Source organism: Phocoena phocoena, chromosome 10 (assembly GCF_963924675.1).
Source record: "Phocoena phocoena chromosome 10, mPhoPho1.1, whole genome shotgun sequence".
NCBI classification, from domain to species: Eukaryota; Metazoa; Chordata; class Mammalia; order Artiodactyla; family Phocoenidae; genus Phocoena; species Phocoena phocoena.
Window position 1 is genome coordinate 17,651,334 of NC_089228.1, and position 121,896 is coordinate 17,773,229.

The window sequence follows — 121,896 nt, forward strand, 5'->3', positions numbered from 1 at the left end:
CCTATAATCATTAAAAAAAATTGAATATACAATGTTAAAGCTACCTATAAAAGAAATGCTCTGGACTAGACAGCTTCCCTGGAGAATGTAAAGAAGAATCAACACCAACTTCGCACAACCTCTTCAACCAGAAAAAAACAGGAGAAAGAAATGTTTCTCAACTCATTTCATGAGGCCAGTATTACCTTGATACCAAAAACTGAAAAAGACAGTAATAAAAAAGGAAAATTACAGAATATCTCTCAGGCTACCTAGATGCAAAAATCTTTAATGACATACTGCAAATAGAATCCAACAATGTACAAAAAGAATTATACATTATAATCAAGTGGGATTTATTCCAGGTATGCAAGGCTGGTTCAACATTTGAAAATCTATCAGTGTAATCCACCATATCAACAGGCTAAAGGAGAAAAATTATATGATCATATCAATTGATGCAGTAAAAGCATTTAACAAAATCCAACATTTATTTATGATAAAAACTCACAGCAAGCTAGGAATAGAGTGGAACTACCTCATCTTGATAAAAAGCATCTATTACAAAAATCTACAGCTAATGTCATACTTCATGATGAAAGGCTGACTGCATCCCCCCTAATACTGTAAACAAAGTAAGATGTCCTCTGTCATAATTCTTATTTAACACAGCACTGAAATTTCCAGCCAGTACAATAAAGCAAGAAAAAGAAATAAAAGTCATACAGATTGTAAAGCAAGGAGTAAAACTGTCCCTATTTGCAGATGTTATAACTGTCTATATAGAAAACCTCAAGGAGAAAGAAAGAGAGAGAGAGAGAGAGACAGAGAAAGAAACAAAGAGAGAAAGAGAGAGAGAGAGAAGAAAGAGAGAGAGAAAGAAAGAAAGAAAAGAAAAGAAAAGAAAGAAAGAAGAAAAAAATCCTCCTAGAACTAACAGGTGAGTTCAGCAAGGTATTAGAGTACAGAATCAACCAACACACAAAAATCAATCACATTTCTACATGTTACAAATGAACATGTGGTAACTGAAATTAAAAACACAACAGTGTTTACCATTGCACCAAAGAAAATGAAATGTTCAAATACACATACAACAAAATAGATATCGAATCTGTATGCTGAAAATCACAAAATTCTGATTAAAGAAATCAAAGAAGACCTAAATAAATGGAGAGCTATAACAAATTCAAGGATTGTGTTTCAACACATTAAGGATATCTATTCTTTCCAAATTGATCTATAGGTTTCATGTCCTTTTGGTCAAAATCACAACAAGGCTTTTCATAGACATAGACAAGCTTACTGTAACATTTATATAGAAAGGCCTAAGACTTAAAGGAGCAAAAATAATCTTGAAAAAGAAGTACCAAGTGGGAGGATTCCCTGTACCTCATATTAAGGCTTATTATATGGCTACAGTCATCAAGACAATGTGGTATTGGTTTAGGGAGAGACACATTGATTGATACAACAGAACAGAGAACCCAGACATATACACACAAATATATACAACTTATTTTTCACAAAACGGCAAAAGCATTTTAATGACCTTTTCAACAATTGGTGCTGGAGCAAATGAGCATCCATAGGCTAAAAATGAACCATGACTTAAACCTTACACATTGTACAACAATCAACTCAAAATGAATCATGAACAAAAATGTAAAACTATAAAACATTTAAAACAGACGTAGGAGAAAATGTTTGGGACCTAGGGCTAGGCAAAGAGCACTTAGACTTAACACCAAAAGCACAATCCACACGAGGAAAAATTGATAAATCGGACAGCATCAAAGCTGAAACCTCTGCTCTTCAGAAGACCCTGTTAAGAATATGGAAAGACAAACTACAGACTTGGAGACAATAAATCCATCAAAAGGTATATAGCATATATAAAGAACTCTCAAAACTCAACAGTAAAAAAGCAAGCAATCTAATTTAAAAATGGGCAAAAGATATGAACAGACATTGCACTGAAGATAATATACAGGTCGCAAATAAGGACATCAAAAGATTTTCAACTTTATTAGCCATTAGGAAAATGGATATTAACACCCCAATGAGATATCACTGCATACCTATCAAGTGTGAGAGAAAACATAGTGACAAGCAAATGCCACTGAGGATGCAGAGAAACTTGATCCTTCATACACTGCTGGGAATGATAAGTAGCAAAGCCACGTTGAGTGTGGCAGTTCCTTATACAGTTGACCCGTGAACAACATGGGTTTGAACTGCTCAAGTCCCCTATACGCAGATTGATTTCCAATAATAAACAGTACAATACTACACCATCTGTGGTTGGTTAAATTGGCAGATACAGGGAACCACGGATACAGACGGCCGACTGTAAGTTATAGGCAGATTTGTAACTTCAGGGAGGGTTAGCACCCCTAACCCTCACCTTGTTCAAGGGTCAACTCTACAAGTAAACATGCGGCTACCATATGCCCCCCACCCCGACAACTGCACTTTCAGACGTTTATCAAGAGAAACAGCAACTTATAATCACACAAAAACCTGTATGCAACAAAAAGCAACTGTTAATAGGAGCTTTGTTCGCAACAATCAAAAACTGGAAACAAACCAGATATTTCTGTCAGTGAATGGTTAAACTAGGTCGATTCTGTGGAATACTACTCAGAAATAAAAAGGCACAAACTCAAGAGAAAACAAACTCAAGAGGAACTCAAGAGAAAAACAAATACCATATGCTAACACATATATATGGAATCTAAAAAAAAAAGAAAATGGCCAAAAGAACCTAGGGGCAGGACAGGAATAAAGATGCAGACCTACTAGAGAATGGACTTGAGGATATGGGGAGGGGGAAGGGTAAGCTGGGACAAAGTGAGAGAGTGGCATGGACATATATACACTACCAAACATAAAATAGATAGCTAGTGGGAAGCAGCCACATAGCACAGGGAGATCAGCTCAGTGCTTTGTGACCACCTAGAGGGGTGGGATAGGGAGGGTGGGAGGGAGGGAGATGCAAGACGGAAAAGATATGGGGACATATGTATATGTATAACTGATTTACTTTGTTATAAAGCAGAAACTGACACACCATTGTAAAGCAATTATACTCTAATAAAGATGTTAAAAGATAAAAAAAATTTAAAAAACAACAAAAAGAAATAGAAAATTATATGTAAGTTAAATTTAAAAAATTTTTCTGTTGCAAAAAAAAAAAGGAACAAACTTGATATCTCAACAATTTGGATGAATGTCCAAAGAATAATGCTGAGAAAAAGCCAATCCCCAAAGATCATATCCTGTATGATTCCATTTAAATAACACTCTTGAAATGACAAAATTACAGAAATGGAAAAAAGATGTGTGGTTTCCAGGAGTTAAAGACTGGGGGTGGGGGCTTCCCTGGTGGCGCAGTGGTTGGGAGTCCGCCTGCCGATGCAGGAGACGCGGGTTCCTGCCCTGGTCCGGGAAGATCCCACATGCCGCAGAGTGGCTGGGCCCGTGAGCCGTGGCCGCTGAGCCTGCGCGTCCAGAGCCTGTGCTCCTCAACGGGAGAGGCCACAGCAGTGAGAGGCCCACGTACCGCAAAAAAAAAAAAAAAAAAAAAAAAAAAAAAAAAAAAAAAAGGACTGGGGGTGGGGTGTAGGGGATAGAGAAAGGTGGTTATTGTTCTAAAAAGGGATCTTTGTCGTGTTGAAATTATACTATATCTTGACCATAACGGTAGATACAGAAATCTACACCTGTGATAAAATTGCAAAGAACTAAATATAATATATGCACACATAAGTGAGTGCAAGTAAACTGGGAGAAAATCTGAACAAGATCAGTGGGTTACATCAATGTCAATCTCCTAGTTGTGATCCTATAGTTTTGCAAGACAACATCACTGAGGGAAATTGCGTAAAGGGTACATGGGATCTTGCTGTCTCTCTTACAACTTCATGTGAATCTTTAATCATCTCAAAATCGTTTTTTAAAGGGAAAAATTAGAATTTTGTTTCTCAGTGGACTCGAGTATTAGGACTTTCTCTCTTGTGCCTCTACCATCACCATGAAAACATGCCAGGACGAGCCTGATGGAGGATGAGAGACATGTGATGCACAGTCAGTCACCTTAGCTGCCCGGCCAAGGCCATCCTAGATCTGCCGACAGCCAGCAGAACTGCCCCAGTCATGTGAGCAACCCAAGCAAATCAGCGAAGCCAAAAGGCAGCTGACCCCAGACACACATGCAACTAAGGTTTACTGTTGAATGCTACTGAAGTTTTTGTGGCTGTTTCTCATGCAGCATTATTATCCCAACAGATAACTAATACAATAACCAGATCTCAGAAAAGACACAATCAAGGTAACTCAGAAAGGTAGGCAGCCCAGCTATATCAAGGCTCCCACACGCAGCGACACAACTGCTCCCACCATTGTTTGTACTTGAGTCCTCTGGCTCAATTACAAAAGATTCAAATTCCCAGGGGAGTGTCTACCTGCCTTCACTTGAATCCTGTGCTCATCTCTTTGCAGGAAACAGCAGAACACCTTGACTGCATGCAAGGAGAGTGTGTGGGACCCCAAAGGAAAAGTGGGGTACAGGAAAAAGAAGGGATTATGGATGCTAGCCAGGCAAAAATGACAGATGTCCCCTGCCAGGATAGATGGGCTATATTTAGTTACACTAGGGTGATGATCAGCTTTTAAACATAGATTTAGAATTCACAGTTCTAATTTTTATCAGTTTAGGGGAAAACAGCTTTGAGAAATTAGGCCACATTAAGACACAGTGTGACAGAATGGTTTAATAAATATTTGGACCCTGGAACCAGATTGTGTGGGTCTGAATTCAGCTCCTCTGCAAAATTACATCTTGACTTTGGACAATTAATTTGAAAAATGCCATATCCTCTACCCCGATATTAAAGATTTATCATTCTTATTACTACATTAAAAGTTCTGGAAATCTCATGCAGTCTCAGTTTACCAGCCACTACCCTTGTGACCTTGGCTATGTCACTTAACCTCTCTGTGTCTCAGTGTCTTCATCCATAAAATGGGTATAACAGCACCTATCTCCTGGGGTTGTTGTTGAGACTTAGAGAATGCATCTGTAAAGCATTTAGAATGGTGTCTGTTCTGGGACTTCCCTGGTAGCACAGTGGTTAAGAATCCGCCTGCCAGGGCAGGGGACACGTGTTCAGTCCCTGGTCCGGGAAGATCCCACATGCCACGGAGCAGTTAAGCCCGTACACCACAACTAATGAGCCTGCGCTCTAGAGCCCGTGCGCCACAACTACTGAAGCCCGTCTGCCTAGAGCCCGTGCTCCGCAACAAGAGAAGCCACCGCAGTAAGAAGCCCACACACCACAACGAAGAGTAGCCCCTGCTCGCCGCAACTAGAGAAAGCCCGTGCGCAGCAACGAGGACCCAATGCAGCCAAAAATAAATAAATAAATAAATAAAATTTTTTAGAAAGGAGAATGGTGCCTATCCTAAATAACAGTGTTACCTGGAACATAAACTCTTTCATTCTTTGTTTGAATATGGAAGCCCCTTGCTTTATCACCCCTCCCGGTGAGAGACGACAATTTATAACATTTGATCTGTGAGCTTTAACAACAAGAAAGGCCATATGTCACATCTCATCCCTCTGCAATTGGGGGAAATAACTAAAGGGCCGTAAATCCGTAAATCTTTATTTTAACGGCTGCAGTGGCAGATCCTTTGATACCCAACATCCCATTTCACTATTGTAAATGTCTCATTCCTCTCAAGGTTTCAAAAGGGTGCTTTACAGCCGTTCCTTCATTGATCACATGGCTTATTGACATGGCCCAGCTGAGCCAACTGAGGCTTTTCAGCAGCATGGAGCAGCTCTCCCTCCATTTGTGGGCGTTCTGATTAATAGTCGATTACCACAACAGCTGTGTGGCCAGCGCACATCAGGCCCCAGTGGAATCAGATTAAGGGGAGCCTCCTGATGTAGTGGATTAAAGAAGTAATTTTTCCTCTCTGGAGACTTGGGTTCAAACCTCACTGAAGCCACAAGAGAAAACAGGTTTTGTGGCCTCAGTCCATCCCACAATTTGTCAACATCCAGCAGGAGCAAAAATCCATCCTGAAAGCCATTAATCAAAGAAAGTGGAGTCATCAGAGCTTAGGATTGATGGGACGTGGGGAAGCTAAGAGGCTACAAGTGATACTCTCAGCCTAGTTAGAAAAGGGTTTGAGGACACAGGCTCAAAGGTGGATAAAGGTACAGATGATAACACTGTCTGTACTTCCACTTCCCCTTCCTCCACCTCTGGCAACCACCCATCTACCTCGTATCTCTGGAGATTTGCCCATTCTGGACATTTCACATAAATGGAATCATACAATGTACAGCCTTTGTGTCTGGCTTCTTTCACTGAGCATAAAGTTGTTAAGATTTATCCACGTAATGGTACTACATTCCTTTTCATAGTTGAATAATATTCCCGCATATGTATATACCATGTTTTGTTTTCCTGTTCATAACTGATGGACATTTGGGTTGTTTCCATGTTTGGGCTATGATGAATAATGCCACTACGAAAATTCATGTATGAGCTCTTCTGCGCACATACATTTCCAATTCCCTTGGGCATATACCTGGAGCGGAATTTCTGGGTCATATGGTAACTCTCTGTTTAATTTTTGAGGCAATGACAGGCTGTTTTCCAACGTGTCTGCACAATTTTACATTTCCACCAGCCAAGTAGGAGAGTTCCAATTTCTCCACATTCTCACCAACATTTATCATTATTTATATGTTTTACTGTAGCCATCCTAGGGGATGTGAAGCGGTAATGTATTGTGGTTTTGATTTGTTAAGCATTGATTTGTTAACCATTATTGGCCATTTATACCTCTACATTTCTACATTGTAGAAATGTCTAATCATATCTTTTGCCCATTTATTAACTGAGTCATCTTTATTGTTGAATTGTAAGAGTTCTTATATATTCTAGATACTAGTCTCTTATCACATACAGTGATATGCAAATATTATCTCCCAGTCTATGAATAGCCTTTTCACCTTCCTGATGGTGTCTTCTGAACCACAAATGCGTAGAGTATTGGTGAAGTTCAGTTTATTTCTCTCTGGTTGCCTGTGCTTTTGGTTGGAGACACTATGGCAAAGCCATAGAGAAGACAGGAAAAGTGGAGGATTTTGGATCACTCACAAATGTTATAAAGGCTGCTTATTTGCTTTTTTTTTTTAACATCTTTATTGGAGTAAAACTGCTTTACAATAGTGTGTTAGTTTCTGCTGTATAACAAAGTGAATCAGCTATAAATATACATATATCCCCATATCTCATCCCTCTTGCATCTCCCTCCCACCCTCCTTATCCCACCCCTCTGGGTGGACACAAAGCATCGAGCTGATCTCCCTGTGCTCTGTGGCTGCTTCCCACTAGCTATCTATTCTACATTTGGTAGTGTATATATGTCCAGGCCACTCTCTCACTTCGTCCCAGCTTACCCTTCCCCCTCCCCATGTCCTCAAGTCCATTCTCTACATCTGCATCTTTATTCCTGTCCTGCCATTAGGTTCTTAAGAACCATTTCTTTTATTTTTAGATTCCATATATATGTTAGGATATATATATCCTATATGTCCATATATATGTTAGCATTTGGTATTTGTTTTTCTCTTTCTGACTCACTTCACTCTGTATGACAGTCTTGAAGTCCATCCACATCACTACAAATAACTCAATTTCATTTCTTTTTATGGCTGAGTAATATTCCATTGTATATATGTGCCACATCTTCTTTATCCATTCATCTGGTGATGGACACTTAGGTTGCTTCCATGTCCTGACTATTGTAAATAGAGCTGCAATGAACATTTTGGTACATGACTCTTTTTGAATTATGATTTTCGCAGGGTATATGCCAAGTAGTGGGATTGCTGAATCATATGGTAGTTCTACTTTCAGTTTAAGGAACCTCCATGCTGTTCTCCATAGTAGCTGTATCAATTTACATTCCCACCAACAGGGCAAAAGGGTTCCCTTTTCTCCACACCCTCTCCAGCATTTATTGTTTGTAGATATTTTGATGATGGCCATTCTGACCAGTGTGAGGTGATACCTCATTGTAGTTTTGATTTGCATTTCTCTAATGATTAGTGATGTTGAGCATCCTTTCAAGTGTTTGTTGGCAATCTGTATATCTTCTTTGAAGAAATGTCTATTTAGGTCTTCTGCCTATTTTTGGATTGCATTCTTTGTTTTTTTGATATTGAGCTGCATGAGTTGTTTGTATGTTTTGGAGATTAACCCTTTGTCAGTTGCTTCATTGGCAAATATTTTCTCCAATTCGGACAGTTGTCTTTTCATCTTGTTTATGGTTTTCTTTGCTGTGCAAAAGTTTTCAAGTTTCATTAGGTCCCATTTGTTTATTTTTGTTTTTATTTCCATTTCTCTAGGAGGTGGGTAAAAAAGGATCTTGCTGTGATTTATGTCATACAGTGTTCTGCCTATGTTTTCCTCCAGACTTTTATAGTGTCTGGCCTTACCTTTAGGTCTCTAATCCATTTTGAGTTCATTTTTGTGTACGGTATTTGGGAGTGTACTAATTTCATTGTTTTACATGTAGCTGTCCAGTTTTCCCTACACCGCTTATTGAAGAGGCTGTCTTTTCTCCATTGTATATTCTTGCCTCTTTTATCAAAGATAAGGTGACCATATGTGTGTGTGTTTATCTCTGGGCTTTCTATCCTGTTCCACTGATCTATATTTCTGTCTTTGTGCCAGTACCATACTGTCCTGATTACTGTAGCTTTGTAGTACAGTCTGAAGTCAGGGAGCCTGATTCCTCCAGCTCCATTTTTCTTTCTCAAGATGGCTTTGGCTATTTGGGGTCTTCTGTGTTTCCATACAAATTGTGAAATTTTTTGTTCTAGTTCTGTGAAAAATGCCAGTGGTAGTTTGATAGGGATTGCATTGAATCTGTAGATTGCTTTGGTAATATAGTCATTTTCACAATGTTGATTCTTCTAATCCAAAAACATAGTATATCTCTCCATCTGTTTGTATCATCTTTAACTTCTTTCATCAGTGTCTTATAGTTTTCTGCATACAGACCTTTTGTCTCCTTAGGTAGGTTTATTCCTAGATATTTTATTCTTTTTGTTGCAATAGTAAATGGGAGTGATTCCTGCCTTAATTTCTCTTTCAGATTTTTCATCATTAGTGTATAGGAATGCAAGGAGACTTCTGTGCATTAATTTTGTATCTTGCAACTTTATCAACTTCATAGATTAGCTCCGTAATTTTCTGGTAGCATCTTTAGGATTCTCTATGTATAGTATCATGTCATCTGCAAACAGTGACAGCTTTACTTCTTCTTTTCCAATTTGGATTCCTTTTCTTCTTTTTCTTCTCTGATTGCTGGGGCTAAAACTTCCAAAACTATGTTGAATTGTAGTGGTGAGAGTGGGCAATCTTGTCTTCTTCCTAATCTTAGTGGAAATGGTTTCAGTTTTTCACCTTTGAGGATGATGTTGGCTGTGGGTTTGTCATATATGGTCTTTATTATGTTGAGGTAAGTTCCCTCTGTGCCTATTTTCTGGAGGGTTTTTATCATAAATGGGTGTTGAATTTTGTCAAAAGCTTTCTCTGCATCTATTAAGATGATCATATGACTTTTCTCCTTCAGTTTGTTAATATGATGTATCACATTGACTTGCGTATATTGAAGAATGCTTGCCGTCTGGGATAATCCCCACTTGATCGTGATGTATGACCCTTTTAATGTGCTGCTGGATTCTGTTTGCTAGCACTTTGTTGAGGGTTTTTGCATCTATGTTCATCAGTGATATTGGCCTGTAGTTTTCTTTTTTTGTGGCATCTTTGCCTGGTTTTGGTATCAGGGTGATGGTGGCATCGTAGAATGGGTTTGGGAGTGTTCCTCCCTCTGCTATATTTTGGAAGAGTTTAAGAAGGATAGGTATTAGCTCTTCTCTAAATGTTTGATAGAATTCGCCTGTGAAGCCATTTGGTCCTAGGCTTTTCTTTGTTGAAAGACTTATAATCACAGTTTCAATTTCAGGGCTTGTGATTGGTCTGTTTATATTTTCTATTTCTTCCTGGTTCAGTCAGAAGGCTTTGTTTTTCTAAGAATTTGTCCATTTCTTCCAGGTTGTCCATTTTATGGGCATAGAGTTGCTTGTAGTAATCTCTCATGATCCTTTGTATTTCTGCAGTGTCAGTTGTTACTTCTCCTTTTTCATTTCTAATTCTATTGAGTTGAGTCTTCTCCCTTTTTTTCTTGATGAGTCTGGCTAGTGGTTTATCAATTTTGTTTATCTTCTCAAAGAACCAGCTTTCAGTTTTATTGATCTTTGCTACTGTTTTCTTCATTTCTTTTTCATTTATTTCTGATCTGATCTTTATGATTCCTTTCCTTCTGCTAACTTTGGGGTTTTCTTTGTTCTTCTTACTCTAATTGCTTTAGGTGTAAGGTTAGGTTGTTTATTTGAGATGTTTCTTGTTTCTTAAGGTAGGATTGTATTGCTATAAACTTCCCTCTTAGAACTGCTTTTGCTGCATCCCATAGGTTTGGGGTCATCATGTTTTTATTGTCATTTGTTTCTAGGTATTTTTTGATTTCCTCTTTGATTTCTTCAGTGATCTCTTGGTTATTTAGTAGTGTATTGTTTAGCCTCCATATGTTTGTATTTTTTACAGATTTTTTTCCTGTAATTGATATCTAGTCTCATAGCATTGTGGTCAGAAAAGAGACTTGATACGATTTCAATTTTCTTAAATTTACCAAGGTTTGATTTGTGACCCAAGATGTGATCTATCCCGGAAAATGTTCCATGAGCACTTGAGAAGAAAGTGTATTCTGTTGTTTTTAGATGGAATGTCCTATAAATATCAATTAAGTCCATCTTGTTTAATGTATCATTTAAAGCTTGTGTTTCCTTTTTTTATTTTCATTTTGGATGATCTGTCCATTGGTGAAAGTGGGCTGTTAAAGTCCCCTACTATGATTGTGTTACTGTCAATTTCTCCTCTTATGGGCTGTTAAAGTCCCCTACTATGATTGTGTTACTGTCAATTTCTCCTTTTATGGCTGTTAGGTGCTCCTATGTTGGGTGCATAAATATTTGTAATTGTTATATCTTCTTCTTGGATTGATCACTTGATCATCATGTAGTGCCCTTCTTTGTCTCTTGTAATAGTCTTTGTTTTAAAGTCTGTTTTGTCTGATATGAGAATTGCTACCCCAGCTTTCTTTTGATTTCCATTTGCATGGAATATCTTTTTACATCCCCTCACTTTCAGTCTGTATGTATCTCTAGGTCTGAAGTGGGTCTCTTGTAGATTTCATATATATGGGTCTTGTTTTTGTATCCACTCAGCCAGTCTGTGCCTTTTGGTTAGAGCATTTAATCCATTCACGTTTAAGGTAATTATCAATATGTATGTTCCTATGACCATTTTCTTAATTGTTTTGGGTTTGTTATTGTAGGTCTTTTCCTTCTCTTGTGTTTCCTGCCTACAGAAGTTCCCTTAGGATTTGTTGTAAAGCTGGTTTTGTGGTGTTGAATTCTCTTAGCTTCTGCTTGTCTGTAAAGCTTTTAATTTCTCCGTCAAATCTGAATGAGATCCTTGCTGGGTAGAGTAATCTTGGTTTCAGGTTTTTACCTTTCATCACTTTAAATATGTCCTGTTACTCCCTTCTGGCTTGCAGAGTTTCTGCTGAAAGATCAGCTGTTAACCTTATGGGGATTCCCTTGTATGTTATATTTTGCTTTTCCCTTGCTGCTTTAATATTTTTCTTTGTATTTTATTTTTGATAGTTTGAGTAATATGTGTCTTGGCATGTTTCTCCTTGGATTTATCCTGTATGGGACTCTCTGTGCTTCCTGGACTTGATTGACTATTTCCTTTCCCATATTAGGGAAGTTTTCAACTATAATCTCTTCAAATATTTTCTCAGTCCCTTTCTTTTTTTCTTCTTCTGGGACCCCTATAGTTCAAATGTTGGTGCGTTTAATGTTGCCCCAGAGGTCTCTGAGACTATTCTCAATTCTTTTCATTCTTTTTTCTGTATTCTGCTCTGTGGTAGTTATTTCCAACATTTTATCCTCCAGGTCACTTATCCATTCTTCTGCTTCAGTTATTCTGCTATTGATGCCTTCTAGGGAATTTTAAATTTAATTTATTGTGTTTTTCATCATTTTTTTTTTGTCTTTAGTTCTTCTAGTTCCTTGCTAAACGTTTCTTGTATTTTCTCCATTCTATTTCCAAAAATGGATTATCTTTACTATCATTATTCTGAATTCTTTTTCAGGTAGACTGCCTATTTCCTCTTCATTTGTTTAGTCTGGTGGGATTTTACCTTGTTCCTTCATCTGCTGTGTATTTCTCTGTCTTCTCATTTTGCATAACTTACTGCATTTGGGGTCTCCTTTTCACAGGCTGCAGGTTCGTAGTTCCCATTGTTTTTGGCATCTGCCCCCAGTGGGTAAGGTTGGTTCAGTGGGTTGTGTAGGCTTCCTGGTGCAGGGGACTGGTGCCTGTGTTCTGGTGGATGAGGCTGGATCTTCTCTTTCTGGTGGGCAGGTCCACATCTGGTGGTGTGTTTTGGGGTGTCTGTGGCCTTATTATGATTTTAGGCAGCCTCTCTGCTAATGGGTGGGGTTGTGTTCCTGCCTTGCTAGTTGTTTAGCATAGGGTGTCCAGCACTGTAGCTTGCTGGTCTTTGAGTGGAGCTGGGTCTTAGCATTGAGGTGGAGATCTCTGAGAGACCTTTCACTGTTTGATATTATGTGGGGCCGGGAGGTCTCTGGTGGACCAATGTCCTGAACTCAGCTCTCCCACCTCAGAGGCTCAGGCCTGACACCTGGCAGGAGCACCAAGACCCTGTCAGCCACACGGATGTTTGAGGGGCATGGTTCGTTATGGATGGGTCAAGGAGGTCCCTGCAGTCAGCCATGTCAGACTCTGAGCGGAGCCTAGACTTCCTGATGGACTGTGCTTATTTACTTTTATCAAAAGTCACAAACTCTCCAACCCAAGAGACCAACAGAGTGGGGTGTGCATATCTTTTAGTTGGCTCACAGAGTGGTACTGTTTTCATGGATTCAACATTTAAGAATCTGGATTCCCAGCAACTCTAAAAGTATTTGAAGGGCTGGCCATACAAGGTCATTTTTTCCATGCCCTGCAGGAACGAAGCAGAGGCTGCTGCTTTAACTGGGCATGTGCTGTCCTGTTCATCATGCTCATCTGTCACTGCCTCCATGGGAACCCTCTACATATTTAAGGCTTACTCCTGGCTGTGTTAAAGACATCTCAAGTCACCATGAGCCCCATTTTACAGATGAGACCACCAAGGCTCAGAGAAGAAGTAAGTAGCCCCAAGTTGCATAGCTAGAATTTGGTTGAAACGTGATTTAAGCCCAGGTCTTCTTCATTTCAATCGCACATTCTTGACCACCATGCCCTTCTGCTTGTGTGTCAACCACTCATAGTCTGCTACTCATCCCTTCCACCCTCAACAACAGCAGATAGTCAATACAGTCACAAATATACACTGAGCACAATTCTAGGTCCTGAGGATGCATCAGAAAACAAAACCAGTCCCTCCTCTTGTGGAGATGACCTTCTAGTGGGAGGTAGGGAGGGATATAAAGACAGGTGAAAACCTACAAGATATATAACAATATGATGAAAACAAAACCTTGGCGAGGGGACAGAGAGGAATGGGAGTGATACTTTGGATAAGCGGGTTAGGGAGTAAAATAAAACAGAGGTGTAAAAGACAAACTCAGTGCCATAGAAACTAGAACGTGATGCTCAGGAGTCAGTGAAAGAAGCTGCAGCGCTCAAGTCACAGTAGAGGCTGGACCGGAGCTGAATCGTGAATGTAAAACGTGCTAGAATCATCAGTGATTGTCTATCACGTTCACACACTTTCCCAAGTGAAACCTTCCACCCTCAGCCACTGGAGCCAAGGCAGCCACACTGTATCCCCTACCACCTGCACCACATGCCCACCTTCCTTGGACAAAGCTGACTGGATGAAGAAGGGGTGCAAGATCTAAGGGCAGCCAATCAACTCAAGAGCTGTGCAGTGACCAGTGATGTGGCCTAGCTCATAAGACTGAGCAGAGCTAATCAGATTCTTCTGTGCACATATTTGGTCTGAGAAACAGAAACAGCAGCAGTGAGCTGTGAAAGCTGCGCGAAAGAATGACAAGCCAAGGCCATTTATAAGTTGAGGTTACAAAGGGGAGAAACTGAGTAAGCACAGGGAGCTGCTCCAATGGGCATATAAAGGATGGGTGGATAGACCTGTGCTCAGCACCTCTTGTGCCCTATTCCAGGCATGCCTTCCTCTTGAACGTACTACACTTCCCAGAGCACCTTGCAGCTGGGGCTTGTCATATAAACTAGGTTCCACCAGTCGGACCCCTGTGAGAAATGACACAGAGGTTTCTGCTACATAGCAAGCAAGCATGATAGTGAAGATGGGATTGAATTCTTCCACAGCCAGTCCCAGCGGGCTGAAGTCCTGTGGGCGTCTGCTTTTCCTGGCTCAGTGTGGCTCTGGAGCCAACACATAGGGCAGCACCTTCAGGATCTCCAGAGAGCAGCTGCCATGCATGGTGGTGTTTCCAGAGACAACAGTTCCAGCAACAGCATCCCCAATCACCTCTTCCCTGACTGTGGAGGAGGCAGCAGCTCCTCTGGTGGCTGAGTTCTGCAGTGTTCCTCAACATTCTTGATGTCTGCTCCTTCACCCATACTCCAGAGACTGTTACCTAGTCCCCTTTATTAAATCCCTGTCTGCTTAAGATACCTGGATTGATCTCTGTTTTCTGCCACAGTTATGGGCTAAGTTGTGCTCCCACTCCCTCCCCCCGCCAAAAACTCATATGTTGAAGTCTTAATCCCCAGTACCTTAGAATGTGACTATATTTGAAGATGGAGGTCTTTAAAGAGGTACCTACGTTAAAATGAGGCCATTAGGGTGGGCCCTAATCCAATATGACTGGTGTCCTTATACGAAGAGGAGGCTAGAGCACGGATACACACAGAGGAAAGACCATAAAAAGACACAGGGAGAAGATGGCCATCTATGAGCCAAGGAGAGAGGCCTTGCTCTCTGCCAACACCTTGAGGTTGGACTTCCAGCCTTCAGAACTATGAGAAATAAATTTCTGTTTAAGCCACCCCACCTGTGGTAATTTGTCACAGCGGCCTTGGCAAACTAAGAAGGTCACCAAACCCTGACTTATATAGAAAAGGAACAGAGCAAAGACACAAATGGGCAAAGATTCCATGAGCAAGCCCCTGGCACCTACAAGCAAGATGGAGAGTAACCCCTTAAAAAAGGGTTCCTCCAACAAGCTGCATACTCCTGGGAAAGTTCCTCACCCTCTTTGGGCCTCAGTTTCTTCATCTGTTAAATGGGGGTAATTGCAGTTGTGAGGATTAAATTACATAATCCATGTAAAGTGCTGGGCACTGTGCCTTTATCGTTACAATAAATCCTCTCTTTGTGGTCAATTGAATTTGTTGCTTATAGCCTACACACTCCCAATAAAACTCATGGAGCCAATGCAGGGGACACAGATTCGATCCCTGATCCGGGGAGATCCCATTTGCCGCAGAGCAACTAAGTCCGTACGCCACAAGTACTGAGCCTGCGCTCTAGAGCCCACAAGCCACAACTACTGAGCCCGCACGGCACAACTACTGAAGCCCACGTGGCTAGAGCCTGTGCTCCCCAACAAGAGAAGCCACCGCAATGAGAAGCCCACGCACCACAACGAAGAGTAGCCCCCGCTTGCCACAACTAGAGAAAGACTGTGTGCAGCAACGAAGACCTAATGCAGCCAAAGAATGAATACTTAATTAATTTAAAAAACTCATGGAGGATATCTTGGTAGGTAGACCCTTATGGAGAACATAACCCAAGAAGAGACAAAACCTCCGAGGTCTGAGTCCTATCCCTCCTCACTCAGGCCCCTTCTGGAAGGGGCAGTGTCTCCACTCTTTCCTGCCCTGGGCTGGTGCATGTGTGGCCTCCAGCAGTGGACAGAAGCAGCAGGCAGGGGCAGTGGGTTCAGGACCAAGTCCCTGGTCAGCACCACCTCAACAATTATGTTCCATCAAGGAGTCATATTAAAAAAACAACAAGGGCTTCCCTGGTGGCACAGTGGTTGGGAGTCCGCCTGCCGATGCAGGGGACACGGGTTCGTGCCCCGGTCCGCGAGGATCCCGCGTGCCGCGGAGCGGCTGGGCCCGTGAGCAATGGCCGCTGGGCCTGCGCGTCTGGAGCCTGTGCTCCGCAGCGGGAGAGGCCACAGCAGTAAGAGGCCCGCGTACCGCAAAAAAAAAAAAACAACAAGACAGAGCCTGGCACCTTAGCCGTTCTTAGCACTCTCTTAGTTACAAATGATAGAAAACTTGATGCAAACAGCTCAGGCAAAAGGGTGGATTTTTTTGGCTCACGTTCCCAAACCACCGTGCCTGGGAATGGATAGTGCGATGGGCCCACCTGGGTCAGGACCCACTCTTCAACCAAGGACTCCGGTCAGAGAGACACGGTTCTGTCCTTTGGATCCAATGGCTGCCGAGGGACGGGAGGAGGAAAGCATCATGACCCGGCCACTGTGAGCTCTGCAGCCCCACCCAGATGCAAATTAGCCTATTTTCTAAGAAACAATAAAAACAAGATGATGGTAAAGAAGAAAATAATGCTCTTACATTATTGAAATCTAAATCATCAATCTAGCACTTACATCGTTTCAAAGAGCATGCCATTCACTTTTTAATGTCTCTTGTGGTCTTGTGGGGCCGTTATGTTTTTCTTTACTTTACAAATGAGGAAATTAAGTGAAAGATAAATTAGTTAACTTATCTAAAGTTCCCAAATTAACAAGCGGCTTTTCCTCTACTCTGGATAACCCCAAAGTCCTTCCTTGTCTCACTATACTCCATACTGCGTTTTCTGTTGTTGTTTTCCTTCCGGGATGACAAAGGTTTGGAAACAGCAGGAGAACCCATCAAGGGCAATGCTAAGTCCCACCACCCTGACACCCTGCCCCTCACAAGACAAGGTCCCTACAGATTTGGGTTACCAAACAGATCTCACCTTGCTGGCTAACTCTGACTGACAAAGACTGCTCTCAAACAATACAGAGAGACTTTTGAAGCTGCCTTGAGTTCAAAGGGAGAAAGATGCTGTCATCAATTCGCAATGTCTGCGTGGGCAAAGGACATAAAACTTACCATAAGAGTGCTATGTGCTTGGTAACTTTACCCCACAATTCCTGGGCAAAGGAGCATCGACCCTGATTCTTTAGACTTCCAGCCTACTTTTTATTTTCCATCTCTATCCAACTTGCCTTTCAAAACACTTTGGAGGGGCTTCCCTGGTGGCGCAGTAGTTGAGAGTCCGCCTGCCGATGCAGGGGACACGGGTTCGTGCCCCGGTCCGGGAAGATCCCACATGCCGCGGAGCAGCTGGGCCCGTGAGCAATGGCCACTGGGCCTGCGCGTCCGGAGCCTGTGCTCCGCAACGGGAGAGGCCACACCAGTGAGAGGCCCGCGTACCGCAAGAAATAAAAACAAACAAAAAAAAAACACTTTGGAATAACACAGCATTCTTTCCTAGCATCGTTCTTCCTACAGCCCCCAAGTTCCTGGGACGTTGCCTTGGTTGAAACATTATTTATTAACATCCCGTTACTATGCATTGGTCTTTGGTATCTGGATCCTGTGGCCCCTCTGTTTCTCTTTTCCAAGCAAGGGTCTGACCCAGCACCTGCATAGCTCAAAGCATGACTCTGCAGCCTACCGTCTCTTTCTTATTTATCAAGCCTTTCTAGGCAGAACCGGACCTTCACCACCTTCAGCAGTGTAACTTTCTCATAATCCATGCAATATATATAACAATACAAAAGCAATTCGTACGTGAAGAGATTCCATCACCTCTGAATTCACACGCAGGTATACAGATCCTACATGTACGTGTAAACGTGCCCACGCACAAACTTCAGCCTCATTTCTCTCTTCCTTAACCCTACAGAGAAAAGCTATAAACTCCACCTGTCTATATGTGTGTATGTGTAGAGACTGAGAGAGTTTCCAAATTTATACATTCTGCTCCTGTCCATCAGGGAGGAACAGACGAAAAAACACTGGAATGGGACACCATGCGGCCACAGACATTAAACAAATACAGCAATGAAGCAGTGCATAAGTAAGTCCCAATATGGAAAAATCTCCATGACAGATTATTAAGCAAGCAAAGCAGATCAGCGTGTGGCAAAACTGTCAAGATGTCACGAGGCATTCAGAGATATAGGGCAGTCACAAATACAGATAACCACCAACGGTGAACGAAGTAAAGACATATGAACGGCGCCTTTCCGTTAAGACAATCAGGTTCGTTCTTACATCAAAAATAAATTTGGAAGGATATCCACCAAACCATGCTAAGTCTTTATCCTTGGGAAAGGGGATCCTGAGAGACATTTATTTTTGAGATTACTTCTATAATGATTGAATTTTAACTAGCAGGGTGTATTAAGGTTTTTTAAATCTACTTCATAACGTTTGAACTGTCATTTAGGTTTAAGAGTTCCACGGAGGACTTCTCTTAGAAAGGAAGGGAGAAAGGAGGAAAAAGAGGGTGAGGGGGATTGAGAGAAGGAGAAACTCAGCTCCCCCTTTAATGCAGGATCCGAACCACTCGAATCCCTAGAAGATTATTCTCAACTATTGCATAAACAGGAAAAGTCAAAGGCTAACTTTTTATAGTTGGCAATGAAGCACAGCAACGCCCCAGAATGCAAACAGCCCTGAAACTAGACGCAGCCTCTCTCTCTAAAAGCCTGGGGTATTGTGTTCCTGGATCAGCTTCTCTCGTCTTCGCCAAGTTCACCTACAGGCTGTCACAATCCACTCTCAGGCACCAGGGTTCGGGCACACCCTAAGCAGAGCACAGACTTCTTCAGCACTTCAACTCCCGAGAGAACCACAGGGAATTCTCTCCCAACGACCCTGCACTTCAACTGCTCAGTCTTGAATGCGGCTATGTGGCCCCAAGATTACGGCTCACATGGAAATGCACTTCTTGACATCTTTTTTCTCCAAACTCTTTCTCCCTTAATTGTTCTGGATGCCAACGGATGCCATCAGCCCCTTGATGACAACCGGGTGTCACCGTGAACTGCTACAGGAGACTTCCTCCAGCCACATCCTAGAGGCCGTTTGCAGCACATCCAGACAGGGCAGGAATCTGTGATTCCATGCGGACACTTCATTCCCTTCACCAAGTAACTCTGCGCTCCTTTCATGCAGGTTCCCACTGTGTTATTGCTGTGACATGCTCCCATCCTTCCGGTGCAAGGTGGCCTTTTGTGGTTTTCTTCAAAACCTTGGTTTGCTACAATTTATGCCTCGATTAAAAGTGTGCTGTCGGGTGAAACGTGCCATTCAGGGGAGGGTTCTTTGTTGATTAGTAAAACAAATCAGGTCAAATTTTAATTTTTATTATTTTTATTTTTTTTTTTGCGGTACGTGGGCCTCTCACTGTTGTGGCCCCTCCCGTGCGGAACACAGGCTCCGGACGCACAGGCTCAGCGGCCATGGCTCACGGGCCCAGCCGCTCCACGGCATGTGGGATCTTCCCGGACCGGGGCACAAACCCGTGTCCCCTGCATCGGCAGGCGGACTCTCAACCACTGCGCCACCAGGGAAGCCCCAAATGTTTTTCATAAAGACTTTTTTGCACATCTGCAATTCTGAAACGGCTTAGATTTGGCTTCTCAAGTGGTTTTGTTTCATAAAGAAGGGAAGCAAGAGGAAATTTACTTTTTTCTTCGACAAGGGCTAGGAGTGGCAAGAGACATTATTTTTCTCTGAATTAATATGATCACTCTCAGGACTTCCCTGGTGGTCCAGGAGATTAAGACTGCACTTCCACTGCAGGGGATGCGGGTTCGATCCCTGGTTGGAGAACAAAGATCCCAGATGCCGCACGACGCGGCCAAAATATATATACATATATATATACACACACACACACACACACACATGTATGTGTATATATATATATCTCATTGCTCTGTAATAACATCATAAAAATAATTATATTTAAATTGTGACAAGTTTGGTGCCAGTTTCTTTTGCTTGAACTTAAAAGTAGCAGCTACCTGTCTGAGAGAGGCCATCTGACCCATCCTGTTTGGGGGGAAAGCTTTTCTTTGGGGCCATCCATCCAACATGCCATAAAATTTCGATCCTTCCTGGACGAGGGGCCCTCAAACTCAGGGTTGATTCCGTTTACGCTCCACCACTCCACCTGTGCCTAAACGTGTACAGGCAAGCTCTGTATCCATCTCATCACCTCTCTCTGTGAGGGCAGGGGCTTACCTGTCTCCATTCACTGCTGCTCTGCTAGCACAGGGCCTGGCATTGTAAATTCATGTTGCTTTCATGAACTGGCCCCGTGTTATTTTAAGTATGTTCCCTCTTTGCTCTTGATTGGCATTCCCTTGGGTGGTGGCTCTCACTAGCCTTGAAGAACTAAAGGCAACAGACTCTGTCTTACTCATCATTTTATTCCTAGAAACCAGCACAGAGGCCCTTAACATTTTTTAAATTTGTTGAGCCACCAACTATATGCCAAGTATGGTGGAAGATACAAAGAAAAATAAGATAGGATTAATGCCTGCGATAACCCTACCATTTGCTGACAATAAGATAAAAATAACTGACATTTGAATATTTAAAATGGAACCCTGTGAATGCCTTACAGGTGTTGCATTATTTCACTCTCCCAACAAGCCTTCAGGTAGTGTTTTGGGTTTTTTTGCTTGTTTTTTTTTTTAATAAATTTATTGATTTATTTTTGGCTGTGTTGGGTCTTCATTCCTGCATGCAGGCTTTCTCTAGTTGCGGCGAGTGGGGGCTACTCTTTGTTGTGGTGCACAGGCTTCTCATTGCAGTGGTTTCACTCGTTGCAGAGCACGGGCTCTAGGCACGTGAGCTTCAGTAGTTGCGGCACGTGGGCTGTTGTTGTGGCTCACGGGTTCTAAAGCGCGGGCTCAGTAGTTGTGGCACACGGGCTTAGTTGCTCCAGGGCATGTGGGATCTTCCCAGACCAGGGCTTGAACCTGTGTCCCCTGCATTGGCAGGCAGATTCCTAACCACTGTGCCACCAGGGAAGTCCCTCAGGTAGGGTTTTTATTCCCATCTTACAAACAAAGCACTGAGGCTCTGAGAAGGTAAGGAATTCACTCTGGTTATAACTTCCTCATAGTTAGGAAGGGGCAGAGCAAGGACGCCAACCCAGTGGAGCTAGTTAGGAATATTGGGCAAGAAAAGGCAGTGGATGGCTCCATGCTAATGACCGTGGGAGGGCAGAGGAAGAAGACCAAACTGTAACCTAGAGGAACAGGGACAAGTGACTGTTTCAACAGAACTCCTGCAGTTGCAAGTGACAGAAATAGAAATCTAACTCCATGTGGCTTTAAAAAGAGAACAGGGAAACTCACTGGCTCATTAAATGGAAAAGCCCAGGAATTTGACAGTGGCTGGATCCCAGTGGCTCAAACAATGTCAGGGAGGCTCGTCTGTAAGCGTGGGCTCTGCTTACCTCTGCGTTCATTGCCATGCAGGCCTCTGCGCTGACGATGGCACAGATGTCACCCGCTCCAGGCAGACATCCATCAGCTTAGCATCCCCAGCCAAAAGTCAGGGCACCATTCCCAGGGATGCCAGCGATGTCCTGAGCCCTACACGTATCCCTAAACCAATCACTGCATGTCAGAAGACATCAACTCTGACCACAACGTTTATCTGCTCTCTGAGCACGACAAAAGTATATCAGTGTGTATATACACCCCACTATATTTAAAACAGATAACCCACAAGGACCTACTGTAGAGCACAGGAAACTCTGCTCAATGTTATGTGGCAGCCTGGACGGGAGGGGAGTCTGGGGGAGAATGGATACATGTGTATGTATGGCTGAGTCACTTTGCTGCATACCTGAAACTATCACCGCATTGTTAATCAGCTATACTCCAATATAAAATAAAAATTTTAAAAAAAGCATATCAAACCTAAACATAAAATTACATTAGTAAAAATAATTATATCACAAATTACTGAGAATAATTTCAATTTAAGTAATACAAATTTAAATTTTAAATAAATTTGTAAAAAATAAACGTTAAAAACATGAGCAGCCCTATCATAGGGAAGCTGTGAGATGTGGACTGGAAAGGGAGAGAAAGCCTCCTGTAAAATCTTTCTTCTTCCATGTGACCAAGGTGGGAAGCATTACTAAGTTCCCCCAAGTGCACTAGAAGCCCTCATGTCTCACTTTGAAAGGCTGGTACTTGGTGAGTTAATCAAGAGTCTGTCCAGGTGAGGATATGAAAAACAATAGATAATGCATACATAGTATTCTTTTTTTTTTTTTCTCCTCGGTACGCGGGCCTCTCACTGTTGTGGCCTCTCCCGTTGCGGAGCACAGGCTCCAGACGCGCAGGCTCAGCGGCCATGGCCCACGGGCCCAGCCACTCCGCGGCACGTGGGATCCTCCCGGACCGGGGCACGAACCCATGTCCCCTGCATCGGCAGGCGGACCCTCAACCACTGCGCCACCAGGGAAGCCCCCATAGTATTCTTTAAGTAAACATTTATTTATTTATTTGTTGTTGCTGTTGCGTTGGGTCTTCATTGCTGCGCGAGCTTTCTCTAGTTATGGCGAGCACGGGCTACTCTTCGGTGCAGTGCGCGGGCTTCTCATCGCAGTGGCTTTTCTGGTTGCGGAGCACGGGCTCTAGGTGCGCAGGCTTCAGTAATTGTGGCACACGGACTCAGCAGTTGTCGCTCGCGGGTTTAGTAGTTGTGGTGCACGGGCATAGCTGCTCCACGGCATGTGGGGTCTTCCCGGACCAGGGATCGAACTCGTGTCCCCTGCATTGGTAGGCAGATTCTCAACCACTGGGCCACCAGGGAAGTCCCTAAGTAAACATTTTATTTTGGAATGATTTTAGGTTTACAGAACAAAGATGCAACAATAGAATGGAGAATCCCATATAGCCCTCGGCCAGCTTCCCCCATTACTAACATCTTCTAATTTTATGACACATTTGTCAAAACTAAGCTAACAGTGATACATTACTAATAATTACAGACTTGAGGTGGATTTCACCAGTTCTCTTCATTAATGTTCTCTTTCTGTTCCATAATCCTCTCCTGGCTCCACAGTGCATTTAGCACTCAGGCTTCCCCGGCCTCCTCTAGTCTGTGAGAGTTTCCCAGTCCTTCCTTGTTTTCAAGACTGTGACAGTCTTGAGGAGTCCTGGGCAGGTATCCTGGAGAATGTTCTTCACTGTGGGCTTGACTGATGTTTTTCTCCAGATTAGACTGAGGTTATATACATAAATTTTTATTTTAACTTAAAACACATTTATGTACCCTCACTAGCCAATATTTTGATGAATGCTCAATACTTCCAAGGATAGGTTTCCTGACTGGAGATGTACACCACCTTTCTTGCATGAACCGTACCGATAATGTACCATTTGTAAAGTTTGATTTCAAGCTCTTCGAAGAGGCTGTATCAATTAGGAATGCTTTGAGTTGTAACTAACAATGGCTGAAGCAATGCAGACGCTTAATTATTTAATATATAAAAGAGTTTGAAAGTTGGCATTTTGGCATTGATGCGGTGGCTCCATGATGCTGTGAAAGACCCATGCTTCTTTTCTCTTTCCACTCTACTAGCCTTAGGTGTTGGCTTGTAGCCTCATGATCACAAAATTGTTGTTGCACTTCCAGACATTACATCTGCATTCAAGGCAGGAAGAAGATGAAACAGTAGAGCCTAACACATTTGTTCCTTATATCAGAAAAGCCTATTTTCTCAGAATCACCCCCTCCTCAGAAGACTTCCACCTATTCTTCAGTCAGAACGGAATCACAGACATATCCAGTTCCAAAGAAAGCTCAGAATTTATGTACTTAGCTTCTATGGAAGTGTCAGACCAAGGGGAAAGAAGGTTGAAACAGATGTTGAGTTACCAAGTCAACAGGGTCTGCCAAAAGAGAGAAAACCTACGAGCCAGATGGCTTATTTCAAAGCCATCAGAATGCAGACTACTTCTACATTTTAACAAACTGTTTCAATATTTCAGTTTTCTTGCCCACATCTAATTCCACAGCATTTTTTTAGCAAATTGTCTTTCTAATGCATTCATCTTACTTTTCATAGAAATGAAAAATCTTGCACTTTTATCTAATTGGATTACATGATATTCAATTTAATTCATTTATTTACTAATCCATTTAATTGATTTATTCTAAATTACAACACAATCGACATGAACAGGTTTGGGAGCAAACTCAGTCCGAGGGGGGTTGCGGCATGCGTGCAGAGACATTCAGCTCAGTCAGCTGAGAAGTGCCTGGTGGGCAAGCCGAGGGCCTCACTTAGAACGTTTCCTGAGGCATGAACACCACCAGCTGATGAGATGTTAAGTGGGGTTGCTTGTAAGATCTTCTACTGAGCAAGCACCATGCTATGCTCTGTGAGAAATATAGATAAAAGTGCCATTTAGATGCTTCTAACAGCACTATCCGTCTATCTCACAAGGAAGATGGAGCAAACATAGATGGGCTTGAAAGATAAGGAAGGTCCTGGCACAAAAACAGAACCATCCAGGTAGAAGAGACAAAGGATGCTGCCAGTACCAGCCCACATCCTCTTGGCCACTTTAGCACACATAGGTCAGACCTCCAATGACCAGCACCTGAGTCTCTTTACCTGGAGATTTCTCTGAGTACCACACCTTTCCCTGGCCCAAAACACTGGAGAATTCCCAGATGGCTGGCAGGAGCTGCTGTAGAAATACTCCAGGCCCCTTGCCCTGTGGTGGGATAATGCTAGGAGGTGTGATTCCAACAGGATTAAGCTCCAGGTGCCTGCAGTGGTTGCTGGCTTGATAAGACAGACCATCTAGATTGACTGTTATCCTGCCCTATCTTACTTCTTAACTCCCCTAAAGATGTTTCTTGGGATTACCTCCCAAACAAGCTGCTGGTACCAAAATCCTCATCACAGGATCTGAGAAGTAACAAATTAAGAGAAAGAGTATTAATAGCAGCTTCCATTCAGTGAGACTTTACATGACTAGAATTATGCCAGGCAAATTTTATGTGTTCTCTCATGCTTCTTCACAACAATTCAACAAAGTAGGAACTACCATTACTGTGATCAGATAAAAAGCTGTGGCTAAGAGATGTTAAGTAACTTGTTCAACAACACACTGCTCAGAAAATGACAGACATCAACAGATGAACAAACTGTAGTACATCCATACAATGGAATATTATTCAGCCATAAAAAGGAACGACGTACAGATACATGCTACAACGTGAACCTCACAAACATCTCATTCAGATTAGATGGAGAAAAGCTTTACAGATGAGCAAAAGCTAAGAGAATTCAGCACCATCAAACCAGCTCTACAACAAATGCTAAAGGAACTTCTCTAAGTGGGAAACACAAGAGAAGAAAAGGACCTACAAAAACAAACACAAAACAATTAAGGAAATGGTAATAGGAACTTACATATCGATAATTACCTTAAACGTGAATGGATTAAATGGTCCAACCAAAAGACAAAGACTCACTGAATGGATACAAAAACAAGACCCTTATATATGCTGTCTACAAGAGACCCACTTCAGACCTAGGGACACATACAGACTGAAAGTGAGGGGATGGAAGAAGATATTCCATGCAAATGGACATCAAAAGAAAGCTGGAGTAGCAATACTCATATTGGATAAAATAGACTTAAAAAAGACTGTTGCAAGAGACAAGGAAGGACACTACATAATGATCAAGGGATCAGTCCAAGAAGAAGATATAACAATTATAAATATATATGCCCCCAACATCAGAGCACCTCAATACATAAGGCAACTGCTAAGAGCTATAAAAGAGGAAATTGACAGTAACACAACAGTGGGGGACGTTAACACCTAACACCAATGGACAGACCATCCAGACAGAAAATTAATAAGGAAACAGAAGCTTTAAATGACACAGTAGACCAGATAGATTTAATTGATATTTATAGGAAATTCCATCCAAAGACAGCAGATTACACGTTCTTCTCAAGTGCACATGGAACATTCGCCAGGATAGATCACATCTTGGGTCACAAATCAAGCCTTGATAAATTTAAGAAAATTGGAATCATATCAAGCATCTTCTCTGACCACAACGCTATGAGATTAGAAATCAATTACAGGGAAAAAAAAGCAAAAAACACAAACACATGGAGGTTAAACAATACATTACCAAATAACCAAGAGCTCACTGAAGAAATCAAAGAGGAAATCAAAAAATACCTAGAGACAAATTACAACAAAAACACAACAATACAAAACCTGTGGGATGCAGTGAAAGCAGTTCTAAGAGGGAAGTTCATAGCAAAACAAGCCTACCTCAAGAAACAAGAAAAATCTCAAATAAACCATCTAACCTTACACCTAAAGGAACTAGAGAAAGAAGAACAAACAAAACCCAAAGTTAGTAGAAGGAAAGAAATCATAAAGATCAGAGCAGAAATAAATGAAATAGAAACAAAGAAAACAACAGCAAAGATCAATAAAACTAAAAGCTGGTTCTTTGAGAAGATAAACATAATTGATAAACCTTTAGCCAGACTAATCAAGAAAACATGGGAGAGGACTCAAATCAATAAAATTAGAAATGAAAAAGGAGAACTTACAGTGGACACCACAGAAATATAAAGCATCATAAGAGACTACTACAAGCAACTCTATGCCAATAAAACAGACAACCTGGAAGAAATGGACAAATTCTTAGAAAGGTATAACCTTCCAAGACTGAACCAGGAAGAAATAGAAAATATGAACAGACCAATCACAAGTAATGAAATTGAAACTGTGATTAAAAATCTTCCAACAGGGCTTCCCTGGTGGCACAGTGGTTGAGAGTCCGCCTGCCAATGCAGGGGACACGGGTTCGTGCACCAGTCCGGGAGGATCCCACATGCCGCGGAGCGGCTGGGCCCGTGAGCCATGGCAGCTGAGCTTGCACGTCCAGAGCCTGTGCTCCACAACGGGAGAGGCCACAACAGTGAGAGGCCCGCATACCGCAAAAAAAAAAAAAAAAAAAAAAAAAAAATCTTCCAACAAACAAAAGTCCAGGACCAGATGGCTTCACAGGTGAATTCTATCAAACACTTAGTGAAGAGCTAACACACATCCTTCTCAAACTCGTCCAAAAAACTGCAGAGGAAGGAACACTACCAAACTCATCCTATAAGGCCACCATCACCCTGATACCAAAACCAGACAATGATACTACAAAAAAAGAAAATTACAGACCAATATCACTGATGAATATAGATGTAAAAATCCTCAACAAAATACTATCAAACAGAATCCAGCAACACATTAAAAGGATCATACACCATGATCAAGTAGGCTTTATCCCAGGGATGCAAGCATTCTTCAATATACGCAAATCAATCAATGTGATACACCGTATTAACAAATTGAAGGATAAAAACCATATGATCATCTCAATAGAAGCAGAAAAAGATCGTGACAAAATTCAACACCGTTTATGATAAAAGCTCTCCAGAAAGTGGGCATAGAGGGAACCTACCTCAACATGATAAAGGCCATATACGACAAACCCACAGCAAACATCATTCTCAGTGGCGAAAAACTGAAAGCATTTCCTCTAAGATCAGGAACAAGACAAGGACGTCCACTCTCACCACTATTATTCAACATAGTTTTGGAAGTCCTAGCCATGGCAATCAGAGGAGAAAAAGAAATAAAATGAATACAAATCAGAAAAGAAGAAGTAAAACTGTCACTGTTTGCAGATGACATGATACTATACATAGAGAATCCTAAAGATGCCACCAGAAAACAACTAGAGCTCATCAATGAATTTGGTAAAGTCGCAGGATACAAAATTCATGCACAGAAATCTCTTGCATTACTATACACTAAAGATGAAAAACCTGGAAGAGAAATTATGGAAACACTCCCATTTACCATTGCAACAAAAAGGATAAAATACCTAGGAATAAACTTACCTAGGGAGACAAAAGACCTATATGGAGAAAACTATAAGACACTGATGAAAAAAATAAAAGATTACGCAGATGGAGAGATATACCATGTTCTTGGATTGGAAGAATTGATATTGTGAAAATGACTATACTACCCAAAGCAATCTACAGATTCAATGCAATCTCTATCAAATTACCAGTGGCATTTTTTACAGAACTAGAACAAGAAATCTTAAAATTTGTATAGAGACACAAAAGACCCCAAATAGCAAAGCACTCTTGAGGGAAAATATGGAGCTGGAGGAATCAGACTCCCTGACTTCAGACTATACTACAAAGCTACAGTAATCAAGACAATATGGTACTGGCACAAAAACAGAAACATAGATCAATGGAACAAGATAGAAAGCCCAGAGATAAACCCACACATATGGTCAACTAATCTATGACAAAGGAGGCAAGGATATACAATAGAGAAAAGACAGTCTCTTCAATAAGTGGTGCTGGGAAAACTGGACAGCTACATGTAAAAGAATGAAATTAGAACACTCCCTAACACCATACACAAAAATAAACTCAAAATGGATTAGAGACCTAAATGTAAGACCGGATACTATAAAACTCTTAGAGGAAAACATAGGAAGAACACTCTTTGACATAAATCACAGCAAGATCTTTTTTGATCCACCTCCTAGAGTAATGGAAATAAAAACAAAAATAAACAAATGGGACCTAATGAAACTTAACTTTTGCAAAGCAAAGGAAACTACAAACAAGATGAAAAGACAACCCTCAGAATGGGAGAAAATATTTGCAAACAGATCAGTGGACAAAGGATTAATCTCCACAATTTATAAACAGCTCATGCAGCTCAAAATTAAAAAACAAACAACCCAATGAAAAATTGGCAGAAGACCTAAATAGACATTTCTCCGAAGAGGAAATACAGATGGCCAAGAAGCACATGAAAAGCTGCTCAGCATCTCTAACTATTAGAGGAACGCAAATCAGAAGTACAGTGAGGTATCACCTCACGCCAGCTAGAATGGGCATCATCAGAAAATCTACAAACAACAAATGCTGGAGAGGGTGTGGAGAAAAGGGAACCCTCTCACACTGTTGGTGGGAATGTAAATTGATACAGCCACTATGGAGAACAGTATGGAGGTTCCTTAAAAAACTAAAAACAGAATTACCATTATGACCTAGCAATCCCTCTCCTGGGCATATACCCAGAGAAAACCATTATTCAAAAAGACACATGCACCCCAATGTCTATTGTAGCACTATTTACAATAGCCAGGTCATGGAAGCAACCTAAATGCCCATCTATAGACAAATGGATAAAGAAGATGAGGTACATATATACAATGGACTATTACTTGGCCATAAAAAGGAACGAAATTGGGTCATTTGTAGAGACATGGAGGGATCCAGAGACTGTCATACAGAGTGAAGTCAGAAAGAGAAAAACAAATATTGTACATTAAAGCATATATGTGAAACCTAGAAAAATGATACAGATGAACTAGTTTGCAGGGCAGAAATAGAGACACAGATGTAGAGAACATATGGACAACAGGTGGGAAAAGTGGCGGAGGGGGGTGGTGGTGGGATGAATTGGGAGATTGGGATTGACATATACATACTAACATGTATAAAATAGATAACTAATAGGAACCTGCTGTATAAAAAATAAATAAAATAGAATTCAAAAAGAAATTTTTTTTAATGTTAATTTTAGGGACTTCCTTGGTGGTCCAGCGGTTAAGACTCCACATTCCCAATGCAGGGAGCACAGATTCAATCCCTGGCCAGGGAATTATATCCCACATGCCGCAACTAAGACCTGGCGCAGCCAAATAAATATATAATTTTTTAAAAAGGAAAGAAAGGGCTTCCCTGGTGGCGCAGTGGTTGAGAGTCCGCCTGCCGATGCAGGGGACACCGGTTCGTTCCCCGGTCTGGGAAGATCCCACATGCTGCAGAGCGGCTAGGCCCGTGAGCCATGGCCGCTGAGCCTGTGCGTCCGGAGCCTGTGATCCGCAACAGGAGAGGCCACAACAGTGAGAGACCCACGTAACACCCACCCCCCCAAAAGAAAAGGAAAGAAATATTCCCCCTCTTTAAAAAAAGAATGTTAATTTTACTACAGGTGAATTTCTCAATTTTTTTTTTTTTTAATGGCAGAGCTGGGAGTCTAGGGACTGAAATAAAAAGAAAAATTAAATTAATTAAAATAAAATAAAAATAAAACAGTGGCTCTGGCCAAGTGTGGTCCCTGGACCGGCAGTAGCAGCAGTACCTGTGAGCGTCTTAAAAATGCACATACTGAGGCCCCACCCCAGCCCTCCTGAATCAGCAGCTCTGGGGCCTGGCCCAGCAATCTGGGTTTTCACAAGCATTCCAAGGGATTCAGATGTACTAAAGACTGAGGACCACTGCCTTGTGCCCAGAAATCGAAACGAGTCTGATTCTCAGCAGCTTTCAGCCAATGTCCACCCAAACACCTCTCGTGAAAATCAACTATTTGCTGGATTTACTGAAATTAGGACTTCAAGGCTGGTGTGAGTGTGGGTTTGTGTGGGTTCAAGTCATCACGCACACCCGTTGCCAGCCAGGTGGGAATCAGCGTGTCCTACTTTCAAGGTGTGTGGACTCTCCCCAAGCACAAGCCAGAGCTGGGCATCACTGCCCTGACAGGGGGTAGCCTTGGCAGGTCTGGCACGTCCACCTTCATCTGACTGTCTGGAGGCTCAGTGGGCTGGGCCGTGTGCTCACCAGACCAGCTGAGACCAAATCACAAACGTTTCCTCAAGATGAAACAGGAGGTGATTCAAGGGCGGTAGCAGCACTAATGCTCGTGCATAGCCCCAGGCACCACCGAGTTCCAGACCTGCCCCTTTTTCAGGACCAGGAAAGCAAACTTGGTGAATTTACTAAACAGAAGGAATTAGGTACAGAATCAAAATTATGTTCATCTTTATAGTAGGGTTACAGTTTTAGTTCAATTCCAGCGACAAACCGCTTGAAAGCAATAGTTCACTCTAAAAATGAATTCCTAATGAAACAGCCAAAATGCCCGAACCTAACTCATAGGGTTCCCTGCCCAGTGTTTTCATGCAACATCAGATCCTGAAGGTGTTAGTAGGAATGTCTGACAAAGGGTGTGTGATCAAGTGAATTTGAGAAAAGGTGCTCCCTCCTCTGACCTTTTGGAGACGCACAACGCACATCAGCATATTAAAGGCTCTGAGAAGTCCTACAGCACAAATTCCTGCTGTGTAACCCGGGCTGTCACAAACCCCAGACCTATTTAAGAGGTGGCAGAGCACACTGGTTTAGTGCAAGTTCTGGAACCAGTGTCTGGATCCACATCCTGACTCGGCCCCTGACTGTGTGACCTCCGGAAAGTTACTCACTCTCTCTGTGTTTCAGTTTCTTCACTGATGAAAGTTGACCAAGTTCACAGGGGTGTTATGGGGATCAGCTGAGTTAATGGAGATACAGCAAATACAACAGTACCTTAGTCACCTACTACAGATTCAATAAGTGTTCAACGTGTAAACACACACATTTTTTAATTACTTAACTGATTTAATACAACATGTTGCAAGACCCTAGTTCCCCTAAGACACAGTTTAGGAAATTCAAGAGCTATGATCTTACCTTTGCCTAGAAAGCAAAACAAAGGTCTGTGAGCTTTTCTGGATGAACAGGAGAAAGCTTAGAACCAACTGTCACTTTAAGAGACAAATGGGATACTGGCTGGTGAGTGTGTATTCGTAACTCTGGTTGGAGCCCTTCACCTGTGTGCCGTTCTTCCTGTTTTTCATAAAAGATTCCTCTCTGTATAGATTCCCTTTGGAATGATCTCTCGATGCCCAGAGAGAAGCAAAAGAGAGGGAAGTAAGGAAGAAAACTTTCAATGAAGATTTTGAATCTAAGTCATTAGGCCAAAGAGGGTGAGACGAGGTACATCTTGGAGGTTTGCCCACAGCCAATGTGACTGGATGAACTCCCAAAGATCTGGTTACGACATGGCAGCAAAGGGCCATCCCTTGGCCTTGAGCACCAGAAGAACAGGGCTTAGCAACGCCCAAACACCTGTCAAATGAGGCTCCATCTCAAGGGGCCACAGGGAACATCATCTCAGGCAACCAATCTGGGGCAGTTCATCCTCTCTTATCACTGAGGGCTACTGCTCCTCAGAACTCAAGTCCCAAAGTTCACTTTCTATTTTCACAGTTTTTGACCTCTGAAGATGGCTGCGTCTAAAATAAGCAGAGAAAAAGAAACAGTAGTGATTTTTACCACTCCTCAGCCTAAGAAAACGGAGTAATGCTGACAAGCATCTCATGAGGCTCAGGAACTTCTTCTTATTCAAGAAATATTTATTGAACTCTTAATAATACGCCTTAGGTTCCATCCTAGGACTGGGATTATGGCAGGTAGCAAAACAGACCATGTCCCTATATTTCTGGAGTTACCAAATGGCCAACTTGGGGCTCCGGGTTAGCCAAGAAGAGATCAGTGGGTGTCTGGGTGAATACTCATTGGTGAATTCCCTTACTGAGCACTTTACATCCATTATCTTACTTAGTTTTCACAACAACCCTAGGCAGGCATTTCTACCTTCTCCCTTTAATACATCTGAACTGAGACTCAGAGAGGTATAGCCACTTGCTCAAAGTCACACAGCTGGTCAAGACTGGTGCTGGACAGGTATTGATTTTAGGCAGCCTGATTCCAGAGACCACATTCCACCACACCACACTCTTCAAGAAAGAAAGAGAATATGGAAAGGTCTGACGTTCCCTTCTTTCCTTTTTTCCCACAAATGAGAATCGTTTTAGTGTTCAGATCCACGGAATGATATAATAGAGGTAATTTAACATTCTCTGAATTATTTTACACTCCTGCAAGGATTATGAACTGTCAGAAAAAATATTTTTATTTGTCATTATTTTTTTTCCCCAATGAAGGATAAATGCTAGTTATAGAAACGTATTTACACAGGCAGAAGGGTTTTTGTGTCGTTCATTCAGCAAAGCTCTGAGCAGCTGCTGTGAGGGACACACAGCAGACAGGACTGAGACTGAAAACTCATCCACCTTCCTGGAATTGATATCCTGGCAGGAGCAAAGGATGAAAGGCACTTCACTGAGGGGAGGAGGGACGGAGGCAGCCTGGTTGGGGGCAGTCAATGCAGGGCAGGATCTCTAAGAAAGTGAAGATAAGCTGGTAAAGGAAGGAGAGGGAGCAAGTGGGTGGGGTGGACTACCAGGAAAGAAGATTTCCGCAAAGCAAAGAGTCTGTGCAAAGGTCCTGAGACAGAAAGGGACAAAGCTCGCTGCCAGAAAGGAGAGACAGCCCATGATGCGGTCAGACAACACAAGGCTTTGTGAGCAGGTCCTGTGAGGACTGGAAAGTTTCAGCCTAAGAAAAGTGAGCACCACTAAAGCGTTTTATACAAGAGAAGGCACAAATAAAATCACCCGAATCCCACCACCCAGACATGACATGTTAATATGCTAATATTTTGTTCATATGCTAATATTTTGCTGCGGATCCTTGAGAAATTTTTTCTAGGCACCTATGTTCACAAGCACAGACCTCTAACCTGTTCAAACGCAGAACCAGACAAGTCTCTTTTCTAGTCTGCTTCTTCCTCTTCACACTATGTGGTGGTCATCATTTTAGGTCCATGAATATGGCTCGATGGCATTATTATTATTATTTTGTGTGTGTGTGTGTGTGTGTGTGTGTGTGTGTGTGGTACACAGGCCTCTCACTGCTGTGGCCTCTCCCGTTGCAGAGCTCCGGACGCGCAGGCTCAGTGGCCATGGCTCACGGGCCCAGCCGCTCCGCGGCATGTGGGATCTTCCCGGACCGGGGCACGAACCCATGTCCCCTGCATCGGCAGGCAGTATGGCATTATTTCAATGATGGCTCGGTACACCGTTTTAATAAGAACCCAAAATGTTGTTGATAGACAGCGCCCGCTGATAGCCAGCTAAGTTGTTCTCATTTTCCTCCTTTTGTAGACAAATCACAGTGACCATCCTGGCACGTGCATCAGCCCGGATTTTTCCTTCCAACTCAATGTGGCTGAATTCTCTTCTCCTCACGTCTCTGGTCATCCCAGAGGCCTGACTTGCCCTTGATCTGGAGGTTTGGTGTCTGAGTGCCAGTTAGGTTAAAAAAGATGTAGGGCTGATTCTGGCAGAGGAGAAGATGCCAGTTTCTACCCTGATCAGAAGCAGATGGTGGGACCCAGAGACAGATTAGAATAAAGAGGGAACTGGCAGCTGGGTCTTCCTTTGGGAATTGGGGGGCGGTGGGGGGGGGGCAGTGGGGGATGCAGTAAGGATGAATTAAATGTTAAACCAAAAAAAAAAAAAAAAATGGTGACATGAGCTGGAATCCAGCCACAGGCTCGTCTTGCGTCTGACAGCGGCACATATGTCCAGAAGCTGGATTCTAAGGGGGAGAATTTCAGGGGCGTCTCAGTGCAGTGGTGACACACAGCATCCACAGCCCAGCCTGCCCACCTTGTCCCCATCTCTGTCACCCCCACTCATGTGCTCTGGCCTCCTGGCTCTTACCCCAGCCCACTGAGCCCGTCCCCATCCAAGGGCTCTGCACTGGCTGGGCCTCCCTCTGGAATGCTCCTCCTTGTATCTGGCCCGGGATGGAAACTTCTCACCACTCAGATTTCACTCTACTGTCCTCTCTCCATGAAGCCTCCACCAAACATCCTACTTAAAATGGTCCTTCTTCCCTGCACCACTCCCACGACTGTCTATCAAATCGTCCTCTTTGTTTTCTCCAGAGCACCCATCAAAAGCATCTTGTTTTTTACTTTACTTGTTTACCGTCTGCCATTGCCTACTGGAATGCAAACTCTACAAGGAAAGAAATCTCATCTTCCTTATTCCTTACTTGCATCCCCATCATCACTCAGCACACTGCCTAGAACAAAAGGCACACGGTACACGTCTGATGAATGAATGAATGCGCAAAGTCACACAGCCCTGGGTTCAAATCCCAGCTCCACAAACACATGACCTGAGGTAAATAGTTAACTATGCTAAGCCAGTTCCTTATCTTTTTTCCTGGGTATGACGAAAGCTCCCACCTTGCTAGAGTGTCATGAAGATTAAGTGAGATGTTGCCCATGAAGCCCAGTGCCAGACACAGCTAGCGTCCAAGACAGGGGAAGTGGAGAACAGAAGTCTTTCTAGAGCAAACCCAGGTACATCAGGCTGTGTTGCTACCTTCAGTTCTTCCCTGGGCTTCCAAATCCATAATTTTACCCGGAACAAGCACAGCACAGGTCTCTTTAGAGCTGCTATAGACAGTTGAAGATAATTATCAAACAGGTCTGGGGACCAAAGTGTTATTAATTGTCACTTGTTTACAACTTTACCCAAAGATGAGTTTTTAAAAGCTAACAGGGCCTCCGGGGCAGGTTCTGACATACTCATTAAGGCAGGAAACAAACTTCTAACCACGTTCACTTAGAGTTGTAAATGCCACTTGACTACAGCCAACCAGGTCCACACCCACGAAACTGCCCAGTGCTATGAATTATTTACAGAGCTTAATATTTGCATTGTTGGACGTGTCTCTCCTTGAATTCTCAAATTCCCAGCAAGAAACCCTCGCCTTATCTCTTTAGCTGCTCCACGTGTGGAAGGGATATGACAACTCCTCTGTTACACAGGGTTGGTAGCAAATAGGCCTCCCTTTTGCCAGGATGGAAAGGAACAATTGGGTGGTTTTCAAAGCATAGTGCTCCCTCTGGTGGTCATTATTCAAACTGCAACACCGGTACCCACACCACCCCCATCCCCCAGCGCCTGCTCCCCGAAAGCAATGGGAATTGGCCTTGGGGACACAGAGACGGCCTTTTACTCCAGCTAAGTGAATGATAATCCCCTCTCACAAGTGAGTTTTATTAAATTATATGTGAGAGGGGGGAAGGTAGTGGGTACAGACTCGTCGTAAATTAATGGGAATTAAGGCTGATGCCAGAATGAGGCCACACCTCGAATCAAATGTTCTGCTGTAAATTTCAAAGCAAACTTGAACATGGAGGGGAAAGGGAGGTGGGGGAAGCGCTCGGCTTTGTTTATGCTGAGCAAGAAAGGGCTTCCTGTTGCTAAGAAGACCGGATCTGAAGCGCTCAGAGCCTCCTCGGGCCGCCAACGTTTCTTACGCAATCCCCTTTGATGACTGGTGTAAATTTCTGAAAATACGTGGAGGTGATTTCCCTGGAAATCCACCCGGGCGGAGCATGAAAGGAAATCGAGGCTTGGGGCAGAAAGCTGGAGCTGGGTCCTGCCAAGCCAGAGACAGAAGGCAGCTGTGTGCTGGTCGCCTGGACCATCCACTCGAAGGCAGATCCCAGATCATTTGAATCTGGGGATGCAGTGCTGAGGGGTGCCAGCGCTGCTGGAAAAACCCCACCCAGTTTATTCCTCTCAACTTTTTAAATGTGTAGATATTTCCCAACCAGAAATCAGTATTATCCCCCTTTCTTTTTTTTTTTTTTAATTTATTCTATTTATTTATTATTTTTGGCTGTGTTGGGTCTTCATTGCTGCACGGGCTTCTCTCGTTGCGGAGCACGGGCTCTAGAGCGCAGGCTCAGTTAGTTGTGGTGCACGGGCTTAGTCGCTCCACGGCATGTGGGATCTTCCCGGACCAGGGCTCAAACCCGTGTCCCCTGCATTGGCAGGCGGATTCTTAACCACTGCGCCACCAGTGAAGCCCCCCTCTTTCTTGATAAGTGTTTTCTGTTGGTAAAGTTGAAAAATGCCCAATTTTCTTACCCTGTTCTGAACAAGAGTCAAACTCCTTCCAGCTACCCATCACCCCTACCTACCGAAATTCCCCCTTGTTCATCTCAAGTGGCGAAAAACTAGACAGCAGGCTAAACGCTATCAATGTGAGAACACTTAAATCAAGCAGGTATTCCACACTACGCAGAACTCTGCACTATGAGAAGAAATGAGTGTAAACTCTGTCCACTGACCTGCAGGGGTGGCCGTGTATATTGCTGAAGGAGGAAAGCTGTGGAGCCAGGGCAGCACACCCCAGAACTGGCATCTATGTTTGTAATGTATTTGCATGAACAAGAGTAGGATGCACATAACTGAACCAGGACTTCAAGGGGGCGGGGAATGGGGGGAGTGCGGGAAGCATTTTCTTTCTACTCCAGATACCACCAGTTAAGAAGATAATCCAGGGCTTCCCTGGTGGCGCAGTGGTTGAGAATCTGCCTGCTGATGCAGGGGACACGGGTTCGTGCCCCGGTCTGGGAAGATCCCACATGCCGCGGAGCGGCTGGGCCCGTGAGCCATGGCCGCTGAGCCTGTGCATCTGACGCCTGTGCTCCGCAACAAAAGAGGCTGCGATAGTGAGAGGCTCGCACACTGTGATGAACAGTGGCCCCCACTTGCCACAACTAGAGAAAGCCCTCGCACAGAAATGAAGACCCAACACAGCCCAAAATAAATAAATTAATTAATTAATTTAAAAAAAAAAAGAAGATAATCCAGTCCTTGCATGGACATTTTTCCCATGTCAGTGAATGCCAGAGGCCCCCTCTTTGAAGCCGTTCCCTGTCTCCCCATCATCAGGCGCCTTCTCTCTCCTGCCTTTATTTCCCCCGTGGAGCTGCTGCCGGTCTTCCTTGGCCTATTTTAGGACTCATACAGGGGTCTCATTTACCCCTATATGATTCTGAGCATTTGAACCCCTCTACCTAGGCCAGCCCGGCATGCAATGGGGGCTCAATAAATGCTTTCCAAAGCTCGGGAATGGGAAGAATCATTTAATCAATCATTTGGGGGATAAATTCCTAACAACTGGGGGAAATGACTCGTTGAGAAATGCACACAAATTCAACTCCAGGGACTTCCCTGGTGGTCCAGTGGCTAGGACTCCGTGCTTTCACGGCCGAGGGCACGGGTTCAATCCCTGGTCGGGGAACTAAGATCCCACAAGCTGCACAGCATGGCCCAAAAAATAAAAATAAAAATAAATTTTAAAATAAATTAAAAAAAATTAAACTCCAGGAGAATTAAACAAGTCAATTTAAAGAAACAAATATTCAGCCCATTGTCATGGTTCCCAAACTTCAGGGGCGCCAGCACCACGTGGAGGGCTTGTTACAACACGGGCTCTGAGCCCCACCCCACAGCTTCTGATTCCACAGGGCTGCAGCGAGACCTGCGCGTCTGCATATCTAACAAGTTCCCAGGGACCACACGGCCCCACATTGAGAACAGCTGCTCTGTGATCTCAGGGTAAGTTACTCCCTTTTAAGCAAAGGAAGAAAAGACAAACAGAAAAGTGAGATTGGACCCAGGCTTCCCAGGTGTGGTTACCCATCAGAATTAGACCCCTGGCTTCAGCTTTTTGAAATACAGAGTCCCAGGCCTGTTACCATCTGAAGCTGAGGGCAGAGCCCAAGTGTCTGCATTTTTGGGAAACAAATTCCCCCAGGTAAGTCTCAGGCATAGCCAGATTTGGGAACTGCTGGATTTACCTAATGTAAAACCTCATGGGCTGAAAAATAACACTAGAATATAAAAGAAAAAAACCAGAAAGGTAGGATTTTTCATGGAATACGGTAGAAAGGTAAGTGATTCTGCTATATAGAGAGCTTGTTCAAATGTTTAAGGAAAACTTCAAAGCCCCAGTAGTTAAACAGAAAAAGACCTGACAGGACGATCCGATTCGTAGCCATCAGCCCCCTCTGGAACTCTCTAGAACTCTTTGCGGGTGACTTCTCTGATCAAACAATTCCCAATGCTTCTCTCCTATGGACCCACATGCATCCAGAGAGAAGGCTTTAGAGCAAAGGGAGCTTTCACCAGACTCCTCCCATCCCCCTGGCTGTCTGTCTCCAGAAGCACTGCAGGGACCCCGGGCCACCCCAGCAGACATGGCCATGGCAACAGCAGTCCTGAGGGCATCAGTCACGGCAAGTTCCTGCTCTGGGTCAGGATAGCACCAAAAGCTTAGGGACGTTCTCATTTAACTCCTGGGTTATTTTACACGAGGAAACGCAGGCTCAGAAGTGTTTAAATCCTATCAGTGGCAGAGACAAAAGGAAATTTGGGGCTCTCAAAACCTTCATGAGCATTTCAGCACACCGCCCATCTTTAAAAATGACATTTTCTAGTTAACGTGAAGTCCAGTGTAAGTGCAGCTTCAAGACCCACCCCCGGAGAGCCCCTTAAGACCGTCCAAGTCAGCACTAAATAAAACCAACAACAGATACCATTTCTTGGGCCTAGGCATGGGCCCCTCGCATGACCTCATAACAAATCCGTGAGATTGTGCAGTTATCCCCATTTCACAGACAAGGAAGCCAACGTCAGAAAAATGAGGCGATTTACCTGAGGTCCACTGGATGGGTTTTTGTTTGTTTGAAGAGTCCCAGCTGTGTTTTCTTTTGCTGGTTTTCCAAAATAAAAGATGTGGCTTCAGGCCAGGTGAATCCAGTCCCAGATCAGAGTCTTTCCTGCTCCACCACAAGGAAGCAAAGTTCTGAACTGTCCCCACAGTCCGGGCTCCAGGGCCAGCACCGGGTGGGAGCCGCAAAGAGGAGACGCCGATCCGGAGGCCTGAGCGGGAGCTGGGTGGGCGGCGCCAGATCCTGGCGTGGAACACGTGGGGCACGTTGTCCCTCAGACTTCTGGGAAGGCGAGATTCCTCTGCAGCCCAGGTGTACCTCCTGAGGGCCGTGAAACAGGGCGAGGCTGAGTGGAAGCAGGGGGAGGGAAGGCCTGGGAGGATCAGCCCCTGCTCCGAGGACGCTGGGAGCTGCCCTGGGGGGACGGGGCTCAGGCCCTTCCCGCCCACCCTTGCGGTGCCCTGCTAGGGTGACCAGGCTAAAAGTGCACAGACAGACACACGTGCATACACACACGTACAGGATGCCCAGTTCAATTTGAATTTCAGAGACACAATGACATTTTTTAAGCGTAAGTATCTCCCAAATAGTGCGTGGGACACACTTACACTAAAAAGTGATCGCGTCTCTGAAATTCAACTTGAACTGGCCGTCCTGTGTGTTACCTGGCAGCCCTGTTTGCCTACCTCCCCAAGCCTCCAGGGCGTAGAACTCGGCTGGTATGGGACTGGCTGGAGGCCCCTTTAACAGCCTCCGAAAGCAGACCCCCATCCGGTCTGGTCAGGCCCAGCACTTAAGCTACGCACTAAGCACTGCAATTTTCATCATTATTTCTTCATTGACTGTTAAGTTACTTAGAACTAGTTTTACATTTCCAAACGTGGGAGGGCATTTTTGCTGTTGTTGTTTGATTTATTAATGTCTAACAACTGCGTGGGCCTGAGGGAGCTTTGCTCTGTCCGCTCTCTGCCTCATTCCCTCCACTCCAGCCCCAGCGGCGGGGTTATTATTCCTGCTCTTCAGGTGGAAGTGATGGATTCAGATCGCAGAGAGGCCAGGTGCACCCGCCTTTCTCCTTCCTTTCCCCCTCATTCTCACCAGCCTCTGAGGAGCACAAACAGGAACCCTCCCCGTCCCCAAGTGGCAGGGACACGCCAAGCCCAGGGAGGTCCCGTGACCCAGCCCCTCCCGGAGCCCGTGTGAGGCTCATTGCCAAGAGTTGTCTCCGCGGCTGGAGAGAGCAGGTGGAAGGGACCCTGGAGACGCCCTGGTCCAGAGCTTCTCTGGCTGTTGTGGGCATCGGAATCCCCTGGACCCTTATTTAAACCTCAGGCCCCCAGGATCCCCCCACTGGAGCCTCAGAACCCCTAGGGTGGGGCGCGGGCTCTCCAGGTGACTCTGAAACGCACCCCGAGGTAAAAACCGCTGCTCTCGTCCCACCCCTGTATCCTTACCACTGGGAACCCAAGACCAAGGGAGGGAGTCAGCTGGCAGGTTAGTGGCTGGGTTACGGCAGGAACTCAAGGGTGGGAACCCCAACGCAGAAGCCCAGGAATCCCTTAAAGCAACTTTCTCTCCGTAATCATTGTGTTCTCTGAGGCTGTCGGTTTATCAGACTGAGTGCTTTCAGATAAATGAACAGCAACAACACACGTCGAGGCTGGAATGATAAAGGTCACCAGAGCTTGGGGCAGGCCAGGCTGTTCCAATGTTGCCTCTTTTAATCCTCACAACCGGGCCAAGAGGCAAGATTACGACGGTGCCCATTTCGCAGACTGGGAAACAGCGACCTTGAGCGGACAGCTGATTTGGCTGGGCTCGGGCAGAACTAAGGCTTCACGTTGCTGCTGCCCCCAGGTCCCTAATACTTAGCCCGCCTGTGCGATGCTAGGTTTAGCCCTTTACCGAGACTAAAGCACTTCAGCATCAGATCACCCCTGGGAGGTAGGAACTATTATTATTCCCGTTTAACTGATGACTCACTGAAGATAACATGTAGTGAGGCTCATGGTGTAGCAGGTGCCTCGCCAGCTGCTGTTTTCATGCCTCTTGTCACTTAATCCTTTCAACAGTAGGTCCAGTTTCTCTACCCATCTTAGAGACTGGGAAACTGAGGCTTGGAGACGTGAGAAACCTGCCCAAGTGCACACAGCTGCCAAACGGCACAGCAGACTCCGCTCTGGTGCTCTTCGTCTTGAGAACGTGGGCGCCCTGAGGGCAGCGCTCTGGCTTTGCACCCCATTTTCCCTCGGGACCACGCACAGCGGCGGGCGCAGAGTAGATCTTTAATTAATCCAATTCAGTGCAATTAAAAATCCAACTCGATACGACAGACTGAAATGTTAAGCCTCTCTTGGAAACCAATAGAAACTGCCACACACACCTCGCCTCCCAGGGCCCAGCACAGGGCCTGGCACCCAGTAGGTGCCAGTGAACATGGCTTCCAGAAGGAGGTGCTCTTTCCCCCGGTGTGTCCTTGGAGAGGGTCTGCAGAGCGGACTCTGTGTTAGCTACACAGCACTCCCCCCAGCAGGTGTGTGGCCCTTTGGAGAAGGCAGAGCAGAGAGCAGGAGTCTTGCTCTGAAAAGGCCGAGGTGGCCATGCAGAACTCCCCGTGTCCCTCCCCCGCTGCCCCATCACCTCCCGCTACTCCCGCACTGCCCACTGACCCTGGGGACCTCCCTCAGCCCCTCCTGCCAATTGGCCTCTGGCTCCAAGGACTTCAGGCTCAAAGCTCAGTCCCCTGAAGGGACTCGGTCTAAACCCATGTGATGTTTTCCGTGAAGCTCTTTAATGGGCTATCGTCTGTCACCTCCGCCTGCCCTGGAGACCGGGCCTTCTCAAGTCTCTCCTTGGACAGGAAGGATTTAGCTCCGTGAAGTTTTGATTTTGCCACTCGGTGTGCACAGGTGAGCCAGAGGGCGGGGAGCGGCCCAGGTCATCGCTGTATCCCGTGCTCTGCTCAGCACAGCAGCTCCAGGCAAACTCGGCGTCTTCAGGACCTGACTCCCCAGGTGGCCCTGTCTGGACTCTCCCCGTCTCAGTGGATGGAAGTTGCCCAAGTCACAAATCTTGACATCACGCTGGCTCACTTTTTCTCACCGTCCATAGCCCATCTATCAACAAACCTTGTCGGGTCCACCTTCAGAACGTACCCAGAAATACACCCCTTCTTTCACGGAGACCTTTTCTCTCCCTCTCTCTCTCCCATTTCTTTTCATTGCTGTCAATTTCTATCTCCATCTCATCATGCGGTTTTATTTCCTCCAAAGGACTTTGCACTTTCTGAAATTATCTTGTTTATTTGTTTCCTTATGTGTTTATTTTGTCTCCCCCCCTCCCATGAATGTAAGCTCAAAGAACACAAGGACATTGTCTTGTTCTCACATGGACAGATGAAGAAATAAAGGAACCAGAGAACCTGTGTTCTTAAGAAATGGGCAGAAAGCTTGGCTTCTAGCACCAGAAAATGGGAAATGGGAGTTCTGTTCTGCCTTTACACTAACGCTCTGCCTCTGTTTCTCAGTGAGTGTTCCTTTGGGTCCCTGTCCTAATTCGCACACACCTGAGTGTGCTTTACCCCGATCCCCTTTCAGATCCTACGGTTTGTCCTTCAAAATGCTTTGGCACGTTTAACGGCAAGGCTCTGTCGCCAAGCCTCCATATGTGTCTGCATATCTTCTGTTGTGGTTACTTTGAAGTTTGTTGAATTGTTTTGTTTTGACAGGACTGTCACATCTCGAAACTTATTGCTGACTAAAAACATATGCACGACTTTTTTTTCTTCTCTTTTTTCTTTATTTTAATTTTTAAGAACGCCATCACCGTCTTGCAACTAAAAACATGACCACAAGAGGGCACCCTGAGGCCGTGCTTTCCTCCGTGTAAAATGGATGGAAAATTTAGAGATGCTGGGGATGGTGCAAAGCCCTGGGACCCTTAATCATTCTTCATTCCAAGATCTGCATCTCTCAGTGGTTAGTACACCCTTCGGGGAGCAGGCTTGGAAGAGAACATTAATAATAACAACAAGAGCACTAAATAACAAGCTGCAGAACTTTGTCCGGTTAGTAGGAATTTAACAAAAGTACCATATTTATTCAAATATGCTTCTTTCTAAGTTCTTTTATCAGGGTTGAGTGACAGTGTGTAGATCAACAGCTATAAGCCTAAACCAAAGAAATCTGAAAATCCTGTAAATTACAGCCTTTGGGAAAACTTCCTCCATGATAGAATCTCCAGACAAGACTGATGGAGAAGTCGAAAGGCATAAAGCAGACTTAGGCACTCTTGTCACAAAAAGGGCCATTGCTACTCCATCAACTTCTTAGATAGTAACACCCTCAGAGGGAACTTTTGACCTTCAGTAATACTGTAAACAGGATGGTTTGATGGATGCATTTGAAAGAATTGGGGTGGGTGGGATAGGAAAAGGTTTTAAACATGCAAGTACATGTTATCAGTTGCCCTGACATAAGGTTGAGGCAAACTCACATGAGGGAAAACTGACATCAGAGAACCCCTTTTGATGTTTAACTAGCTGTGTGTCATTACAGAGATTAGTTAGCCTCTCTGAGTCAACTTTTTAAAAATTTTCTACACTAGGATAATAAGAGTACCTATTTCCAGGTTGGGAGGGTCAGGAAAAGCAAATCTAAATCATCTGATGCATGATGGATGCTTTGAAAGGGCTAAGCTAAATTATCATTTATCTCACATGCTCAGGCTGGACAGGTCAAATGACTGGAAAAATGACACCTCTGGGTGTCCACAGAAGAAATGTCTCTGTGTTGCTGTGGAGTATGAATTAGGTCCCCTTTTGAAATTCCACAAGAGATACCAGGAAAGATTTCAGGAGTTTTAAATTCAAATAAATTCATGAAAATTATCACTGCTTGATAAATGCCGTTTGCTTCAGACCTTCCTACCACAGCAGATAGAGAGATATTTAAGGACCTACTTTTAGATGTTGACATCAACATCCGGTCAATGGCTGAAATAAGAACATCTTCAAAATACTTTAGGAAGCATTTGAATGACACGGGTTTCACAGAGCATCCAAAGCCTGCTTAGCTCAAATTTCAGGGAGGAGAGGAGAGGAGCTGGGAAGAGGGGGACTCAGAAAGCCCACACTCTGCTGTAAAGGAGTCTCTCTCCATAAAAATGACAGGAGTTTCAACAACAAGAGTTACCTCAAGCATTCACTGGAAGATCACATCAGCAAAATGTAATTTCAGGTGTCTAGCGATCACAAGAGTTTGTAACCAAGGCTGGTGAGATGCTACTTGGCAGATTCATCTCTTGATACACCAAGATGTGTTTCCCAAACTTTGGGGTTTTATTAACTAGGACACTTCTGATTTCTGCTCAGCCAAGCGTCACGTATTGGTTTTTACCCTCATTCGGGTCTCCTCAAAGGAGAAGACGGCTGTTCCCTTCAAGACTTGGGTCTGAGTCACATGTAAGAAGAGGAGCTCAGGGGAGGGAAGAGAAAGGGCAAAAGGCGAAGGGCAAAGGATACAGAGGCAAAGAACAAAGCCCTTTCTCCCAGTGAAGAAGCACTCCCTGTGGAACTCTGCCTTCACATCACTGGCCAGAGCTGTACGACATGGCTGCTCCTGGGACCTAAGGGCCACTAGTCACCTCTGCAGCCTCTACAGTAAAGGCAGGCAAAGGGAAAGAGGACGATCATGGCTTTGAGTGTATCTGCCAATAGTCTGCCATGGGGCCGAGGGTTCTCACTGTTTTATTTTACCAACTAAAGACACTAGCACAGCACCATCTCCCCTGCTACCTCCATCCTTTCATAAAAGAGAGATTTTAATGCTTCAAAGAGCAAAGACAATCTCAGAATAATGACGTGTTCTATACCTCACATCCAGTTAGTTAAGTGAGAAATCCTCCACATTGTCCTTGTTTTCTGCATTTCTTCAAAACCCACTCTGGAAACGGTGTGAGGAAGGGCTGCCCTTCTCATCGGCAGGGAGACCCTGTAAGACATGACACCAAGGAGCCTATGGTTTTTGGAGACACAACACAGAAAAATCCCCCTTTTTTTTTTTCCAGATTTGTTCATCCTCATGACCATGGAACAAATCCTAGTGGAATTAAGTCTGGGCACAAACTTCTATGAGCTCTCGTAAATGAAGATGTACCATATTGGGCCAAACTCACACATCTGTCTGTTTCTGTTCCAGAGCATGACTAATATTCTATTGTTAGAAACCAGGCTGGGACCTGTGGTTCCAGCTTCTGAATGAGAAGAATGACAAGGGAAGCAGCCAGGTGTCCGTCAGTCAAATGCAAAGAACTTCATGAAGGGGAGAGCGGTCTGGGCCAAGTCTTGACCAAGTGGACATAGGGAGCCAGTCCTCCCAGGCTGGGGACCCCTGACTCGAGGCATCTGATGCCAACTCAGTGGCTCCACCACCGCTGGGACCACAACTGGCAATGACAACCATGGTGGGACAGTAGCTCCAAGGGGGTGAGTTGTCATTTCTCTTCTGTAAAGACATAGTTTGACACCTTCCCTCCTTTCCCCAAAGAAGACTGCACCTCTCACAAGAAACCATCCCATGTAAAGGAGGAAAGCAAATTTCACCTGGAAGAGAAAAAAAAAAACACTTTCAATCTTTTGTCAATGGTTTTATAAATTATTTCTCCACTGGATAACTTATAGGTGTTTCAATTATTGGTAGTAACCCTTCAAGCCTGTTTTTCTGCTAATTTTTCCTCAACCTTGGTTAGGTTCTAAATTGCCTTAAATGTAGGACATAGCTAGCCATGAGTGCTTACACAAGGAGGACAGCAGTACACATTAGAACAACAACCCCTTAGAACAGAGGTTAGCAGACTTTTTCTGTAAAGGGTCAAAGAGTAAATATTTTAGGCTCAGTGCACCCTATGGCCTTAGTAGCAACTACTCAACTCCGCCCTCATAGCAAGAAAAGATCTGTAGCCAGTACATCAGAGAACAGGTGTGGTGCATGCCAATAAAACTTTATTACAGACACCGAATAAAAACACTAAGTGTGTCTTTATGGCCCTTTATTGTATTTCAAATAATTTTCATGCATCACAAATTTTTCTTTTCTTCCCATTTTTTTCCCAACCATTTAAAAGTAAAAAACTATTTTTTACCTCAAGGGCCATACAAAAACAGGCAGTGGCCTTGCTGTTTGCCCACCCCTGAGTTAGAGAAATAAAATAGATAATGCATTCAGGAGCAAACTTAACAAGAAACACATGCAAAACCTACGTGAGGAAATTAAAAAAATTTTTGAAGTCAAAAAATGTAAACTTGGGACTTCTCTGGTGGCACAGTGGTCAAGAATCCACCTGCCAATGCAGGGGACACGGGTTTGAGCCCTGGTCTGGGAAGACTCCACATGTAGCGGAGCAACTAAGCCTGTGTGCCACAACTACTGAGCCTGCGCTCTAGAGCCCGTGCGCCACAACTACTGAAGCCTGCGTGCCTAGAGCCTGTGCTCTGCAACTAGAGAAGCCACCTCAATGAGAAGCCCGTGCACCACAATGAAGAGCAGCCCTCACTCGCTGCAACTAGAGAAAGCCCACGTGCGGCAACAAAGACCCAACGCAGCCAAAACTAAAATTAATTAATGAAATTTTTTAAAAGTAAACTTAAACAGAAAGATATCACATACTTGGTTAGAAAGACTCAACGTCATAAAGATGCCCATTTTTCCAGTTAATTTTAAATTGTGGACCTTTAAAATGTTTATGATTGATAAACAACAAGGCATCTGATAGCACAGGGAACTATATTTAATATCCTGTGATAAACCAAAATAGAAAAGAATATGAAAAAGAATGTATACATATGTCTACCCAAATCATTTTGCTCTATAGCAGAAATTAACACAACATTGTAAATTAGCTATACTTGAATAAATTTTTTAAAAGATGTATTATGATCAAATTAAAGTACCAACAGATGATTTTTCGGGAATCATACAAGCTGATTCTAAAGTTCATATGATATAGCTAAAAATACTGTGTTATATATTGTAAAGTTGGTAAGAGAGTAGATCTTGAATGTTCTTACCACAAAAAAACACATGGTAATGAGGTCTTGGCTAACACTATTGGTTATAATCATTTTGCAATACGTAAATGTATCAAATCAACACGCTGTACCCCTTAAACGTACACAAGGTTATACGTTAATGATATCTCAATAAAAGTGGGAAAAAATTAAGTTCACATGAAAAAACAAACAAGCAAGATTAGGTCTGGAAAACCCAGAAAAAAAAGAGCAGTGAGGAGGAACCAGCTGTACTAGAAAGTAAAATACACTACGAACATCAGCATTGAAACCAATGTGGAATCAGCCCGCATATGGACAGAGCAAGAGAACAAAGTGAAAGTCCAGAAATACACCCGCAAGCAGCAGCGTAGCACAGGGAGATCGTCTTGGTGCTTTGCGACGACCTAGAGGGGTGGGATAGGGAGGGTGGGAGGGAGGCTCAAGAGGGAGGGGATATGGGGACATGTGTATGCATAGGGCTGATTCACTTTCTTGTGCAACAGAAACTAACACAGTATTGTGAAGTAATTATACTCCAATAAAGATCCAAAAAAATTAAAATTATATATATATATATATATATATATATATATATATATATATATATAGATAGATAGATAGATACAGAGGTATACCCAAATGCACCCAGGAATTTACGATGTGTTAAAGGTGGCCTATCAAATCATTGTGATAAAGATGAGCTTTTAAATAAATGATGTTGGGCCATAAAGACACACTACACATCAGGATAAACTCCTGATGGACCAAATATTCCATGTGAGAAATGAAACTATGGAACTTTAAACAGGGGAAGCCTTTCTAAAAATAAATTCTAAAGGGCTTCCCTGGTGGTGCAGTGGTTGAGAGTCCGCCTGCCGATGCAGGGAACACGGGTTCGTGCCCCGGTCCGGGAGGATCCCACATGTCACGGAGCAGCTGGGCGCATGAGCCATGGCCACTGAGCCTGCGCGTCCGGGGCCTGGGCTCCGCAATGGAAGAGGCCACGGCAGTGAGAGGCCCGCGTACCACAAAATAAATAAATAAATAAATAAAAATAAATTCTAAAAAAAATTAAATCCAGAAAAGATTAAAAGAAAAAACTCAAATTCAGCTACATAAAAGTAATGTTTGGCTTATGATTTTTTTTTTCTAAGCAAAAACCATAGGAAAAAGACCAACTTGGGGAAAAAAGATGATTATAACCCATGTCATAGAGTAAGGGTTAACTCCCATAATATATAAAGAGCTCCTGGAAATTCTAAAGAGAAAAACCAACAACCCAGTAGGAAAATGGGCAAGTGGGTGTGGGAGGGAAATAGCAACAGCCCTTAAACACATGAGAGCCCCACAGGGTTGGTGATGAGGCCATGGAAGCAGGCACCCACCCTCACAGCTGGTAAGAGGACGGAATGGCATCTCCCTGGGGAGGGCAATTTCTGGGAACCACCCAAATGATTGCAAAGTTGCCTTTCGACTCAAGATCCCACTTCTGGGAATCCACCCAACAGACAGTGCTGTGCATGAATCAGATGATATATTGGCAAGGTTATTCACGGAGGCACTATCGTAGCAGCGAAGATTGGAAACAAGTGTCTATCGCCCTATGGGATACAGTAGAGAGAATGAGGACGGTCTCTAGGTTGGGTGTGGGGTGAGCACCAGGACCTATTAACTGAAAAAAGCAAGGAGCACAAAGATACCTTCGGGAAGGACAGAGACATAAGACTATATATATTTAATTCGCTTGTATTTACGTCAGGAAACACTGAAAGAAAAAGCAAGATATTAATAAAAAATGGTTACCTATAGAGAGTTGGGGGAAAGGTAGATGGAGACATGGGTGGGAGAGAGCTTTATGTCATCTTGATATTTTAGGTATTAGAAAAATCTAATTTAAAAAAGGACTTCCTTCCCTGGTGGCACAGTGGTTGAGAATCTGCCTGCCAATGCAGGGGACATGGGTTCGAGCCCCAGTCTGGGAAGATCCCACATGCTGCGGAGCAACTAAGCCTGTGCGCCACAACTACTGACCCCGTGTGCCACAGCTACTGAAGCCCGCACGCCTAGAGCCCGTGCTCCGCAACAAGAGAAGCCACCGCAATGAGAAGCCTGTGCACCGCAAGGAAGAGTAGCCCCCGCTCGCCGCAACTAAAGAAAAAGCCTGCACGCAGCAACGAAGACCCAACACAGCCAAAAATTTTAAAAATAAATAAATAAATAAATAAGGACTTCACTTGTTCATTTTTTAAGACTTTGATTGAACAATGTCTAAGGCTCCTATGAGTATGTGGGTGGGGGTGAAGAGTGCGGGGGTAGGTGGAGTATGTGATGCATGGTCATAAATACGTCTATTTTCACATATTCAAAAAGTAATCTGAATATCTTCTTTGGTGCACATGGAAAACAATTAAGTCCCATTATTAAGAAGCCAAATCTGGTTATTAATTGGAAGGGCATGAGTATGAGAAATAACAAAGAATCAGAGAGACCCCCCTGAATTCTCAGAGACAGACAGTGGCTGCCCTCCAGGGAGCTGAGCCCCTCTGTGGGGCACGACCAACACACTCAACACAAAATGTCTTTTTTTTTTTTTTTTTCCGTTACACGGGCCTCTCATTGTTGTGGCCTCTCCCGTTGCGGAGCACAGGCTCCGGACGCGCAGGCTCAGCGGCCATGGCTCACGGGCCCAGCCGCTCCGCGGCATGTGGGATCCTCCCGGACCGGGGCACGAGCCCGTGTCCCCAGCATCAGCAGGTGGACTCTCAACCACTGGGCCGCCAGGGGAGCCCAAAATGTCAGTTTTTGACACCCGATTTAAGATAGAGCTACTGCTCCTCCCATCCCCCCACTGCCCATCTTCCTCCCTTGTTTCACCTGGGTCCTTAGAGGTAATCACTGTCTTACATAAATTTCTACTTACCTTGTCTGTCTTCATTAATTGCTGGGTCTCCAGGCCCAGGTTCACAAGTAACCCCTTAATAAATACTTCTGGATGAACAAAGTAGCAAATCACTGCCTGGATTGACTGATGCCTCTTTCTGAGACGCTGGATTCTAGCATCCTGGTTTTATCTTCTCAGAAATCTGGATGCATCTCAATCACGGAGGGCCAGCGGGAGTTGTGGCAGTGGCCACAGTGAGGGCATGTGCAAAGTGGCCGTCCCTCTTCATACTCTTGTCCCTCCAATCGAGTGATGCGCACCATGTTGTCGAAATTAATCGCCACTGGAAACGTCTTTATTTTTTATTTTTTGCTGTACGCGGGCCTCTCACTGTTGTGGCCTCTCCCGTTGTGGAGCACAGGCTCCGGACGCACAGGCTCAGTGGCCATGGCTCACGGGCCCAGCCGCTCCGCGGCATGTGGGATCCTCCCGGACCAGGGCACGAGCCCGTGTCCCCAGCATCAGCAGGCAGACTCTCAACCACTGTGACACCAGGGAAGCCCTGGAAACGTCTTTAAAAGGCTTATGCTGTGATCCCGCATTGAGACCACAAGTTAGCATGTCCCCCAACCAAAATGTGTGTGTGTGTGTGTGTGTGTGTGTGTGTGTGTGAGAGACCATGTCCTAAAAGTCACAGAAACAGAACAGCAAGGAGTAAATCTTTGACATTAGAAAAGCAAGTATTCGTTATTGGGAAAACGACTGAAATTACATATTTTCTTGCCAAGCAACAACCAAGAGTTTTGCAGAGTCTAAGAAAGAAAAAAATACCCACAAAGAAGTGAAGCTGTGTTTTGTTTCATTGCAGCACCATCACAGGCCACAGCAGGGCAGACAAACTGCAAAATTTGCCAGGAGACAGTGAGGCTGCCGTGACCCGCGAAAGGTCTGCACAGGAAGAGCACTCAGCCTGTCTCATGCTTCCATGGGCGGCTTGTTTTCTTACTTTACATAAAGTAGCGGTGTATCTTACAAATGAGATGGCTTGAAATATAGTATGTGGTTTGCCTGACAGATAATTCATCCTTCCCTCCACCACTTCCCCAGGGGCAAGGACATCTATTTCACACACAATAATTCTTTAAGGATTCCTTAAAATCCAAAGGCTTGTTTAGTTGTTGTTGTTTTCTGGAGAGGGGGGTTGGAGGGGCTGATTTTACATGTCTCACTGTCAAACTGCTCACACCGAGCAAACAATGGCCACAAGTCAAAATATCATGAGGTCCCTTAAAGGAGGCCTGTTGTTAAATAAATTATGGTTCATCTACCACTGAAATACTATGCAGCCGTTAAAATGACTGGGGTAGCTTCCCAGGTACTGATGTCAAAGAAGTATCACAAAAATATATAGGGAAGAAAAAAGGCCAAGGGTATCTCAATGTGTGTAATGTACATTCACTACGGAAAGGAAAGCCAGGGGAGAGGTAGGGACCACCACGGTGGTTTGCAATGGAATTAGGTTATCTTTGGAAAGATACAATTTCTTCAAAATGCTGTTTTTTTGAACTCATATGCAAGCAGCGCTTACTACATGCCCGATTCTTTTCTAATGGTTAATCCTCATAACAGCCCCGTGAGGTTGGGACCTCCTCCACATCTTACAGTCACAGGTCACACAGCCAGCAAGTGGCAGAGTTGGGACTGAAACCCAGGGAACCTGCCCCAGGATCTTGACTGTCAGGCACTAAGCCCGGCTGGTAAGGGCACCTCCCTTGGGGTTCAGGAGGAGGGTAAAACTGAGGGATTTGAAGGAACACTAGTAAGACAACAACAGTCTGGTATATATTGCTCTGCTCTATTTGAATCTTTGCCAGGTATGCATTATCTAATTTTTAAAATACATTTTAAAAAATAGATGATATACTCAAAATGTCTAGCTGGAAAAACACGGGTGATAAAAAAAAAAGATGTGAAGCTAGATTGTGAAGTTCATGGAGTGTGAAACCAAGTGCTTGGGTTTCTGACTGACAAAGCCTTTTGATGTACCTGAACTTGGGCAGATCTGAGTGTCTCTGAGAACCTTCAGATACCGGAATGGCTTCCTCTCTGCTGCCCTACGAAGTCTACAGGTCTCCTACGACTAGACAGCACCTAAGCATAATAGCTAAAAATCATTGGGCTTTGGAGTTCTCACCTTCCACTTTCGAAGGGTCCCAGGACAAGTTGGCTTTCTTTACATCAAGAACCCCATCTGTAAAATGAGATAATATTAAGCATCTCATAGGGTTGATGGGAAGGTTAAATGAGATAATGCATTACACTTGCTAAGGATACATAGAGCATAACGTCAGAGCTCAGCTGGTGCTTGCCATTATCACCAGGTACTGACCAGGATTGAAACCTCGACTTTGATTCCAGCAAAATTGTTGTATTCCCCAGGGACAAACCTTATCTCCCCCTCCATGACTCTCCTCCTTAAAAGAAATACCAGGTCCTGGACTAGATCTAGCTTTATGCCCATAATTACCTTGAATGCTCCCAACAATCCTACCAGGAAAATAGCTATTTCCCCCACTTTACAAATGATGAAACTGTAACTTTCCCAAGGAACCTCAGGTGGGGACTCTGAAGCTGTGACTTAACCTGTAGCTGTGACTTAACCCACGTCTCTGTACTCTGCCCATTTATACCGTGCTACCCCCTTGGCTGTCCTGCTCACCTCTCAAGGCCAAACTGCACCCCACCTCATCTGAGACACCTTCCCAGACTGCCACAACAGCACTAATGTCTGTCCTGTGCAAGTCACAAGCTGCCTTTTGCTAAAAACTTGCCTAGTTATCGTTCTCCAAGCATGACTGAATGGACTGAGTTTACTCTTCTAGCCCCCCAAATACACAGCAATTCATACAAGTTGCCACCTAAAAATTTTAGGTTCCCAGATTGAAAGTGGGAGATTATGTGCATTCCTAAATGCATGTGAATTCTGGTGGTGACAATTAAGCCTAATCTCCCATTCTGCAGCACTGCAAGCAATGGAAAGAAAAACAATGATCCAAAATGAAGACGGCCGAACACTAACCATGTATTTACCCCTCAAAGTCTCAGCAAACATAGGCACCATTAAATGCCTTGCAAACGTTTTCAACCGCCAAGATTTCTTGAAGCAAAGCATTATCGGCCAAATAGCAAGTCCCGTTAACAGCACATTAAAGCAGGACTTTGCGAGTTTAATGACACAACTTACCACTTCCAGAAACACCTGTCCCCTATCAGGCAAGGGTGTAGTGTGGTGACTTTCTATAGGTCAGGGGAGCTGGTCACACAGTCACAGAAGTTTGTTACTTGGATACACATTTTCTGGTGATTCAGTCTATCTGCCCCTGGATTTAGGAACATCCAGTGGCATATACTGCTCCCAAATCCACAAACTTTGCAACAATGAAAGGCTTCAGGGATGAACTTGGAACCCTTTTAAAGCAGGGAGAAAGTAGTCCCAGGAATCAAGCGTTTGTGTAGCCAGTATCCACAAAGCCCATTTAATTTCAACTGTTACCACTTGCCAAGCATAGGACTAGCTTGCAAGATTATAAAAATCAGTAAACCAGTGGAGTCTTCTGACTAGGACACAGGGAATTACTGGCATTTTTGTGTATTTGTCATTATTTTTAGTTTAAAAAAATGCATTGCCTTTGGGAAGAAAAACTCTGAAAGCGTACAAATAAATCCAAAGACCCCAGAATCAACTCAATTTTACACTGGAAAAAAAAATCTGTTAAAATACAACAGTATTGTACTCTTCATTCTAGATGGGCAAGTGGTCAGAGATCACGCTTCTTACTCCTAATCAATAGAAGAATCAGTCTTCGTATCAGTTAACCCAAAACTCTGTACTAGCTACAGCATTTAGTAAATAATAAAGTGGGGAGAAGTTAGAAATCAAATATGAGAAGCTGAAACTCAGTATTTAAATTCAGAAACATGCTGATTAATACTCCTATCTTCTGAGTTGAGAGCCACAGATGTCACCACTTACTATCACCTACTGTGCAATAATAAATATGAAGAAATGAGAACCCAGAACTGAAAATGGAATCCACCCTCTCCACTGAGGGCAACTCTACACTTTTAACCACGTAGTTGTCTGAAACTGCCATTTCTAAACTGATTCTAATACAAATGGTGTAGATCTGTGCATGACAACTAGTGCCAAATTATGCCCAGAGAAATTTTTACATGGTCAATCTTGATTTTACTGATCCCAGGTACGAGTTGCCTAGCAAAGAACAATCGTCCATTCAACTCAGATGCACCATCTCTGTGGAAACACCCTGTTATCACTTAAGCAACAGAGCTGAAATGAAGTCACGCAGCTCCTCTCCCTATGGATCAGGAAATGCTTGTGGATCTTAACCTACCTAAGGTGAGAGAAAAGGGGGCATTGGAGGGAGGGAGCGTAAACTATTAATGGCAAATAAAGTAATTCCACACATAAAGATATTCTTCTAGTTTATATTTTATTGCATTATGAAAATAATACATTTATTTGGCAAAGTAATCTAGGCTCCAAGTTGATGAAATAAAATTCTGAAGTGTACTAATTACTTTTAAAATGTGAAATAGTAGATGTATTCTAACCAATACATACTAGCATTCTTGCTAGGCCAATAATCCAATAAACCTAATTATAATAATTCCATATGAAATTACAAGGTGTTTTTGCATTCATCGATTTTATGATTAGCACAAATCTCGAGAGAACTAAGCTTCATCTGATCAAAACCAATGTATTTAAGAAACTCCTGTTCAGAAGACACTGTGAAACACTATCCAAAATTTTTATTTCCTTTGGTTCTACAAATTGCATTTTTGTCCTTACCACACGTTACATTTCTCATACTCAAACATCGTAGCTTTAGATTCTGCCCCAAGTATCTTTATAAGTAAACTAGTATATTACAATTACATTATTTGAAAAATTGCTGACTTTACAAATGCAAAAATGCGTAAGTACATGCCTATCTACACCAGCAAAATAAAACACTCTGAACCTCCATATGCTCTAACAGGCCACGCCTTGTTACCCAGGGTTTCTGGGATGCCTTTCCAAGCCAGAGGGTTTTATAGCTCTGACAGGCAATTTCATTGCTCCATCCACACTTTTGAAAGGTGTAGTTACAATAAACCCTAAGTGGATTAAATGTATCTGATAATCAAACATTTAAAATATGACATTTTCCACTACTCATTTCTGTTTGCCAACATTTTCAGAACTGAAGATATATTTTAAAAAATGTACTGGGATAATGTTTTCACTTTCTTAAAAGGGAAAAGTGCTGAAAGTGTATTCCATGTATATTCTCGCTCTCCTCATCAACATTTTAAATTCTTTTTACATGTTGGGTTCAGAGTCTAGAGTCTAAAAGGTAAACGATCTGCTCAAGGCCAAAACAGAAAATAATATTTTAATCACCAAAGTCCTAATTCTTCATTTAGATCTTTTAATATGACTTTGCTGATGTGTGTCAAGAAAATGTGCTTAAAATTAGCCTTCTAAAAATACACATCTGAATCAGTTACTATTAGAACTGACATTTCCATGAAGCAAAGTCTGTGTAAGTGCACCTATGCATATACTCGAGGAAATTTACTTCCCAATGGACATCGTATCTCCAACCAGCTGAACAAGGTTTCCCCGTTTAACTACCTAAGTATTCCATCTATCCTAAAGAAAATATTCCATGAGCATTCTACAACTATCTGTATAAACAGCAACAAGTTTGATCTATGATCAACATAAGAATATCTAATAAATATTAAAACTATTAAACTATAGATTAAAATGCAGATCTCTCATAGAGTTGAGTGATGGCATTTTGGTACATTCACCATTATTGTACTTTATTTAATAAAGAAATACATTTGCCCTTGCCAAAATAGCAACTGCAAGTTTACAAATAAAACCACAGACCTCAGAGTCAGGACGCTAAATCTTCAACTTATATTTAACAAAAGTAACTCAGTTTACAAATGGTCCATGGCACAATTAAAATAAAAAATATCAAAAGGTCACAGAATCTTAAAGAATAGGTTTATTGACAATAATTTCATAAATATTCTAAAGAAAATTTCAAAATTTCTAAACTTAAAATGTTTAAAATCTGCTCTCATTGGCAAAATATCCCTCAAGAAAATAAAGAATAGGTCACTACAAATGAATGTCACATTTAAAATTTGCTTCATTAACATTTTTGCAAAAATTTTTTTAAAAATTTACAACGTGTGATTTTTTTCCTCCCCTCTTGGATAACAGTAAATAAATCAATACTCAGTTTTTATTTCAACTATGAGACATATTCACAAATATATCATCTAGCTGCTGTAAACCTGACAGTCAAGTCAGTCAGTAGTATAATATCCTACAGACATAAACGGAGCCAACTCATTTTGGTATTTTTAGTCATAGCAACTGAAGTAGGCAAAATGCAAAACTTGTGGTTGCCGCCCAAATCACCCCAGAGCATATGATACAGTGTCAGAAAATGTTTGCATCAGTTTTATAAGTTCATCTGTGTACTTCAGGTATCTGAAATTAAAAAAAGGGATTCTTATATATTTTGATAAAAATGTACTCAAATATTTCATAACATTAATATTTATTGCTTTATATGAATACTGTATTGAAAGCCCAAGCATTCAGTTTACACACAGAAATTATACAATTATATACCGCTTCACAAAGGCAGTGAACACATTACATTCTACAAAATCTACTTTACAGAAATTTAAAAATTCTAAATATCAAAAGGTACAGCTGAAGAAACAGGTATAAATTTGGCAGCCAGTAATTTAGACAGGGAAATTGCAGCTTGCATGACTTTAAGTTATGTGAATTTGAAAATATTGAGTTTAGAGTAACCATTGTGCTTTGTGTTGATCTGAAAAATATAACACTGGCTGTCGAAGAAGCATGTTCAAAAATATTTAATTCACTTCAAAATGTCATACAAATTACGGTGGTTTTTATGTACCCCTAAAGCTTCAGTCATTTAGCTCTGGTACATTACTAAAGTAATATATTAATTCTTCCAGTACAGTGGTGTTTCATACCATTGACATCTGTATACTCTAGAATAATTTAGAAAGAAATGTGTAGTATTCACACTGTTCAGAAAAGCAAGCAAAAGGTAAAGAAACCTGCCTGGTTCTTCTGAGATGGTTTCATGTCAGCTTTATAAGCATTCATTCTACAAAACAGTAAGCTAATGTTTGAACACAATTTCCAAGATAAAGCACATTTTCTCATAAATAATGAAGTCTTTTTCTCAGGCACCTCAGAAGTATACAAAAGAATTTTAGTTTGAACAGATCTCTTGGAATGTGTTTAACCTGGTATTTCAACAGACTTAAGATTTCCAGGGTTCCACAAGGGCCAGATTTTATTTGAATTACTCAGAAGAGAAAGAAACTGTCTTCTGAAAGAGGTGAACTCAATCATTACCAATAGAAAAAGTATCCACTGTATTCATCTCTTATAGAAAAAGAAAAATATAACATTTCCCCCCTTAGAATAATATATATATATATATGTATATATGACTTAAAGTTCCATAGTACATAGTCAAACAATAAAATCTGGAAACCAACATGAAACCCTACAATTCATGTTAAAATGTTGAAACTATGACCAAAATATGAAAACTGCTAGAGCTGTCAGAAAGAGACAAGACAAAAAGCTTTCTTGCATATGTATAAACTAAATGTGATAATCTCCAAAAGTTTTCAAAATTATAATTATTATCTTCCAGTTTAAAATTTTTAACTCTAAATTAAAAAAAAAAAAACAATCTATACACAAACCACTGATCTGACCAGAGCAAAAGAAGTCAGCGGTAAGCAGGACCCCGAGGAGCTGGTACTCACAGTTCTTACATGTGCGACTCTTTCAGGATTGATCCCATACAGTACTTTATTTTACAACCTGCTTCTCTTGTAAAACTAAAGGTCCATTTTATTACATAAAAGTTTTATACAGTGTGAAACCAGAACTGTATGGAAAATACTGCATCTAAATATTTCTGAATAGTTAGTCTTGTTCCATTGGTTCATCTGTGACTTCTGTGGCTTCCATGGAAGATTCTGAGAGAATCTCTCCAGTTTTACTGGAATTGGATCCTATTAATTCTTCCGTTTCATGGCAACTGGAACTACTTACAGGGCCGGTATTTTCACTACCTTCAGAATGTAAACCTCTCTCAACTTGAGTCAGATCAGATTCCTCCATTTGATTATTTTCCTCAGAAGTCTCTTCATTCACAGTTAAGGCATCATCAGATTCTTTTTCTTGATTTCTTTCTGGGATCATTTCTCTTGATGTCATAAAAGACTCTAAAAATAAGCAAATGTTGTTGTAGTTAAATTTCATTTTCAAAATACCTCCACAGTTAAGTTTCATGAATTCTGATACTCTACAGCTCAAATCATATCCCTGAAACTCAGCAGCAACTACAGAACACATAAAGGTGGGAGAAAAGCCCAACATCAGCATTATAAGGAGTTCCATTATGTGAAATTCTTTCACGCAAAAATGAAGTACAAGAATTTGAGGATCTCCTTACTCCACCCTTTTACAGATGGTCTCTAAATACCTTCTTCCTCTTCATCCTCTTCTTCATCCTCTTCTGTACAGTGCTGCCTGGTACAACTAATTTCTTTGTCGTTATTCTGAGATGAAGATGGAGCTTCTGTTTCTTCTACCATAACTGAAGAAATTTCACTGGAAGATGTTTGACTGGCCATCTCTCTGACGTCACTTTCTTTGTCAAACCTGAGTCTTTTTACCTCATGCCCCTCAGCTTCCACAGTATCTTCATCTGGGTGTTTATTTTTTATAGGGCTCGCTGAGGAACCTTCTGATTCAGATGTCGAAGAGTCACTGCAAATATTGTTTTAAAGTGTCGTTAGTAAGACTGTTTCTTCATCCTTTACATTCTCATTTTTAAGGTCTAATAATGTTTAACTGTATTTCAGTGTCAAAGTTAAATGATAACATCTGGGCAAAGAAAAACACAAGAGAATAATTTCGAGGACACCTAAACTGTTTAATAAATATTTCCCACTAGCAACTTGTCGATAAGTTACATGACCTTTCTGTTCAATTCTCCAGTAAGTTAAATGTCCTCCTATAATAAAACTACGAGTCTTCCACAGGGACATACTCCTTTCTTTTCCTTAAGTAATTCATTGTGAAATATTTTTAAACTCACAGAAAAAGAACTATCATATCCCCCTAAAGCAGATCCCCTTAATTAGCAACTCACTGCATTTGCTCCATCACCCTGTCTCCATCTCTGTTTATTCTTATTGTCATTAGTAATTTTCTGAACCATCTGAGAGTAAGCTGTAGATAAGATGCTCATTATTCCTGAGTAAGTCAGAACAAAGACACCTTTCTGCGTCATCACCAATTTAAGAAATCAGTTCTGATAAGACCCTTCTGTCCAGGCAGGCCAATACTCTTTAATTCCTCTCACTCATTCAGTCTTCCTTCCCTTAATGTGATGTAGAAAATTTGAGATGGGATTTAAATAAAAAGGTTCCTTTTATGATCTACAATGAGAAATGATTCACAAAATTTCAACTCATTTATAAATATCTTCTCTTTTCAAGTAACTTTCAAAAAGAAGAAAAAAATGTATCATGACCACTTTCTTAACACCCTATTATAAATAAAATCTCCCCAAATTAGCAGTTTAAGTCTTTTCTCTGCCCATTGTCAGCATGTGATAATGCTGCAAAAAGCTGCAGCCCCTTTTAACTGCATTAAAACCTTTTCTACCCCTCAAAACAACAGTAAATTCTCAATAATACATAATGAGGGCTGAAAAACCATCAATAAATGTTAACTCTTTTGGAAAACATTTTTTCTTTTAAATATAAATCACATACAAACCTGTGATTTTTATCCTCATTTTGCTTTAAGTTTGACTCTTTGCTGTCTGTGCTCTCAGGTAAGCCATTTGTTGTCATGGGGACTGACAAAGAAACCTTTGGTCGATTAAGTGGCCTGGGTGTTCCAGGTCCATTTATATTAGACCTATAGTAAAATAAATGAACATCATTTTCCCATTTTTGTAAAAAGTCATCCCTCCCAAGGTTTGTTTATATGAACATATCACAGAAACATTTTCTTTAATTTTGACTTTCAGAACCATGCGTTACCAAATTAACTAATTCTGTTTGGTATATCCTAACCTGCCGTAAAATTCCCAATTCTTAATAAGTATATTGAATTTCCTACCCAAAATTAAGAAACTGCAACTCTTTGAATAATAAAAATCAATAATCTGACCTTTCAGTGTAACTTGGTGAATTTCCAGGAAACATAACACCATTCATTCGATTTAAACTATTGGAACTGTTCTTCCTACAAGAAAAGAAAAAAACACTTTTATGGATAGTTTAATTCTTTAATTTTGATGAGAATCACGGGTCTAAAAGATCTTTTGTAAGATCTCACTGTCACAGAACCAAATGAAAGACTTCTAAGAAAAATAGCTATGGGATTATCTTAGTATGTTATTTAACAATATACAGGTATATTCTTCAAGAGTTCTAACAAATTCACTGTTATTGGTCTGTATGAAATCAGATATTTTAACCATTAAACCAGTGTTTCTCAACAGGGGGCAACATCTTCCAACAATCCCTCTTCCCTCACTCTGCATCCCCAGGGGACATTTAGCAACGTCTGAAGAAATTTTTCACGGGAAGTGGTGGACACTGCTGGCATTCAGTGGAAGCCATGGGCAGTGCTAAATCTCCTGCAATCCCAGGACATCCACTCATAATAAAATACCAGTGGTGCCAAGGAGTGTGCCCTAAAATGCAACCTTAATTTACTATATAAATCTTAGCAACTGGAAATAATTTTCCATCATAAAGAGCAATGTCATCAAGTAGCTATTACAAACCTAAGAATTATTTCCTAGAAATGGCCTGCCTCGGATGGGATCCCAGGGTCCAGACAGTACATAAATCCAACAGTGTTAAGACTGCAGTAAATCATGAATCTCTTTAATACAACTCTTTTCACTGGAAAAACATATAGGTAATGTTACTGGTAATATTCTACTTTGAGTACTGGATGGTAGTTTCATAAGCATTTACAAATGTTATCATGCTTAATTACATATAAAATAAATGCAACCTATTTTTAAGACTAATACATTAGATATGATTTAATTGTTAGAATATACTAGAAAAAGAAAAATCTCTATACTTACTCTGAAGAAGGATAAACACAGCTAACCACCATCACATTCTGCAATAACAAAATTGGTGATCAATACGAGGAAAAGTACCACAAAATAAAGTTTAATTATTTGTTTTTAATTTCTCAGAATCTCCCCTGGTATTAAGTTTCCATTTTATTACATTTTTACTAATAAAAGAAATGGCTAAAACTAAAAATCTCTAGGGGCTTCCGTGGTGGCGCAGTGGTTGAGAGTCCGCCTGCTGATGCAGGGGACACGGGTTCGTGCCCCGGTCCGGGAAAATCCCACATGCTGTGGAACGGCTGGGCCCGTGAGCCATGGCCGCTGAGCCTGTGCGTCCGGAGCCTGTGTTCCGCAACGGGAGAGACCACAACAGTGAGAGGCCCGCGTACCACAAAAAAAAAAAAAAAGAAAGAAAAAGATAAAGAAAAATCTCTAATCAAGCAATGAAAACTAAAACAATAGCAAAAGCCCCAAATCTAATATCCCACTAAACTATTTTTTTGCCAGCCTCATTTTTTTTTTTTTTTTTACTCTACTCTAGTTACTTTAGAGCCCTGACATTATGTGTTACAGATAATAGAACAGAACCACCGTCTCTTATTTGAGATAGAATCTCACCAAGATATTTAGAGTTTGAAGTATTTAGGCCTACTATAACGAACTTCCTTTTAAAGCAGTACCCAATCAAAAGCTTCATGTGTAGCACGATATACCTCAAGGAAAGAGACTCAAACCTTTTTTATAATATAATCTTTCTGGTAACAATAGCTTTATTAATAGTCAATATTCATTGCAAGTTTGCTGAGCCAAAGTAAGTGCTTTTACATTTAATCCTCCTCACAGCCTCATTATGATCCACACTATACAGATGAGGAAACTGAGACTTAGGTTACGTACCTGGTCCATGGTCACACAACTATGATTACTGTGACACTGCCTTGTTATCCAAAGATTGCCCAAGTGGAATTACTGAAAGTCTCTGAACTGAAAATAAGTACTGAAGAACCATCTCAGTTTCCTGCCCTTCAGGAATCTTACTAAATTGAAGGTATAGAAGCTCAACAAAACACATTAATCCAGTAAGGCCCTAAGATCTATTATAAATCACTAGGTAATGATTTTGGATTCCTGCTCCAAGGGTAAAATAAAATGAACTTCAATTAGAACCTTAAAATAACACTAGACTATGTTTTAGGATCAATCACTAAAACCAATGGTTTTCACAAAACCACTGGTCCACAATCTTGGTTCCCATGGGACTCCTTCATTCATTCTTCACTCCAGACAAGTCTATGTGTCTTGCTTTTCATTCTCTCAGACTGTTTCCTTTGTCCAGAATGCCCTGCTCTGTTAACATCCCCTCACCCACTAAAAACCTAATGCTTCTCTCATTCTTAAACATGATATATATCCTTCTCAATATCTAACTTAAATGCTTTGTATCAGCGATTTTCCAAGTTGTGTACCTCTGAACTCTAGAACTAAAGAAATGAATTCTGTAGATAAACAAGTTTGCAAAATGCTCTATTATTAAAATATCAATTATAGAACTTCTCGGAGCTATTAATATGTTAAGGTATACTAAGAATTTCCACGAGACAATAATAAACTGCTTTTCCCAAGCTTAACTGACCTCAAGCATTCCTCCGCCTCCCTCCTATTAAATCTTCCTCTGAAACTTAGGACATAATTTGGAAAACAAACTGGGAAAAACTTCAGATAGACTGAGAAACCTATTTCAAGAAAAGGTGCCTGAAACAGGGCCTACTCAAAGTTCTTTTCTGAAATCTATTATGCTACAGTTTAATATAATGCCAATAATAAAATAAATACCTTTTCTACTCCTCTGAGAAATTTGTCTGTTCCTGTATAGTTTCTTCTTGGATCTGTGAGCAATTCACATAGTCGCTGAATAGTAAAAGGTATACTGCAAAAGAATATAAATTTATAGTTTGGGGTCATTAATTATCAAGAAAATTAGGAACATTATTACTCCTGCTATTTCAAGCTTTATCTAGTCACCCCTGTGTTAAGCTACAAAAGAAAATGCTACAAATGAATGGATGAGTCACTTAAAAACAGGCAGGGCAATACCCTTTCCCTCCCTTGCCTTAAAAAGCAATAAAGACCATTCAAAATTAACAGAAAGCTTCAAAACTGAGAAAAAATTTTAACATTCTTAATTCTGACAATTCAATTTTAAGTTTACAAGAGAGGCAACACAAATAATAATCAAGTCAGAGTTTATTTAAATACAGAAACTTTCTCAAGTATTCTTTTGCACACAAAGATATTTTTAGTGTTCAAATAAAACTACAAATGTTTTGTTATCAGACAGAATAAGACAAGTGATTCCAATGAAAAAGTATTATAAACATAGTTATGCTCCCATAATTAAAATTTTATGTACAACCTACATGTTTCATCAAACTTAAAATACATACAAATACACTCAATATTTTGGTAGGTACCTTACTGTTTGACAAATACTTCAACCACAATCAAATTTTCACTTGACCACAGAAAATACAAAACTGAAACATAAATTGGACCTAAAATCGTATTATAAACAGCAGTGTTTATCTCACACACTATTAGCATTCCTGAGAGTTACAATATGAACAGCAAACATGTGAGCAGAGAGATGACAAATGCAGCTAAAAAGTATAAACGTAAACTTTACACTTCAGTTATTTGCCACACAAATCTATTTATTCTCCTTATAAAGACAATTACAAAGCCTCAGATTAACAGTTATTACCCACGAAGTTATTTCTTGTTGACAGGCAGATCAACACAAAATTCCCTCCCCCCCACAAAGTAAGGCCACTAGTGATTAATACCGCAGGACTCAAAAACCCAGTCTAACTTCAAATCCCATGTTGTCCCTTCCACTACACTGCACATACGTAAAATCGTAAATGTTTATTTTCTAGTTGGACAAACAATGTTTAGTTCTCGTATTCTTAGCATAAACACTATTCTTATGTTCTTTTAAAAATTAAAAAAAATTCAATATACGACCTATGACAAATTTTGAAAAGGCTTAAAATAAATATTATTCATATGAAAACAAGTAGTTTAGTTATGCGAGAGACCAAGTATCAATCTTCTCTCAAGTTGTATATCAAAGCCTAAAAGTCAGAAAACTATCATTCTGCCAAAAGATTGGGCACTAAGAGGCGAAACATTTGTCTCATTATCACAAATATTCAGAGGCAGACAGAAATACAGGACAACTTCTGATATTCATCAAGACTGCTATAGGAAAGTTCTTTGGTTTCTGAGAAAAAGTAATGTTTTTTTCTTCTTAAAATTCATAGTAGAGTACACTGTCAAAACTAATTATCTTTGTTTTTCCAAACTGTCTTTCTTCATATTTGACTGAAAGCTTCTTAAGGGCAGGATATCCTCACATACAAGATAGTCAATATATAATTTATTTATATACATATATACCTGAAATGCAGTACCATCATGGATTTCAGAATATTACTGGTATACCTGTACCTTAGCCCCTCTTTGAGTTCACTACCTTCCAAATCCTAAACACACACACACTTCCAAATGCTATTCCCTCATTAATGACGTCAGAGTGATACTAAATAGGAGTTTTTACACAGTTTTCAAAAACTAGCAAAACAGCACCCAGTGTTAAGAACATTCGAATACTATTTAACCAGCAAATACTTAAACAGACATTGTTTAGTTAGGTCTACTCCTCCAACTAAATTTCTTTCACACACTGATACTAGTACTTTCTTTTAAAATTAACTTTAAAAGATGAGCATCTTCCAACTCCATGCTTAACAATGTTTTTACACTAAATGTTTTGGCTAATTTTCTCTAGGAAGGTAGGTAAAATGTTAGTCAATTATTAACATTGTATGCGTGGGTGAATATTAATACTGCTTTATGAGGAAAAATGTATTATGTTTGCATAACGATGTCAGCCTATGACAAAATGAGTTTACATTCTTAGACACTTTCAGAAGCTTTTGAAGTCATTTTACCAAGTGTCCAATAGATGGCACTAAAATGTTATACAACTCTCCCTCAAGTGAACAGGCTTAAAATACAAACATTTCTTGTAAATCCAAGTATCCAGTGGAAACAATATTATAATTCTGACAACTGCACTGAAGGTCTCTTCATAAAGTTTGTACTTTTTAACCTTTTAAGTAAACATGAGAGCCAACTATGAAGCAGAAATATTAATATTTACTCAATAGAGGACCCGGTAAGACACGTAATGTAAACAATTACAATTAAAAACAACCCAATTACAACAAGAAATGCTAATAAAATTGTGTATACAGTGCAAGGGAGACAGAATAAACTGCCAGGGAATCGAGGATAAACATGGGGACACTTAATTTAAGGTGGGTCTTTAAAAGGAGGTATAAGAATAAACCAGATAAATCCCAAACCTGGTACAACTATATGAAAGTTCTGCTTTCTGTTACTCTTCCATTACACATAAGCACACAAGATAGTTTATTCTAACTCTGGAAAATATTAACGCGTTACTCAATAAATATCACTAGCTAAATTAAGATACATGCTAAGAAGAAAAAAACTGCAAACATGCATGCTGCTAACTCTCAATGAAAAGCATGCAGCAGAACCCTGAAAACGGGAGAACGGGGGAGGATGTTCATTAGCAAAGATGTAAAGTAATTTAGTAGAAAAATATTTTCGGTTATTTAAAATAAAATGCAGTCAGTTTACTCTGCAAGATGTCACCAATATATTACCTTATTTACCCACATCATAAGATGAAAACTAAGATTATATAAGGAACTGAAAGAAAAAAAACTTTTGAAAAGGATATGGGGCTTCCCTGGTGGCATAGTGGTTGAGAGTCCGCCAGCCAATGAAGGGGACACGGGTTCGTGCCCCGGTCTGGGAAGATCCCACATGCCGCAGAGCGGCTGGACCCGTGAGCCATGGCCGCTGAGCCTGCGCGTCCGGAGCCTGTGCTCCGCAACAGGAGAGGCCACGACAGTGAGAGGCCCACGTACCACCAAAAAAAAAAAAAAAAAGGATATGACGAGCTTGCATTTTATTAAGCAAACCAAAAAAAAAAATATGACTACAATATATAGTAAAACTTAAAAAAAAATTAAGTTGTTTCAAATTGTATTACTCAGAAATGGTACAGAACACTATCAACCAGTCCACTTTTAATGCACAAATTACGTATAAGGCAGTGTGGCTTAAAAAAAAAATACCAGCTAGCCCACTGGGACACCTTGCCCTAGTCGAATTTACCTCTTTAAAGCCTTCATGTCCTTTCCTGGGAAACAGAGATTCTGAAAGTGCACTTCTCATGTGATTATCATGAGCACTGAACACGACATCATGCATATAAGTCACTTAGGGCCTGAAGTATTTTAAAGTGTTCAATAAATCTTAGTTCCTATCATCATCCTGATCCCATCTGACCTTGAATGTAGATTTTGAGAAGACACAATCCCTCCAAAGACCAACTACAGTGAAACAACGCAAAAAATGTTTTTTAAAATATTCTTTTTAGGACTTCCCTGGTGGCGCAGTGGTTAAGAAACCGCCTGCCAATGCAGGGGACACGGATTCAAGCTCTGGTCCAGGAAGATCCCACAGGCCGCAGAGCAACTAAGCCCGTGCGCCACAACTACTGAGCCCTCGTGCCACAACTACTGAAGCCTGTGTGCCTAGAGCCCGTGCTCCGCAACGAGAGGCCACCGCAATGAGAAGCTGGCACACCACAACAAAGAGTAGCCCCCGCTCACCACAACTAGAGAAAGCCCGCGTGCAGCAACGAGGACCCAATGCAGCCAAAATTAAATAAATGTTTTTTTAAAAAAATTCTTTTTAATTCCAAAGAAAGTAACTAACCCTGATGAAATAGGATCACACATTTTACATTAATTATATACCTGAATTTGACTGTAATCTGTCCCCATCTACTGACTTTAAAAAAAAAAAAAAGACCAAGTCCTGTGTATCTAAAACCTATGGGGATTCAAATACCAAGAAAGCTGCTGGACATCAGAGAAAGACATCTAAGCTCAAATTAGAAATTTTAAACACTAACACTAAGCCCTAAAGATAGAATTTCCTATCCTGTATTTTAACTTGAGAAAGACTCTAAGTAACTAAAATGTATGTTTTGTTTTTAATTTATCTTAGTCTGTTTAAAGGTTTGATCATCAAGATGTGCCAATATTCTGGATATATACCAAGGTATTAAGAAGGCATCCAAAAAGAAGAAATGCACATTTCAGTCAGAGTCTAAGATTTTAAAAATCAGATAACCTGTATCTTGCCTCTATGTCATTATATAAGCAACATTCCTCATAAAAAAAGATAAAGGAGTATAAAACACAGAGGCCATTAAAGTAAAAGGCTAAAGAGATAACCACAAAACCAGACATCCTATTTAAAAACTGCTTAAAACAACCAATCACTTCTGTTTTATGTTTTATGCACATCTTTATTTTCTATTAATGACATTTATACTGTGTCTTAGTTAACAGAATTACTCGTTTGACTTCAACTATTTAAGTAGAAATTAACTTATATATCTCTTAGATATCAAAGGTTAAATGGGTTAAGTTTTGTTTACTCTTAAGTCCTACAGAAGTCAGAAATCACCACTGGAATCTTGTGATATTATCTGACCTGAAACAATATGCTCTTGATGGATCAGGATTTATTTAACATCTGTATAAATATACACAACATAAATATTCATATGCATATATTTTACAACTCAAATCAAATGTTAGTAATTGAGATTTATTGAAAACAGCACTGTAAAATGGCAAGTACAGAAAATTAAGAAAATGAAGAATTAGCCTCTTAAAATAATGGTAAATAACCGTAAACTAGTATCTATACCATTCCCCATTCCAAAACAAATCTATAGCAATTGCCAACACTTTTAATCAAGTTAACCATCTTCTACAGGGCCTGAATTACTTTACTTGCCTCAAATAAAAATGTTTAAAAAAATTAATTAGGTTTCTGCTATTTCCTCTCTTTTTTTTTTAATACAGCAGGTTTATTTCCTCTCTTTCAATTATAAAATTTTATTAGAGAGAGCATCACATCAAACCCTATTACCACCAGACAAGGCAAGGCAGGAAGGAGAATAAGGAGGGAAGGTTACTAAATAATTCCGATTCTCAACTAGTTATGCTAAGAAAGGGAGTAAAGAAAAAGAAATAAACAAATTTCAGCTAAGGATTCAATACGCTCAACAAATACTGGCACAAATAACTAATAAAAAATGCAATAACTCTATTTTTCTCAACAGAGGAGCAGAAATTCCAGCAAGCAATAAAATAGGTAAAAGGAGTAAAAGAACAAAGTAACAAAAGGCTGGAACCCATTCTTTCATCCCTGAATAATCTGAGCTAACTGTAAAGCAAACAATACAAAATCAAAAAAGGAGTAAATGTTTTATATCTACAATCTAGATTTTAAAGTATTAAAAACCTTGTATATGAACCTTTAAGAAAAAAAAGTATGAAGAGGCAAACTCTCAGGTGCAGAAACTTACAAGATATCTCCGTTTGTGTGCACATGCACATAAAACAATCACGTGAAGGTTTTCAGAACTAAGCAAAATCTAGTTAATTATGTACATTAAAATAACTTTAGAAGACCCACACGTAGAGAATGGACTTGAGGACACGGGGAGGGGGAAGGATAAGCTGGGACTAAGTGAGAGAGCGGCATGGACACATATACACTACCAAATGTAAAACAGACAGCTAATGGGAAGCAGCCACATAGCACAGGGAGATCAGCTCAGTGCTTTGTGACCACCTAGAGGGCTGGGATAGGGAGGGTGGGAGGGAGGGAGATGCAAGAGGGAAGAGATATGGGAACATATGTATATGTATAACTGATTCACTTTGTTATAAAGCAGAAACTAACACACCATTGTAAAGCAATTGTACTTCAATAAAGATGTTAAAAAAATTTTTTTTTAATAAAATAACTAGAGAAGAAATTCTATAGTCAGACTATAATCATGCCAAAAGATACGCAATGGACGCCTTAGAGATGATGTAACAAAGATTTTTAGGTATCAAGTAGTTGTGCAGGGTGCCTAGAACCCCTCATAAATACATAGCCACGCTGTTTTAGTCAACTACCCATAGTAAGTGAAACTCACTGCTTATTTTACAGAGGTCTTAGCTCTAACAGACTGTCAAAGGTGGAGGAAGACTTAAGTAATTAATTTACATTCATTATTCTTCCATTTCAATAATTAGGATTTAAAATAATCTTTTTAAAACTACTAGGAATGTAAGTTGTTCTCTCTACCTCTCGAAATCTCTCTTTGGGTACCATTATAGGAATGAACTACTAGCTACAAGCAATTTCTAAATTATATTCATGGCATCTAAGATAGGAAGAGGATTTTCATAAATGGTCTCAGTTTGAGTAAGCCTACATATACTCTTGTTGATTATAAACCCACAGAGAGGGCATAAAATGGCAACTGTCGGGCTTCCCTGGTGGTGCAGTGGTTGAGAGTCCCCCTGCCGATGCAGGGGACATGGGTTCGTGCCGCAGTCCAGGAGGATCCCACATGCCGCGGAGCGGCTGGGCCCGTGAGCCATGGCCACTGAGCCTGCGCATCACGAGCCTGTGCTCCGCAACAGGAGAGGTCACAACAGTGAGAGGCCCGCGTACCACAAAAAAAAAAAAAAAAAAAAAAAAAAAAGAGGCAACTGTCTTTTAACCGACCATTCATTGAAGTTTCTAATTTTGTTAATTTTTAATTTTTGGTGTTTCTCACCTAAGAAACTGTAACTTCAGTTCTGGAGAGTAGCTATAATCCATCTTCCCCTATAAAATTTTAAAGTTCAAAAGTAATTTTAAAAGGACAAGAAAATATGACTAAAAAATTTTTTTAAGAACTTTAAGCATTCAACTATGTAATTCTATCTACCCTGCCCCATTAAACAAAATACAGATACAGAAGCATGCTTTTATTCCTTTCACTCACTCATTCAATACTTGTTTGTTTGAAAACCTACTATGTTCAGGCATTCACTGTGCTAGGCCTTATATGGAAAAGATAGTCCTCCCTGGTGTCCAGAATCTTACAGTTCAGGAAGTCAAGCAGACAAGTGAATGGACAATTTCCGCTTCAAAGAGGGAAAATTTATATACTGACAATACTAATTTTAGAAAACAGTTAATCTTTTCATGCCAATATATATATTTTAAGATATATGCACCATGCGGCACATGGGACCTTAGTTCCCTGACCAGGGATTGAACCTGTGCACCCTGCAGTGGGAGCATGGAGTCTTAACCACTGGACCGCCAGGGAAGTCCCCATGCCAAAATATATTGAAGCATTTAACACAGAGTTTTCACTAATTAAAAGCAAAAAACAAAAACAACAAAATGAAGTTACCAATAAGAAAATCACCAAAAGATTAAAAAAACCAAAAAAAACCAGATATGAAACCACAATTCATAAAAGAGTCATTAAGGACATGGATGTTCAATTTCACTTGCAATCAGAGACACAAATTCACGTACATACCCACAAAAATACTGAAGAAATAAACTATCTGCATTTATATAAACATAGAAGCATAAATGAAAACATTTTGTGAGGTGAATTTGGCAATATTAATAAAAATTTTAAGTGTGCGTACACCATGACCTAGCAACTCCTTTTCTACAAATTAAAATAAAAGCAACAAAAAATCTATACATATATTGAACATATGACATTCATCAACACAAAAACATATTTACAAGGAGGCTCACTACAAGCACTACTTGTAATAGCCAAAAAAATAAATGCCCATCACCAGTGGGAACAGAGAAAATGAACTACATAATCTGTTCATATAACAGAAAACAATGCTGCTATTTCAAATAAACAGACAAATAGAAGACACAGCTGTAAATGTGCTGATATAAAGAAGATTTCAAAGCTCTTCTAAAAGTAAAATAAAACTAGCATATAACATGTTCCTATTTTCTTTATATATTCCTAGGGCGACTGGGGATCTTTTTAAAACTACGAACATACTTATGTCACTTTTATAATTTAAAAGATGATCTATTACAAATAGCAGGAGAGGTATACCGGCAAGGACATACTCTCAAACTAGCTAAAAAAGAACAAAATGCTACTTCTACCCACCACTCTTAGCAAAAATTTTTAAAAAGCAACAGCTTGTCTATGTCTATTCAAACACAAAAGTAAAATTGAAAAATATTACAGACATGTTTTTATGTACCATGTACCAATATAGTATGATACAGACAAAAATGGCTGAAATGAAAAAAATGTATCACTGATTAACACTTGAACTCTGAACTTCCCTGGTGGTCCAGTGGTTAAGACTCCACACTTCCACTGCAGGGGGCACAGGTTCAATCCCTAGTCAGGGAAGTTCCACACGCCACATGGTGTGGCCAAAAAATACAATTAAAAAAAAAAAAAAGACTTGGATTCTACCTGATTAAGAAAAATAATTCGTAAACCGCCTTTCTGAAAAATCAGAGAAAAAAACATAAATTCAAAGTATTTATGGCTCAAAGATGAAAAATATTTTAAAAGTAATTATATTTATGTATGCTTAGGCATTTAATGACTGTTCAAGTCATTTTCCGAGGTAGGTCGACTACCTATTTAGCAAATTAAGACATTACAAATACATATATGTATTTCATCCAATTTAATTTGAAAGAATTGAAAATGGTATTACTAAATTCAGAATCACAAGTAGCTTCACATTCACAAAGCAGTGGTATAACTTAACCTGTTTGACCATAACTCGTAATTTTAAATGAGAGCCATAACTTATTGAAGTAAAAGATGAGTTACCATAATGTCTAAGTACTAACCGTCTAACTACCTCTGCACTATTTATAAACATCCCCAAGAAGTATTCTTAACCACATTCAATTCAACAGTGAATCTTACGTATACTTCTAATACATTGCATGTCTTCATCTTGGCATGTGCTTTAAAAAAAAAAAATCAGTATTGGTAAGTAAATATATACATACAGTTAAAATAATTGTCAACAGTACAATAGGGTACACATTGAAAATAAAGTCTCCCTCCAATCCCAAACCCCCAAGAGCAGCTCAATGATAAAGCTTTAATTTCTCCCAAAAGAAAAGTATTTTGGCAACATACTTAAAACCAAAGCTTAAGAATTTGATATTTTAAGCCAAACTGTTAAGCAGGAGAACGTATATAATAAAGGGTTAGGTGAATTACACTATCTTGTTGCAAATCTCATGTGATTAAGTAACTGAAGAAAAAAATGAGACCATTTATGCTACCTAAAACTACTCACAAATGATATGTGATCAAATAAAAACTGCCCCTAAATATGAATTCATGGTTAACATACCCACAATTCATTAAATTAGGTATTGTCATTCCACACTCCAAACTGTTAATGCCAATTTAAATACGGAACAATTCGTGCTTCCCTGGTGGTGCAGTGGCTAAGAATCCACCTGCCAGTGCGGGGGGCGGGGGGGACACGGGCTGGATCCCTGGTCGGGGAGGATCCCACATGCCGCAGAGCAGCTGAGCCCGTGCGCTACAACTGAGCCTGCAAGCCACAGCTGTTGGGCCTGCGTGCCTGGAGCCTGTGCTCCGCGGCGGGAGAGGCCACCACGGGGCGCCTCCCCACGCTCCATGGCTGGCGAGTGGCTCCTGCTCGCTGCAGCTGGTGGGGGGGGGGGGGGGGGGGGGGGGCACAGCAGCAGGGATCCAACGCAGCCAAAAATAAAAATAAATTAATTAAACACTGAACAACTCAACTTAACAAATACTTCTTCCCTTCAATAAAGGGAACCCTAAAAATACAAAGTCCTGAAAAGGAAGTATTTAAAATAACACAGAATATGACACACAATTTAAAGGTCAACTTCATTTTAGTGGAGAGTAACTTTCCAGTACAGTGTTTTACAAAGGGCTGAAAATGGTTACTTACTGGAGGGAAAAGAGGGACTCTAAAAAAATGTTTTAAAATAAAAAGTCACTAAGTAGAATCTTTTCATAAACTGTTGCTTTTCATTTTAAAAGAAATGTTACTTATTTCAGTGATAGGTTCTAGACAAAGTATAAAGATTTATAATATCAAATATAAAACAGAAAGAAAAAATTTAAAAATATTTGATTAATGTTTCCACTGTCTTACACATTTAAAGTCTAAATGCCACTGACCCATATAAACGTGGTTCAAGTTTTTTTTTAAAAAAGCTGTCAATATTTTAAATACTTGTAAGCTGGAAATCAATAACTACTATAGATCACAAGGCACAGAACTTGTTCTAATGGATAATCAGTTATCAACCAGACACATCAAAACTTAGAGAAAAATCTAATGTTCTCCTAAAAATTAAACCTAAATTAAGTAGAATTAAATGCATACCCATTAAATCCAGTGACAATTTTCAGTATCCTTTCCTTCATTTCATCAAAGGGAATATATTCGACATTAGGGTTGGGAGGACCTCTTGGTTCAGGAGCTGAAGTTCTGAAATCATCCATCACTTTCTCCAGTTTGAAAATAAAATAGCCTTTAAACTGGGACCACTGAATCCTATAAGCAAAAAATTAAAAAAATATATAATACCATGTAGGGTCACAATTCTTGAAAAAAAGCACAAATACAGAATTTACCATGACACTAATGCTAACAAAATTAAGATCTGGAAAAGTAGTCGTGAAAATGTCTTCGTTCAGTAGCCTGCACCAAGCCTGATCAATCTGACTCACAAGGTCCAACTGGGTTCCACCCAATTCTCCCAAATTCCTGACCCAAACAAAACCTAAATCAGATTAAAATCTTTAAAATTAACTACTTCTGGCTGAAAGCTTATTGTCTAAGTCCCCCTCTCCACATTTTTAAAACATTATCTTGTTCTGACTCTATCTGTCCCTCATAACAAACCTAACCCAGGAGGCGTTACTGCCCCCATTTAAAAGAGGCTATTGGAAATTGGCCCAACCTTACATTTATAAATTTAAGTGGACAAATGAGAATGACTCCATACTCTAAGCTCTTAACATCCAAGGTATAATGCTTATATAGACTAGTAAATGTTTCTTGTTTTTTATCTCTTAAATAGCAAAATAAACTTCAATTTCTCCTTTTGCTTTTGCTTTCAACAAAAATTTTTAGTATTTTGTCATTTAAAAGGTATATATCATAGGTTCTATCCAAGATGTAGCCTTCAATGTAAAAAAATACATAATATCCTTGTAATTTTCACATCTGTTCATGAACTTTTAATATAAACATCTTTTTACCCCTGCTCCCTCACATTTTACCACTAATATAAGGATATTCTGTGATACCTGCCTAAATAGCCTAAAGTCTAGGAGATGCAAGAGTCAGGAATGCCAACCATTCCTCCAAACACTATAACCATGACTGGCAGCAGATAGATCTCTTACACAGGAGATGACTTAAGTGAGACAAGACTGCTAGTCTGCAACCACTCATCCATCCCATCCAGCAACCCTACAAATTAAGGCAGCAGTTCTCGAAGTGAGGCCCAAGAGGTCAAAGCTATTTTCATAAGAATAGAGTTGATTTTTTCACTGAGTTGACATTTGCAATGACAGTAGGTGCAAAAGCAGCAGTGGGTAAAATGGACAACACTTCAGCACAAATCAAGGCAGCAGTACCCAACCATACTAGAAGTAGTCATTGCCTTCTTTATCACCAGAGACTCACAGTTTAAAACAAAACAAAACAAAAAAACCTGTTTCGCTGGAAAGTTTAATAAAACAAATTTACTAACTTAATTAAATCTAAACCTTTGAAAACACACACACCTTTTTAATATCCCATGTAACAAGATAAGAAGTATACATAAAGGACTTCTGTTGCATAACAAAACATTATGGACATCTCAAGTCACAAAAAGTTAAATACTGCTGCCGGTTGAATGAAAGCCATTTTTACTTGAAAGGAATGTCAAACAAACAATGCTTATTCAGACCAAGAGAAATTGCTAGACATTACCTCAAAAATGAACATGTGAGTCTATCACTTGAAGAAAATCAACTGCAATATTGGTGGGCACTGATAAAATTTCAACTTCAAAATAAAAAATGTAAAATCTAGAAAATGTTTGTTCTTCACTGTAAGCTTCAAAGGTTCCTGATACATTCCCAAGACATTTCAAAACCTACCACTGTTGATATAAAAAATATTGTGACACGCCCCGCCCCAAAGTACAAGCAACAAGAGAAATAAATTGAGCTGTATCAAAGTCAAAAAGCTGCATATCAAAGGACACTATCAGCAAAGAGTGAAAAGGGAACCCACAGAATGGGAGCAACTATTTGCAAATCATCTATCTGATAAGGTTTTAATATCCAGGACATATAAAGAACTCCCACAACTCAACACCAAATAAACAGACAACTCTATTTTAAAAACGGGCAGGGGGCTTCCCTGGTGGCATAGTGGTTGAGAGTCCGCCTGCCGATGCAGGGGACATGGGTTCGTGGCCCCGGTCTGGGAAGATCCCACATGCCGCGGAGCGGCTGTGCCCGTGAGCCATGGCCGCTGAACCTGCGTGTCCGGAGCCTGTTGCTCCGCATCGGGAGAGGCCACAGCAGTGCGAGGCCCGCGTACCCGCAAAAAAACACAAAAAAACAAAAACAAAAACAAACAAAAAAAACGGGCAGGGCTTGCCTGCTGGCACAGTGGTTAAGGATCCGCCTGCCAATGCAGGGGACACGGGTTCGAGCCCTGGTCTGGTAAGATCCCACATGCCACGGAGCAACTAAAGCCATGCGCCTCAACTACAGAGCCCATTTGCCACAACTGACACATCTGCACACCTAGAGCCTGTGCTCTGCAACAAGAGAAGCGACCGCAATGAGAAGCCCACGCACCGCAATGAAGAGTAGCCCCCGCTTGCTGCAACTAGAGAAAGCCCACGCGCTGCAACAAAGAACCAACGCAACCAAAAATAAATAAATAAAAACAAATAAAATGTAAGTAAAAATGTGCATGAATAAGCATTTCTTTAAAGATATAGAAATAGCCAAAAAGCAAATAGAAAGATGCTCAACGTAACTATTCAGGAAAATGAATATCAAAAATCACAGTAAGACGGAACTCCACATCCATCAGATTGATCGTTATCCAAAAAACAAACCAACCAACCACACACACAAAAAATAACAACGACTGCCTGACAAGTATGTAGAGAAACTGAAACCCATGTGCATTGCTTGTGGGAATGTAAAATGGTGGGGTCACTGTGGAAAATAGCATGCCGGTTCCTCAAAAAAATCAAAGAATTACCATATTATCCAACAATTCCATTTCTGGACATCCAAAAGAGGTGAAAACAGAAACTCAATCACATGCAACTCACTTATACACAATGGCAGAAACTACCCAAGTGTCCCTCAACAAATGAAGAGATATCCAAAATGTGGTATATACAATAGGATATAGCCTTAAAGAAGAAGAAAATTCTGACACATACTAAAACAATGATTAATCTTGAACACATTATGCTAAGTGAGAGAAGCCAGACACAAAAGAACAAGTATTTTGATTCTACTTTTCAAAGGTATCCAGAATAGTCAAATTCAAAGAGACAGCAGAAAGGCATATGCCAGGGTCCTGAAGAAGAGATGGGTGAGATGCTACTGTTTAAAGGGGTACATAATTACAGAAGATCAATAAATGGCCAATAAGCACATGAAAAGATGCTTGACATTATTAGTCATTAAGGAAATGCACATCAAAACCACACGATACCATTTCACACCCACTAAAGTTGTTATAATAAAAATGACGGACAGTGCTCGCTTCAGCAGCACATATACTAAAACTGGAGCGATACAGAACAGGATTAGCATGGCCCCTGTGCAAGGATGACATGCGAATTCGTGAAGCGTTCCATATTTTTCGTGGATGGACCTAGAGACTGCCATACAGAGTGAAGTAAGTCAGAAAGAGAAAAACAAATATCGTATACTAACGCATATATGTGGAATCTAGAAAAATGGTACAGATGAACCTGTTTGCAAGGCAAACAGAGACACGGATGTAGAGAGCAAATGTACTGACACCAAGGGGGAGAAAGTGGGGCGGGGGGGTGATGAACTGGGAGATTGGAATTGACATATATACACCAACATGTACAAAACAGATAACTAATAAGAACCTGGTGTATTAAAAAATGAAATACAAAACTACAGGGTTTTTTTCTGATTATAAAAGTAATAAAGCTCATTGTAGATATGTCAAGCAAAACAGGAAAAATATAAAATCATCTGCAATCTCACCTCAATATGACCATCAATAACATTATTAAGATTCTCCAGAGAGTATTTATGAATTTTCATATGCACTACTTCTTTCATTTTATGTAAATGAAGTTTGAATTATGTACTTTTTTCCACTCAACAATGTGTCGTTCACATTTCCATTTTTGAAATATACTGACTTTCGTTATTCTAATGGCTCAGTCCACTGAACAGATGTATGACAATCTCTTACTGACATATATATATGTGTGTGGGTGTGTATTTCGTTTATCTTTCACAATTAATGCACTAAAACCTATATTCTGGTAAACATTCCTGTGCATACCAATTTAGATTACCAATAAAGGTATATGCAAATACTTCTAAAAAGAAAATGATGGACAATTAACAAGTGATGGGGGACTTCCCTGGTGGCGCAGTGGTTAAGAATCCGCCTGCCAATGCAGGGGACACGGGTTCGATCCCTGGTCCGGGAAGATCCCACATGCCACAGAGCAACTAAGCCCGTGAACCACAACTACTGAGTCTGCGCTCTAGAGCACGTGAGCCACAACTACTGAGCCCAAGCACTACAACTACCAAAGCCCACGCACCTAGAGCCCAAGCTCCGCAACAAGCGAAGCCACCACAATGAGAAGCCCGCGCACCGCAACATATAGTAGCCCCCGCTCACCACAACTTGAGAAAGCCCACGCACAGCAAAGACCCAACGCAGCCAAAAATAAGTAAATAAATAATAAATTAAAAAATAAGTGTTGGGAAGGATGCAGGGCAACTGTTGATGGGAAATGCAAAATGGTGTTGATGGGAATGCAACCTATACGTTGTTGATGGATGCAGGGCAATTGTTAATGGGAATGCAAAATGGTGTAGCCTTTCTGGAAAACAGTTTGGCTTGGCAGTTCCTCAAAAAAGAGAGTTGATGTGTGACCTGACAACTTACTCTGTTAAATGAGTGAATTATACGGTAGGTAAATTTTACTACTATTATTTTTAAAATATGGTGAGGGTGATTATCTAAAGCTATCTGCATGACTACGTTTTCCCTCCTTTCCCTAGTCTTCTTTGGGAAGGGGAATTAGAGGTTTAACAAGCAGAGGCAGCATATTATAATCTCTAACATGCCTAATATTAATTTCTGAGTAGTATACAATTGTCAATGGTTACTAAAATTTATCTTTAAATTTCACTAGACTCCCTACAGTCATTTAACTAATACTTAAACACACCAGGGGAGGGTACTGAAATAGGAGTCTTACACTTTATTTCTTAAATTAAGAATCTTTTTGTAGTTTTAATAATCACCCACTAAGTCATAACGTGTTTCATGAATTAGAATTTCCATATCACATAGGTTTTTTAACCTACCTTTCCACTAACTGCTTGAGAATCCACCCATGACATCCAAGCAACAGCAGCAACACATTAATGGGAATAGGGAGACAAGGGTGATAGAGACCAAGTAAAGCAAACTATGAGGAGCTCCAAAGACTCTAGGTCACCAATTCTAGGTCAGACGGTAATTAAGTTCCATAAACTGAAATGAATCGTGTACAATTTGTATTTTAAGTTCCAAACGTATCAAGCACAGTTACTCTAAATCAGACCCAACAGATGCAAGTCAAATTCCTATGCCATATATAATTGAAAAAATGCTTCTATAAAATGTGAAAGATAATGCTTTTTGATGTAACACAACTGATAAAAACAAAAGCAGAAAATGCTTCCCTGAAAATTATGTAATTTGAGCACAAAAATAGGCCAAGAGTAAATCAACTAAAAATTTGGCAACAGAAATAATTTTCTTAGGAATGTACTCACAGGACAAGAAACTACAAAACAAACAAAAAAACCTTATTTTTCACATGAAAATAAAATTATTCTGAACAGATGCTCATGAAACATAAACACGTTTTCAACTTTAAAATCAACTCCTCCACATAAAAATTTCTTCCAAAAATAAAATACATACTCAGAATTTAAATCTACTTTGCTAAAATTAACTCAAGAATTTACTGAATTTCATTACTCATTAATTTTTTAAAGTAACTTCACCTCCCTTCACTTCCTTTTCTTCTCTTTCCCTTCCATTTTTCCCTTTATGCAGTTTCTCCTCTACGAAGGCAAAACAACTCATATCACTAATAAATGCAGCCTCCTTCCAAACACCACACTGACCTTTTTCTTCCACAGGAACTCTCAAGTACTAAAACAAACGTGTTTCCCTCACAATTCTCAGGTTAAAGGTATTTTTCAGAGACTCAAGAGCCGAAAATCCATCTCTTATTTCCCAGCTAGTTCTAGAACATTTTAGTGGCCAGCGGCAACACCTTAACTTGTTGCCCCTTACAGTTCCAAATTCTATTAAGATTACTTCCTACTCAGACCAATTGCTTTCCACACAAAATCTGTGTGGGAAGCTAAGAGAAGAGAGCACAGGAGAGCCCTACACTATCTCCAAGGGAGAGCAGATACTGTACCATTTGTAAACAAAGGGGAATATGGGGAAAAAATGAATGAATGAAAACAAAAAGAGAATTAATAGGGCTGATCACTGACACAAAGTGACAGGCTTTGAATCAGGAGACTTAAAAGTGCCACAGAATTTAGTTGTAACTATCTGACTGGAGCAAACAAAGACAAGTAAATTTAATCTGAATACTGAATTACATGAGTGATAAAGATGAGCAAAAATCAGAACACAACTGCTCACACAAAATCTTGACGTTTTTAAGAACTTCCTTTAAAATACAGATCACTAGCTCAGAAAACCTACAAGTGGGGTCCCAACCAAGAGAACATTCCTTGCATAATTTCTTTTGCATAATTATACCTTTAAAATATATTATACTTTATCAATTAATTGAGCAAGCGTTAAAATGTCAGTGGAACAGAGAGACCAGAAACAGACCCATACATAAATGGAAACTCAGTATATGGGAAAGGACAGATTTTTCAGCAAATAGTCTGAGAAATGACAGAGCTACTACAAAATTTTACTAGTTTAAAAATTTTAAAGATGTCTGTTCCCCCCTCTTTCTGATTATATAAATAGGACAGTCATTGGAAAAAATTACAAAACATAGAAACAATGAAAATTGTCCGTAATGTGCCCAGTAATCATTACTAAAGTACATGTTTAGTATATTTTTTCACTAATATTTATTTATTTTAATTGGGTATCCTTGATTAATATCCCTTTGTTTCCCTACCTCATTCACTGTGGGTACTGTCACGGGACCAGTAGTCTGAAAAGTAAGATTTTTAATATATATCACATATGGTCGTACCATTATTTAATAACCACCATTTTAAACAAAGAATTTAGGTTTGCTTCCAGCTCATTACAATTAAAAATAACTGCGTTTAATATCCCAAGAATAAACTTTGTAGGCATCTGTTTATTACCTTAGGATAAATTCCTGTAAGTGGAATTACTGAGTCAAAAGTATGAAATATAAGAACTTTTGATACATATATTCAAAAGCCCCTCAGAAATGCTGTACCACTTTATAGTGCCATCAGTATAGAAACACCTATTTTATTCCAGTATTACACGCTTTCAAAACTCTGTATATTTAATAGTAGAAAAACACTTTAATTTGCCTTTCATTCACTGTAAGTGAAACTGAGTATTTTTACCTATGTTTACTACTCACAAAACATTTCTTTTGGGTCTGAATAGGTCCTTTGCAATCCCTCATCCTGCAGTCCCTCAATTTTGGCACCACTGACACTCTAAGCCTGATAATTCTTTGTCAAAGGGGGATGTCCTGTGAACTGTAGAATGGTGAGCAGCAATCCTTGATCTCTACCCACTAGAAGTCATTAGCACCAAACCTTCAACTGCCCCCCGAATTCTGACAATAATACATGTCTATAAATATTGCCAAGTGTTTCCTGGGAGACAAAAAGTATCCCCAGTTAAAAACCACTGCCTACTCCACCCCTTTAAAATTGTCTTTTTCTTACTCTCATGTTATTACAGAAAAAGTAAAATTACTATGTAACACAAGTATGAACATAACTTTTGCGTTCTCGTTTTGTACCAACTGCTGCAAAAGTAAATATTGTTGTTTTCATATAAATGTTGAAGTGACACTAAAATATTTATCTAATTGTTCCTATGTTGAAATTATCGTTGAAATGCCATACATTTCTTTGCTCAGAAACTCACACCTGAAGATGGAATGGTACCTGCTCCAAAGCAATAAAATTATGACACAAATTCTGAAGGGAAAGTGTTTGGCACTAGAAGTGAAGTTTTCAAATTAAGAGTGCTAAATATCTAATGATAATTGTACACAAAAAGGATCCAATCAGATGGAAAAGAAAGCTTCAGCAGGTAACGCTAACGTTCAGGTAATACCTTAGTGCAAACTTGGGTTTCTTCTTTGGCAACTTGTATATTCATGATAAGGACTCTAACATGTCTAAAGATTCAAGTTACACTCCTCTACTCACCCATCTCTCTCTCTACCAATTAAAACAAAAAGTTCAAGAAACAGTGTGTTCTGGTTAGCTTGATTTATACTTAACTGTTAGCTAACCTTTGACCCTTTTTTGAAAATCTTTCTCAAATTTATTAACAGATCAACATGGATCCTTCCCTTCCACACAGACAGCTGAACCAAACAAGTATGAACCAAAGATAGATCTCCTCTAACAGTATGACTCAGGCTGAAGACAGCCAATTTAGAATTCAGAGGGTACTAGTTTTTTTTTAAATAGCACTAGTTTAATGGCTGCAGTGGATCTACCCTCCTCCCTGCTACTGGAGAGTCACTCTTCTCATTCCATTCACCACTGATGCTATCACTTCTTCCATAATCCATTTGATACTAATGCCAAACTGCCATCAACAGAGATGAGTCCATTCTTTTTTTTTTTTTTTTGCGGTACGCGGGCCTCTCACTGCTGTGGCCTCTCCCGTTGCAGAGAACAGGCTCTGGACGCGCATGCTCAGCGACCATGGCTTACGGGCCCAGCCGCTCCGCGCGGCATGTGGGATCTTCCCGCACCGGGGCACGAACCCGTGTCCCCTGCATCGGCAGGCGGACTCCCAACCACTGCGCCACCAGGGAAGCCCGAGTCCATTCTTTTACCACCACATCTGCCAGAGCCTAGGTAGGCCATGGGCCCTTTTTTCATTCTACAAATTCACAACGTAATGTCAGTATCAACAGCAGTTAGAAAGCCCAGAAACAATGTAAGACATTGATCCTTAACAAAATTAGTTTGAAAAACAAGATACATAAACAATAAACAAATAGAAATAAAACAGCATAGACTATCAGATGCAAAGATTTCAGTGATGGTATATAACAGAACAAAGAAAAAGGAGATGAAATGTGGGTTTAGAGCCATCAAGAAAAGCCTCAGGACAAAGTGGGACTTTAAAAGGTGAACCTGAAAAGCATGAGTAGAGTATGAAAAAGGAAGTGGGAAAGTATAGGACTTAAACATAGAAGGAGTTTAATATGGACAAATGACTTTTTCAAACTCAGCACTGTTGACAGTTAGGCTGCAGAGCTCTGTATTGTGGTAGGCTGTCCTGTGCATTGTAGGATGTTCAGCAACATCTGCGACCCCTACACTGTGATGCCAGTAATCCCCATCACAAATGGTGACAATCAAAACTGTCTCTAGAACCTGACAAATGAACCCTGGGGTTGGGGGGAAGGGAGGCTTGCTCCCAGTTGAAAAGCACTGCAATACACAATCTCTTTTGTTGAGAATTACACTGGGTCCTGAAAAACAGTAAGGCTGGCAAAATCAGAGGTGCAACACCAAACTCTCAAAAAATATGAAGAATAAAACAGCACGAATATATATATTTTAAGAGGCAGAGGAGAAATTCTAAAATGTACATGAGTCATTCAAAAAATGCTCATTAGTATTAAAATCTATCTCATGAATCACTTCTAGTCGTACAGGAAAATGCGCTGTGGAGATGTGATCTAGAATTTATTTTTCCTAGGGTGTAGTCTTCTGTTCATTCAGAAAGGTGAAGGAAAAAACACAACAAACAACAGCAAAAAGTCCTTCCACCTGGACCCAGATATCAATTCATGCAGTGCAAAGCAAAGGAAGTTTTAAATACTCAAGTTTTTAAAGGAGATTGAATGAACATACATAAATGGTTTTATAATTTGTTAACGAAATATAAAATGAGTTAACACAGCAGTGGTAGCAGATTACTGTACACTTTAGTACACAGGTTTCATCCTGGAGAATCCTTTTAGAGTCTGAAGGTGAAGCTCAAAGTGTCTTTATAGTGTTTGCAATATTGGCTTTTTATAGTGTGGTATGTGTCTATTTTGTGCTATTCCATTTACAGATTATTTTTATTAGTGTTTTGAAGTATGACCCAGAGTTCTGCTACCTTACAATTACTAATAAAATATAATTATTTAGAAAGCATTTTTCTGTATCTACATACTCTCAAAACAAAGAAAAAATAATAACCACTAAAAGCATAGTATCTACTGAGAAAACAATTTGTACTCTAGTCCAAGAACTGTCTGAACATGTAAAAAATGAACACAACAACACTGAAATGGATAACCCTTCCTGAGAATCTCCATCTACGTAAGACGAAACTAAGAAGATTAACTGGAAATTTTTTTTTCAGGGAAATGTTTTTAAAACAAGTAACTGACAAGCCCAAAGCTAACATCATGCTCAGTGGTAAATAGCTGAAAGCTTCTCCTCTAAGATCAAGAACAAGACAAGAATGTGCACTCTCACCAGTTTTACTCAACATAGTACTGGTAGTCCTAGCCACAGCAATTAGGCAAGAAAAAGAAATAAAAGGCAACCAAGTCCAAAAGAAAGAGTAAAACTATCTCTATTTGCAGGTAACATTATATTATGTATAGAAAAGTCCAAAGACACAACCAAAAGACTGTTAAATGAATTCAGTAAAGTTGCAGAATACAAACTCAAGATAGAAAACTCAAGTGTTTCTACACACTAATAATTCACTATTGGAAACAGAACTTAAGAAAAATATCCCATTTACAACAGCATCAAAAACAATGATATACTTAGGAATGAATTTAAGCAAGGAGGTGAAAGATCAGTACACTGAAGATTTTAAGACACTGATGAAAGAAAGTGAAGACAATTTCAAATGCAAAGATATTCCATGCTCATGGAATGGAATAATATTGTTAAAATGGCCAAATACTACCTAAAGCAACCTACAGATTCAATGCAATCCCTACCAAAATGCCAATGGCATCTTTCAGAGAAACAGGAAAAAAAAAAATCCTAAATTCGTATGGAACCACAAAAGACTCTGGATAGCCAAAGTAATCTTGAGAAACAAGAATAAAGATGGAGGCCTCACACAATCCGATTTCAACTATATAACAAAGCTATAGTAATCAAAACAGTATGGTAGTGGCGTAAAAACAAACAGATCAGTGGAACAGAATAGAGGGTCCAAAAATAAACCCATGCATGTATAAATACAGTCAATTAATTTTTGGAAAGGGAACAAAGACTATACAACAGGGAAAGGATAGTCTCTTCAACTAGTGGTGCTGGGAAAACTGAATAGCCACATGCAGAAGAATGAAACTGGATCATTATCTTACACCTACACAAAAATCAACTCAAAATGGATTAAAGACTTGATCATAAGACCCAAAACCGTAAAACTCTTAAACATGATTTTTTGGACCTGATTCTAAAAGCAAAGGCGAAAAATGCAAAAATAAAGAAATGGGACCACATCAAACTAAAAAGCTTCTGCACAGTGGAGGAAACCATCAATAAAATTAAAAGGCAACCTATGAAATGGCAGAAAATATTTGCAAAGCAGATAGCTGATACGGTCAACATCCAAGATATACAAGGAATTCATACAACTCAATAGCAAAAAAAACCCCCAAAAACCTTATTTTTAAATGGGCAGAGGATATGAATAGAGATTTCTGCAAACAAGACATTCAAATGGCCAACAGGTACAGGAAAAAGTGCTCAACATCACTAATGCTGAACTGTACACTTAAAAATGACTATATGTCAATTATATCTCAATAAAGCTAGTGGAAAATGATTAAAATGGTAATTTTTTTTTTTTTTTTTTGCGGTACGTGGGCCTCTCACTGTTGCGGCCTCTCCAGTTGTGGAGCACAGGCTCCGGATGTGCAGGCTCAGCAGCAATGGCTCACGGGCCCAGCCGCTCTGCGGCATGTGGGATCTTCCCGGACCGGGGCACGAACCCGGGTCCCCCGCATCGGCAGGCGACTCTCAACCACTGCGCCACCAGGGAAGCCCGGTAAATTTTATATTATGTATGTTTCACCGCAGTAAAACAGAATATAAATTTAAATTGCCATATTTAAAAGATACTACTTTTCAAACTGAGAGAGCCTCATAAAGGCTGACAAATAGATTGGGGTCAGACATCATAGTAAAATTGCATAATTCTGGAAACAAAAAAAAAGACCCTGCAAAACTCCAGCGATACAAAACAGGTCACATACAGGGCTTCAGACTTAACAACAGTGCAGGAAGAAAGCAACAGGAAAATGCCTTTAAAATTCAAAAAAACTCTTTTCAACCTAGAATTTTGTACTCCAACTATCCATTTAAGTAAATGGGTAGGAAAAAAAAAACATTTTCGTTGAAAGTACAAAAGAAGATGTATTTCCTATCATGCCTTCTCTCAGTCCACCAAAACAATGAAGTAAACCAAGAAAGAGAATGTGACATGCTACCAAGGAAACTAAAGACCCAAGACGAGAAAGTGAATTTCAGAATAATGATAAAGGCAGATTCCAAGAGCGGAGGAATAGGGCAGGTCTAAGAGCAACCACTCCAGAATGGAGCAGTTAAGAAGGCTCCACAAGAGATTTTTAAAAAATATAAAATTGGTAGAAGACCTAATATGTCATATTTTGCAATGAGATCTAAACTAAAGTTTGGGGTGGAATTAGCCATAAGTATATAGAAAATTAAATGGAAAACATAGCATTCACTAAGACAATGTGTGTAACACATGCTGAACTGACCAAAGTTTCAATATAATTATACTGAAGACATTGGGCAATGGAAGTGAGAAGGATGTATGTATGGAGTGAAGGAGAGGAGGTAGAAAAAACTAAATCCTCACTGCGATTATTATGAAATCAATAATTAATTCTAAAAATTTAAAGAAAAAAGGGATTTTCTAAGACTGTAACTTAGAAATAGGCAGATTAACACCCATTCCCCCAAGAAAACAATGATTTTAAAGTGGTTATCTCTAGGGAATAGGGGAAAAAAAGGAAAGCATACAGAAGACTTTTTTCTGTTCCCTTTGTCATATTAATAAACTCACTAAATCCTGTGCATGTAAAACTTCGATGAAAGTAAAAATCACATAGTAAAAAAAAAAAATTTAAAAAGCATTGGTGCTAGAGTCTGAAAGCTTGGTTGGGTTCAAATTTTAGTTCAGCCACTTTTTCATTTGTATGACCTAAGAGAGATAACTCCAGACTCCCTTTGTTTCCCTTCTCTAAAATGGAGGTAACAGTATCTACTTCACAGAACTGCTGTGAGGATTGCATTAGCGTAAGCAGACTGCTCAGCAAAGTGGCTGACACCTAGTAAGTACTCCATCAATGGCTGTTTGTCCTCAAGAAACTCAGGATATGGAGAACATCTGAGTAATACTGCAGACATATGCAGAGTTTTCCAGACAGCTTTCCAGGCATAAAAATGGATTGGGACAGTGAGAAAGACCTCTTTTAGGGCATAAGATGGTTGGGCTTATCTTATATACTCTCACATAACAGATATATAACAAATTGAGGCAATCTCTCCAGCCTAAGAGCACTTCTAGAGCCTCTTTAATTATCCCCTTCTATTAGAGAAAGGAGAAAATTTACCCAATATTCCTTCTTCACCCATTCACAAAATTATTTCCTTTTAAAAAGTAAACATAATACTTTAGCTAATGTAAGAATTTAGAACAGGAAAAAAAACCTACACTTCACCCAGCTTTGTCAAACCTTAGCTAGTCATATTTTTAATAGTTCTAAACTAGAAGATATTTAAATATATTGCACTTACTGCAAAAGTTCTTTGACTCTACCAGTACCTCCGATCCATTGATCCTACCACCTTTTTACTGTCCCTCGCCACCTTCATTATCAAGATTAAATTATAATTAATCATTAACCATTAGTCATCCCCTTGCATACAGCTGCCCTCTCCGGCTTCACTGTACTCACAAAGGCAACTTTACTAGTAGGTTAAAATGCAATCCCCACCAAATCTGTGCCTATACAGCAGCACACATGGGCACAAACACAAAATTAAAGAAAAATGCATCACCATGCTGGCCTGTTTCAAGTACACTACCAGATTAATATTTTATTTCCCCAGTTTATCCACTTCCGGACTGTTCTAGGTAACTATTTCATATCTTCTCTCTCCTCAAACCCCCACTGAGTTTTCCCTCACTCTCACAATTAATGACCTTGAATTTCCAGAGTCCCACCACATTTATCCACCTACTAGTAGGCTCATGCACACCCCGAATTCCCACCTGTTATAAACTACCCATGTTCTCATCTACTTACATGCCAGATTCTCCATTTGCACACCTACTCAAGAGCATCACTTGTGTAATTCTCCCCTTGCTTCTATCAACCATATCAACTTTTTAAATCTCTAATGGATCATTTCCACTACCTTACAAATACATCTATACTTCTCCCATCTGAAAATTTTGTTCTTCCCTCCACTTACCCTCCTAGCTCCCCCATCATTTATTTGCTCTCCTTTGAAGGAAAACTCCTTGAAATAGTTGTCTCCCTCCCATTATCCCTCAAACCCACTCCAAACAAGCTTTCACTCCTACCACTAAAATTAATCTGCTCTTATCAAGGTCATCAATTACCTCCATATTGCTAAATCCAATGATCATTTCTCACACCTCATCTTCACAGCATATAAAGAGTACTTCAGACAGTTGATCCTTTTTCCTTAATTACTTTCTGATACTGTCTTTTAACTTGCTGATCTTTCCTACTCATTGTCCTTTTCTGGTTTCACAAAATGCTCCATGCTGGAGTAATCCAAAGCTCAACCAATCAATTCTCTGTCTACACCTGGTGATACTGTCAAGTCTGGAGGTTTTAAATACTATTTGCCCATGAAATCTCCTGATCTCCACATTCACCCATTCAACCACCTGCTCCACATCAAAATAGCATTCAGCATGTCCAACAGTGAACTGCTGGTCTTTCCCACAAATTGCTCCTCACACACCTTTTCCCATTTCAGGTGTGAAGAAATTCCATTCTTCTAGCTGCTATGGCAAACCGGAGTCATTCCTGACTCCATTTTCTCTCTCACACACCACACCCTATCTTCAGGAAATCCTGCCAGCGGCACCGTCAAAATGTATTAAAAATGTTGACTAATTCTCACCACCTCCTACCACTTAATCCATCTCTTCAAAAACATTATTATCTTCAATAACTGCTGCTTCTAGTTTACTTTACCTAAAGTCTATTATCAGCACGGCCGTTCATACAACTCTCTTAACACTTAAGTCTGACAATGTCACTTCTCAACTCAAAACCCCACACTGGCTGCTGATTTCACTCAGAGTAAAGTCTAAAAAGTCCTTACCATGGTCCACATTGCCTACATGATTTGACCCCAATCTCCTTTAACCTCTCTGATTTCCTCTCCTTGGTCAGTATACTCCAGCCACAGTGGCCACCTTTGTTAGTCTGCAAAAAGGTGAGACACACTCCTCCTTAAGGGCCTTTACACTGGAAGTCCTCTGCCTGGAACGCTCTTCTACTAAATATATGCATGCCCAACTTCTTGTCTCGCTCAACTGTCACCTTCAAAATGAGGCTTACTCTGACCACCTTATTTAAAAGTACAACTACCTCTTCGGGCTTCCCTGGTGGCGCAGTGGTTGAGGGTCCGCCTGCCGATGCAGGGGACACGGGTTCGTGCCCCATGCCGGGAAGATCCCACATGCCGCGGAGCGGCTGGGCCCGTGAGCCATGGCCGCTGAGCCTGCGCTCCGCAATGGGAGAGGCCACAACAGTGAGAGGCCCGCGCACAGCAAAAAAAAAAAAAAAAAAAAGAAGCTTTCTAGTAAAACCATTTAAACTGGAAACTAAAAAGCAAAGTTGATCCAATTACATTTGTAAAGGGCTACAGGCATTTTTTTTTCACATATGCCTGAAAAATCTGATTTTAATTCCTCAGAACACAAAGGTTTGCTCAAGTATGCTATAGTTTTTCCTGATGACTTTTTTTAAAGCTACTATTAAATTCTCCTTCTTTTTTATTTTACTGTTTTACTGAAGTATATAAATATTAAGCATATTTGGGGGCACAGAAATGGGAGTGACTTTCACTTCTTTTATGAAATACTGCACTGTTCAAATTGTTTTAAACAAGGTACCCTATCCTGATCTTATAATTAAAAAAAAAAAAAAACATTTTAAATACTTGGCCACATTTCTCAACACTATGCCTCACACCAATACCAAATTCAATAATTTAAAAAATTACCACATTTAGAAAACTTGATTCCATTAACGCGATTCTATAACTTGAAGTTTTTGTACAGTTCAACTACAAATGTTTCAAAAAGCAACACCTTCAAACAATCACAAACAAGAATATGATTTTATCCACAAATCCTCATACCAACAACTTTTAAAGACTACCAACTAAATATAAAAGGAATATACTTTAAAAATGTTTAAAACCTTTTCTTACTTGAAACATACCAACACTTAAATCAGTCTACTTACACTGTAAACTCAGAAGCCTTTCTTTTAAAATAATTCTTCCAAACTGTCTGTACTACCCATCCAAAACACTTAAATATGCACTTTTCCTAAACCTTCAAAGAACTAACAACACTGTATTAATCAAATCTAAATCAGGAGAAACTGTAAGACTCTCCATTATTTTAAGAAAACTAGGACACTATTGACGTCTGAAAGACACTCAGTTTCAAAGATATAAAAATGTGGAAAAAACACACGCTGATGAGGAATATTTACAAAAAATTAATTTTAAACCGTCTTTCTGGGTAGCAAAGAGATTCTAGGATTAAACTGTTAATAAAATTTGTAATTATGTCAAAATTTTGAGGTATATCTGGAATTTATATACATAGCATAAAAAAATTCAAAAAGCAAAATCTTAAAGCAATTTCAATTTTATTCCCATCTAATCTACCCAAGCTCTACTGCACTTCACACATTATTAAGCTAGTATTACTTGACACTAAAGCTTTCACCTCCCCACCCAAAACTTAAAAATAGAAATGTGTATCAAAAATGATAATTACTGATATCAGATTACTCTTACAGCATATGCTGACTTAAGGAGCAACTGAAAAAAATTACTCTTAAGGAACTACACATTTAAGTTTCCCCAGTCCTAATTTTAAAGATAAACTTAACACATAGTTGATACTGGCAAATACTGATAAAAGCAGTGAGCAAAATATTAAATGAAATATAACACTTTTAAAATAATAAACACTATAACGGACTGTGGTTTGTGTGCTCACCAGTGCATCCCAAGGTACCTAGCACCGTACCCAGTATAGAATATATGCTCAATAATCATTTGTTGACATCTCAAAAAAGATTTGAAGGAATTTAAGCAAACCTGATACACAGAAATTACACAAAAACTAACTTGAAGAACAGTATATAATAAGGCCAGAAAACTTCACACCAGCATTTTTTACATAAAATGTCACATAATATGCATTTACTATCACACACTATGCATTCAATAAATCCCAGCCCCTTTTCCTTCCACTTTCTTTTTAACAGTGTACACCTAAAATGTTTACTTCATAAAACTAAATTAACATCAAAACTTTTAAGAATACATCTGCATAAAACAATCCGTATCTGAATGTAATCAGTAAAAATAAAGACATACAAATCACTGACGAATGTTACGGACTGTGTTTGTATCCACCCAAATTTCTTATGTTGAAGGCCCTAACCCAGTGTGATAGCATTTGAGGATAAGGCCTTTGGGAGACAAATAGGTATGAGTGAGGTCCTGAGAGTAACACCCTCCTAATGGGACTACTACTTTTAGTAGAAAAAATGGGGGGTTTGGAGGGCAGGCAGGAGAGCAGTCCCCCAGGCCCCATCCCCTCCATGCGTGGCCACAAAAAGAAGGTGACCTTGGGCAAGCCACGAAGAGTTCTCACCAGAATCCAACCATGCCACCAGCACTGTGAGCTCAGACTTCCAGCCTCCATAACTGTAAGAAGATAATTTCTGTTGTTTGAGCCACCCAGTCTACGGTATTTTCCTACAGTAGCCCAAGCTAAGACAGCAAGTCTACTACTTTGAAGGAACAGTGACATATGATACAGAAGCATATAATGATCAAAAAACAAATTATGGCCTCTAAGGGCCTAGCTTGGTAGAAGAAATAATACTTATATTAAAGTACCCATACAGGGACTTCCCTGGTGGCACAGCAGTTAAGAATCCGCCTGCGGGGGCTTCCCTGGTGGCGCAGTGGTTGAGAGTCCGCCTGCCGATGCAGGGGACACGAGTTCAATCCCTGGTCCGGGCAGATCCCACATGCACAGAGCAACTAATCCCATGCGCCACAACTACTGAGTCTGCGCTCTAGAGCTAGCAACCCACAACTATGGAGCCCGCATGCTGCAACTACTGAAGCCCACGTGCCTAGAGCCCGTGCTCCGCAACAAGAGAAGCCACCACAATGAGAAGCCCACACACCGCAACGAAGAGTAGCCCCCACTTGCCGCAACTAAAGCCCACGCGCAGCAACGAAGACCCAACGTGGCCAAAAATAAATTAATTTACTTTAAAAAAAAAAAGCCAATTGATGAAACCATTAAAAAAAAGGTACCCATACAGAGTAGGAAATGGTAAAATGCAGACTTTGGAAAGGCAAGATTACTATCTTGTTTTAAAATCTAGGGAGGCGTAAAAACAAGCAAAACTGACAAAGGATAAATAGAATCTGGACACAGGAAAAAAAGGGAAGAGAGAAAGCAAGCAAACTCAGAATTTTCACATATGCACAAAGCTCAAAATTCTGATACCAATAATATTTTCTATTTTTTTCTAAAGAAAAGAATATTTCCTTAATAGATGAAGACAAGATTCTTATTTTTCTCCCATTTAGATATTTAATCCAGCTCCTAACTTTGCAATACGCTTTGAGCGAGGCAATTTCAGCGTGCTCAAAGCCTACAGAACCACAAGTGGAAACAGACTAACAGAAGATATGATCAATGCATGTCACAAATATGGTAGTTTCTATGGAGAAAAGGAAATCCAAGAGAGCTTCTCAGGAGATCTGTATGTATTTGAATGGAGCTGTCTGAACAGTCTTAAAAGACAAGTTGAAGTTATCCCATGAGGAAGAATGTCAGAGGCAACAAACAGAAAGATGCTATTAGAGGGACTTCCCTGGTGGCGCAGCGGTTGGGAGTCCGCCTGCTAATGCAGGGGACACGGGTTCGGGCCCTGGTCCGGGAGGATCCCACGTGCCGGGGAGCAGCTGAGCCCTTTCGCCACAACTACTGAAGCCCAGGAGCCTAGAGCCCCTGCTCCACAACAGGGACAGGCCACTGCGGTGAGAGGTCCGCGCACCGCAGCAAGGGGTGGCCCCCGCTCGCCTCAGCTAGAAAGGGCCCGCGTGCAGCAACAAGGACCCAATGCAGCCAAAAATAAATAAATAAATATTTTTTTTAAAAAAAACAGATGCTATTAGAATTTAATACTAGCAAAACAGAGCACTGCATACTCAGTGAACTGCAAGTCACTTGGCAAAGTTACATACAGTGGCAAGAGACAAATTGCAGAGGTAAAAAAAGCCCAGATCAAGAAATCAGTATAAAGAATAAAACAGTATTTGCCTAACTAATAGGATAAAAGTATAAGAATGAATGATACAAACTAGTAATGCTATACAAGGGAGAATTCAAAGGAAACAGAGACAATACATCCTAGTTAGAACAGTCCTAGTCTACACCTGGTGTTCTGCCCAGTTTACCATGTGTATCATATTTAATGAAGTATTATTAATAATTACATTAGGGACTTCCCTGGTGGCGCAGTGGCTAAGAATCTGCCTGCCGATGCAGGGGACACGGGTTCGAGCCCTCTTCTGGGAAGATCCCACATGCCGTGGAGCACCTAAGCCCGTGTGCCACAACTACTGAGCCCATGTGCCTAGAGCCCGTGCTCCACAGCGAGAGAGGCCACCGCAATGAGAGGCCCCTGCAACACAGCTAAGAGTGGCCCCCGCTCCCCGCAACTAGAGAGGGCCCGTGTGCAGCAATGAAGACCCAATCCAGCCAAAATAAATAAATAAAATAAATTTTTAAAAATAATAATTACATTAAAATATGCAGGTTTGGTAGACCCCTCTACTTTGTACTTCCAATTTCTCTCACCTTGTCAGACTGTTTTTGAAATGCATGAGTAATGAACAAAGTCCTCACTTTAACACAGTTAAATCTGAAAAATGACAGAAATCTTTCTCACCTGTTCCAGGCTCAATCTAACCCTTCCCTTTCAAAGACAGTATGAAGGGGGTGGCTATGGCAGCTAACTCCTTTGGAGGTGGGAGAAGTGGTCAACACTGCTGCCACTAATGTCCCATTGGTGTACTGGCCAGTTGTGTAGTAGTCTGTGACTTTGTGAGATACACATAGCTGCCAGGCTATCAGTCAGCAGAGTTCATGGGTAATTACAGATTAGGTATATGCAGAGCAGTTAATTAAGACACAAAGCTAGCAATCCACCAATGAAGTGAGAAATTCAAGGTTCTCTTTCTCCCCTACGCATAAAAGAATGGTCCAATGAAGCTAGCTAATGGATATATTTGTGCAGTAATAAGAACTACGTGCAAATCAAAACTACAGTGAGGTATCATCTCACAACGGTCAGAATGGCCATCATCAAAAAATCTAGAAACAATAAATGCTGGAGAGAGTGTGGAGAAAAGGGAACACTTGCACTGTTGGTGGGAATGTAAATTGATACAGCCACTATGGAGAACAGTATGGAGGGTCCTTAAAAAAACTAAAAATAGAACTACCATGTGACCCAGCAATCCCACTACTGGGCATATACCCTGAGGAAACCGTAATTCAAAAAGAGTCATGTACCAAAATGTTCACTGCAGCTCTATTTACAGTAGCCAGGACATGGAAGCAACCTAAGTATCCATCGACAGACGAATGGATAAAGAAGATGTGGCACATATATACAATGGAATATTACTCAGCCATAAAAAGAAACGTTATTGAGTTATTTGTAGTGAGGTGGATGGACCTAGAGTCTGTCATACAGAGTGAAGTCAGTCAGAAAGAGAAAAACAAATACCGTATGCTAACACATATATATGGAATCTAAGAGAAAAAAAAGGTCATGAAGAACCTAGGGGCAAGATGGGAATAAAGACACAGACCTACTAGAGAATGGACTTGAGGATATGGGGAGGGGGAAGGGTAAGCTGTGACAAAGAGAGAGAGTGGCGTGGACATATATACACTACCAAACGTAAAAGAGATAGCTAGTGGGAAGCAGCCGCATAGCACAGGGAGATCAGCTCTGTGCTTTGTGACCACCTAGAGGGGTGGGATAAGGAGGGTGGGAGGGAGGGAGACGCAAGAGGGAAGAGATATGGGAACATATGTATAACTGATTCACTTTGTTATAAAGCAGAAACTAACACACCATTGTAAAGCAATTATACTCCAATAAAGATGTTAAAAAAAAAAAAAAAAGGAACTATGCATATTGCTGTCTGTTCCCAGATCCTAACAGAGCTCCTAAAACCCTTGAAAATAAAGGTGCTAAGAGAATCTTCTGTTGTAATATTTAGTCTCTGGCCCCAGTTCCTGACACAGAGCTACTAAATCCCTTGGAATTTCCTGGGTGATAGAAATGTCTTTTATTCTAACGAGGCAACTCTGACTCTTGGTAGGCTCCTAGATGGGGGCTGGTCACCAGAAAGATGGAGTCATGATTAGAAGCTTGGAACTTTCAACCGCACTTCCCACTGTCATTCTTTGGAGAGGGGCTAAAAGTGGAATTAATCATCGATTATGCCCACCTGATGAAGCCTCCATAGACATCTATCAACTATGGGGATCAGAGAGGTTCTGGGTTGGTGAGCAAGAATGTATCCACCTGCCGGGAAGGTGGTGCACCCAAACTCCACAGGCATCTGTGCTCAGGACCCTTGTGGACCTCCCCCTATGTATCTCTTCATCTGGCTACTCCTTCATAACCTTTAACATCCTGTGCAATATTAATAAACGAATAATCTAGATAGTAAACTTCCTGAGCTTTGCGAGCCACTCTAGCAAATTGACAGAACCTGAGGAAGGGGTCACAGAAACCTCTAATTTTTACCCTGCTGGTCAGAAACACAGGTATAACAGCCTGGACTTCTGACTGGTGTCTGAAGGGGGTAGGTAGGTGGCAGTAGTGTGGGATTAAGCCCTTAACATGTGAGATCTGATGCTAACTCCAAGTAGAAAATGGCACTACTGAATTGTCGGAGACTCAGGTGGTATCACGGAATTGCCACATATCTAACGTCAAAAGCGTTGTCAGTATGACCAGCAAGGAGAAAGAGTTCTAGACAATATCTGATTAGATAAAAGGCAAAACATTTGGAACTTTCATCTTAACTAAAAGTCAGGAAAGACAACACTTTAATTAAACTATTAAATCTTCAATAAGTAGTATTTATTTCCCAAAATCAGACTTTTCTAAGTTTGTCAAATAGAAGCCTGAAAGGTATCAATAAAACTAGAAGCCTTGGTTAAAGACCTTGATGGTCTTATAATATCCATCACTATTTTTATTTCACAGGTCACAGAACAAAACTATTAGACACTTTTTAAAGCTTAACGTATGCTTTTTCCTATGAAGCAGAATCTTTCAACCTCAGCACTGAGATTCTGGGTCTGATAACGCTTTGTTGCTGGGTGTTACCCTGTGCAATGCAGCATTCTTGGCTTCACACTGTATGCCAGCTGCGTCCCCCACTTGTAACAACCAAAAACGTCTCCAGACGTTGTCACCCCTGGTTGAGAACCACTGTTAAGAATTATTGAAACAGAAAGTGAAATAAATATTACAGAATTAAATGCAAATTTGAAGAAAAATCCCACATCTCAAAAATCTCACACATCTTCAATTACTTTTACTTAGACACCATTAGTATTTTACGTACATTTAAATAAAAGTATGTATTTATTCAAAACTAATTTTAAGATAGTAGGAAACAATCTTAAGATACGTCCCTTTTTTGGGGTAGTATTTTCATTTCTTCTGCTTGACTAGGACTTTATGACACTTTTGAGATCTCAGCGTGTTCTCAGTATTCAGCCAACCTAAGGACAGAATGTAGTTTTGTTCTTTTTCTCTCAAACTAACTGGTTGTTTTGGCCTATTTACAAATAACTAGACCAGGACCACATGTGGGGAGGGTGCGCGGGGGGGGGGGGGGGGGGGTGGATTTACCAGGACAAAATTTCAAATACAGTCATAAAAATGAAAGACATTGCTCATACTTTGTATCTGAAGTTTCTTTTACTGATAAATATGCCTACCTGTCTTTGGAATGTGAATAAAAAGACAGATACATGCCAGAAATAACAATTCAACCCACCCATGATAACAAAGACTATCCTTTGCTACAATGTCTAGACCATCCTTTTTAAACAACTTGCTGCTTGAGACTGTCTTTTTCTTTTTAGAATGAGAATTTTTTTAAAATTTTATTTTATTTTTGGCTGCGTTGGGTCTTTGTTGCTGTGCGCGGGCTTCTCATTGTGGTGGCTTCTCTTGTTGCGGAGCACGGGCTCTAGGCACGCGGGCTCAGTAGTTTCGGCTTGCAGGCTTACTTGCTCCGCAGCATGTGGGATCTTCCCGGACCAGGGATCGAACCTGTGTTCCCTGCACTGGCAGGTGAATTCTTAACCACTGTGCCACCAGTGAAGTCCTTGAGACTGTCTTAAACTCAAATTATTCCTAACACAACAAAAGTATAACTTATTTAGAAGTTAACTTTATCAAGGTACTCTATTATTTTATCAATAAAAATCTAGCAAAAAAAATTAAGGAACAAATCATAGCTTAATAAAGGAGGGAGACAGAACTACAAATAGCAATAAACAAATGGAAAGATGCTGACATAAAATTTAAAAAAGCAAATTAAAATGAGATACCATTTTTCATCTATCTGATTTTCAGACTTAAAAGCCTAATAATGTTCAGTACTGATGCTGGACAGGTAACTTTGATACACTGTTTCTATAGGCATATGTTGAAACAAAAAGATTTCTGAAGGCCAGATAATAATGCACATAAAGTCCAACCCATAAATCCCATTCACGCATCTGTGCCAACATAATTATGCTCACTTAAGCATTGTTTTAACTGTAAACAATCTTTAAGACCATCATAGTGGACAGTTTAAATGAATTACAATACAGACAAAATGCAACCCAAAAAATGATGTGCTTCAATAAGACATACACAAATTGCAGAAGTATGATACAATATTTTTTAAAAGAATTAACATATATACACATATATGCATAGAAAAATTCTATTAAGAATATACATGAAACAGGTTAACAACAGTCTAGTTTGATTTTTCTTTTTTCCCGTGAGCACTTTGTAATAAAAAACTTTTAAAACTAGACAGGCTTATCTAAAGGAGTACTAATTTCCATAATCTTTGTACATGAGTTTTTTCATATTACGGGCACAATAATAATTATTTAATTTATGTGATCCACTAAACTCAAAATGCAGTTATTCTCACCAAACTTCTTGTTAACCAATATGGAGATGTGAATTTTAAAAGCATATATATGATATTCTCCATATTTAAGATACTTTCAGAAACACTGAAAGTTCTACATTTATATTTACCACCTGTCCATATACTCACCTAATATCAATATTTTGGAATTTTTTAAAGTGGCCAAAACCTAGCTGTGGCATTCACTTCTGCCATATGCTAGAGCAACTAAGATAGCAAAATCAAATGCCACAGACAATATTTACAAGAAAAGTGGATGACAAGGTAACAAGGTATTATCCCCATGAACCCTCTAGTATGAACAGTTAGGACAAGATTAGAGAGGTATTAATAGCTATACAGGAGCAAGAGAAAGACAACTTGTCTTACAACAGATTAACAGGAAAACCCAGGGTTTACCAACAGTCTTCACTGGGGAAAAAAGAAAACCAGGCCACGTTCTATCCACATTTCAGATTACTCCTTGCAGAAATACTCTTAATGTGCAAAGGCCCTAGAAAAGGCAGACTAGTCTCCACTTAAAGAACCACTTTGAGAAAAAAAATACCCACAATCTCAAAAGTTACCCTGGAGTCCTCATGAATAATATCCCTAAAATAAGACCAGAATAAAACTATCTCCAGAAATATTAAATTCACTTTAGCACAAACAATTCTGAATAGAAATATTTTGTTGTTAATAAAAAAGCTACCTCACCCGCCTTCCCAGCAGTACACAACAGTGCAAAAATTACAAATACACCTGTAAGACCTCTTACGTATCTCAAATTTCAAATCCTTCTATAATATGTAGTTTCTCGTTTCATCACCTGTAAATATTATCACATATCTCCCAACACTGCAAAGGTAAGATTTGGGGGTGACAGAATAACAAATCCAAGATGCATGTATTAAAGAGGCTTACACATTCTACCTAAAATACATACATTAGTTCATCACCTATATGCTTCATATGTATACTGCAAAATTACAATTATTGAAAGGTTTCAGCATTGGGGATCACCAGAAAATGATCGAAATCACAAATGTTAGGGTACATCAAGTCACCTACCCTACTGACCCTTTCAGTAAATATCCCCTAACATAGTTTTTCTTAAACCACAAACCACCACACCCCACCTCCCCATACTTGCCACAATCCCTCCCCCAGGAAACCACCTGTGGTGTCAGTGCCTAGAAGGTCACATTATACCGTAGCACAAGGAAAGGAGGGGTGGCCAGGTATGTGGGATCTGGCTTAGGTAAGCAGCATGAAAGTCTTAGAATTTACAAAAATAACAGTGGTAACAGATTCCTACCAAATGCATAGCTTCAAATTCTAAGTAGTTTCGTAAGGATTCTAAGATAGCTACAGTAAACAGGAAAGATGCGAGAGGACAAATGAACAAGTGACAAGTAGTATAAAGTACTGGTTATGGGAGAATCTGAAGTCAGAATGGCTGAGTTTAAATCCCAATTCTGTCACTCACCAGCTGCACAATCAAAATTATTTAAGTTCTGCAAGCCTCAGTATCCTTATTTTTAAAAAAGAGACACCTACTTCAAAGAGTAGTAGTGAAGATTAAATTAGGGTAGGCATATGAAACGTGATTGTTTCTGGCACAAAAGAAATGTTCATTGAAAGTTTGCCTTTTAAGAAGAAAAAAACCTGATAACCCAAAACAGAAGTTCTTATGTGAAAATCCTAGTCCCTTAAAGATTTCTGATTCACCACTTTAAAATCAATCAAAGACTCTAACTAGGTAGGAGTACTCACAAGCACCACATACTACAAAAAATAACATTCGGAGAATAAGATTTAAAGAGTCAAAATACTCAAGAGGCTCCACCCCCTGAAGGGAGCCCAGACAAATCATAGGGAGATAGTAAAAGTACAGGTATGCACAAGTACAGGTATGCACATCTAAGTCAGACCTGGCTACAGGAAAGAAGGAAACGATAATAGCTGAAGTAAAGTTCTGGCAAGGAAAATGAACAGCTAGCTCAGTCACAAGTATAAAGAAACTTGATGAGATTAGGGAACTCTTGGACCTGAAAACAGATCACTGTTACTCGTCAGTATGTTTTCATTATTAGGATTTCATTTCAGTAAGCTGCAAAAACTTTTAAGTATCAACACTGGTACTAAATACGTGTTATTTTTACTATGAATTTTTATTTTTTATATCACAGTATATAAACAAGGCATCTTTGTTGAATGCCTGCTATTTCACAATAACTCTGCAACCTAAGTGTTGTTATTCATATTTTCAGCTGGGGAACAGAGGAAAAGAGGGCATAGGTGACTAACTTGTTCCATCATGGTCATTCAAGTAGGTTACAATGAAACTTGAATTTTAACCAGGACAGCCTGCTAACCTAGAGTCAAGCAGATTATAAGCAGAGAGACAAGAGATACCTTGACATACACAGCTCCAAGTGTGTCTTCACTCTACAATAAAGCTATCCCCCTCGCGCCCCCGCCAACAAAGTCAAACTGGTAAGTGGTAACAAAAAAGCTCTACTTGAACTACCACATATATGGCACATTTTTTAAAAGCAATGGGTCACTATTACTATTATTTTACATTTTTATTGAGACTTAAATTAGCTCTTATACACTTTACAGTCAATGGTGTACGTTCTCAAAAATATTCAATCTATTTTGGTAGGAATGGAGTTTGGAGGGTGGTTACAAGGAGTGCCAAACCCAGGCAGCCTGATACACGAAAAGGATCACTGTGGGTGAAACCAGAGAGAACAAAGATGAGCAACTGAACACATATGAAGGCCTAGCAAAAATGAAGATCTAAAACACATTTCTCACATTCATCAGGTATTTTAAAGTACAATGCTTTCACAGGCATATGTATTAAATGAAATAACAGTCAACGTTCTCCCCTTCAACTGTCTATACTCTGTTTTAGTAAGTGATTTAAGTTTTTTTGCTATGATACTGATTTAGGTAGACAGACACAAACATACACACACACTCACTCACTCACCCACCCCCCCAGCCCCCCAATAATAAACTCCCATATCAGAAAGGTAAAAGACCTACAGTCCACAGAACAGAGGGAAACCACTGTAAATCTGGACCATAAATTCCTCATCTTCTTCCTAATAAGATGTTCTGAAGCCACATGAACTTGGTGACAGGCTTCCAGTAATAGTCCATAAGCATTATGAACTCCAATTTATTGGCAGGCACAAAGAGGATCTCTGGATATAGATAAAAAGGCACACATGTAGGTAACACTAAGACAGACACTCTGGGAACCGCTCTGTGGCTCTCATGAGTTAGTGGTAACACTGACTGGTCTCTCTCATCCAAGTGATTCTCAATTTTTTTACTGTCTCCAAACCACTAACCTATGTAACATACTCCCAAGAGATAACATCTTCACCATCAGCAGACATTTAATGACAACCACTGTGCCTGTGCCCCACCCTTTACCACTGTTCCTGCAATACCACCCCTGGTAACTACTGCCACAACACAGACTCCCACAGGCTTCTGAAATGGAAGGAAACTTGGAAATCATCTTTTATAAGCTCCTCATTCAGTACCTGAGGGAAGTGTGGCCCACAGTAATTTAAGGGACTTACTGGAGGAGACTAAAACAGTAGCTATGGGGAGGAGGGAGTTGTCACTATGCACTAGTCACAGCGTTACGCACTCATAAAGTATAAACTCAGTGAGCCCCCATAACATCCCTTGAGATGGATTTGCTTTATTTCCCATATCTTACGATAAGGAAATTAAGGCACAGAGAAGTTGGCCTTGGTGACAGAGTAACTAAGTGGTAGAGCTGGGAATTCAAACCCAGGCCTGTCTTGTGCTCTCGTGACTCTCTAACCAGAGCTCTTTCCACAAGATTAAGTACCTCAGACTTGTTTCATGGGCCAAATGCACTCTATTTATGCCCAACACACAGACAATTCTAACTTTTACCCTCTCCCAAATTTTAGTATCTACAGCTACATATTTTCATTTATTCAAGTCCTCACACAAGCTGAGGCAACCTCATGGTGTAAACCCCATCTCTGAAGTGAGGAAACAAGCCCACAAATTATTTGCCCTAATTCACACAGCTAATTCTGACAAGCTAATTTCAGAGTCAAGCCATGCTCCTTCCCAGAATGACGTTACCACACGCTAATTCTCATGAAATTAGAGGACCAGCCAACTACTAGTAAAAACTGGACTGAACATGGGAAATATGAACTCACCTGCACACCAAAAAAGACTGACAATTTGAAGTTAATTCCAGTCAGAAAACAGAGTTGACACATCTAGCTTCCAGTGCATCACGCAGTAGATTTTGTACAGCATATATGACACATCAGATTTACAGGTTTGATGTGATGAAACAAATGAAAACAACTACAATTTTCTTCATGTTCCTATCTTAATCACTGCAGTTACTAAAATATTTAGATACAAAAGGGCAACCATTTAACTAATATCTACTGAAAATCTACTGTGCTTCCTCTGTGTACCACTGTGATAATGGTGCATGATAGGAATTTAGGTGGCACATGGGTAATTCACATTAATATTTTAGTATTTACAGATTTTAAAATGACATAGAAAAATATAACTAATGCAACAAACCACTGGTTTCAGACCTCCTTATTTCTCACAAGACTAAGAGGAAGAAATTAACATGTTGATTATACTTCTGGGGAGGGGTCAAATGAGGGCTTAATCTCTATCTGTAGTATTCTCCCATCTTAAAAAAATCTGAAGAAAAGTAAGCTGACCTCAAAAAGAACATTAAGTAAATAAATGTACAGATGCTACAAGGATGTGGCAAAAAATCCCAAAGGTAGTATGTGAAACTGACATTTTAGAAATAATGTTCAAGCGTTTGATACTATGTTAGACAAAACAAAATTCCCTCCCTAAAGAAAGCCACAGAAGAAGGATCGAACAGTCACATGGACTTAAGGAGATTTTATTTATAATACTGCAGATCTCAGTTGTTGATTACTACTACTTTTTAAGTAACTTTTATTTTCTTAGTAGTATTTCAAAATTGCTGAACACAAAGAGTTTGAAACTGCAGGGAGGGAAAAAAAATAGACTCAATAGAAGCATTATCAACACAATACCAACTACTATCTATTGAGTAAATAAATAATGTTAACACTGTTTATGAAGCAGTGTATTTCCGTGTATTATGTACTCATGATATGAGGTACTGTTACTATTCCCTTTTATAGATGAGGAAACTAACTTAACAGAGACTGACTTAAAAAGTTCTCTTACAGACTTCCCTGGTGGCGCAGTGGTTAACAGTCTGCCTGCCAATGCACGGGACATGGGTTCGAGCCCTGGTCCGGGAAGATCCCACATGTCACGGAGCAACTAAGCCCGTGCGCCACAACTACTGAGCCCGCATGCCACAACTACTGAAGCCCGCGCACCTAGAGCCTGTGCTCCGCAGCAAGAGAAGCCACTGCAATGAGAAGCCTGCGCACCACAACGAAGAGTAGCCCTGCTCGCCACAACTAGAGAAAGCCTGCATGCAGCAATGAAGACCCAATGCAGCCAAAAATAAATTTAAAAAAAAAAAAAAAAAAAAAGAAAAAGTTCTCCTAAATAGTGTAATTCTGAGAGGATGGCAGAGGTGCTACAATTTTTCATCTCTCCAAAACCCCTTATGTCAAACGTAACTAGACAGCAAACCCAAAACCAATAAGCAAAAACATTTACAACAAAATTCCCTGACAAGGTTATCTCACAAACCCCAAAATGTACGTTAATGAGGAAAAACTTATGGTCACATGACCTGTACCATTATCAGAATCTGTACAAGAGAAAACAGAAGTTGTAGTGAACCGGAAGGGCCTACAAATAGGAGAACCACAAAATTGCCAACAGGTGTTCACAAGAAATCATGGCAGGTCAATGTGAGAACAGTAGCTGAAACTGAGATAGGTTTTGCCCACTCACAGTAATAAGTGAAGAGAAAGGACCTCCAGTAAGGGCTGAAAGGGGCAAAGTCTTGCTTCATGAGCTCTTGAAAGTGACCCACCAGAGCTCCCATCCAGAGGAGACCCCAAAGACAAAGAGACAACAGAGATGAAGGAAAGACAAGGTCCAAATAAAAGTATTGATAGAACAGAGCCTAGAAATTTCAGAAAGAACATTCCATAGTCTAACGCTTCACAAAAATAATGAGCAAACTCTGTGAAGTTAAGGACAGCTACTCTGAACCATGCCTCCTCCTCAAAGTGCAGAAAAACTATTTTCACATAAAAATGCAGAACAGAAAAATATCAAGGTCAAATCTGATATGAAATTGTTGTAAGAAAAAAGGAGAATAAGGAGCAAAATAACATCCCTCAAGACAGCAAAGGGAAGCTAGAAAGACTTGCTCAGAAACAGATCACAACCTTATACTATTTTCAAAATGAGCTAAACATACTGAGAAAAATGATACAAGTCAGAATTAGAGAAACTCAGAAAATGAAGCAACAGAATACAGCAAAGAATCAGAAAAGAATTACTTCAGGAAATAAAGACTAAACTAAAAAGCACACAAGAACAAATGATCACAACACACAACGCAGTAAGAATCCTTCAAAAGAGGAAATTTTGAAAAATCAAAATGGAATTAAATTTAAAATTTCACTTTAAAAGACACTGTTAAGAGAATAAAATGACAAGCCACACAGTGGTAGCAAGTATTTGTAAACCACATTAATAAAGAATTTGTATCCATAACATATAAAGAACTCTCAAAACCCAATAACAAATCAAACAACCCCATTTTCACATTGGCAAAAATGCGAAGAATCAATTTACTAAAGGAGATATACAAACAGCAAATAAATAGATGAAAAGATGCTCAACGTCATTAGGCAAATACAAATTAAAACCACTATACAATAGGCACCTATTAGAATATCTAATGTGAGAAAGATCGACCGTACTGTGTTGTAAAGGATATGGAGAAACTGATCTCAACTCCCATGATACTGGTGGAAAAGCAAATTGGCACAATCACTCAAGAAAACAGTTCAGTAGTTTCTAAAGTTAAACATACATGTACCATATGATCCAACCATTCCACTCCTGGATGGATTTTTACCCAAGAAAAAAAGAATGCATACAAAGACACATACACAAACGTTCACAGTAGCTTTATTTAATAAAGAAAAAACTGGGGCTTCCAGGGTGGCACAGTGGTTAAGAATCCACCTGCCAATGCAGGGGACACAGGTTGGAGCCCTGGTCCAGGAAGATCCCACATGCTGCGGAGCAACTAAGCCCATGTGCCACAACTACTGAGCCTGCGCTCTAGAGCCCACGAGCCACAACTACTGAAGCCCGCGCCTAGAGCCCATGCCCCGCAGCAAGAGAAGCCGCTGTGATGAGAAGTCTGTGCACCTCAATGAAGTCACCCCCACTTGCCGCAACTAGAGAATGCCCGTGCGCAGCAATGAAGACCCAATGCAGCCAAAAATAAATAAATAAAATAAATTTTTTTTTAAAAAACTGGAAATAACTCAAATGCCCATCAACCAGTGAATGAAGCAAGAACTGTAGGATATCCATGTAATGAATACAACTCAGAAATAAAAAGGAATGAATTGTTGATTTCTGAACAACGTGGATCAATCTCAAATTACGTGGAGTAAAAAAAGGCAGACAAAGAATATACTGTATGATTCCATTTATATAAAATTCCAGAACATGCTAACTAATCTACAGTGACAAAAAGCAGATCTTTAGTTGCCTGAGAGGAGGAGAGCACACACAGGGAGGGGAGATTACAAAGGGAACAGAGGAAACTTCTGCGAGTAATGGATATATTCTCCATCTGGAGTGTGGTGTTAGTTTCATGAGTGTAGATGTCAAAATTTACCAAACTATATATTTTTAGTAAACTAAGCTTACTGTTTTCAATAATTGAAGTTTTTTAAAATAAGCATTAAGTAAAGCTATTTTCTAAAAACAGAAATGAGGGAAAAAATCCAGGAATTCTTACCTTAAGAAACTCATCCATCCTAAAACATCAAAGAGATCTGAACTGCTACATTTTAGATTTTCATTCTCGTATTTACAGTCTTAGACAAAGCTCAGTTTAGCCATAAATGATGACAGAAACTGCAAATTTCAGTATCAAAAGTTAAGGCATGGGCTTCCCTGGTGGCACAGTGGTTGAGAGTCTGCCTGCCAATGCAGGGGACACGGGTTCATGCCCCGGTCCGGGAAGATCCCACATGCCGCGGAGCAGCTGGGCCCGTGAGCCATGGCCGCTGAGCCTGCACGTCCGGAGCCTGTGCTCCGCAAGGGGAGGCCACAACCGTGAGAGGCCCACGTACCGCAAAAAAAAAAAAAAAAAAAAAAAAAGTTACGGCATGCCCATATTGATTTAAAAAAACAAAAAACCAACAAAGGCTAAATAAAGCTAAATGTAAAAACACCAGTTGTTTGAATCATAAATTTAAAAATATTTTCCAAACTCCATAAAGAATCTAACACCACCAATCACTTTAATACAAAATACTCTCAGTAAATGTACAAAGACCTAAAGATTTGGGGGGGTTGGAGGCGTGCACAGGGATGGGACAACTGATGACCTTTTTAAGTCCTCTCTCAGGAGAAATAATTGTCCAGAAAAATCAGGTTGCATTTCCCTAGCCACTTAGTGATCCAGTCAAACAGGATATTAAAGAGCTTTCTTGTAGAAACTTTCAACTGTTTATACATTTACAGCCAAAGTATTTTTATCAAAACGGGACGGCAGGGGCTTCCCTGGTGGCGCAGTGGTTTAGAGTCTGCCTGCCGATGCAGGGGACGTGGGTTCGTGACCCGGTCCGGGAAGATCCCACATGCCGCGGAGCGGCTGGGCCCGTGAGTCATGGCCACTGAGCCTGCGCGTCCGGAGCCTGTGCTCCGCGATGGGAGAGGCCACAGCAGTGAGAGGCCCGCGTACCGCACAAAAAAAAAAAAAAAAAAAGGGACGGCAGTCTGTACACACCTGTTAAGAGGCGTTAAGTATTTAACTCCAAATAATCTTGTTTATCAAAACTATGAAGTAAAATGCTTTTCCTCTTGATACTGTAGAGAGGTATAAGTTCGGACCAACTAGCAATCAATACAAATACAAATTATTCTGCATCAAGTTTTTAAAATCAAGATGTTCTAAGAGACTATAATTCAGAGGCAAAAATTACCTTTCTTTCCTGAAGGGTTCCATTTTTTAAAAGCACTAAATAGAAATTTAAGATTGAACACATCACAGTCACATTCCTAAGGTGACTGGTAATTTTAATAAGCACCAGGGAGTTTCAGCTCGTCTGCAAGACCATTAAAGAGGGTTTTTTTTTCCCCTTTCTAAAATCAGGCCAGTTATTAGAAGGCTACGCTGCAACCATAAGCAAATCTTGTGAGAAATGAACATTTGCTAATAAAGCCAAAGAAAGTATACATCATTTGCGGAAGCTTACACCCTTTTATTAGGCCTCAAAAAGAATTTTAAAACTAGACATGAAGTAGAGGAGCCAAAAGAAAGCCCACTTTTTAAAACTACCCCCCAAAAAAACCTCTCCCCTTCCTGTTCACTGCCTCCTACACAAAGGCTACAAGGCACCAAATCTGCACTGCTCTCTACAAATAAAGTTAGCCTGAGTGTGAAAACAACTCCTGCCAAACAACTACACACACAACAATGAACTGAAATGTTCCTCTGAAAACAGTGCTAACTTCACAGTATAAGTTTCAGATTCACAGCACTTGCAAACAAGCCTAATAGAATGCTGAGCGTATGTTAACAAGTTAGCTATCCTAGAAAGTTTACAGGACAGTCAAGACTGTAGCATCTGGAATTTGTCAGATAATCACCCAGAGTCCTCAAGAGAATAAATATAAGTGACACTTCAAGCACCCACATATATAAATATGACAACAAAAGGTTGGATACAGGACAATAGTAGAAAATACCACCAATAAAAGAATCTGAAACAGAATCAAAGCCACAAAATTTGGGATATAAGCCTGTTTGTTATGGCCAAAAACAGTCATAATGGAATATGCATTCTTCTTTTTCTCTGGCTCTTGTAGACTAACACATTCTAAATGCGCAAAAGCATAAAGAAAATGTTAACAAAGCTTTAAAATTCGTTACAGAGCACATATGAAGTAAATAAAGCATATACACTTAGTAAATGCTTTAAATTACTGGAGCTTGTGAGTTTAGACAGATGGAGTATTCACCGCTTCTGAAATACACTTCTGTCCCTTTCCTGAGCAATTCTGAAGGATACACAGATCTATAACAACGATTACATGTTTTCAACTCACATTGTTTCCCCAGTCTTGGCTACATGACAAAGAAACTGATCCAGGACCGGACAAACTTCCTTTTTCCCCCTCTTCTCAAAATCTAGATAAGGGAAGAAAGAAAAGTTATTAGTATTTCTAAAAGTCCACCAACCATTTCCAATGCCTTCTAACAACAAACTTTCCTCTCAGTCCTTCCTCATATTAAGCAGCAATTAAAAAAAAATTTTTTTAATTTAAAAAAGCCTCTCAACGAAATATCCACCTCTTACTCTCCAATTTCAAATGTCACTCTTCACAGGTAACGAGAGCCCTCCTAAAGGGGGCACTCAACTTCGCCAGAAACCAGCCCTAACGCAGCGCTTCTCAAAGTGTGGCCCGGGGGAACACCAGGACCACATTCATCTCAGAGACCGGCTAAAATACAAAAACCCCAGATCCCGACCCCACAGACTGTTTATTTACGTGAAGTTCATAAATCTGCGTTTTAAGAAAACACCAGCTCCCTCTCGTAGCCGTCCCCCAGTGATCCTGGGTATCAAAGCCTAATTCTCAGAACGCTGAAATCATGCTTTCCCAAGTTTGAGAACCACTGTTCTGAAGCCTGTTGCTTGGAAGGCGACCACCTGAGAATGAGGGCGCGTGGAAAGATGACTTCAGAAGCCCTGAAAAAGGCTCCCTGAGACACTTGAAAGTTGCTTTGCCGCCCCCCCTCCCCCACCCCAAACCTTTCACTTCTTTTCTCCCCGCCGTGGCCCGGCGTGCGGGGGCCTGATGGAGAACGAAGCCGCCTGGGAAGGCGCTGCGGGCCCAAGACCCGTGCCCCGGGAGTGGGAGAGGGGCCGGGGCCCCCGCGAGAGCTTCCCGGCTCCCCTCCCCCAGCCCAGACGCCGGCGGCCGACACAAAGCCCAGAGCAGGGCGGGAGGGAGCTGCCCACGGGGCTCCCCGCCCCCGGGGAAGCGGGAGGGGGATGGGAGCCGGGGAAGCGCGCCCTCCCCCCCCAGCCCGGCCCCGCGGAACCACTTGCCCGAAGGGAGATAGGACCTCGGAGGGTGAGAAGGAAGGGAGACGGGGCAGCTACCCCCACCTTTCAGCGCCTCCTGCAGCCTCTCGACGTCCATGGCTTCACGGAGCCCCTCGCAGCCTCCGCCTCCTTCCGCGGATCTCCCGGGGACTGGAAGGCCTCCCCCCACCCCCCCGACGCCCTCCCCCTCCCTTGCACACACTCCGGCACGCAGGCGACCGGGGGGGGCACCGAAGGGAGCCGGGGGAAGCGAGCGAGAGAGCCAGACCGAGACAGCGAGCACCTCCCCGAGCCGCTACCACCAGCCCTCCAACATGGCGCCCGGCACGTCATCGCGCGCACGCTCCCCGCCGCCGTCCTCGCGCCCGCGGCGCGCCCAGACCCGGAACCCGAGAGCGCGTGCGCGGCGAGGCGTGTGGCCCGTGGCAGTCCCCCGCAGACCCGGCAGGGGCGGTAGCCCCGCCTCTCCCCCGGGATGGCCCTAGCTACCTGCGCCGACCTGAAGACGGAGTGGTCTAGGCAGGCGGGTGGGATGCAGACCCCCTGATGTGAGTCCCTGCCATTTGCTAGCTGTGTGACCTTGAGCAATTTACTGAGCCTCTCTGAGCCTCACTTTCCCCGTCTGTACGGTGAAAGCACTAGTATGGACCACCCTATAAGGTGGCTGCGAAAATCAGGTGAGAGTGTGTACACTTAGTGGTCAGAGTACGCATTTTAAAAGCACTCAGTATTACTAGTAATCGTAGCAAAAATACCTCCTTGCCTCAATCCAAAGCTCGTCGATGACCCACCCTTGAAGAGAAGCAAGGCACGCAGCAAAGGGATGAAAAGCTTAGGCAATGGAACCAGCTGGATTTAAAGCCCAACTCAACTGTTTACTCCCTGTCTGACGTACTTAAATTCCGGTAGCCTCAGTTACCTCATCCGCAAAATGGAAGTTTGTAAAACAGCCCTGAGACTTGAGTGAAACGGCGATGATGAAGCACTGAGCGCACAGGGTGCCTGGAACTTAAGCACTCAGTTAATGTGGCTGCTGTTTTTATTATCATTATGATTTTGATTACATAAGCACCCAGGAAGTTACAGAGGGCAGAGACCTCAGAAGTACTCTCCCGCCCTGACATTTTACAAATGGGATAGCTGAGGCACGGAGAGCTAGTCTGGCAGCAGAACCCAGAACATCTGGCAACTAGCTAGTGTGTGGACATCTTTATTATCCTCTCATGTCTGTGAGCTTTTCAAGAAAAAGATACTGCACTGTTCCACCTTCTCCTCTCAAAGCCTAACACAAATCTGTGAAAGGAAGGAAGGGAGAGAGGGAGGAAGGGAGGACAGAAGGCTATTTCTTGACTGGTGTTAGAAGGTGCAAATTTGGACACAGCCATCACAAGTGTTGACCCTCTTAAAAGATAGTGGCTCTGACCCTGAACCTGGGTGGCAGATGTAGGCAAACCCCGCCCCCCCCGCAAAAAAATACTTTTCTGGATTTTGCCATCAGAGAACCAGTCCCTAGTATCTTGAGACCCTTTCACTGTTCTAAGCATCCAGCTCAGTTACAAATAGCCTTGCAGGGGATGTATTAGGGTGGCATCATAGTGGGCCAACACTTTCAATGCCCTGGATTTAGTTTATTATGGTCCCTTCCATTCTGAAGGAGCCTACCCTCTACACAGCAAAGCTTAGCCGCCACTCTCTCCGCCACCTAGTACTCTGTTTAAGCAGGTGTCTTCCTGTATGGCCTGTGCAGGACAATACAGTTGCCACTAGCCACGTATGGGTATTTAAATTTAAATTAATTAAAATTAAATAAAATTTAAAATTCAGTTCCTGAGTTTGTCAATGAAATTCAGTTCCTCAGTCACACTAGCCCCATTACATGTGTTCAATAGGCCCACGTGGCTAGTGACTTTTGCACTGAGAGAAGATTCCATGATCGCCAAAAGTTCTTCTGGAACTTTCTGTTAGAGACCGTACCATGCTAATTTTTTCCACCTTGCTCTGTCCCTTTTCATCAGCTGTTCTCCTCACTTGGAGATGCCTCAACTTCCAAAAACTGGATAAGGTCCGTGGAAGGAGACAAAGTACACACAGCAGTGTCAGCCGAAGGGAATCAGGGAAAGTTTCCCTAGAGGAAGTAGAAGCGTTTAAGCTTGAGAGCTGAATTCTGAGAGGAAGGAAGCCAAGTGAAGTGGAGAGGAGACGCTTTCAAAGAGAAAAACCAGGTGCATGGGCGCTGAAATGAGACAGAAGAGCCAGGTAGGTCCAGTCTGGCTTAAGCTGAGAGTGCAAGGGCAGGAGAAGCAAGGGATGAGGCTGAAGAAATATTTTCTTTGGTTCATTTCTTCCTTCTTCCTTGGAATTCTTCTCTAGCCAGCATGCTTCCCAATGTCTGCGATGACCAGAGCCTCCTATTGGTACTAACTCCCTTAGAGCAAAACAGAATAAAATGTGACGTCCAGCCTCCACGAATGACCCTGAAGATCCTAGCCTTCTGGGGTTCATGCCCCAGTGTAGTCTTCTCCCAGGTGAATCAGGGAGAGCGGGTCCGTGTGAACAATAGCGTGGCGGAAGGGATGGTACTTGACTTCTGAGGCTAGGTCATAAAAGGTGCTGAGGCTTCTGCTCTGGGTGCTTGGATTGCTCTTTCTAGAGGAAGCCAGCTGCCATGTCACAAGAACATCAGAGCAGCCCTGTGGAAACGCCCAAATGGAAAGGATTGATGGCTTTAACGTGGGTCCTCCAGCCCCAGGAAATCCTTCCGATGACTGCAGCCCCAGCTGGCATCTGGACTGCAACCTTATAAGGGATCCCAAGTCAGAGCCACCCATATAAGCTACACCTCAAGTCCTGACCCACAGAAACTATGAAAGATGACAAATGTTTATAATTGTTCTCAGCTTCTAAATTCTGAGGTAATTTGTTACACAGCACTAGATAAACAATGCACAAAGGAGAATATTAATAGTAACAGCTAATATTAAGCATTCTCTATGTGTCTAGCATTCTTCTAAGCACTGTATAAAAGTATTTAATTTAATCCTTGCAAAAATCCTATAAGTGATATATTTTTTAAAATATTTATTTATTTATTTTTGGCTACATTGGATCTTCCTTGCTGCACGCAGGCTTTCTCCTTTCTCTAGTTGCGGCGAGAGCGGGGGCTACTCTTCGTTGCGGAGCACGGGCTTCTCAGGGCGGTGGCTTCTCTTCTTGCGGAGCACGGGCTCTAGGCGTGTGGGCTTCAGTAGTTGTGGCACCAGGGCTCAAACCCATGTCCCCTGCATTGGCAGGTGGATTCTTAACCACTGCGCCACCAGGGAAGTCCCCCTACACGTGATATTATTATCGCCACTTAACATAAGAGCAAACTAAGGTATAAAGAAGTGAACTAACTTGTCCAAGGTCACACAACTACACAGGCAAGGGACTGACCCATGATTCAAAGCCAGACTGGTTTCAGAGGCCCAGACTCTTTCTTGTCCTCAAGAAGTTTGCAAATGACCAGGAGAGAAAAAACATAATTATAGACTCTGATGCAAAGTAGAAGGCAAGTATGCAAATCAGGTGGTCAGAGGCCTGCGACATCTCTTTCAGGCAGAGATAGAAGTTTTACTATTTGGAAGGGCCTCACTTAAAGACTGGAAAGGATTTGCACCAAAAGAGAAGAGGCTTCCAAGGCAGAGGGAATGGTATTAACCAGGCAAGCTGTCCGTGAGGGCTTCCTAGGTACCGAAGAGAACGCGTGCTTGGAATCTGTTCCCCCGCAGGGTCAGGGTGTAATAGAAGAGATGTCCCTTAAATGCAAACATGCAAGAAGACTGGCCCGTTCCTCTGAGGGTACACAAGAGGGGAAAAGCCTGATGACACAGAGGAGAAGGTAGAAGATAGAGACAGGAGAACGGGAAAGAGAAAACAGCTGGGACTGTGTCAGAAGAAAATGTGCAAGGATCTTCAAATAACCCCAGGGAGAAAGACTGGAGTTGGGCCATCCCTCTGAGATGAGCCTGTGGGGAGGGACAAGAATGGGAGATTGAGGAAAAGTCTAGAAAAATCCACACACCGTCTACAAGGGCTGAAGGGCACAGAACAGGCTGTGTTAAAATACGAATAGAAAGACTTGGAGGCTCTTTGAATCTCATGGCCTTTTATCCATGCTTTTTAGTCCTTATTTGTATATCACAACGAGTGCCAGGATGAAGCTGAGGGTGAAAGGTGGACAAATTAGAGTGAATCCAGGTTTCTAAACAAATAAGAGAATAGCTTCACCTATCCGCAAGGTTCACTTTTTTCCAGAGACTTTCAAAAGCTAACTGTTTCTTTATTGGAAGTAAGGGCAACAAAGGGTGTGCTCCGAAAGACCCAGGGTTGTTTTCTGTGGTGCCATGACAGTGTGGTGGCCACTGGCAGCCACTCTGGGCTGAAGAGCAGCGTTAAGAGAGGAGGCTGGAAGACAGTAGTAAGTACTGCCTGGGTGGATGCCTGCATGAAGTCTGACTGCAGTAATGGGGGTGCACTTCAAACTGTGTGAACGAAATGGGAATTTATGAGGAGGGAAGGGTACGCCATAGGATCAGGGACTCTCCGTTCTGGAGGCCAGGAGTCTGAGATCAGGATGTAAGGCAGCCCACATTCCCTCTGGAGGGTCTAGGGAAGAGTCTGTTCTTTCCCTCTCCCAGCTCCTGATGACTGTCAGCATTCCTTGACGTGTGGCTGCATGCATCCCTCCCATCTCTGCCCCTGTGATCACGTTGCCTCTCCTGTCTATCACTTCTCCCTTGACCTTACTCTTAAAAGGACACTAGTTATTGGATTAAGAGCCCATCTGGTTATCCAGGCTGATCTCCTCAGCTCAAATTCTTAAATTACATGTACAAACACTCTTTTTCCCAGGAAGATAACAGTCACAGGTTCCAGAGATTAGGATGCAGACATAATCATTTTGGGGCTACCATTCAGCCCACTATAGTAATTAAACGATTTTTGTGGGAAGGTCCTTTGAAACTTTGTAAATATCCCATTTCTCATCAAATTTTCACTCCTGAGTTCTCGCCTCCATTGACATTTCTTGGCTGAATTAATTATGACTATGATGGTTGCCAAATGGTGGTTTTCTAATTCCATCGTTCCTTTTACATTTATTAGTTGGCATCCTACCAAAAGGAAAGTGTCATCTCCTGTCATTGATTCATGTTTTATTTATAATAATTTAGACTCACTGATTCCTACTTTATTCAATGGGTTATGATTCATTGCTATCATTATTTATTTTGATACCTAGATTGTCCTATACTTGGCCAGTGGGACCTTCTTCAAGCTGGCTTCTGCATCCTTTTGACGTGTCCCCATCAGTCTTGGAGCACTTCTTTATTGTCGGGTACAAAAAGGTATTCCAGGCTCATCTTGCATCTTCCTTCTCCAGCCCTGGAATTAGCCATTTCTCCAAGAAGCCCCAATTCCTTTTCGTGAAGAATGCTATTTAGAAACCTAGATGAGGCTGCTAGGGTGTTCATGACCATTGGGATGTCATTGCTTCTAGGCCCTCCACATATATATTTATTTCTATATCTAGCTATATCCATCTATCTATCTATCGATCTGTCTATCTATCTATACACAGATAGATAGTGAAAACTATGAGTTCTCAGCTTCCAATTCCAATCCAACACAGGAGGATTCATTCTAGTTTTCTCCCTTTCCATATACATAACTCTCCAACATTGAGCCTTGTGTGTGTTGCCATTCTCCTCAATACATTCTTTTATTCTATCAATCTCCCTGTTATGCAAGTGACCTATCACCAGTCCCTCTAACAGTGGCCTTTCTCACCTGTCTTGGGCTCTGACACCCTGCACCAGGCTACTTTCCCCCACCCCCTTGCAAATTCCTACTTTTCTTGGCCACACTTGACTGGTTTGAGACTGAATTATTCCAGAAGGAAGGGTAAATATTATTAGTATTTATAATGATAATAGTAGTAATTTTAAACTTTTCAAATAACTGATAAAGAATGTTTTATAAAGCGATTCAAAGACTACAGGGCAAGCAAACATCCCTTAAGATGCTCTCCCTCACCCAATACCCACCACAGCTAGATGGAGCTTTATGAGTTTGTGGTAAATCTTTCCAGATGTTCCTTAGGTGTTTACGTGTCTCACCTGTAGTATTACAACAGCCTCCAAATGTTCTCCTGCCTTCTGTCCTCGCCTTCCTACAATTTATTTTCAACACAGCAGCCAGGGTTTTTAATAAGAGGATCCGATCCTGTGCCAATCCCCTCATTCCACTCAGAGTAAAAGCCACAGTCCTTGCCCTGGGGCCTCTATGCACAGTCTGCCCCTCCCTCCCCCAACCTCGTCCCCTGCCCCCAGCCCTTCTTCAAGCACTCGGGCCTCTGTGACCTCCATGATGTACTTTTAACCTGCGAGTACACTCCCCACTTAGGATGGTGCCCTAGCTCTTCCTTCTGCCTGGATCCCTCTTCCCTGGGATATCCACGTGACTCTCTCATCCCCTTGAGTACCAACGGAGGCCTACTCAGGCCACACTAAGTGCCATGGCACCCTCCATCTTCCCCTGCACCCTTCAACCAGCTCCTCTCTCCCCAGCCCCCGCTCCATTTCTTTTGCTCCTAGCCCTTCTCATCTCATATTATGTAATTTCCTTTTAAAATTTTGTTTATTGCATGTCTCTGCATCACTAGAACATAAAAACACCCTGAGGACAGAAAACTCTTTTGTTCCCTGGTTTGTCCCAAGTGTCTTGAAGCTTTGTGCAGTGTCTGTAACACCACAGGGGCTCAATAAATATTTGGTGCAGAGCTTCCCTGGTGGCACAGTTGTTGAGAGTCCGCCTGCCGATGCAGGGGACATGGGTTCATGCCCTGGTCTGGGAAGATCGCACATGCCGCAGAGCGGCTGGGCCTGTGGGCCATGGCTGCTGAGCCTGCGCGTCTGGAGCCTGTGCTCCACAACGGGAGAGGCCACAACAGTGAGAGGCCCGCGCACCGCAAAAAAAAGTAATAATAATAATAAATAAATATTTGGTGCATAAACACTTATTGAAGTAGTTCTTCTTGGCTTAAATTTCTCTCAAAATGTAACGTATTCTTCTGTAGTTTCAGTTTTGGTTTTTTACTTAACAATATGTCTTGGGATCTTTCTGTTTTATTTTAGATATACTAATTAAAATCTTATTTTGTGTAGTACTTTGAAGTATAGATGGAGTATTGTTATTCAACCAGTCGTCTATGAATCACACATACAGCTACTTCAGTTTTTCTCTATTAAAAACCAAGCCTTGTATAATTCAAATCTCAGTGTCCTCCTTTATAAAATAGACAGTATTCACCTCATAAACGACTGAGGATTAAAAGAGATCCTGGGGGGGCTTCCCTGGTGGCGCAGTGGTTGAGAGTCCGCCTGCCGATGCAGGGGACACGGGTTCGTGCCCCGGGTCCGGGAAGATCCCACATGCCGCGGAGCAGCTAGGCCCGTGAGCCATGGCCGCTGAGCCTGCGCGTCCGGAGCCTGTGCTCCGCGACGGGAGAGGCCACAACAGTGAGAGGCCCGTGTACCGCAAAAAAAAAAAGAGATCCTGGGGTAGGACTTGGCAAATTTTTTTTTTTTGACTGCATTGGGTCTTCATTGCTGCGCGCCAGTTTTTCTCTAGTTGCAGCGAGCGGGCGCTACTCTTCGTTGTGGTGCACGGGCTTCTCTTGGCGGTGGCTTCTCTTGTTGCAGAGCACGGGCTCTAGGCACGCGGGCTTCAGTAGTTGTGGCACACAGGCTCAGTAGTTGTGGCTTGCAGGCTCTAGAGCACAGGCTCAGTAGTTGTGGCACACGAGCTTAGTTGCTCCGCGGCAGGTGGGATCTTCCCGGACCAGGGCTCGAACCTGTGTCCCCCGCGTTGGCAGGCGGATTCTTCACCACTGCACCACCAGGGAAGCACAGGACTTGGCAAATCTTTTATTGCATTTTTATGCTGTTATTATTACCTGTGCTACTGCAAGCCTCCTCATGACCATTTCTCCAGGACACTAATTGTTGGAGAGGCACGTTTTTAATCAGCAGTGCCTATGGACTTTCTCAAACAGAGCTGTCACCTTCCGAAAGTATGTCACTGTACACCCACTTGTGGACTCAGTAATTTTTGTCAATCTGATGAGTACGAAAAAGAATACCTCTGTGTTGTTTTTTGTTTCCAAGATGTATCTGTTAGTTGGAATATTTTTTCCTTTTTTTTTTTTTTTTCTGCCAAGAGTGTAATTTCATCTTTTATTCCAAATCAGTCCCTAAAGACTTTCCAGACAACCTCAAATCACATTGATGGGATCTATCTTCTGGGTAGTCACAAGCTATGTCACTTCTGCAATGGCCTAATTATGTAGATTTTGTTAGTGTCACCACCCAGAAGTGTGGAGTAGGAAAGCGGGGAAGGAGTCAGCCTCGATCAGCAAAGTCGCAGACATAGAACATAAAGCTGAGTCCAGGAAATTCTGAGTGTATTTTATGCCAGACACTGGTCTGTGGAGTCTGTGGTGAGTAAGGCACAGTCTCCAGGATCTTACAGTCTAGTGGGACAGAGAAACGTAAAGGAAGTAGACAACTAAGTAAAGGCCCAGGACTTATAGATTGTAGTAAGTTCTAAGAAGGAAATAGGGCTTCCCTGGTGGCGCAGTGGTTGGGAGTCCGCCTGCCGATGCGGGGGACGCGGGTTCGTGCCCCGGTCCGGGAGGATCCCGCGTGCCGCGGAGCGGCTGGGCCCGTGAGCCATGGCCGCTGAGCCTGCGCGTCTGGAGCCTGTGCTCCACAACGGGAGAGGCTGCAACACGGAGAGGCCCACGTACCACAAAAAAAAAAAAAAAGGAAATATACAGGATAATATGGTATGAAAGCCATGTGGCGGAAGCCGCTTCGGGTGGGGTGGTCAGGGGAGATCTCTCTGAAAAGGTGATGTTTGGGTTGAGACTTGAAAATGAGCCATGTTGGGAAAGAGCTGAGGAAATTAAAGATGCAGAGGCTTTCAGACAGCAGGGGGAAAGATGTGTTGAGGGAAACTGGAGGAGGGTTGGAGGATGGTGGGTGAGGGAGAGCAGAGCAAGGATAAGGAAGCCAGAAGCTAGAAACTGTGATTCCTTCTAAGCCATGTTAACGAGACTGGTTCTCATCATTAGGGTGATAAAAAGTAGGATGTTTTAAGCAAGGAAATGGCATGCTCCAATGTGTGTTTGTCAAAATCACCATAGTTTCTTGTCTCGTGTTCCTTTCTAGGAGCGCCCAGTGCCTTCTCTTCTTTCAGGGCTTTCCAGTTCCTGTCATTTCCTCTAGCATCCTAAAATCTATTACTGATGACACACCACCTAGACTGTCATTCTCATGGTTTGGAGTGAGTTAGCATTACTTGGGGAGCTTGATAAAAATGGGTATTCTAGGCCCTTACCCCAGAGATCCTGACTTAGTAGGCTGGAGGTAGGTGCCAGAAATACCCATTTCATCAAACTCCCAGGTCAGTGGTTCTCAAATCAGTCTGCATCAAAACTACCTGGAGGGCTTATGAATACACAGATTACTGGGCCCCACTTCTAAAGTTTCTGATTCAGTAGGCCTGGGGTGGAGCCCCAGAATCTTTGACTCTTCTTCGTTTGTTTAATTTTGTTTTTATATAAATTTATTTATTTATTTTTGGCTGTGTGGGGTCTTCGTTTCTGTGCGAGGGCTCTCTCTAGTTGCGGCAAGCAGGGGCCACTCTTCATCGTGGTGCACGGGCCTCTCCCATTGCGGACCACAGGCTCCAGACGCGCAGGCTCAGTAGTTGTGGCTCACGGGCCCAGTTGCTCCGCGGCATGTGGGATCTTCTCAGACCAGGGCTCGAACCCGTGTCCCCTGCACTGGCAGGCAGATTCTCAACCACTGCACCACCAGGGAAGCCCTGTTTAATTTTTATTTTTGTCTGCGTTGGGTCTTTGGTGCTGCGTGTGGGCTTTCTCTAGCTGCGGCCAGCGCGGGCTACTCTTCATTGCGGTGTGCGGGCTTCTCGTTGCGGTGGCTTCTCTTGTTGCAGAGCATGGGCTCTAGGCACGCAGGCTTCAGTAGTTGCAGCATGTGGGCTCAGTAGTTGCAGCATGTGGGCCCTAGAGTGCAGGCTCAGTAGTTGTGGCACGTGGGCTTCGTTGCACCATGGCACGTGGGCTCTTCCTGGACCAGAGATCAAACCCATGTCCCCTGCATTGGCAGGTGAATTCTTAACCACTGCGCACCAAGGAAGCCCTCCTGAGAGTCTTCATTTCTAACAAGTTCCCAAGTAATATTGATGCTACTGGTCCAGGGACCATGTTTTAAGAACCACGGTCCAGGGTGATTCTAATAAAGGTGATCCCTGGGACCACACTTTGAGAAACACAGGCCCAGGGACTGAAGCTAATCTTGCTAGTATTCCATAAGTGTTCTTCCTAATATCTCCCAGACTCTCTGGCCTCATCTTGGTCCACCCACTCTCTGCACTAGGCCAACCCCTAGCATTCTTTGCTCTTGGCACAGAAAAGTTCTCATCATTGCTAGAACTTGTCATGACTGTGCACTTGCTGGCCTTTGCACATGCTGTTCCTTCTCCTTGTAATGCCCTTCCCCCAAGCATTCCCTTTAGACCCTGCTCAAATGTTATCCCTTCTGTGTTGAGTGTTCCCCATCTCTCTGCTAGACATTTGTTGCTCCTTTCATTGGATTGCCTGACACTTTGTACATATCTCTAACATAGGAGCATGAAAACTTTTTTGACCAAAACCAGTAGAAAAAATTCATTTTATATTGCAACCCAATAAACATATACTGATATATTACATAAAATTAACATACGATTTTATAAAATAATACTTACCTTAACATGCACGCTGCTATTCTATTTTTTTTTTAAGCTGGCTGTAACTTTTTAAATTGATTGTGGTATGAAACACACAGCTTTGGGGGCTTCCCTGGCTCAGTGGTTAGGAAGCTGCCTGCCAATGCAGGGGACATGGGTTCGATCCTTGGTCTGGGAAGATCCCACATGCCACAGAGCAACTAAGCCCGTGTGCCACAACTACTGAAGGCCACGTGCCTAGAGCCCATGCTCCACAACAAGAGAAGCCACTGCAATGAGAAGCCAGCGCACCACAACAGAGAGTAGCCCCTGCTCAAGGCAACTGGAGAAAGCCCACGCACAGCAACAAAGACCCAACGCAGCCATACGTAAATAAATAAATAATAAAAATGTAAAATGGACAAAAGGTTTGAACAGACTTTTTACCAGTGAAAACATATGAATGTCAAATAAACACATGAAAGGATGCTAAACATCATTAGTCACTAGGAAAATGAAACTTAAAACCACAATGAGATACCACTTCATACTCACTAGACTGGTGAAAATTAAAAAGATTGTCCACATAATCTTGGCAAGCACGTGGAGAAACAGGAACAGCTAGTGAAAATGTAAGTGGTACAACTAACTTGGAAAACAGTTTAGCAGTTTCTTGAAAAGTTAAACATACATTTACCATAGAGCTCAGACATTTCAATCCTATATTTTACCCAACAGAAATGGAAAAATATATCGAAAGACATGTTCAAGAATGTCCATAACAGCTTTACTTGTAATAGCCAAAAACTGGAGACAAGCAAATCCATCAATAGGAGGATGAAATAAAGAGGAATGAACTATGGATAC

The 121,896-nt window shown here is 41.2% G+C and overlaps 1 protein-coding gene and 1 non-coding gene across 4 annotated transcripts; one reads left to right on the plus strand and one right to left on the minus strand.

The window, feature by feature from the left end:
* Nucleotides 1-57,108: 57,108 nt before the first annotated feature.
* Nucleotides 57,109-110,517, minus strand: PPP4R2 (protein phosphatase 4 regulatory subunit 2). 3 transcript variants are annotated; one of them, XM_065885827.1, is made up of 9 exons: nucleotides 110,260-110,517; nucleotides 109,193-109,274; nucleotides 74,169-74,339; nucleotides 63,574-63,667; nucleotides 61,747-61,784; nucleotides 60,813-60,887; nucleotides 60,414-60,557; nucleotides 59,110-59,396; nucleotides 57,109-58,849 (listed from the first exon to the last, which is right to left on the minus strand). In XM_065885827.1, the coding sequence occupies exons 1-9, from the start codon at nucleotides 110,291-110,293 to the stop codon at nucleotides 58,548-58,550; spliced, it is 1,227 nt and encodes a 408-aa protein (XP_065741899.1). In that variant the 5' UTR covers nucleotides 110,294-110,517; the 3' UTR covers nucleotides 57,109-58,547. The 3 variants fall into 3 exon arrangements, with proteins under 3 accessions (XP_065741899.1, XP_065741898.1, XP_065741900.1); XM_065885826.1 differs by lacking the exon at nucleotides 74,169-74,339 and having other exon boundaries at nucleotides 110,260-110,293; XM_065885828.1 differs by lacking the exons at nucleotides 61,747-61,784; nucleotides 63,574-63,667; nucleotides 74,169-74,339; nucleotides 109,193-109,274; nucleotides 110,260-110,517 and having other exon boundaries at nucleotides 60,414-60,495; nucleotides 60,813-60,855.
* On the plus strand, nucleotides 77,575-77,682 carry LOC136130148 (U6 spliceosomal RNA). Its single transcript, XR_010656338.1, has one exon. It is a non-coding gene; the product is annotated as a U6 spliceosomal RNA (small nuclear RNA).
* Nucleotides 110,518-121,896: the final 11,379 nt, after the last annotated feature.

What these genes read in the sequence shown, in the direction of transcription:
- PPP4R2 (XM_065885827.1), bottom strand. Translation starts at nt 110,293, where the DNA reads ATGGACGTCGAGAGGCTGCAGGAGGCGCTGAAAG. An exon ending in GCCAAGACTGGGGAAACAAT is followed by an intron (nt 74,340 to 109,192) that starts GTGAGTTGAAAA and finishes TTTTGCTTATAG; the next exon opens with GATTCAGTGGTCCCAGTTTA. An exon ending in TGTGTTTATCCTTCTTCAGA is followed by an intron (nt 60,888 to 61,746) that starts GTAAGTATAGAG and finishes CTTTTCTTGTAG; the next exon opens with GAAGAACAGTTCCAATAGTT.